This window comes from Micromys minutus, assembly GCF_963924665.1.
Source record: "Micromys minutus genome assembly, chromosome: 21".
NCBI classification, from domain to species: domain Eukaryota; kingdom Metazoa; phylum Chordata; class Mammalia; order Rodentia; family Muridae; genus Micromys; species Micromys minutus.
This window is the reverse complement of record NC_137956.1, coordinates 41,180,740-41,303,690: the sequence shown is the minus strand read 5'-3', so window position 1 is coordinate 41,303,690 and position 122,951 is coordinate 41,180,740. Positions and strand designations below refer to the sequence as shown.

At 44.5% G+C, this 122,951-nt stretch overlaps 1 protein-coding gene across 1 annotated transcript; it reads right to left on the bottom strand.

The window, feature by feature from the left end:
* Positions 1–39,480: 39,480 nt before the first annotated feature.
* TRANK1 (tetratricopeptide repeat and ankyrin repeat containing 1) lies at positions 39,481–115,108 on the bottom strand (the record flags this gene model as incomplete). Its single annotated transcript, XM_080934526.1, has 22 exons — positions 39,481–39,581; positions 39,983–40,081; positions 40,849–43,901; positions 44,688–44,833; positions 47,506–47,638; positions 47,737–47,840; positions 50,935–51,023; positions 54,545–54,701; positions 55,605–55,748; positions 59,930–60,067; positions 60,360–60,559; positions 64,544–67,420; positions 67,981–68,157; positions 69,581–69,835; positions 84,851–85,021; positions 87,588–87,719; positions 89,292–89,430; positions 89,642–89,725; positions 91,442–91,560; positions 93,676–93,826; positions 97,603–97,729; positions 114,696–115,108. The coding sequence occupies 22 exons, from the start codon at positions 115,106–115,108 to the stop codon at positions 39,481–39,483; spliced, it is 9,009 nt and encodes a 3,002-aa protein (XP_080790652.1).
* Positions 115,109–122,951: the final 7,843 nt, after the last annotated feature.

Below are 122,951 nucleotides of genomic sequence, written 5' to 3'. Positions count from 1 at the left end.
AAAGGTTTTGGCCAGTGAAGAATAACTGGGAAGCTTTGTGTGAAACTCTCAAAATGTGTCTGAGACTAATAGATGCTTTTCCATCGTCCCCTTCAACCTCCTGCCTCATCCTAGCATTCAGAAATGATGTCTCTAGCATGTTACATTACAGGAACAATTCCTTGTTCCATCTTTTAATAGAATTAGACAACCTACCTGTATTAGACAGTCTTCTGTTACTCTGACGGAACATCCAAGCTAACCAATCACCAGATTTTTAAATATTTATTTTTTATTATTTTAAGTTATGTGTACAAGTGTGTTGAGAGGTACACATTATTGTAGGTACCCAATATTATATATTATTATAAAGGTTTTGCAGAGGATGTCCAAACCCCTGGAACCTGAGTTACAAGCACTTGTGAACTATCTCATGTGGGGCTGGGAACCACATTCAAGTCCTCCACAACCCAAGGGAGCACTCTTAAGCACTAAGGCATCTCCTTAGCTTCATGAGCTCACTGCTTTAAATGAAGGAGTAGTTGTTTGGCTCACAGTTGCAGAGGTTTCCATTTATGCTTCCCTGGCCCTGGTAGTATATCATGACAAGAACACAAGGAGGAAGAGACTTACTTATATCTTGACAATCAGGAGGCAAAGGCATAAAGGTGCTGAGTCCCCAGTATTGCTTCAAGGATGTGATGCCAATGACCTAACTTCCTCCCACTAATTGGCATACCCAGATGGCCTGCCACCTCTTAATAGCATCACAGCCTAGGGAACAAGCCTTCAACATCTAGACTTCTGAGGAAGATCCCGGATCCAAATCACAGCAACACTCTTTGTTCCTTCAAACCACAGCACTTCTCTGCATCTTGTCTTTAATTGTGGCCATCTTACTTAATGTCCAGTGGGATGCTATTAGATGTGTACCCTCCTGGATTAACTCCCTAGGATCTGCTCCTGCCGATAGCTGAGCAGCGGCTGCCCGAGGAGAACATCGGGAAAACTGAATCAGCATCAGCCCACAGATAACATTTGAACTGATCCAGAGCTGCTCTGGAGGACTGTAGACCGGGAAGTGACAGAGATAAATGCCCATCATTACAAACAGTCCATTTCTGAGCTATGCTGTCCATCAAGATGATTGCAGCAAAAGCTAACCAATATGGTGGCCAACGATTACTGGAGCACCAGCTGCCTTCTTGGTTGCCACCAATGGTTGCCTTAAGGTTTTAAGATAAGTCCAAAAAAATTATAGACCGATAAAATAGAGATCAGGGTTCCATATGGCAGTGCAAGGCTATGCCAAAATTGCATTTCCCTTTTCAGAGAGAATGCGTCCTTGTATATTTGAGCCACTAGAGTCTTATTACCTGAGAAATGCTATATTTGTCAATCCTTCAAAATAAAATATTACACACACACACACACACACACACACACACACACACACATACACACACACACACACACACACACACACACACACACACAACAAGGGCAGTCATTTAAATGCAAAATAGAGGTCCAAGAAAGAACACCATGCTCACAGTGAGCCACTGGACTAGAAATAATTTGCCATAGCTCAAGAGAATGCAACAATAGTCAAGGAGCCTAGCCAAGGCCTAGGGCTACTTGGGTCTCAAGTAAGTAAAATTCACTCATGGAGCTCTTTTTAAATGGAAGAGTCAAAGGCATTTGAGGATGTCTAGGGAAATCTCTGGGCCAAGGGACAGGGCTTTGAAGGAGGCACCCAGTGGTTAAAGCACTTGCCATACGGGGCTGAGGGCTAGAGTTTCCATCTCCAGAACCTACTTCAGTCCCAGGTTGGAACCACAGCTCGCCTTCCCCGCTTCCGAGGCAGAGATGGGAGATCTTCAGGAAAAGCTAGGTAATATGAGAAGTCTGTTGCCCAGCTAAGGTCTGGGTTCATGAGACTCTTCCCCAATAAATAATATGAGAGGGTGATCAAAAGGATTCTCCATCCAACACTGGGCCTCTACGTGCAAGTCTTTCAAAAGCAGTAAGACCTTACCCAGAAATGCCCCTCACAATGGCATGTCTCAGGATCTGCCTCCCCTCACCCAGCTTGTTGATTCTAAGTAGCTTTGCTGAGGAAGAACTTGGAGATGTTTCCAGGAAGACTACCCTGACTGGGATGCCATGGAGTGTTTAAGGGTAACTTGGAAGAGAGATTTTGGAGGAGATCATGGGACCTCTAGGAGAAACCTCCCTGTTCCCAGAATTACTTGGAGGTGGGGAGGGCCTCCCAACGGAAGCTTCAGAGAGTGGAAAAATGTCTCCCATGACAGAGCTCACTAGGCTAATGAGCCTGTAATGAGTACTCAGCCTCCTCACCCTAGTGACAGAATATTCTTACATGTCTCCTTCCAACAACTACTACCACCAACCTCTCCTCCCCAAGTAAACTTGAAATCTGTCTCTGTCTCTCTGTCTGTCTCCCTCTCTTCCTCCCTCCCTCCCTCCCAGTACCTACATGATGACTCACAACTGTTCTTAACTCCAGTTTCAGGGGACCCAACACCGTATTTTGGCTCTTTGGGCACCAGGCACACACGTACATCATAGGCAAGACAGATGTCCATACACATAAAATAAAAGTAAAATAGGTCTTTTGAAGAACAAATAAATAAAAGAGCAAACATTTTCCTGTTCTCCGGAGCCCCTTAAATCTTACGATTACTCGGGGACTTCTTACTGTCCTCGGATGATCATGTCTAAGCCCTTGATTTTCCTTTCCATCTGCTCTTTCGTCCCTCCCGAGGTCCAACACAATTGCCTGTAATTGGGTGAACCCACAGTGACCTTCTACACTATATCCAGAAAGCTCTCCCCACCCCTGTCTGTCTTTCCTACAAGATCCTTGATGGTATTTAACTCATCTAGGCCATAAGCCTATGAATTAATGTCAAGTCCAGTCCCACTGCCAAGCATTCTGCTGTCCCATCTTCTGCCCCACTCACTCCATTGGCCTCGTTCAAGCTTTCTGAGGGTTCTCAGGCAGATCCTTGACATCCCTGCATCTCTCCACCTCATCCCTCACTCCCAGATCATTGGCTTTAGCAGAGCTAAGGAAATCTCCTTACTGACCTACAGTATTGCACAATGTCACTTAAGAGCCTCCGGTCACTCTCAGGGGTCCAAATTTAAAGCCCTTTAGGATGGCTTGCAAGGCTCTTTGACCTCTCATCTCTGGACTCTGACTGTGGGTCTTCAAGGCCCCAGCTAGAGCACATCCCCTGTTTCTGCTTGACTTCCATCTCTTTCCATATCCTGCCCACCTGTTTCTGAGCATCCTTTGATTAGGCATCACCTCTGCCGGGCCAGGGTTCAAGCTGGTGCCGTTGACCAGTAACTGTTCCACCCCCATCGCCAATAGAGGGATGTGAAAGAGAGCGGAAGTACAGTGACAGTATGAGGGCCAACTGGATCTGTCCCTGCTGACTGGGTCAGTGATGATCCAGCCAGCCATTTCTTCCTACCTATCTTGTAGTCAGCAAGGTGGTCTGTCTGGTTTGAAAACTCATCAACATGGACCATAGTCCACTGCACTGAAAGGTTTCAGAGACAAATCAACTGCTGCCCTACATGGAGAAAGCATGGAATTTGACTGAGTGCCTGTAATTTCTCTTCTCGGTTGGTATGTCAGCTGCATGTAATAGGAAAAAAATGGGCACATCTGAAATGTATTGTCACTTTTTCTAGATACAATTCCTGCCTTCAAATGGATCTGTTTGCCTTGCTTTTGTTTTTGAAATGAGTGTAATCTATGAGTGTGTAGTATATGAATGTGGGATGTGAGTGTGTATGTACATGTATATACATGTTCACGTGCATGTGAATGTGTGTGTATGCATGCAGTGGAGGTTAGAGGTTAATCAGTATCTACTTGGTTCACTGAAAGAAACCACGTGACTTACTGAGGCATGTTCACTAACTACATTGCATCCTGCCAATTCGTCTGGTCTAGCGAGCCAGCTTACCAAAAGAACCTCCTGCCTCTCCATCTCAAGCCGTCGGATTACAGTGTGACCTGAACTCCTGTCCTCACATTTGTATAGAAACCACTGAGCCATATCTCCAGGCCCTCAGTCTGAAAACTCAGACACACACACACACACACACACACACACACACACACATTCACACTCACTCACACACAGTCTTTATGTGTGTTCTCTCTGAGCGTGACATTGCCATGGGTGATGTGCCTCTTCTTTTCATGACTCTCTTCCTGGTCTCAGAAACGTTACCATTTCTGGAATGTGCCCGCAGCTTTGGGTATTTTTTTTCCCAGCCATTAATTATTAATTTGCCAAGTTTCCATTGGAACGTGTGGTTTATTCTGGGGCCCAATTCCTGGGGCTCTGTTGTCTCGTTTCACTTTCCTATGATGAAAAGAATATATCATTTCCTACCGTTTGGCCACAGGGTTTTAAGATAGAGTCAGGTCCAGTTAGTTGGCTGCTGCGCGCTGATGTTCCCAGAATAAAATCACACCCATGATGAAAACTTTACAAGCCGCCCCAACAACAGGGGAGAGCATCGTGGCTGTAGAGTTTTTAGGTTCAAGACTAGCACTGCAAGCCTCCAAAGCCACATGATGGGAGGAGAAGGTTGTCTGCTCTCTTTATACTGGAGTGCAGCACACATATTTGGGGTGAGCTTTCTATCTTTCTGAGATGAAACTGAGGAGTTTGTCAACAGATAACCGAACCGTGGGTAAACGTGTTAAGAGAGCTTAGATTTCTAGCATTTGCTGCTCAGTGTAGCTCATAGATAATGATAAATTAGATATAAGTATCTTGTACATGTGTTTGTGTGTGCATGGGTGTCTGACTTTGCACACTACATGCCTTATTGTGGGAAGTAGGACTGGTGTTCATTTGCATATAATCTCTTCACTTTTTTTTTTCTTTTTCTTTTTCTTTTTTTTTTTAGGTACAATGTTCCACTGTAGGTACTGCATTTGTTTTGAGACGTGAAGACTACATTGCAAAAGTAGGGCAGGAGCCTATGGTACCCAAACTTGCCATGAATCTATTTCTGATGATAGGGACTTGAGACTGTTTTACTTTCCTGTGGCCATTCATAGATCAATACTAAGTAGCGATTTTGAAAGCCATTTTTGAAGGTGTTGCTTATTTACCTAGATTTTTCCACCATCTAAAAGCATCTAGCCCGTGTTTGTATACTAAATAACAATATCAAATAAAACAACATAAAAATAATATAAAAGAAAGCCACTTGTGTTTCTATTGCTAAGACAAAAGTGGTGATCTGCACCCTGCATCCAGCAATGAGGCCATCTCTCCCCCTCCTCCTCTCTCTTTTTCTCTCATTCTCTCTCTACATATGTGTGTGTGTGTGTGTGTGTGTGTGTGTGTGTGTGTGTGTGTGTAATTGAAATTACTTGTACCAATATATGGACAAGATCCTGTAACGTATGACTCAGGTCTTGCCTAATGGAGCATGAATGAAGGAGCCACGCCTAAGTGACTGTCATACCCCAGGACATAAATGTCATGGGAAAGATGGGGAATGAACACTGGAGACAGAGCTGACAACACACCAGCCACAGCCCTGAACAAAGGAGAATGTCCTCGTCCTGTGAAGGGCCTTCTCCTATGATCCAATTCATATGGAGCCATGTTGGCAGACAAGTCAGAAGTCAGAATCAATGTGCCCTGTGGTCATTGTACCATACCTGAGGGACCCACGAAGGCCATAAAGTTGATCAAATTGTGTCTCCTTTCCCAGGGTGATACAAGGAGAAACGGGCAGTAAGAATAACTCTGCTTTCCCCACAGTCAGACACAGTCACTGTTGGAGTATTGAGAAGAAGATGCCTCCAGGGTCTGCATGTGGTTTAAACCAGTCACATGGGTACGCTCTTTTGTGTGCATCTCTAATAGCTAAAAGGTAATGATAAAAGGACATAATTCCAAGCAACGGTATCATTGGTAAGTGCCACCACCCATCTGGGCTCTGAGATCATGTGACCATGAGCACATTCTGTGTGGTCCTCTGAAAGAAGCGGTTCCATGTTTTCTATGAAGGAATATAGTGCCAGGGTCAAACCAAATAACTGATCTACCAATACCTGCTGGCATCCTGGAGGCCCAGAATTGAGGTTGCAATAAGCGGTAAAGTGAGTAGGAGGAAGCCTAAAGAAAAGCCAGGATCTGCCTCTCCCGCTCCACATCTGAAGCCGCTGTTGTTAATGTTTAAATTTTCTTTAGCATCCTACACTGTGATATTTAAATTTTGTGACTGATTTTTTTTTTAATGAAGGGTATAAATTTGATGGTTCAAAACTCCCGTGAGCGATCTATTTTTTTTTTTTAAATCAAATTGCTGAACAAGTGGGTTTTTAAAAAGAAATGACAACACATTGCAGTCTCCAAGGGCGGCAGTTAACCACGATGAGCATTTTGTGGCTTTTCTGAGTCCGTGTCTTTGTCCTGCATAGGAACTCCTGATTAGAAATTTCAAGAATTTTGCAACTATGGAGTGAGTGTTGAGAACATCCCACTTACACTAAGAATGTCAGACCCAGATAAACAAAAGAGCCTCCTCAGCGCCAGAGAACACAGCACAGACCATTTCCTTACAAGCGCTCCAGCTTTCTCTGTTTACCTATAATAATGATGTTTCTTACAGCATTTTAGCACCAGAAAAAATTATGCCAAGAAAGAAGAAAAATTCAAATTACCCTTAAGTCAGAGACAGTAGCAAATGTAGACTTTTTTTTTTAAGGACAAAGAAGAAAGAAAAACTATTTTGAGTAAAGCATTTAAAAAGTACAATTATCTAGCAAGCAAGACTGATAATTACATAATTCCTCAGCTTTTGGCAGCTTGACTTTTGCTTAGAGGAATGGGGTAGGAGTCATGTTGCAAAGTCATCTGGGCAAGGCTTGGTGCTCCAGAGATGAACACGTGAAGAACACGGGTATTGTCGGTCAAGTGTCCTGCAGGGACAGATGCTATTTATCTTAGTCTTTAAAAAAGAAAAAGATAACTTTTTTTAAAAGATGAAAATTGCCGGTAATGAAGTGGAGCTAATGGTTGAAAGAATGTTTTATCTTACAAAAGAGAATTCGTGACCTGCAGTCAGTGACAAGACTGGCTTCCAGAACAATGGCGCCTCCCACACCTTGAACTTTCAGACGGTGTCACCTTGGCTCGGAGACAGAGACTCAATTGTTGAGCATCTAAAATGGGTTAGGCCATGTTGCCAGCTGTATGGGAATTGTCTAGTGTGTGCTGGGCTATGTGTGGAAGTTGTTGTACCCACTAGAAAGATGAACTAGCTGAAGATCATATAAGTAATAAAGTTAGGAAATGAACCTAGGGGTTGATCTGTACTGTACTGGGTTGTCACACATTCTAGTCGGCCTTTTCTATGTAATAACCAACCCCTAATAGGTGTGGGGACCTGCTCTTCAAGTCTCAGCACAGGGCTGGGGAAAGGCTAAAGCTGGAAGATCAGAAATTTAAGAACAGCTACATTGTGAATTCAAGAGTAGCCTGTGTTACAGGAGACCCTGTCTCAAGAAATGAAATCAGTGTGTTGACTAGATGGCTCAGTGGTTAGAGCCCTGACTGGTCCGGCAGAGGACCCAGGTTCAGCTCCTAACACCCATAAAGCAGATAATAATCACCTGTAATTTTACCTGTAACTCCAGGTCCTGGCTGCCACACACACCTAAACATGTGGTACACAGATACACTTGCAGGCAAAATGTTCAGTGCGCAGAAAATAACCTTTATTTTTTAAATAAAGGTCTGGGGAGATGCTCATTGGGTAAAATTTTTGGTGCACAAACCTGAGGAGCAGGGTTTGGATCTCCAGAGCCCCTGTAAAAGCCTCGTAGTCATGGCAACCCACCTGCGATTCCAGTAGGAGAGGAGCAGAATCAGAGTCCCTGGAGCAAGCTGGCTAGCTAGATTAGCAGAAGAGATGGGTTCTGATACAAGTGACTTACACTGCTTCGATACATCAGATAGGGGTGACCAGAGAAGACACAGGGTACCAGCCTCGGGTCTTCACGTGCATGCACACTCATACACACATATGCTCACGCACAGGCAAACATACATGCATACGGGCATACATAACAAACATACACCATGAATAAAGCAACACCCACAAAACACTAACTCCAGAACCCAATGTCATAAAATCACAGCCTCCTTATTTAGCCTTCATGATGTGGTTATTGATGTGGGCTCAGGTGGGCTCCCTCGGTGTTCTTGCTGTTGGATGATAGGGTAGCTAGGCGGTGTCTGGTCCCGGAGGGTTCTGCCTGGCAGGCTTGTCTCTGCATCATGGAGTCTCTAATCCTTTGTGAGGTTTACTGAGGTTGGCACAGAGCGACTGGCAGTGTCCAGAGCGAACAGCTGGCAATGTGCACAGGATTTGGAAACACAGGCATTAAATTAACAAAACACCCTTCCCACCACAGTCTGTCATCTTAACAGCTCAAGGGAGGAGCTGTGAGCACACTGCAATACGGGGGTTGGGGGTGGGGGGGGTAAGTGCACAGGATCATACAAATATATACAGTTCTCAAGCATAACAAAAAAGAAACGTCGGCTGGCTGTGCCAGACCACACCTTGAATCCTAGAAAGCAGGCAGATCTCTAGGAGTTTGAGTCCAGCCCATTCTTACATAACAAGTTCCAGACCAGCCAAGGCCAAAACAAAGAATTATGAAAGCGACTAACATGGCAGATGGAGAAACAGTGACCTGCAGACACTACCAGAGCGATAAGAATGTAGGGAGAACAAACAGGAACAGAGATGAGGCCTCCTTGGCTCGTTTGCTCAGGGCTGGTGTGCACATGACAAGATGGACACACATGCCACTGCCTCACGGGGCCACCGTGCCTGAGAAGTACTTAGCTTTAAGCTTCTGTAAAACTAAGTATTCTTCCTTAATAATTACCTAAGAGACTCTGTCCTAGAAACATACTCTTAGATGCAGAACAATGAGGAAAGGGAAGCTTACTGAATTTCTGCTGCTAGACTGTATGCTGAGCACATTGACCTGGGAAAACTGGAAGTGAGAGAGATACAACTTTTTCCCACTTAGATATGAGATGCCTTGTCTAAATACTTAGCCAACACAATGCAGCCGAGCATTCGGGCTCAGCTTTATCTAATAATGAAGACCAGGCTCCCTGTGCTATGGCTCCTCATCTTTCCCTCCTCTTGCCTAGAGTCATGTATTAGCTGCTTTTCTGTTGCTGTGATAAAAGATTCTCGGGAAAAAAGGGTTTATTTGGGCTTACAGGTCCAGAGTGGTTCAGTCTGTTACGGTAGCAAAGGCAGAGCAACAGGAGCATGGGGCTCGCCCAGCAGTCAGGGAGCAGAACGATCACATTGAATCTGCACACAGAAAGCAGAGAGAGAGAGAGAGAGAGAGAGAGAGAGAGAGAGAGAGAGAGAGAGAGACAGAGACAGAGACAGAGACAGAGACAGAGACAGATAGACAGAGAGCAGGATGTGGCAGCAGGCCACAGAATCTCAAATGCTGCTTCTCAGTGTTACTTTTTCCATCAAGATTCAATAACAACAACAACAACAAGGAAAAGATTCAGTAACCTAGCCAGGCTATGGTGGTGCACGCCTTTAATCCCAGCAACTCTGGAGACAGAGCCAGATGGATCTCTGTGAGTTTGAAGCCAGCTTGGTGTTCAGAGTGAATTCCATGACAACCAGGACTACAAAGAGAAATCCTGTCTCAAAAAAAAAAAAAAAAAAAATCAATAACTTTTCTAAACCACCAGCCGAGGACCAAGTGTTCGCATGTATGAGCCAGTGGGGAGCATTTCTTGTTCAAACCCCAAGTCACCATGCTGTGATGGTTCGTCTTCGTTGTCAGCTTGACTGGAATCACCATGGAAACACACCTCCAGGGTGTCTGTAAAGGATTTTCTAGTGGGAAGATCCAACCTAAATATGAGCAGCACCATTTCATGGAATGGGCTCGAAACTTTGTCAAAAGAGGAAGGCTAACTGAATGACAGCATCCGTCTCTCTGCAGAGAGACGTGACACGAGCAGATGCCTCCCTTCCTGTTGCTACGTCTTCTCTGCCGTGAGGGACTATGTCCCCTCAGACCCCAAGCAAAAATAAACCTTTCCAGGCTTAGGTGGCTTCTGTCAAGTATTTGGTCCCAGCAATGAACAGAGTGACTAGTAAAGTGGCTACGTGTATTAAATGGGAAGTTGAGGCTTCAAAAGATGTCTCTTCAGCCCTGTGCTGAGGGATACAAGAGGATATGAGCTAGATTCCAAGCAATCAGCAGCAGATAAAAATCGGAGGTCAGATAGAAAATTCTGAGGGAAAACTAAGAGCAGAGTGAAAGAGCTCATGATACACTTCCCAGTTCACAGAGAACTGGTCCTCCATAGAAGGCATTTGAGACAGATGTCAGAGCATCAAGGGTATTGTCCACAGAAGAAAGGGGGAAGGGAGGGGGAGGGAGGGAGGGAGGAAGGGAAAGAGAGGGGGGGGGAATCAGCTCAGTGGAAAAACAATGTGCAATGTGTCTCGAGACATAAAGCTGATGTTAACAGACCCCCTGTGGGACGGAAGTCATGGGACATATGACTCAGTGACATTCCGAAGAATGGCTAATAAGACTCCCAACGGTGTTGCTTCCTGCTTACTTCCCCTGAGCCAAGGAAGTTCCGTGGGGATTAGGAGCTCTGTGTTGCCAGGGCAGTGCAGCAGCTAGGGACTCCCTCTAGGGAAAACACTCAAGAGCCTCTGGGTCAAGCGATAGTCTCCAGTCTGGCGTCGACTCTGAACAGGAGCGTATGAGTGAGAACCAGGGTATGACATGTCACTCTGGAAGGAGGTGGGAGGCCTCCATGGCCTCTGTATTGCACCTTCCCCAGGTGACAGACACAGCAGGTTTGTTGCCCTGGTGAAGAGCAGGCTTTTCCCTCGTAAGGAAAAGTTAGAGTTTATCTTAAAGACAAAACAACACAAACAAAAGTAATAACTACTAATATCCTAGCCCAGGAGCAGAGCTTTGCCAGGGGCCCGCTATTGTCCCTCTCTGCTTGGGTCATGACACAGGACCTGGGGACCTTGAGACCTTGGGCCTCTGTAGCACATTCAAAGGAAGAGGGCTAAGCCCTGAAGTGTGGGTAAGGTTGTGTGGGTGAGGATGGAGGCAAGGCCCTAGAAAGTTGGTTGTGTTCCCAAGGCTTTCATGCATCCATGGAGAAGATTTATTTTTTTAAAAAATGTCTGGGAACATCTTAAATATACAAAATAGAATAGAGAAATCGTGTAGAGCTGGGAACCCTCATACCTTGCTAGTGAGAAGGCAGCAATGCTATATCATCTCTTTCCAAAAGTGTATTTGTGTGTGTGTGTGTGTGTTTGTGTGTGTGTGTATTTGTGTGTATGTGTGTGTGTGTGTGTATGTGTATGTGTGTATATGTGTGTCTGTGTGTGTACATGCTCATGTATGTGCACTTGTATAGAGTATGTGGTGATTTGAACATGCTTGGCCCAGAGAGTGACACTTTTATGAGGTGTAGCCTTGTTGGGGTAGGTGTCACTGTAGGAATGGGCTTTGAGACCTCCCCTCCTAGCCATATGGAACCGAGTCTTCTCCTGTCTGCTTTTGGAACAAGATGTAGAACTCTCAGCTTCTTTTTCAGTATTATGCCTGCCTGGATGCTGCCATGCTTCTGCCTTGACGATAATGGACACAGCTCTGAACCTGTAAGGCAACCCCAATTGAATGTTGTCCTCTATAAAAGAGTTGCTTTGGTCATGGTGTCTCCTCACAGCAAAGGAAAACCTAACAAAGACAGGGTGGTACACATGTGCACATGCGGAAGCCAGAGATCACTGCTCAGTACCTTCTTCAATTGTTCTCCACCCTACTTTTTAAGACGGGGTCTCTCACTGAACATAGAGCTCACTGACTTGGATAAACTGGATGGCTAGCAAGCCCCAGGGACCCCACTGTCTCTACCTCCTCAGAGCTGGAATTCCAGGTGCAATGCCCCCCAAACCTGGCCTTTTGTATGGATGCTAGGAGTCTAAACTCAGTTCCCCATGATTGTACAGAAAAAAACTTAAAGAATCAAGCCATCGTCAGCGCCACAACATTTTATCTACTAAACCTGACTATTTAACAATCTTGTGATGCTGCAATTATATCGTCAAGATGTGTGGCCAAAAATAATGCACGCTTAGCTAGAAATGTTCACAATTGTTCAGAACAGAACAGTCTACAGTAGCCATGTTAGAATGGTTAAAACAACTGCATTCTTACCCAGTAAGGCTGAAGAATCGACAATCACCACCATTCTGATGCCTCTCACCAACACCAGCATGAAAGGATTCAGGTACCCTAGTGTACACCGCATGCCTGCATTTATATGAAGTACAAAGCAACCGAGCACATGTATGTTCTAGAAACCAGCATGGTGCCTATTCTCAGAGCAAGGGTGCGAGAGAGTCTTCCTTCTTCTGGCCACACTCCATTTTCACGTGAAGATGCTAGTTATTACAGAAATATGGGTTAGGAAAAAGTCAGCAAGCTGTGAAGCTATCTAAGGGACCTTTACTCTTTTTATGGTTAAATTTTACTGAGTATTGGAATTAGATCCCCCAGCACCTGTCCACGTCTTTACTGAAAGCCACAGTGGCCTGGAACCAACTTCTTGTCCAGCCCTCATGCACCCCTCCCCTGAGCACTCATGCCCTATCGGCCTACAAAATTTGATGGCTGAAAAAATATAACCCACAGACCAATCCTGTTTACTGCTTGTCTCTGTAAATAAAGTTTTATTGGTGTTCAGACTCTGCCTGGTCATTGAAGAACTGTCTGTGTCTGTTTTCATGCCCTAACAGCCGCAGAGAGCACACTGCCCACCAATCTCAATGTGTTTACTATGAGCCATTTGTAGGGAAACACTGGCAAGCCCCGGCCTACTGGCCCAAAGCAGTCAGATGCCCAGTCCAACCAGCTCATCTGTCTAACCTATTCTCTTTGCAGAATCCAGAGAAACACAAACAGCAAAACTTTTGTTTGTATCCTTTGTTTAAGAAAGCCTTGATTGGTACTCCTGAACCTTCCCTCCAGGACTGTCCTCTGCCCCCTTCCCCAAATGGCTTTCCCCGCTTCTAGGATGGTATGCAAGCTTTCTCGTGGCCCCTAGCCCTTACACAACTTGGTCTGTATCTTTCAGGTCTTTTCCTCGGCCCTTGGTCACTGGAATTTTCTCACTCTGGCCTCATTCCAAGGCTTAGCCCAGCTCCTCCATACCTCGGGACCTTTGTGCAGTCGATACTCTCTCCCTGGATGCTCTTTCCCATTGGTTCATCCCTCCACTGTGTGCTCCACAACTTAAACAGAAAAGAAGTCATTCTGCCAGTTGTTTTAACAGAGCCGCATCCTGGAGGTTCTGCCCCCAGCTCCGGGTGTGGACAGCTCAGACCTTCCAACTGGAGCCTTTACTCCACACAAACCATGCCCACCCTTTAGATTCCCCACACACTTTCCCTTCCCACAGGTTTCTCCCTCCCAAGCTCCATTAAGACTCTCGGTCCTCCCCCAGATGATGGCTTTACCAGAGACAGAGAGCTGCTACCACACCCCTCTGCCCACTGCTTAAAGCTTAGCACTACTCCTCACTATGGAGGGACAGACTTAAATCAGAAAGCCTCGAGTCCCCATGGTTCAAGCAGAAAGATCAACCACACAGACCCATGCCAAGGAAACTCCCCCACAAGTCTCCTCCAGGGCAACCTCAAGCTGCAGAGCCAAGGGAGGAGGATGTGAGAAGAGGATGTGGAGGCCTGGCATTCAGTGTGCCTCAGGCCAACTCCAGGTTGTTTCCCTCTGAACATCCTGCCTGGCCCACAGGACACCTGGACATCTCTCTTCTTTCCCCTTTTCCTTCAGTGGATTTTGATTCCTGCTGAACAGCTTGCTTGTTCCTCACGTTCTGCCTCAGCACCAGCTTCCAAGGAAACCCAGCTATAGTTCTTGCCCAAATGGCTTGAAGAGATGAACAGAGCTCTAGTCAGCCTTGGGCTAGCATTTCTTCCATTTACTCACTAACCAGAGGCCTGGAAGGTGTTTGATAGCTTCCCAGATTCTGTCTCCTCCAGTGGAGAAGGAAGGTTCTCACTACAAGGCTGATCTTAGGGTTCACTGAAGGAAAATTCTATGACAGGATATTTATGTGAGGTTGAGATTATATATATATATATATATATATATACAGTCTTTTCTACTCTAAAAGAATAGCAAAGACTTTCAGCAACTAAGCTATCCCTCTAGCATATATATACATACATATATATACACATATATGTGTGTGTGTTTGTGTGTGTATGTATGTACATGTGTGTGTGTTTGTGTGTATGTATGTATATGTGTGTGTACATATGTGTGTGAACCACATGACCTTGACTCCTTGCTCATGCTCATTCATAAACAGCTTTATTGAAGCACTTGTCTCAAAGGAGCATGGCCTTGACATTTTGACCTCACCTCCAGAGGTAGGGAGGCCTCAAGCCATTCAGCTGGCTTAAGGTAGGAGAGACTAGCTTCAGGAAACAGACAAACCACTGTATTTGTTATTTTCCTTGTCGCTGTGACCAAATGACTGACAGGAACAACTGAAAGGAGAAAGGATTTAGTTCAGACTTCAGGGAATCTTCAGTCTATGGGCTCGGGGTCTGTTGGTTCAGGCCTCTGGTGGAGGGGAAAGAACACCATGGTGGGAACATTTGGAGAAGGATAACTGCCCAGAGACAAAGGCAGCAGGGCTCAGATGAGCTCAGCATCCCTAAGAAGTCCCCAGGTGATGTAGACACGGAACTCTTCCCCACTTTATGGAAGTCCATCTCACAGTCTTACTATTCATCCATATCCATGCCCCAGAGACTTCGAGTGGGAGAGGATTTGATCTTACCAAAATCCTAACTTACTCGGGTGCCTGAGGGTAACTAGTTTTCCCATCAGTCCCTCGAGATAACTTGTCTACGCTATCCAAGGCCACCCTCTTAACTCAACTTTCTCCTCGGCCCTCAGGCTTGAAGCTCTGCTATTCTACTAACCTCACTCCACTGAAGGCTTCCAAGGACCCTCCGAATGCTGTGCACAGTGGGAATCATTGCCATCACTGGACTTCATATTTTACTGGGCACTTAGGTCCACACTTGCTGCCTCAGTTTCCCCATACTCCAAAACAGAATAACGGAATAGAAATCGGTAAAAAGAAAATGAACTTATTTCTAGTGTTCAAAGGACAGGAACTCTCTCACATGCATGTGGCAGCTGAAGTTTATAGAAAACCATAAGACATGGGCTAGAGAGATTGCTCAGTGGCTAAAGGCCTTTGCTGTTCTCACAAAGAACTCTAGTCTGGTTCAAAGCACACACACCAGGTGGCACATACTCACCTGTAAACTGAAGTTCCAGGAAATTCAACACCCTCTTCTGATCTCTTCATGCACCTTCATACACATGGTATATATTCACAGACACAAGACACAAACACACACACACACACACACACACACACACACACACAGTCAAAATACATTTCTAAAAAGAGAAGAAAACCATGAGACAAAGGTCAGATAGTGTAAAAATTCAGATATGAGGTAGTTTAATGGGTCTTTTTCTAAAGAATAAGGTCACTGGGCCTCAGGCTGTCTCTGTTGTCTTCATTCTCAGCATGGAAGGATACAAGGTACCTTCTTTAGAATCCGTCCTGTATCCTCATCAGGACCCCAGACCATTCTTTGTTAGCACTGGGGTGTGATCATAATGCTCTACTGTATAGACATTGGTCACTCTCCCACCGCCTGAACCCCTCCATACCTGTCAGCAGTGGTTTGGTTAGGACCATGAAGAAGGCGGTCTAACCTCAAACCATGACTAGCAACAGTGAGAGGGATTCTTACTGAGACAATTACCAATGCAAAGCCAGGATTCATGACTAGGGCAATGAAAGGAATTTCAGGGGCAGGAGAGAGGGCTCAGTAGTTAAGAGTGGCTGCCTGCTGTTCTTGCAGGGGACCCAGATCAGTTTCCAGCCCTGCCCAATAGGTTACAACCACATGTAACTTCAGTTTCAGGGGTTCCCACTCCCTCTTCGGGCCCCTTGAGGCACCTTCACACATACAACACACATGCAAACCCTGAAGCATAGATACCTACACATGCATTTTTGAAGTAAAGAATTTCAAGATGAGTCAATACAAAGAGTTGGAAGTTTTTAGAGTGCTGTGCTCTAGGAAGGAAGAAATCACACCTCAGAGCCTGAAGGTGGGTTCATCAGGGGCAAGTCACACTCAGCTGTCCTTACAGTCAGTGTCTTTTCTGTGAGGGAGAGAGACAGAGACAAACAGGTGTCTTTAAAATAGAGTGCTTGCCCTCTTGCTGTGTGTGTGTGTGTGTGTGTGTGTGTGTGTGTGTGTGTGTGAAGAAGAAAGAAATTAAATTCTGTGTCTTTCTAAAAGAACTGTCAAGAGAATGTAATTTACTACAGGCTTAAAGGCTAGAGAATTGTTCTCCAACAAGTTGTAGATATTTAGATTTAGGAACAATTACACATTATTGGGCTTTTAAAAGGCACTGTCTACTTACAGTCCTTGACACCCTTGGCTAAGGTATTCCTAGAAGTGTGTCACCCGGCCCCAAGGAGAATGTATTCATTGTCTTTGACAAAATGCCTTTTGTAAAATCCCTTTAGTTCCCCCAGGGATAACCTGGGCTTTATCAATGCAATCAGAAGTTCCCTGCTTTTCTAGGCAGAAAGGGCAGAGGTCCCTTCTCTTTCCACAACCCATCACTGCACCTTCCTGACTTTCTCCTGCCTCTTACCCTTGACATCTTTGGTATTCACCTTCCAGATTATTCTTCCCTACTTCCAAGAATTCGCCTTCTGTGCACCCTTCAAGTACCATTGCTCCAGGGGTTCTCCCTTTCGCTCACATTCTTCGGTTCTGGGCCTGTCCCTTCATGCCACCCCTTCCCCAGGTTGAATAACCACTGACCAACCTGCCGCCCATAGAACTCCCATCTTGACACCACAGAAGCATCCCAAATCTAACTTGCTCCTTCTTCAGTGTCCCCTGGCTCAGTAAATGATGTCACCACCAACTCAGAGTTTGGGAGGTGAAGTGACCCACCTTTATTTGCAGAGCCCATAGGGGCCTGCCTGTGTGCCTTTGTTTAGGTGGGCCTTATCAGGAATTCTGTTCCCCTACCACAACCTCCTCACATGTCTTGAAAGCCTCATTGGCAAGAATGTAGTTCAGCCTACACTGACCTGGAGTCACCAGTGAGCAAAATCGATGGAAAACTCTGGTCCTGTGCTCCTTGCATCTATAGCAACTGGAATTCCTAGAGCTTAACCCACCATGGAACCCTGGTTGAATAAACACTTCATTGATGCCTTCACCTCGTGAAAGAGATAATCCTAATTCTTTTCTAGAGTACAGTTACAGGAAGAGGAAGAGCAAACGGGGTGTGTGGAAGTGGGGGAGCCTTAGGGTACCACAGAGGGGAGAGGGTGCCTCCTGCATGGAATCACACAAGTTCCAAAATTAAAACTTGGTGTAAGAGTCCTTGCTGGGCTCTGGCTCTCCCCCAGGGGAAACTTCATACCGTGCCAAAGCCAGTCCCGTGTACTATGAATGGTTTTCCTGTGTGAACAGAAATGTGCGGTGCAGACCCTGAGAAGCCGAGGGATGGAACAGGTCTGCATGCTCAGGCCCAGCTTCAGAAAGCAAGATGTCAAATGGGGAGCTACAGTAATGGCATAGGCACCCACGAATGAGGAGAGTCGGGGTTCGGCTTTAGTGTTAAGGGATGAATTATTTCCCTGTGCAGGAAGCATCGGTTTGGAAAGATGGGATGCTACTGAGGCTGAGCAAACAGCAGTGATTTTTCCTGCTGTTTCTTCCCCCATATGGATTTCTCTTTCACTGCATTCAGTCTCATATGTCAACCCTGGCTGTATTGGCTTTCCTTGACTGCAGTGACCACTCCTGGCCTGGGGACCGCTCTTTCACTGCCGTCATACCTCTTGTCGAGAGGGGGACTAGAGGTTGAAAGACAGTATGATGGCATGACAGCCAGACTTGGCATTCCCAAAGGCGTGGTCTCAATGTCTTCTCTAATTGAACCATCAGGAGAGTCTTCTGGATCCTGGGATCCAGGATAAACCTGGAAGAAAGAAAAGAACAATGGAAATTTCCAGAACTTTCAATGTATTTAAAGCCCACGTTTCCATGCAGTAAACATCATAATACATTGGCAAAAAGAAGTCAGAACATTGAACCCCGGTGTCAATGGTGGAAACACAGTCTGCTCAGAGCAGCGACTAACGGCTGGTCACTCAATTTGCCACAGTGCCGCCCAGTTCTGATTTAGCACTTTCTTCTCTGCCTCAGTTCTTGGCCCCCCTTTCCCCCTCCCCCTCCTTGCCCCTTATTCCCCTTCCCCCTCCCTCCCCTGTATTTCCCCTCCCAATTCCTCCCCCTCTCTCCTCCTCCCCCTCCCCCCTCTCTTTCTCATGAGTGTGTGTGTGTGTGTGTGTGTGTGTGTGTGTGTGTGTGTTTCAGACTAGAAAGGAGAGAAAAGGTGACATAAATATCTGAAGTCCTTCCAGTTTGGGTACCTATTTTACAGTCCTATACCAACACTCGAATTCCCTCTTATCTGTCCCCTGGGATTCAGCGTCATGGTTTTTAATCTCTCTTGCATCCTATATCGGATAATGGATGGAAATCAACAGTTTTTATGTTTGTCCTCGTATCTAAGACTACTTCCGTATAGAACATTTCCAGTTTTACCCAGACAGGTCTTGGTTATTATATATGTGGGTGGATGCAGACATTCTCCCTGGTAAAATGGTCCTGCACCTAAAGATCGAGAAGTGCAAACAGCCAGTTCTTCTCCATCTCTTTCCTGGTAGCCAATGAGCACTCGTCTTGACCCCTCCCAGCTGTGGCTGTCCTGTGGTTGGGATCTTTTTCCGCTAAGCTGAGTGCTCCCAGAACCTTTTACTGTGGCCATATTGAATGTTGTTCACCTTGCCTTGCATCTGCCTTTCCAGTCCAACTCAGAACAGACACATATCATCAAACATCATGCATACTCACATATGTGCACACACACTCACACACTCACACACAAACATGTGCAAACACACTCAGATACACATACTCACACATACACATGTGCCTACATATTCACATATATACATGTGCACACACACATGTGCAAATACACACTGATACAAATTCCCACATATATACTCCATGCATGCACATGTACATACACACTCACACATACACACATGCAAACACACCCATACTTGCACTCAGACATACACACTCTCACACCCATTCACATACACAGGCACACACAAACTCACACACACACATGTGCACACACAAATACATGTGCACATGCACTCACACACACATGTGTACACGATCTCACACTTATACACACTCACACATGTACACTGTCACACACATTCACACTCACTCATATACACTCACACACATAGGAGGACTCGAAGAGATCGGTTTCTGTTGTAAACACTGGAAAAACACCAGACAACAGAAGCTGGAGGAAGAAACACAGACAGGCTCACCCAGCCAACATTTGGTCTTACCCCAGCAGTGTCCACTGAGGCGTTTCCTTCCTCCCTCACCTTTCCCATTTTTCCATATTTGCTATCTTACAGAAGTCTCTAATGCTGATGTCCCCAACTGCTGCCTCGAGCTGCCATATCCCCCTGTGGCAGGCTGTAGTAGAGGGAGGCTCTTGTCCTGGACCCCACAGGGGACCATCCTGAGCCATCAGCCTTTGGGGGCATCTCCACTGCACAGACTTCCCCGGACAGCTTACGCTTTACTGGCCCATTGACTGAGCAAGCCTGGCCATTCTCACTCAAAGCCATTAGGCATCTTTGGGGCTCTGGCGTTCCCCAGCAGGCCACTGAAGGTCTGTTCTGCTCTGCAGCTAAACTGCTCTTCTTTGGCCCACTTCTCTTCCTTCCTCTCCCTCCCATCAGTGTTGATCCCAGGGGTTCCATTTAACAAATATACTGCAGGCTAAGCTGCTTCTCAAAATGAGCTTCCCACGGAACCCAACCTACAACAGACGGTGACGCCAGAAAAACACTGATATGTCCCCAGGCGATTAATAAACACACAGGATACACATGCAATTAGTAATTCTTTATCTGACCTCCTCCTGCCATCCAAAACCATCCAAAGGTATGTTTTTATATTTAAAAAATAAGTTTATCAGCCTTATCACTGTTGGCATTTGGAGGTGGTTAACTTTTTTAAACATGGCTGCGAAGATTCGAGGACCAGCTTATGGAGGTGGGCTACCTTCCTCGACGATGTCCGTCCTTTCCTCGACGATGTCCGTCCTAGAGCACTCGGGTCATTAGCGAGTACCTTTCTGTGATGCTGAGCCATCCTGCTGGCCCCTCAAATAATCCCTACTGTGAAAGCACTTCTCTGTGTCCACTCAGCATCTCCCTTCTCCAAATAATCCTCATCTGTTGTAGATTGAATAAAAATGGCCCCATAGGCCCATAGGAGTGGCACCATTAGGAAGTGGGGTCTTGTTGGAGGAAGTGTGTCATGGGTGTGTGAGAGGGGCTTGAGGTTTCAGATGCTCAAGCCACTCCCAGTGTGACATTCCCTTCCTTCTACCTGGGGATCTAGCTGTAGACCTCTCAGCTACCTCTCTGTCACCATGTCTACATGCATGCCACCATGTTTCCCACCATGATGACAATGGACTTAAACCTCTGACACTGTGAGCCAGCCCCATTGAAATATTTCTCTTCCTAAGACTTGCCATGGCCGTGGTCTCTCTTCACAGCGATAGAAACCCGAAGACAGTGCGGCCTGGGCCGAGCTGTAGGTCCCGTGGTGTCCAGTACCGTTCCTTAAAGCTGCTGTGTAGCTGAAGCTGGCCTTAAGCTCCCCCAACTCGGCCACTGAGTTTGCAGGCACGTGTCTGCACGCCCAGCTACACCAACGCTGTGCGCAGAAGCTACACAGGTGAGCCACGGTCACGGTCATGCTGAGAATACAAACCAGACTGCACGCCGCCTCCAGCTGCCTCTCTTTGCTTCTGTGAGGGAAATGGCAGGCCTCCTGCCAAGAACCTGTCTGTGAATCTCAACCCTTCTAACTGACTGCCTGACTGCCCAGACTCCAGGCCTGGGCTAAGCCGTTCTCACCTCCCCAGTGAAGGTTTTAGACCTCAGGACACCAGAGGACTACAGGTGGTGGCACATCCGTTCATCTATATAATGGGTATGTGCCAAGTAGACTCCTCCTCAATTCCCCCACATCCTCAGAGTTACACATTTTAGATGGACCCCTCCCCTTTCCCTTTCTGTCTCCAGGGGATCAGAGATACCCTGACTTCCTGAAACCTCCTTTTCATCTGAGACCTACTGAGAATGGGCACCACTCCCACCCCCAGTACCCTGCATAGCGGCCCTGAACTCTCCAGAGAGCACCCCACCCCCACTCCCACCCCCGTGCTGCTGTTTCTCTGTATGTTCATGATGGTAACAATTCTTCTAAGAAATCTCTTACCCAGAAGGACAATCCACCTCTGTTCCCCCCTTGATTCGAAAACCCTTCCATCTCCGGTTAGGACCGTGCAAACCATGACCTGCTTCCGGAGCACAGACAAGTAAGTGCTCAGAGACAGAGGCCCATTGGATAAAGGGTGCTTTTCCCAAAGGAGGCAAGGTGCAAAAAGAAATCAAAGACTCAGAAAGGATGTGATATAAAATATTCATAACTGCAGTTTCTAACGTGTTCTGTGTGTATGACCTAAGAGACGGTTGATGCTAATGAAGTCTAATATATCCGCCTGGAATACCACTCCTTTTTGGCCACAGCGTGGATGCTTCCTTTAGAGAGCTCTCTCCAGGGGCTACAGACTGAATGTGCTCTCTCCATATTTATATATTGAAATGATTTCTGTTTGCCGTAAGCCATTCTGTATCCGCTGTGCTGTGATAGAGACCAGTAGGTATTGTTCAGTTCTCAATAAAGCAAACTCAGCGTCCCCTTCCCTTGCCCGTGGAGGGCATATAGGTGTTAGGCTAAGAATCCATCTTCCACAAAGCAGTGCCCTGGGGATTTATCTGTGCTGGTTCACAAACAGTTGCTATGGCAACAACAAAACACAGTCGTTACCAAATGTGCATGTCTCGGCAGGCTTTTCTAGACCCGCTTGGTCTACACACACTCCCCAAAATGCTGCAGGGACTGAGTGTGTGGGATGTAGAGGAAGGAAAAGGAGAGGAACTAGAGACTTTTGAGTAAGAAGTAAGCAATACAAAATGATGAGTTTTCACATGAAAGTAACAAGTTAGAGGGGATCCGCAGTTACAAAGTATCCTCTCTTGCAAAGGCTCTTAATTTAGTTTTCAGTGCTGAGTCAGACAGCTTACAACAGCCTGTAACTCCAGCTCTAATAGATCTTTTGTCTTCGTCTGCCCTCCATAGGCACCCAAACATCCATTACACGTGAGCAAGACACTGTGTGTGTGTCACACACGCTCGAATGTGCACTCGGCTTCTATGAGGGTGTTCACCCACCCACCCACCCCCTCCCACCTCTCTGCCCTAACATTCCCCTATACTGGGGCATCGAGCCTTAACAGGACCAAGGGCTTTTCCTCCCATTGATGTCCAACCAGGCTATCCTCTGCTACATGTGCAGTTGGAGCCATGGGTCCGTCCATGTGTACTCTGTGGATAGTGGTTTAATCCCTGGGAGCTCTGGTTGGTTGGTATTGTTGTTCTTATGGGGTTGCAAACCCCTTCAACTCCTTCAATTCTTTCTCTAACTCCTCCATTAAGGACCCCATTCTCAGTTCTATGGTTGGCTACGAGCATCCACCTCTGTATCTGTCATGTTCTGGCAGAGTCTCTCAGGAGACAGCTATATCGAGTTCCTGTCAGAATGCACTTCTTGGCATCGGCAATATTGTCTGGGTTTGGTGGCTGAATGTGGGCTGGATCCCCAGGTGGGGCAGTCTCTGGAGGACCTTTCCTTCAGTCTCTGCTCCAAACTTTGTCTCCATATTTCCTCCTGAGAATATTTTTGTTCCTCCTTCTGAGAAGGACTGAAGCATTCACACTAATAAGCAGAAGCAAAGGGGCCTAAAGCAGGACAGAGGTGCTAGGAAGAGTCCCTCTCCTGACTGGTCTCACAATAGTCACTCTCCGGGTGAAGGACAGAACTCCCTAGGAGAGACAAACAGATGTGGAACCTCTGTCCTGTCTTCAGACTATTGCTGACATCTCAACCAGGTTGCCAGGCAACACAGGCACACCTGATAGAGGGTTTCCAACCTAGGCGGGCAAAACCAGTTTTACAAAGTGGGAGAGCCTTCTCCCAGGGATGGTCTCATGTCTTAGGATCTGGAAGAAGAGAAAAGACAAGCACATGGTAACAGGCTGCTTCAGTGGTCCTCACGCCAGAACACAGCGGAAGCCAAGAATGAAACCTCACAATGTAGCCAAGGATGTGAAACCTCTCTGAATCTCAACCGTGTCAGGAGCAACAATGGGCAGCTCTGGCTGAGACCACTGCATCTCTCGAGTTCCTGCTCCTCTCTTGCTGGAGCTGGCTAACGAACCCTTGTCCTTCCATGTCTCCATGGATGGCCCAGTTCCGAACTCTGCCCATTCAGCTCTAGTGGTCCGAGGTGTCTCCCCTTGGCTTAGGTGGAGAACGATGCGTAAAGAGTTACTCGAAGAATCTGCTTCATGTCCTGAGCCCTTCACCATTCAGTGCAGGATGTATTTACTGTCTGCCTGGGTCAAGGTAACAATTCCTTCTCTTCTTTTCTGAGAATGCTAACGTTTTCTAGTATGTGTGGGGGGGAGGTGTGGTACATTTGTGCCATGTGTGCCAAGAAGCATCAGAGGACTTTGCTTGAGATATGGTCTCTTGTTCACCATTACTTATGCTAGGCTAGCTGGCCCTTGAACTTCTGGGAGTTTTCTGGTCTCTACCTTCTATCTTACCATAGGAAAGTGTCACCACAGACAGGCCCACAATCCAACACCCCTCTTTATATGGATTGTAAGGAATTGAACTCAAGCATGGTAGGCCGTTTGCCCACTAAGATGAAACGTCAGCTCCCAGGAATTTTAGGTCTCAAGTCATGTGACACCAGCCTTGGGTCTCTGTGTAGAGAAGCTAGTCTGGCTCTGCTGGCTGCTCACATAAACATGCAAGCACAGAAGAGAGCCTGTGTGTTGGAGGACATTTGGAAAGATCTTAGAGAAAACAGGGCAGCCAAGACCAGAGCAGTTTTTCTTCTATTAAGTCATTCTGGGGCCAAAAGTCTGCTAGAAATCTGACTTATGCCTCAGCCTTTTTGTGGGTCTACAAACACAGAGTGCAGAAACCAACAAGGGCTAGACCACTATCAAACTCTCATGTCTGTTATAGCTTACAAATCAGAAGTAAAGCAGTCCGTAAAGTCTTGTGAGTGGTCCAGGAAAATCTAGTCTTTGACAGTGCTGTGACAGATAGAAATGAGGTTCTTCAAAGAATTAAAACTCAAACTACTGTGTGATCTAACAACCCTGCCTCTGGATAGTCAAAGGAAATGACATCCATATGTCACGGGCATTGCACACTCATGTCTACTGCCACACTAGCCACAATCTCACATCACACACACACACACACACACACACACATACACACAGTGTAAAAAATATCTGTCTACCAGTTGATGACTATATAGGCAAATAGCGTGCATAATGGTATATTATGCAGCCCTAAAAGATGTCTTGTGATATTAATTCCCAGAAGCATTTACAGAAATGACAGCAGATCCTGAAAGGGACGTGATGTGCTTCTTGGTTTGAGCCTGACACAGCTTAGAGCCTCCCACACACAGCAGAGGACCTGAAGCCTGGATTTCCCAGGAAACCAGTTTGCTTGAGCTGCCTCTATTTGAAGCTCAGGTTGACACATAGCTGAAGATTTCCCAGGCTTGGGTGAAGAAGGACCTGGAACCCAGCTCTTTCCTCCCGATTGGCTGCTCCTTGTTATCTCAGTAAAAAACCTCCATATGCATCCCTCTCAGCCCTGCCCAGGGTGCCCTGGTCCCCCAGAGTCATGCTGTCTGGCTGGGCAGGGCAGGGGAACAGAGAGAACTAAGGAACAAGTAAGACATCAAACCTCAAACGTTATGACAATCTCCCATGTTCTCACTCAAGTGCACACTCTTGGCCCTGATCCCATGTGAAACTGTGAACAAAAATGTGTTTCATCTAGATGAGAATATGTGTCTCAAATAGTGACTGTTCAACCCCCAGCCCTCCATCAAACGTTCAGACACGATAAACATCAGATGCTCGGCTCCTGGCCCATCCCCCACTCCTCCCCAACTGTAACTTCGCTTTGGAAATCTCTGGAGCAGGTCCAAGGACCCTGAAACTTTTATTGCATAAATAGCCTCAGGATCTCTTACTCTTTCTGAAACTATACTTCAACAAGTACTCATTGTGAACCAGCTTTTAGCTTTACATAGGGTCAGACAGCAGGGAGCTGGCCACCGGGACTCCAGCAGTAAGGGGGCATATTCCCCATTTTGTACCTGCGTTGTCTGGCTTGTGACCACCAGACACATGTCTCCAGAGCACTTAATGCCCTGGTTAATGCAAAAGGGAAATGAAGTTGTCCAGTTGATTTAATTTTCGTTTATGTCGCTATACATTCAGGGCTACTGCTGTACTGGATAGTTCAGGGGCAGGAAGAAACAAGCCAGGCTCCAGTACCCTATCCTACCTTCTGCTCCAAAGTCCTGCAGCAGAGGCCTGGAAGTTGATGTGGCAAAGCATGACACCCTCCCCCAGGGCAGAAAGGGGTAAAATTGCACCTGGGGATTAGTTGAGTGCCTACTAGGAGAGAAGGGATTCTGTGGGTGGATGGAGATTTCAGCAGGGGCAGGGATGGGGACAGGGGGTGTGGGGTACAGACACTGCTTGGTAGCCACAGGAACCTTAGGAGTTTGCTTAACTCAGAACCTCAACTCAGGAAAAACTAGATCTTTGGCCATAGCACAGAGAAAGTATTTTAGGACAAGACCATCCAAAACAGGGTTGGAGTTTACTAAAAGTATAAAGACACTTTGGAATAAAATATTGCACACCTGAGTGTATGCGTGTACGTACTTATCAAAGAAGAACTGCATCTCAGCAACTTATGGTAAGCCATATGAGCCATCTTGGTGGCTCTTAAGTCACACCTGGGACTCTCACATAGTGTTAAGGATCCCATACATATACACATCTCTCTCATAAGGGATACTATCGACAAATCGTGGATGGCATTATAACCTGAGACAAAACTAACCTTGCACAAAGAAGTGAGGGTGTGTCTATTCAGTGCAGCATGAGGTGGAAACCCCAAGAAAAGCTTAAGTCTAGAGTTAGGGAAGAAGGAAGGGTTTCAGTGGGCATTGTTAAAGCTGTGTTGTGATTCTTTCTCTTTAAAACTGACATTTTTGTTTTTAAATATATTTATTTTGTTTGAAGGTTAGGGTCCTATGTACACGTGTGCACTGAACACAGAGGGCATAAGAGAACACCAGAACCTCTAGGCCTAAAATGGAGGGCTATGAGCCACAATGTGGGTGCTAGGAACTGAACCCCAGTCCTCCACAAGAACAAATGCTCTCAACCACTGAGACATCCAGCCTCTGGGTTGGAATTCTCGAGTCTTAATAGGTGGGGTGGTTTTAATGTGCCCACAGGGACTTTTTCTGTGTCTCACCCTCTGTTGACGTTCCACTTCCTGGACACACGGACACTCCTCCAAGACAGACTGCTGTAGCATCAGGCTGCTTGGTCAAAGCTGAGGGAAACTTAAGGACTGGATTGTCAGCATCAACAGCAGAAGAGCGTCGAGCTGAAACCCCTGGGAAAGTTGAGAGTTCTCTGCCTATTGTTTCCTTCATACACACACACACACACACACACACACACACACACACAAAACACAAGCCTAAGCACAGTACGAATAAGATTGTGCCTGGCTAGATATAATAATCCCTTGGCTTACAATATAAAATTCACGCTCAGATATGAAGTCAAGGTACATTGATGCTCAGCTATGAAGTAAAGGCCAATTAATGACGACACAGGAGTGGGGAAGAGGAAGAGAAACAAAATGGCTTTGTTAATGATTCTTGGGAAATGATTAAAGAGAACATACTCGAAACTTCCATGCTTGAATGCCTTTGGAACTTGTGTAAGTAACGACGGCTCAAGCTATTCAAGGCCGTTCATTAAAAAGACAACGGTGGTCAGATTCCTCAGTTTTCACCGATCCACACATCCCGCTGGAGCTGGACTCTGACACTGTGGGTGTGTCGCATAGACCGTGTTGTGTTATGGCCACTAAGGTGCAGAGTCGTCCGACCTCTGCATTTCAATTCAAACCAGAGTCACGTGCTGCTTGGAAGAGGGAGTCTCTCAAGACAAGGCACAGCGAGAAAGCAAAGTTTACACAATATGGGGTGGCTTAGGGCAGTCTGTAGCCGAGCAGCAACATGGGAGAAGTTGCTTTGCCCCAACAGTTGCTAAATGAGGCCCTGGTTGTTGGTACTAGGGCAGCAGTCAGAGCAGTAAGACCCTGTCTTTCTTCCCCTGATCCCAAGGACAGACCTCCCACCCAACCAAGAGCAGAATGTCCCTCTCCCTGCGTGACCCTCCCACACACACCCACTCCCGTCAGCACAAAGATGACAAACGGATTTTTAGGTCCCTTCTTGCCGCGTGCTCCCACTTCACTTTTTAAAATATCTCCAGTAGCGAGGGTAGACAGAACAGAGCCCGTCCCTTGGCCGAGGCTGCTGCTCAGAAACATTCCAGACTCTGGTTCGTTTGGGCGAATCTACAGTGGCTTTAGTTCCATCTGGACACCCTCAGGCAGCCTGAATATGTATCTTTTTTAAACTTTGAAAATAGTGCAAAAAAGGGAGCTGGGTGGGCAAGAAATTCACTTATATGCACCCCTCCTCCTGCATGCCCCAGTTCCCTCACATGCATGCACAGAAACAAAGATGGACCAACAGATGGACGGACAGACACGAGAGAATACAAGTAACGTGCCTACTCCACAGCTTTGCTCAGGAGCCACGTTCTGCCTCCTCGGGTGCACAAGTTCTGTCAGTTTAGAATTTTTAGGGTCTATTTATATTCTAAAAGAAGTGACTTTGCTTTAAAATGTGGACATGTTGGGTTGGGGGTGGCTGGAGAGAGGCCTCGGTGGTTTAAGACCACCGCCTGCTCTTCCAGAAGACATGAGTTCAGTTCCCAGATACCATCTGTAACACCAGTAACTCAAGAATCTGACACCTTCTTCCTGCCTCCGTAGACACCAGGGACACCTGGAGCACATGCATACACATGGGATGAGACATGCATACACACGAAACAAAAATAAGTGAACCCTTTTAAAAATGTCAACCGGGAAATATTTGTTTGGGGACAAAGTCTTAGTCAATGCGACCTCTAGGTCACTGTGTAACTGAAGATAGCCCGAACTTATCCCGCTGCCTCTACCTCCCAAGAGCTGCGGTTACAAGCATGCACCACCACGTCTGGTTTTAGGCAGCACTGGAGACCAAACCTAGGGCTTCATATGCGCTAGTCCAGCACTCTGTCAACTGAGCTACATTCTCGACTCCTCGGAAAGCTCCAGATAGAAGTAATACTAGAATTCCGGGACAGCATAACTGTTGCCACCGCGGGCCTCCCTGGGAGCACTGCTCGCCTGGGTCTTCAGAGCAGAGTGTTGATGAAGCCAGCACAGCAGATCAAGGGCATCACTTTGGGCTGACAAGGACCCTGATATTTGGTGTTAAGACCAAAATGTCTCGGAATGGCAGGCTGTGTCTTGACTTCTACACAGGCATCTCCTGACATCAGTCATATAGCCCCAGAAAGTCTTTTTTGCCAAGCTCTGACTAAATGGAAAAAGTCACTGCCTATGGTCTCATATAGCTCCATGACCCCTTGTAAAGTCACCTGATTTTACACGAGTGATGCTTTCTGTTCCTTGAAGGTGCTCAATCCTGTTACCCTGGGGTCCCTTTTCAGGACTGACAAGACGATATTAGATGACAGAATCCCATCACTGGGGTTACCTCAGAGCTCTTCTACAGAAAAATAAGGGGAGATTATATGATGGGCTCACCCTGCACCTGGGCAGGTAACCAGAGCTCCAGGGCGATGTCCATGAGAAAACAGGTCCTTCCACTCCCATTAGCACCTGTAAGGACAGTATAAAAAATTGCCAGGGGAGCCTGAGAAATGGCTCAGTGGTTAAGAGCATGGTACTTCCAGAACACTGATGTTTGGTTCCGAATTCCCACGTCAGGTGCCTCACAATTGCTCACAATCACTTGTAACTGTAGCTCCCAGGAATCCTACCTCCTATGCTTGCCTTATCTCATCAAACACCTGTAGGCATGTGTGCATACTAACACACACACACACACACACACACACACACACACACACACAACAGAGAGAGAGACTGAGAAAGGAAGACACTGGCATGGAAAATGGAGGAAAGGTGTGCTTAACCTCAAGGACATCTCCACCCTGCATCCACACTATCCAGAGTTACATGGAGTGTAGCGGGAAAGGAAATGCTGAGCATCTGGTTTGAAGGGTTCTCTGGGCCCAATCTCCACCTGTACAGTGGATGCAGCAGTAGCATCTCTCTTGGACTTGGGAAGAGACTGTGCAAGCCAGTAGGAAGGACTCCGCCCATAAGTGGCAATCATTGTTAATGGAGGAAACCTAAGAAAGGTATGAGGAGTTGTGAAACCCCAGGGTAGAAAGGGGAAAGCTAAGATTACCTGGATATAAGGGATCTGGGTGTGAACAGTGTTTGTACAAACAACCTTCTTATTCACCAGAGGCTGAAGATGCATGCCAATTGGGTCAGTGAGGTAAAAGACCAGTTCTATGTGGATCCCCAAGGGTGTCCCTAAGAATTGATCTTTCTTTTAGCTTGTCAACACCATGGAGCACATGACAATACCTCTTTCTGGGGCTTTGATAACACCCTAGTGCCTCTCAGTAAGCACCAGAGTAAACTATCTTTTGACCATCTCTTTAACAACAGACATCTACTTTCTTGGACCTCTCTCCAGTTTGACTTCCTGAAACATTTCCATTGTTTTGCACCGTCAAATATATGATCAAGCTATTTTATAAAAATTCACCTCTTATGGAATTCTCAAGGGTCAACACCAGTTTTACTTACTCTTGGAAAAAGTGGATCAAACTACTAAAGCCTCTCCTGCAGCTTACATTTCACTGATGACTCATCCTCACCAACACACCTGTAGCCTTATAAAAGATGATTCAAACTTTTGCATTCTCCGAGATGACCCTGTAGTAAACATCTATCCATCACTTGTAGAAATGTTTCTCTAATATAAAGCCCTGAAAATGAAGCTGATAGTTACTTACATGTCACAGAATAAAACCTGAAAGGGGAGGATATTCTGACACCTATTACAGTGTGTATAAGCCATGAAAATGTTAAACCAAGTGAAATAGGCACAACACAAAGAAATCAACTGTCATGGTGTCAAAAAACAAGAAGCTAACACTGAGATGTTACAAGGTAAAAAGTAAATTGTATTCCATGGTCAGGACAAACTTGCTGTCTCCTATACGTAGGAGAGAAAAGTACCCAAGACCAAAACCAAGGAAACCTTTTTATATAGCAAGTGAGCAGGTGATTACAAAAAGCAGAATTTTACAGTTATTTTTACGCTTGTGTTGTGAGTTTATATTCAGACAGTTCCCAGAATATACCATGGAGCAATGGAAAAATTTTATAGTTATACAAGGTTATGGAAAAGCAGGTTTAAAAAAAAAAAAGAGTTGAGCTTTGAGCTTTAGCTTGGGACATGATTAGAGAAAGACACCAATGGGAATAATATAGAAATAAAGCCAATTCTAATATATTTAGCTAGGAAAAGGAAGAAAAAATGGAGTCAGCTGGCCCTTAATATAAACAAATAGTTCCAGGCCCTACTTGTATGAAGTAGCCAGAGTCGGCTTCCAGGACCTGGGGAAATAGAAAAGGGGAGTTGGTGTCAATGGGCAATTCCACCTGTGGGTTTGTAAAAGTTCTGGAGGTGGGTCATATGACAATATGAACGTAGTCAGCATTACTGGACCATACACTTCAAAACATGATGGTAAATGCCAAGGTTATGTGAAATTTTCCACAGTCAAAGTTTTATTTGGAGCTGCAGAGATAATTCAGTGAGTAAAGTTTAGGTCTCAAAGTCAAAGTTTGATTCCTAGGACTTAAATGAAATTAAAGTTGGGAATGGCACACATGTGTAATCTCAGCAGCAAGGAGGCAGAGATGGGTGGGTTCCTGGAGCTCCACGACTGTCCAGCCTAGCTCAAGCAGGATGTCTGTGAGCTTCAGGTAGAAGTGAGAGACCCTGTCTCAAAAAGACCAGGTGAAGTGCTCCTGAGAAATGATAGCTGAGACTTCTGTGTGGCCTATGTGTACATTCACACACATACACAAATACACACATGTACATCTGTACAGATGAAACCACACACACATAGCTGTACACACATATACCTGTACACACACATACACAAATACATACACATGTACATCTGTGCAGATGAAACCACACACACATAGCTGTACACACTCATACCTGTACACATACATAGCTGTACACATACATACACAAATACACACATGTACATCTGTGCAGATGAAACCACACACACATAGCTGTACACACATATACCTGTACACACACATACACTAATACACACACAAGTACATCTGTGAAGATGAAATCACATACACATAGCTGCACACACACATACCTGTACACACACATACACACAAATGAACTTCTTGCAAGGAATAAAAGGAGTACTGGACCTGAAAGTAAACCCATGTTTATTTTAGTAGACATTATCAAAGTCTTCATTCTCATGCAGTGGGCAAAAGGACCCTTCCTCCAACAGGCTCCTGACTTGGACCTTCTCGGTCTTCTTCTCATCATGGCTTGATAAGGTCAAGGAGAACAGACTAGAAACCAGCATGCCCTACTTCTGTGTAACAAAGGCTATTCATCCTCCAGGCCCTATGCAGAGCCTCCAGAAGGTGCATCTGGGTGGTGGCTTTCTGCAGAGCGGGCAGAGATCTCCGTGGACGCCTCCAGAAACTCCAGAATTATTTGTGTTCTCTTCCCCCATCCCACTCCCAGACATAAAAATGATGACTCCCCAAAAATCACAGACTGACCTACATATTTTCCTGAAACAGCTGGCCCGTAGAATCTCTCAAACTTAAGTTAAAAATAGTCTCTGGCTCTAAAAGAAGGATGGGCCCTTGGTAACAAGGCCATCTTACAAATGTTCAGAGGGCACACAAAAGCTGACCCAGCTTTGTCCTGAAAGAGCTTCCTTACCCATGGTCAGCCCTCCCTGCTCTGGAGACAAATCCCTACCTGAAATCACTTCAGATCCTTACTTTATCTGTAGAGGGTGGGCAGAGAGAGAAAGGCATTTACAGCCAAGCCAGAAGCTGGGTCACTATTTCCATTTTACAAATTCCCATCTGGACTCAGAAAGTTGGAATGACTTGTCTGCCTTTTCACAGCCAATATAGGAAACCACATTTTAATCTTACGTGTCACTCCAGATACTGTGGTGGCTGCAACCTGCTCCTCCGTTGTAGCCAAAGTCCCAGCAGATGATTGGGCCATGAAGGTGTATCACCTAAGCAGAGAGCAGAACCCTGAACAGAGTTGGAATTTCTCCAGGACCCAGAGATGTGCTTCCAAACATCTCACCTGAGGAATGCCCAGTAGCGTTGGGGAGATGGCTGAGGGGGTAAAGTACATGCCTAGGACCTGTGTTCTGGTCTCTAAAACCCACAGAAAGTCTGGGAACAGTAGCACATATACTTGTAATCTTGGGGCTCCTCTGAGAAGTTAGGAGGCAAAGAAGGAGAAACCCTGGAAACTTGAGGGCTAGCTTGCCTGAAGTATGCAGCACACAAGAGTAATGCTGTTTCAAATGAGGTGGATAGTTGGTACAGACACCCAACATTGTGCACACGCAAGCACACACACACACACACACACACACACACACACACACACACACACACACACGATGTCTCGGGTGTCTTGCTAACTGGGGTCTTCTCCCTCCACCCGAGTAAGGAAGAACATATTCCCAGGGAAGATGAGCGAGTGGTCAGGAGTGAGGGTCCACTGTCTCATTGGCAAAGACCTGGTTTTTTCCCTGAAGTGTGGGGTCAAAGTTATCGACAAACTCTCAGTCTTTGTACTGATGGGAATGGGGTTTGGGGGCGAGAAGTGGCACCTGACACCACCCAGTTTTGCTCCAGAGCAGAATCTCTGAGGTAGATCCAGGCTAACACTAGTTTCAGTCAACTAGGCAAACAAACTAACAAGCACAGAAACAAAACCAGAGACAGGTACCTACTGCGTTGACTTGTCCACCCCCCAAATCCTGAACTCAGGGGTGACCCCAGGGACACAGAACTGTGATAATTATAGATGTGGATCCTGGAACATATTTAAGGCAGCCTAGGCCTAGATAAGCCCACTGGTAACTACTCTGAAAGAGGTATTTCATCTTGAGAGGCTGACAGGTTAGGGAGAAGAGGAGGGAACTGAGAAACGTTTGACAATTTCACGGGTGAAGAACCTGTGGATTCTGACTCCTGTGACACGTGGACCCTAAGGAGACGATGAGATTGGGGAAGAAATGACAGAGAAGAGACCATGCTGCCACCATACTGCTACTGTAAACTACGCCCAAAATCTGCAAAGAGGAACACACTCCCATTTTGCTGGCTAGTGTTGTTTTTGTTTTTAATTTATTTTTACATCCTGAAATTTAATTTATTTACATTCCCCCTCCCTCCTCTCCTTCTCACACCTACACACACACCTACACACACACACACACACACACACACACACACACACAACCAATCCACTCCTTCATTTCCCTTCAGAAAAGGGCAGGCCTCCCATGGAAATCAACCAGCCATGGCAGGTTGCAGGAGACACCTCCTCTAGTTTAATTTCTACTTGATACAGCAAGTCATTTTGGACGAAGGACTCTTAAGTAGAAAAAAGAAAATCCTTATAAAGAATGAATTATGGGCAAGCCTATAGTTCACCTTCTCGATTAATGATTGGTATGATGGGCTCACTGTGAATGGTGTCACCCTGGACAGGTGGTCCCGGATGGCATAAGAAGACAGCTTGGAGAAGCCACAGGGACGGAGCCAGTAACAGCACTCCACCGTAGCTTCTGCTTCAGCTTCCTGCCTCCAGGCCCCTGCCTTTATTTCTCTCCGTGATGGGGTGTGACCTGAGAGTTCTAAGATGAAACAAATACTTTCCTCCCCCAAGTTGCTTTTGGTCATGGCGTTTATTACAACATGAGAAACACTAAGACGCCAGGTACATTCTAGTATCTACATGCCCCTGCCTGCACAGCCTTGAGTCTCTTCCCCCACCCCCATGTCCTGGATTCCAGATGAGGAGAGTGTATACAGACAGCAAATGGATTTGGAGGCATGACTGCAGTGCCCATACACAAAAGGGAGCCTTCCGTAAATAGTGTGGAGTAGAACGGCGACAGGTTGTAGGTATAGGAAGCCTTATTTGTTTTTAAAGACTTGGGGGTCATGATCTATGTAATCCTGGCTGGACTGGGGCTTACTGTGTAGATCGGGCTGGCCTTGAACTTGTGGCCATTTCTCCTGCCTGTAGCTCCCATGAGCCAAGATGGCAGGCATGCATTACCATATCCAGCCTCCAACTAGCTGCACTATTACCTAAGCTTCCACAAATGTTAGCCTTAATCAGCTGTCGGTGGCCCTGAGGAACCACATGTCCAGCACGGAGTGGAAAGGCCAGTGACATTGGTCAGAGGGGGCATTTGAAGATGCCCTGCAACTGAGTCTCAGCTTGCCTAACCACCTAGTTGTCAATAGCCAAGATAATGAACGGTGAATGCTTGACTCCAGGGGAAGGTTTTGGGTACCCTCAGCCCTGGGACCTTGAGCACTAAGGTGTCCCTGTCCCCACCAGGCCAGGAAGGTGTAGGGGAAGCTTTTCACTTAACAGCAGGCTGAGTATCTAGGCTCCAGTTAGGAGCTCTGTTCTGCCAACCTCCTGCCTTGGCTTCTGGCACCCCTTACTTTACATGTAAAAAAGCAGGTGTCGCTCTGGATTTGAGTGACTCTAAGGTTGGGAGTTGAATGAATAACATTCCTCACACTATCTGACATACAACAGGCCTGCAGTTCAGTTCCCCATTTCTGTATAACAAACTGCCCTAAACTGGGTGATTTAAGCCAGGGTATGGACAACTCTATGATTTGGCCTTGGGGGTCAAGGGGCAAGTCTGAGCTGGTTCTTCTCTATCCAGATCAGCTGGAAGGCACTGACCCAGCCACTCAGTAAATACCAGACTGAGGCACAAAGAGAGCCTCACTTGGAAGAAGACATGTGGGACCCTGCTTGGCTTCTCCAAGGCTCTCTGCAAACTAGCCCGGGGCCATTACTGCACAATTCTCAAGAAACCGTGTCTTCCTGTGTTTGGTGGCTGAGTTACCCCAAAGCCATAAGACCTTTACAAGAAGCGAGAGTACTGTTGGCACGCTGTTACCACTGCTGTCCTGGCTAAAATTAAATCCTAGGTGAGGGGGGAAGAGACTCCATCTTTAGGTGAGCAACGTAGTTCACACATCCAGAGATGGAATGAGGGCGGAGAATGGCCCTCCTTGGAGGTCTATTTGACCCTCAGCTCTATTCATCTGTCGGTCTGTGCTTATTCTATTCCTCCTCCCCACCCCCAAGGAATAGCTATGACTTTAGTCGTCTGCTCAGGGGCAGAGCGTGCCAGGGTGTGTTGTGGCCAGTAGAGACCTGTGCTCATATTCACAGCAATGCCGTGGGTATGAAGAAACCTCAAGGGTGAGATCAGATGGTTCAGCCACAGAGACATGCCCCAGGGCTCCAGCCTCACATGTCCTCAGCTCCAAAAGAGGAGAGTCACCTATTGTCTCAGACTGTGCCACTCAGAGAGGCCATGTGTCAAGGACAGATATGACATGCTATCATATTGTATGTGACTGATGGGACATACTATGTCTCCCATATCACAGAAGCTCAAAATCCTTAGAGAGAGACTTTAAGTAAGCAGGGGCTTCTCAGTAATGACTCGGGTTGAATTTCCTCAAGGGGAACAGGGCACAGAATGGGATCTGAGTCAGATTAAGTACAAGAGACATTTCCTGCACAAGGAAGAAGAACTTGAGTACCCTATCATTAGCTAGATTAGGCCATTAAACTCCAGATTATAAAAGACTTAGTGCTATCAGCTGGAAACACAGGAAGCACACAGCCAAAGCCATTTTAAAAATAAAAATGGAATGCTTCATAGAAGAATCATGTAAAATACGGAAGTGGCTTTGTTAAGATTGTGCAAGTATGAAGCTAGGACCATTCCCCCAGCCATAGGAGTAACCTTGCCGTTTGGCCTGAAGGCCCTTCCTGGGTGAGGGAAGAGTGTAAATACATCTCCCTCCAGTCTTGTCCCTTTCACTGGCCTAGTCCGTGTGTCCACCCCAAAAGCAATGGCTACAGTGGCCCAGGCAAGCTCACTCTGCCACACTGGAGAAACTGATAGCTGATGCACTCTGGTCACCAGAGAGGGATCTGGTGCCAATCAGGACCTATGAAGGTGAATATTGTCTCTTTGTACACTACTGATAGCAAGTGTATCACATGCTGTTACGCAGTGAGCTTTGAGCTGGGCAATAACTGTAGACCAGGGTGCTAGCAAATCTGGGGCTCATTTGGAACTTGGGAAACTGGTGCCCAGTGGGTTGGAAAGGGCACTTTCCATCTTTGCTGAAGAGCTGGGTACACCCTGAGTGGCTTGCTCCTGGTAGCCCTAACTTTGCTCCACCTGCCTTTCCTGTTACAGGCCACGTTTGGGTTGCCTTTGCAAAGTAAATCATCATGAGGACTCCTGCTGCATGCTGAATCCTTGTGCCTCCACCTGGTTTCTTTGGACCCCACAATGGACTTGTGACCTTTATATACACCCACGTCCTGTTCTTCCAAGAAGGTCTGGAACAGCAAAGCTCTTGCCACAGGACTAGGCTCTTGAGCTCAGTTCACTGTTGGCTTTCCTGCCCCCAACCCCGCTGACTTCCACTCTCTTCTCAGGACTCCAACAGCTGTGGAGAAGTAGAGGCAGGGCTTCAATGCTTACTAGAAGCTGCAGGTAGAGGAAGCAGTGGATTATTTGTCCCAGAGCTGAAACCATAAATCCCAAAGCCCAGGATGGAATGTTCGGCATTCTCCAGCTCAGGTACCCTTCTGCCTCGTGTAGGTGAACATCGGCATCACAGCACCAAGACCTGAAGGTGTCCAAACCTCACTGCACACAGTGCCACTCCATCAAGTAGGGAGGGGTCTTTTGTCAATTTCTCAAAGAGGAAACTGAACCCTAAGTGTAGAGTGCAGATGCTGCTGCCACCCCTGTACGATGTCTCTCTATCATCGTTTTCTCAGGGCACTAGGCCTGTACCAGGTCATGAGGCTGAGGAAGGTGGAACACCGGAACAGTGTTGAGCAGATCTAACTTCCCTCAGATTGTGCTCACTGTGGGCAGGAAAGGACTCTAATTCCTGGCCTCCCAGCTCCTAGGGCCACGCTCATTGCTAGGGAGAAGCCTGGTACACAGCATTGACCAAGTCCATGCAGCCCAAACCTTTTGGCTAGAAGCAGCCAGACTGAAAAGGCTGGCCCTCAGCAACACTCCCAAGCATGAGTGCCTGCACTCAGCTGCGTTTCTCTCATCTTGAATTTCTTAATCTTAGCAGGCACGAGAAGACAGTATCAGCGGGCAGCCCAGAAAAAGCCAACACCACCATCACATACTTGCTCTCAGTGGAAATTTTAAACAAAAAGACAACAACAGGTAAGAGAGATGCTAAAACTTTATAAAAACAAGATAATACAGCAATATTTGATTACATTTTTTTCTGGCAAATTTATAAAAGAAAATCTGGAATAAAAATGAGAAACATAACTTAATAAAAATTACAAAACTTTTTGTGGAAATGCATCTTTAGAAAGACAATGGAGGGCAATGGTGAGCAGCAAAAGCAGCAGCAACAGGGGAGAAGCTGGTTCTGTGGTGAGACAACACCTCCAGAGATTGGCGTGAACCTGGGCTGAGTGGGGAAGGGGCAGGCAGTGACCATCAGAGTCAGGGAGGCTCCCCAAATGAGGCCAGGCTGACAGTGGCTGGCAGTGGGTGGAGGGGAATGCAGGCCTCATGCAGCCCCTCTGCAGGGCCTACAGGCCACATGGCAGTGATCCACAGAACTCTCATTAGACGTTCCTCTATCCACTCTTCCCCAACTGAAGAGCCCAGTGAGCAAAAATTCAAGCTGTCAACTGGAGCACAGGTGTGAAATATGCCGGGGGAAACCGAGGAACACAGATGTGCACGGCATATGCAAGGTGCTTCTCATAGCATATACACAATAGCAAGGCAAAGGCAAGATCACTGTGGAGTGGGCAGGAAATACCTTCAAATGTTCCTTGGATGGAAAGATGTCCAAAGGCTGCTGGGCAGATGCTTGACTACATTCTGAGGTAGTCTAAACCTGACTTGCACATGTAGCTGAGAATGATCACCAAAAGAAAAAAGAAAAAAAAAAAAAGAAAGAAAGAAAAGGGCATAAAAGTCACCAGAGACAAAAGGAAAATATACCACAGTAGCCAGCTGGACTCAGGGATCACTTATGGCAAGGCCCAAATGTACTCTAGGCATAGGTAGCCTTTGTTCTGCTTGCTGTTTTACAGAAGCATACCAAGAGATGTGGGATCCACAGAGGGCTTTCCTAGCCTGGAGCAGGGGCAGGAGCAAGGGCACTCCAAGATGTGGTGTATCACTGCTAAATGCCTACTCCTCCACCACAGTGGTGATGACCAGGGAGCCTGAGCGTGGGGCAGAGAAGGCCCTTCACTCCTTTCAGCTACCTCCCCATAACTGGACATGCGTGGTGTCTGGGGAAGCAGTGTTGCTGTTAGATCTCAACTTGGGAAACTAGAGGTCCCTGCACTCTAACCCTATGCCACCACTAATTGGGCAATAGCAACAATGGACAGCAACGGTGACTGTCCCTTTTTAACACTAGTGCATATGACATTTCTGTTCTGCCCAGCATTCAGAATGTTAAGACGGGATGGGATGAGCTGAAGGTGTAGGAGGCAGGAGATGTGTGAAAACACCTTAGTACTTTCTCTGTTTTCCACACTTCCGGGCACGCCTTCTGGGGCACAGCTCACCAAAGTCTTCCACTTCGTTTTCATACTCTTCGTCCTGAACAGTACCTAGTTAGGAAGCAAAACAGCAAAACTCAAGTGAAAATGGCATCTTCCTGTTCTACCAGAGTTTAACATCCTGCTAAACCTGATTGATCTAGAATCATTGTTTTAAGTTAAAGAAATGAAGCTTTCTGCCAGGGTGGTAGAGAATGGAACTTTCGGTCAAGTACTATCCTTGGGAGTTGCTGTGCTGAGTCTGCAAAATGACTGAACATCTATGATTCATAAGCAACTATGAAAGGTCCAGAATAATGCCCTTCATCTGACAGAATGAATGCCCTTCATCTAACAGTCTGGCAGGTACTCCTGCCATCACTGGCAAACCCACCTGACACTCACCTGGAAGCCAGTAGTACTAGGAGTCACAGGAGCCAAAGTATCCCCTGTCCTGGGAGATCAGGCCTTACCTTCATCTTTTAAGCGGAGCTCTGTCTTCTTCAGCCACTCTTGTGCGTTCTTGACTGACAGGGTCAGAATTTTCACCTGCCGAGTCATCACCTCCTCTGCTACAAAAACCAAACAACAAACCCTCTAAGCAAAGAGATGGCTTCAGGCATTAGAGCATCAAGCACTAGGTCAAGATCCCCACATCCCAAAGCTGCCTTCTGCCACCACAAGCACAGGGTACTTTAAATGATAGCCCAATGCACAGCTGTGAGTCTGCAACTGCCAAAAGCAAACCTTCCTGGGAAACTTGTATTCAAAAGATCATCAAGCCCAAACTTGAGCAAAGTATCTGAATTACAGAATTATTTTCAATGTAATTTTGTTAATTTAGTGCTTGGTTTACAATGCTAGTAAGAAACAGTCAATAAAGAAGCAAGGGGAAAACTTGGTTGTAAGAGCAGATGAGAACACTTACTATTAAAGGCTCACACTAAACATGAGCCAGGAGCCATCCTAAGAAGAGACCTATATACTCTCAGTTCCTCCCTAGGCTTCCTTGTCGGTGCTCAAGGAAATCACTGAATGAATAATAAAAAGGCACCTCAAAGAGTTTTCTCACAACTTTAAACATTCTGCCTGCATCTTCTTGATAGCATTAGCTAACAAACCAGTTTCTCATCTGTAGCACCCAGAGAGACCATCGTCACTTACAATAACCAATATTTAACTGGCGACAGTCTCAACATTGAGATTTTGCTGGAATCTGAAAACAGCCTTTTCTTGTCTTTCTGCTAATACTGGCATCCCACCTTCCCTAAGTCAGCTACAACTGAGCATCTTAGGTGCAGGCTTACCAGTGCCTGGACCAGTCCCCTCTGGCTCTCACCTTCAGCCCAGGCCTTCCGCCTGTAGAGCTCCTCCACCAGATCTGAAGCCTTCCTGATGTGCTCCTGCACCTTCCTCTGCAGCATGTGGCTCTGCTCCTTAGAGCCCAGGTGACTACGGATCCAGACACTCTGCTCAATGTGCTGCACCACCACTTTGCCTTCCTCGATGGCTGGGTCTACCTTTTCATGAAAAAAATCCAGGTATTTCTGGTAGGCTGCTTGCTGCCTTCGGTGGCCTTCCAGGCGAATGTGCTGCTCATAAGACTCGCTGATTCTCTCTCGGCATTCCCTTCCTTCCAGTTCAGCCCTGGAAATGATCACAGCCTCTGTGGCTGCTCCTTCAAATGCTTTGCCAGGACTAAAATAGCCTTCGGGGCTGCGGGTAAACTTCACTCCACACAGGTCGCACTGGGTCCTGTCGACATCGGCCCTTTTGAAGTTCCCAGGCCTGAGCTCCCTGTCCTCCTCCCTGCTGTGCTCTGTCTGGATCCACTTCCTCCAGCTGATGCACAGAGACACCACTAGGCAGGCTCTGCGAAGCTTGCGCTGGATCAAGGCCTTTCGCTGCTTCTGGGAAAGGATGGCAGCCAGAAAATTATCTCGGCCTTCCAGGGCCAACTCATCTAATTCTTGAGTCTCATCTTCATCAAAATCCCAGTCTGAGTCAGCAAACTGGTCCATGGGGCCTGTATAGAGCAGGCGGTTCAGCTTGACTTCCTCGTGACAGAGGCCACGGACCATAGTGCCTTTGGTATGCACACTGTCCCACCGCCAGTGGCAATCCACCAGGTACTCTTCATCCCGCTCAAAGAGCAGGTCCTGCAGCGCCTCCGCCACAGACTTCACGCTGGATGCAGTCAGCACCCGCTGCACCACTTTCAGCAGCCTCTTGGGTACTTGGTCTGGCCAGTCCCTGCTCATCAGATGCAGCCTTGCCTGGATCTCCCGGAAGTGGCGGAAGAGAAGTACCTTGCAGAAGGGCTGCAGGACTTCCTCAGCATTCACCAGCATCACCAAACATAATACCAGTGTGCGCTCTGCCTCCCCTGATATCACATAGTCTATCTCACTGAAGGAGTCAAGCAGGACATTGAAATTCATATTCTCATAGCCACACAGCACCTTGACGAGGTAGGACAGGTGGAACCGGAAGTCCCGGATGGCTCTGGTCACATCCTTTGGTTTGTACTCTTGAATGATGGAGAACACGTCCCCAGATTCCCTGTCCTTCTTGCTGAACAGAAACTCCCAGAAATGCAAGAGTGCAATGTAGCTCTTGGGGAGGCACAGGACAGCATTCTTCCAGAGGCGGGCCAGTACCACCCCACAGTGGACAAACTGTAGCTCCAGCAGCACCACTGTATTGATAATGCTGGGGACCAGTGGCGCTTTGCACCTCCTGATGAGGACATTCATGAAGCGGAAGAAGAGCCTCTTGTAATCTTCAGGGTTCCTGTGCACATAGAGCTGGTCCATGGAACTCTCCAGCAGCCGGAAGAAGCACAGGTAGGACTTCTCCATGTTCTCATCTTCCCTGTTGGGCACCAACATACCAAACTTCCCTTCTATGCCCTTCATTCTGCTGCCTCTACCCCTGCCTCTGTCCTCTCTGTCCGACTCGAGCACTTTCAGCTCCCGGTTGTAACTGTCCTCCTCCTGGTGAAGCAGCTTCTCAAACTCCTCTGGGTAGCTGGAGGACAGAAGGAAAGCCTGCATGGCGCTCAGCCACAGGTCCGTGGACTCCCTGCGGCTGTGTGCACTTTCTTTGTGAAACAGGTCATGGATGTACTCTTTCAAGGCAAACCGGAAGGAGCGAAAGAACTTGTAATTTGGCTTGAGGATTTCTTTACAGGCCATGGGGTTTTCTGACAGCACTCTCTGGTGGAAATGCCTAGGGAAGAGGAGGTTTAGGAAGGATTTGCAAAGGCCATATGTATCTGGAGACAAAATATAATCTATTTCTTCAAGTTCTTCAGCTAAGACATTAGGGAACACTTTCTTGGCTTCCAGAAGTAACCCGTTGATTGCAACCAGGTGCATTTTTGACTGAACCATGCACTTGGCTTCACAGCGCCTAAGGGGCCTATGGAAATCTTCACACTGCTCATCCTCACATTTTAAACCCACAGTAAATCTCACGCAGATTCCTGGGTAGGTCTTCCCGAGCAGGATCTGTGTAATCTGACATAGTCTGCCCAAAAGGTGCTTGTTCAGGGCTAATTTCACTTGGTCAGTTACTATTAAGAAATGATCCTTGATTTTCTTCTCACTCAAGGTCAAATCCATGTCTAAAATTATTCTTAATATGGGCCCAGGGTCATTCTGAACTATCTGGCAATACTTGGCATCCACCTGAAAAATTCCAAAAAACTCAAAGCATGATTTGACCATTTCCTTCTCAGCATTGTTGGTCACATTTTTAAGGGCCCTGACCAGATTGAGTAGGACTTCCAAGCCCCCTGGAGCCAGGGCCAGAACCTTCTGATGCTCGGATTCACACTGGCTGGCTGCTTCATAGAGAGCTTCTACCATTCCAGCTGAGTGGTTGAGCACGTCAAACTTGATGAAGGCATCTCGAAGTTTCTGAAAGTCTCTCAGGATAATCCCTTGCAGGAACTGGGCCTCTGCGATGCCAGCCAGGTGGCCGGTTTGATAGCAGAGATCAAGTGCTTCTCTCAGGATAGCCTTTGTGTGTTCTATGTCAGAATCTCTGGCCACATTGAGGCGGGCAACCCCCAGCAGGCATGAGGCCTGGAAGTCCTTGTCAGCAGTGAGCCTGGCGGCCTCCAGGAGGCAGCCATGCTGCTTCATCAGGAGTGCGGCCTCTTCCCTCCGGCCCTCCTTGTTCAGCAGGTCTGCCGCTTCTGCCAGGCATTTCCGAGACTTGAGGAACACCAGCTGGTCTTCTACATCAAGCTTGGAAAGCACGGCCATCATTTCCTTGCTCTTATTTGCACTTAGGTACTTGGCAGCAGCTTCCAGGTAAAACTGACTGGCAGAGTAGGACAGCTTGGGGATGGGAAAGGTCTTGTTCTTCAGCATTTCTTCGTACCTGTGGACAGAGGGCACACATGTTGATTTGTCACAAAAGTAGAAATGTCCCCCAGAATCAATACAAAGCACTTTAAATTAGGCAGATACTGGAGAAAAGACCTCAACCTGTCCGCCACTCAAACATTTCTGGAAATGCTTCATTGTCCAGGCAAAATTTATGCATACTGCAAAACCAGTTATGGGCTGGAGAGATAGCCCAGCGGTTAAGAGCACTGACTGCACTTCCAGAGGTCCTGAGTTTAGTTCCCAGCAACCACACGGTGGCTCACAACCATCTGTAATGAGATCTGATGCCCTCTTCTGGTGTGCCTGAAGAGAGCAGCAACAAAATAAACAAATCTTTAAAAAAAATAACAGTTATTTTAGGTATTCAGCTTTGGTAAGCATGAAAAGGACATAATGGTGGCTGCGGCAGTCCTGTTTTTAATCTAGCTTGCAATTCTCCTCTTTTGCTGGGTGTGCATGTGATTGGAATCATGTTACATGGATAAAGCTCTCAGGGCCCTTGCACTCCAATGACTAGAGTCAGTGTATTCTCTGATAAACACACTGAGACACAAGGTAGTCTTCATCTACCGCCATCTTTGTGATGAGGGGTCAGAGCTTAACAAGAGGCTGAGTCCACTCTCAAGGAGCTCTGAGACTGCACTGAAGCATCCTCTCAGCTGAGGGAGAATGACATGGTCAGGCCACTTCAGAATCAGCAGAGTAACTACCAAGGCAGGCTGTCCCCTGAGAGGAGGGAGAAGAAGGCAGACAGATGCAAAAGAATAAAACCACCTACTTTTCCACTGCAATAGCAGCTTCCTCAAAAAGCTCCTCTTGGCAGTACATTCTGAGTGCGAGATCAAATTCCTGAATCTGCTCAAAGCATCGGAAGGCATCTTTGAAGCACTGGCTTCGCTTATAGAAATAGGCAGCATCTCTTATCTAGAACAGCAAAATGTTACTTTTATTTAAAGCATTCTAATCTTTAAATCTTAAAAATGGTAATACATAAATAATAAACGTGATTATATGTCTATTTCTTAGAATCTAGTTAAAGCCGCTCTGGAGTATAGATAATATAAAAACAAATTCCTTTTCAGACAAATGGAGCAGGCTAAGCCCTAATGTTATGGCTTGTACAAAGATGAAGTGAGGTGGACTGCTGAGGTGACACGGGGCTAGAGCGATGGCTCAGCAGCCAGCAGCCCTTCTTGTCCTGCAAGCTCAGTTCCCAGCACCTGCATGGCAGCTCACAACCGTCTTTACCTCCAGTCCCAAGGAATCCAACATCCTCTTCTAGCCTTCTCAAGCAATGCACACATGCAGCAAACACACACACGTGCAGGCAGAATACCCAGAGCATAAAAAACATAAATGAAAAAGTTTCAAGGTTTAGATATGAAAACCATTGAAGAAAAATGTATGGGAGTATCTGTGTTAAGTAGGAATGTTTCCAACAAAACCTAAAGATACAAATATTAGGGGGGAAGCTAATGAGTTTTGTGACTTTAAAGCTGTTCATCAAAGGTCTCATGAAAAAAAAAAAAAACTAAGAAAAAAAAGCAATTTTAAGGGCTTAGAACATGGCTCAGTGATAGAGAACTTGCTCAAGATTCATGCAGTGCCCTGGGTTCGATTCCCAGCATTAGAAATGGAGAAAAAGAGGGAGGAGGGTGAAGAGGCAAAGGAGACAGCTCTCTATGAGAGCAGACGTGTCTCACCATTGTGGGATCTGATCTGCTGGCCACTAGCTAGATCTGAATAGGAACCTCCATGTATGTGGGTACTGTAGCCTAAAAACTGAATTTTAAATTTTACTTAACTTTAACTAACCTTAAGTAGGCACATCTGACTAGAAGCTACCATATAAAAATTGCAAGTCTAGAACATAAAAAGAATTCCTGTACTACAAAGTAAAAACTTTTTTAAAATTCATAATTTTTAAAAATGCAGGCTCTAACTGCCATTTACGGTAGGAGAAAGTGAACAGCTGACAACTCAACTCAGGTGCATGTAATCCGAGGAATACAAACTAAATCCCCAGTGTGTTACATCTGTGAGCTTACAAAAGTTGGAACACAGAATCTTTGCACGAAAAGTGGCAAACCTGGACAGCGAGGTGGCCATACCGGGTAAAACGAGGCAATCGTATCTGAAGAACCCGGGTGGCAGGTTACTCACACCACTACATCACAAGTGGTTCCAGCAAGACAGAGTCGACACCACTGTTACACGTGGCAACTGGAGAGCTGGGGTAGTGATACAGAGAGTGCTCGCTCTGAAATGTTACTGTGGTGGACACAGCCAGAGCTTAACACAGGGAGATGGTGGGAGAGCAAAGGCCCAGAACAGGGTGGCACTTAGACAAACTTAGGACACATGTGTACAAAGGACACCACTGTCTAATCTTTAGGAGGGTGAGAATGTGAGACTGAAGCAGGGTTAAGACTGGGACTGGGAAGCAAAAGGGAGAAGCAACAGGCAAAACCTGTATCATGTAGTCTCTTACTAGGGTTCAAGATGGTAGCACCAAAGATGGCAGGGCAGACTCTAAAGAAATTGGAAAGCCTGGAAACTATCTCAACTCCTAGAATGTAGGGTGTCTATTCCCAATAAATGCCTATTCTATCCCAATTCTACCCCCATCTCCCAAGCAATCCCATAACAAACATGGAGCCAGGTCTGCAGCATTGGAATGGCCCAATCCCCTTCTCAGACACTGACCTGGGGCCACACCTCCACCTTCTCAGTGGGTCTCATTCCCCATCCCCTACTCTAACTTCAGTACTCAGGGTATACTAGAGATCCTAGACACCCAGACACAAAAACCTGCGTTCCAAATGGAGAGTAGGAAATCAGTAGATGGCATAACAGCTCACAGCCCCATGCTTTCTACCACAGTTTTTCCAGTTCCCAGACTGTTTTGAATCCTTACTCTACCACAAGTGATATAGTGACAAGAAATCGCTGGGCTAGGGAGGTGGTCCAATAGTTAAAGTACTTATACAAGCCAAGGACCAGACCTCTGATCTCCAGAACCCAATTAAATGTCTGGTGAGAGGAGAGGCTTGAAAGTAAAGACAAGGAATCTCTCAAAGCAAGCTAGTTGGCAAGACTGGCCATATCAATGAGCTCTGGGTTTGATTCACTGACCTGACCTCAATGAGTAAAGGTGAAAGAGGTATGGGATGGCAGATGATTCCCAACATCAACTTTGGGCACACAGACAGACAGACACACATACACACAACACAGATACACAGACACACACACACTCCATGTAAACACCAGGCTACTTACTCAAGCTGACTCCAGACTATGAACATATGGAAAGAGAAAGCAAAAATATTCTAACGTCCATCTGGTATGGGTTTACAACTCAGCCTCCCTGTGGCTGACTTCAGGCCTTGAATAGTAACACAGATGTGGATGAACACAGACACACACTCTCTCTCATGAGCAAGTGGAAAAAGAACAACCACGGATCACAGGGCCAGTCTCTCCTTCCTTCAAGAATTAGAGTCACTTCCTGCCACAAGCAGAGGCTGATCACCACCCCCATGTACCCAGCTGAAGCCCCATTCTTCAAGCAGAGCCCTGGGGTAGAGCCATACCTTTCCCAGCCTCTCACACAACTGGGCAGAGAGCTGGAACTCCTTAGCATAGCTCAAACACTTCAGAGATAGCTTTGGCTCATTGCACTCCAAGTACGTCTTAGCCAGTTCCAAATACTGTAGCTCCTTCTCCCTGGGGAAAAAGAAACCAGCATTGTCATGAAATGTGGCCGGTATATTCAACCTGCTGCTCTCATTAGAGAATATCTGAACTGATTCTGAGACACTTACTTGGGGCTGAATTTCTTGGATTTTATATTCAGGGCAGTGTAGTGGGCCAGGGCCAGCTTCTCCTTCTCAAATGCATCTCCTTTCTGGTAACACTTAGCTGCGACCTAGAATAGGTCAAAGGTTTGATTCCCAGCAAGGTAACAGAGTTAATATAACAAGAATTAACGCATGCATTGTGCTCCTATGGACAGAGCTCTGTGTCTGACCCAGCCCAGTCTGACAGGGAAGAGCAGGAAGGTGTAGGTAATTTTAAGAGAAGCATCTCCAAAGACAGAGTCCAGCTGTGGGGCCAGCTAACTCAACCCAAAGGTTTCATTATGAAATAGCCAGTAGCCAAGAAAAGGTGAATACAACATATATCTATAGGCCACCAGGACACCAACTTTGTTTAATTTTCCAATGGCCAGACGCAGGGCCATACCCTCCTCATTCTATGTACTAGCAACCTTAGTCAGAGCCACAGAGAAATGAGTCCAAGTCTCCCAGTGGCCTTTCTAGGCTTTGACTTAGCTGCTAACTCCAGTGGCACCTGTGTACTAGTAGACAGTAGTGTAGACATGGTGTTGCAGAAATACAATGGAGATGGTATCAACATATCCAGATCTTTGGAGCATGCAGATCTGTGTTTACAAACCTCTGGCTATGAGATGTGCCAAAGGGTCTCCAAGCACAGTTCAAATCCTGGCCAGCAGAAAGCGGCTCTTCTGAAACAAGAGCGCCTGCACTGTCTCAAAGCGTGAGCTGGAGAAGCAGTAGGCTCACACGGCTCCTGGCATTAGCAGGAGGCACTGTGGCACTTTCTGGTGACTCCGACAGAATGACCTCTCCCACTCATGTGCTTTCCTCCTGTCATTCCAGGCCGGTGGGTCTGAGACCTATACCACCCTCCCTCCCAGCTAGGGCCTTTGCATGCACTGTTCTAGCTGAAATGCTCCCACTTCCTTTCTCTGCCTAGTTCACTTCATTTATTCTACAAGTCTCATGACCCCTTTCTCAAAGAGGGCTTCCCTGACCTCCTGTGTCCAGAACAGGTGGCTCTGGGGATAGCTGGCTGTCCTCTGACACCCGCAACACTGAACTGTGCACTGCTGCCCTCCATTGTACTCTTAGGATCTAAATAGAATGTCTGGCCCGTAGCTCAACAAGTATTTGCTGGATGAATGATCTCGCATGGTGGTTCTGACACATTCATTGACATGCAGCCAAAAACTCAATAAGCCACCTGAGTCCTGAAGTCCTTTAGCGGGGTCAAAATAAAGTCAGGCGAGGAGAAGGTTTTTTATAACATTCTCATCTGTGCCGGCTCCCCTAAAAAAATTTTAGATTCAAACATTCAAAAGGTACTTTTAAAGGGATAAATAATTGGAATCCCATGGACAACACATATGGGTAACATCGATGATGTTCTGAAAGGAATGGAAGGTGAGACTTCATATTCTAGCTCGTGCCCACAGCTGCTGCTGCCCATCTGCCTTGCTGTTCCCTCCCTGCTGCCTCCCTCCACCCTGAACCCCCCAAAATGTTTTTACAGCAGCCAAATGTTCAGTACTTCTATCCGTTTCTAAGGCTTAATATTACATATTTGAAAATGACTTTCCATCATACCAAATCTGTACCAGCATGGCTGCTTCTTCACCTCGTGCCACAGCACCCGCACAAGTCTGACTCGGCCACACTCCTTTGACTAGATCTCTGCTGCCTTTATTGCTGCAGTCATGAGTCTGCCTGTCTCCTTGTCCTTCAGTGTAGGCTGTGACTTATCAGTTTATTGTGTCCAGTGAGAATTCAGCAGAAGGGGTACAGGGCTAATCCTAAGACCAGGCCTCCAGGGACTGACATACTTCTTTGAACCCTGATAACTGATTTATGAACTAGTCCAAACTGTTCATAATCAGAGACAAGTTTTCCAAAACTCCAGTGACACTCTCCACCTCCATTATCAGAGCCAAGAACCAGCCAATAACCAGAAACAGAACAACACAACTGAGTAGAAGCTAAGTGTAGACATGGATTCTCCAGGTCAGCCCAGAAGCTATTCAGCTGATTCAAACTGCCAGCCCTCAGAAGTGGGAGCAGCACAAATTACTTGTGATAAGCCACAGTTCAGGTAGGAGGTCATTGTTATTCAGTAACAGGTGGCTGACAAACAAAGATTGTGTTCTTTTCTGTGCATGTAAACCCTTTCCCCTGTCATCACCAAAGACAAAGCTCTTCTAGGAATCGAGGCTGAGGGGACTTGAAGAGCTCTGTATGTGAGACTGCAGACACCTCATGGCATGGCTTTAATCAGTTCTGAACTGCAGTTCCAGGGTCTTCACCACTGCCTAGTTCCTTCACTCAGGCCTAACTTTATAAAAACCCAATAATGAGGGTTGCTAGGGCAACAGAATGAGCCCCACAGAGAAACCACTGTCTCACAGTGTCTATGAGTCATAGGAGCAAAACCGTGGGCATTTTTCTGTGACACCTGAGAAGCTGAACACCACCATAGGGTGCAGCAGTCAAGAAAGCCATCTGTCAAACCCTGCACAGCTGCTTTCAGCTGCAGACCTGAGTACCCAGTCACCCAGGTGCCCAGGCAGTCAGATCCAGAAGCTGGGATCTCTTAGGGCTGTTTATGGTGGTGTTGCTACCCACAGAATCCTCCTTCCTTTCTTGCAAGATGGAAAAATCTACATTACATAAAAGGCTGTGAAGCTGTCAGGCAGGATTGTACTCCCCGATGACTTTGCAGAGATGGGGGCATGTGGCCTAGTACTGACCAGGAGAAACATGAGCAAACGCATAAGGGCTTTGGATCTAAAGAGAGATCCCGAAGAGCAAGTGCCTGCCTTCAATCCTGTGTGGGATGCTGGCTGAAGCAGCCACTTGCATCACAAAGGAGATGCAAACACTACCAAGCTGCACAAAGGGAAGAAATAAAATAAGACTGGGCCTGTGATGGTTTTGTTGAGCTGCAAAAATCAATCAAGGAAATTTTTAAAAGGAGGGATCTTTGGCAGAGGACAGGCCATGACCCTCTACCTACCTATCAATATGTGCCAGCAATTGGCCAACATGCAGAGAACTGCCAGGACAAACTCAGAAGTGACAGAATGACTGCCATCTTCCCTGTGTCCTAGTCACCAGTGTGACAGTGGAAAACCGGCCAGCAGTCACAGAAGTCCCTCACCCTTGGTGTCTGGCCCAGCTCCTTACCTTCCAGCACTGGTGCTTGGCATAATAGTCTCCTTGTATGATCCACTCATCAGGAGTTGAGGTCTTAACAAACATGCTATCATCGAAGTCTGCAATGAAAGTGAAAGGCCAGTTTGTTTCTCCAGGCAGCAGCCATTGACTTTACCTGTTGGACCTACACTGTCTCCTCCCATATTCATATGTTGAACTTTTTATCTCTACTGCTTCAAAACAGCGCTTCATTTGGAGACGAGGGTCGTGAAATGTAACTTTTCCAATTATCCTTAATCCAATCTCACTGGTATCCTTGGAAAAAATAAGGATACATAACACACACAAACACACACACACATACACACACACATACACACACACACACACACACACACACACACACACAAAAGTGCACCACGTAGAGCAAAGACCATGTGAGGACACAGTGAGAAGGTGTTGCTCATCTGGAAACCCAAGAGCAGCCTCAGAAGAAACTAGCCCAGTCCAGACCTTGACCATGCCTTGTGTCAAGCAGAGGTGAGAGTAACCGGCAGTGCTCAGGCTGACCGTCTAGACTTCAGCAACATGGATTCTAGCACCGAGGTGTAGGTTTCAGAAGGAGGATGTGGAAGTAAGAAAAAGACATAATTTGCTTTTTAAATTCTGGTCTACTTTCCTTGTCTGTAGCTCTGAGGTAGAAGACAACACAGGGATTATTAATTCCTCCTTGAAAGTCCAAAGCCAACTAGCTCCCAGATTCAAGGAAACAGAATCTTACAATACATATGCTACTTGGAGTTTGTTGGCATTACATCTCAATAAACCCTATAGTAAGTTGGAAATATTGTAAACTTAATAGTGCTTGGCTTAGCACACTAGCACACTATGGAGTTCGGGGCATTCCCTGTTGTGTAGCTCACTGTCACTGACCGGCCTTGTTAGAAAATAGTGTACTCACTTATCGCTAGCTGAAGAAAAGGCAAAAGTCCAAACTATAGTTTCCACTGAATGCACCAGCCGTGTATGCCAGTGTGAAGCTAACACATCCCAAGCTGAACAAAACCCATTTTTGTGCTTTTGCTGCCAATATTGTCCTCATAGTGGTAGGCAACCCAACACATTCCTGTTGGTGGGCACACACTGCTGTACCCGTCTACTGTCTGTCCTTTCTGTCCCATGCAAATCTTCCTGTAACTGCACCAGCTCTCTCCAGCCCTGACCCTCAGAATGTCTCCACCAATGAGCAGCAATGCACAGCTCATCAAGTCCCAAAGATTCAGTGAATGCCAAGACGGTGACAGCAAACCAGACTGAAGGTCAAGGACAGAGATGCCTAGACTAAAAGGTACCCACTAGGGAAGCCAGGCAACCGTGTTCAGAGGGCAAACCCAGGCAGAGCTACACAGCCTGCTCCGTCCTTGCTTCCCCCTGCTAGTCCTCTGGAACATAATACAGCAAGGACTTTGCAACCACAAATGTTGACTCTGTTCTGGGCGGGAGTTTATTCCCACAGCAAAACTCCATACCACATCTGAAGATGTACCGTCACCACACTCAGCTCTCACGCTGCTGTACTGGAGAGAGACTCTCTGGAAGAGTTTACTGTGTCCAACCATAACTTGTGATTAAGACTAACCCTGCCCTTGTGCTCCCACTGCTGCTACACAAAAGAAACAGTCATTGTTGAATATTTTAACTTTGTAAACCACCTATCTTAATCATCTCTTCCAGTGGCACCGGGCCATATCTGAGGATTAAAAGGAGTGTGAATTACAGGATAAACTGGAAAATATACACCATGCCAACCTGATCCTTTTCCTTTACTGAGCAGGGGAAGCCCATGGAGAGGAAGTGGGGCCTGAACAAGACCATGTTCACATGGCAGGGTTCTTGAAAAGATGAAAAGGTTCTTTTACATTTAAACCTGCAACTTTTCTCACCTTTTTTTAAACAACAGTTGGGTTCTAGAAAAAGAATGTTGGATCCCAGTCCCCAGTTGAGCTATCAGCAATTACCAGAAATAGACAGGCATTCAGCAGACCTTTCTACAGTAGATAAGACCTGCTTCTTTCTCATTCCTTAGAGAAATAAACCATAGTCTAGAGGAACCAACTCATTAACTAGTTCTCGAGAAAGACAAATTTCTTCGCCATAGAGGGAAGATTTTTTTTCCCTTCAAGTTTGTCTTACTCAGAGAATTTCATTGTTTTATTAGCTAACCTTTGTAAATTATGATAATGATGATATATGATAATTTTGTAAACCCCTCTAATGCAGCAGAGAATCTAGAAGAGAAAGAAATAATGTCCATGTCTACTCAAAAAAATTCACATTCACAAGGCCTATACAAAAGTAAGCAATGCAAAGTCAGCATCAGAGTAGCAGCCGCGCAAATGTGTCTTTATGCATTTTCTTTCTCCAGACCTTCACTCCATGGGGCTCTCTGTTACTCATAACCAGGAGTTGAATAGATACAAATAACTCCCTTGCTATCTGAATTGTTGGCCCCTGTGCTCTGATATTCAGGAACCTAACAATGGATTGTCTGAACTCTCACTGTGGTGTTTTAATGAGAATGGCCCTTAATGGCTCATATGCTTAAATGCTTGATCCCCAGTTAGTGGAAGTGTTTGCACGGGATTAAGTGTGACCGTTTTGGAAGAGGTATGGGAATGGGCTTTGAGGTTTTCAAAAGCCCGTGCTAGGCCCAGTATCCCTGTCTGCCTGGTGCCTTCTCCTTGTGGAACAGAATGTAAAACTCTCAGTTACTACACTACCCCATGCCTGTCGGCTTCCCCCCATGATGATCACTGACTGATCCTTTAAAACTGTAAGCAAGCCCCCAATTAAATGCTTTCTTTTACAGGAGTTCCCTTGGTCAAAGGGTCTGTCCATAGGACAGTAACTAAGATACTCACAAACCTAATTCTTAATGTATTAGTGTGGGACATGAATTTGGTTTAACGGTTATAGATACTGAAACAGATTACATATGCATACACACATACAAATATACATGCAAATGTTCTATTCTGCTATATGCTGATAGACATACATAATTTTTATATTTGTGTTAATATAAAGTTCTTTAAAATTAGACTCTTCTATATTAGAAATCTATCATGGTCTTTTTAAAGATTACATGGTATTTTGGCCTTTCCCATACTGGATACTTAGGTTACTTTCATTTTCTTGTCATTACAATTAGAGCTATGATCTCCATTTTTATAGGCAATCTTAATCAAGCTATCCAGAAGCTTATAGTAATTTATATTATATTACTATAGCCTAGTTCCTGCAACCCATATCCAAACATTCACTTCTAAAGGATTTTCCCTAAAGTAGCAAACTCTCCCAAATGCATCACAAACACTCACTCCTAGATGCCTTTACATAAGTAAGTTAAAATGTTTTTTTTTCCTGAGAAAATCATGGAGAGAATACCATTAAACAAAGTGAAACTCTACAACCCAGGCTGGAAGCACAGGTCAGTGGTAGAGCACTTGCATAGGGCCCAGGTTCAATCTTCAGCACTATAAAACACAAAACATCAAAAACTGTGCACTTTCTACATGACCATCAAACAGTAGAGATGCATCTTTCCTCGGACAGCAACAATATTTTAATGAGATCTTACCTTTATTTTCATCTGTCTTTACAACTTGAACAAAATCTCTCCTAATGAAATATTTGAAAGCAGGAGCCCGTTTCTCTAGGTTTTCGTCAAAGATCCAGAGGTTGACCCGAGCCCGTGTGATGGCAGTATATAGTTGCTTCAGCTCTCCATTAAGGAGCTAACAAGAAGGTTGAGGACAGAGATGATGAGCCTTGTGCCCAACTGACAGTATAAATATGCTTTAAGGAGTTTACTCTGCTTAGGAAAAACACAAAACCTAAGCTAATTTTTAACTTAATTTATTATTTGTATGTGTATTGTATGTACATGTGTACACCCATGCACAGGTCCCATACAGCGTTGTTGAGTAAGTACTCTCCTTCTCCTTGAATTCTCCTGGAACTGAACTCAGGTAGCCAGGTTTGCCTGGCAAATAATTTTGCCCACTGAGTCATCTCACTGGCCCACAAAAGGAAATTAAGTTTTAGAGGCTGGAGAATTGATTCTGCAGTTAAGAGCACTAGTTGTTCTTGTAGAAGACTGAATTCCATTTTCAGTCATTGAGTCCCAGCCAGTAGCTCATGGATGACTATAACTCCAACTCCAGCAGATCTAACATCCTCTTCTAGCCTCCAAAGGAACCCAAACACACATAAACAAATCAAAAAATAAACACCTTTTATAGAATTGTTTTAAAGAATTACTGTAAACCTTTGAGCAGGACACCAGGACCTCACGATTGCTGTGACTTGCTTTTTAAGAATTAAGATAATCACTCCTTGTATAGCAACTGTCATAACTACTAAACTAGCTCAGCCACATTCTGTGATTTCATCAAATTTCCTAAATAAGGTTTAGTTCCAGAGGAACTACATGACGGGAAGGCACTTCTACTGGCATAGTCCAGTGTTCTGAGAAGGGGAGGAGGCAGTCAACACCACCTTTCCTCCCCACTCCCACTGCTGATGGAACGGAAGGACAGCCAGCAGCAAGGAAAGTTTCACTCCTCATCTCATCTTCTCTCCACGCTGATTTGCTCTTCCATGCTAAGTCACTGTGTGGACAAATTGCACATATTCACCTTGTACATTTCTGGGTTCACCATATGGGACCGAGCCTGAGAGGAACTTGATTTCTCCAAGGGAACGTCAACCAATGGGCAGTTTTCCTCTCTGGAGTCAGATGATGGTGTGAATGAGGAAATGATCTTCCATTCCTTGTAAGCCTGAACAACAACAACAAGTTGAAGAACAACAGAATTTGCTCTGAAGTGCCTCCCAAGCTTTCTGGAGAACTGAGCCCCAGAGGTGTGGAGCCTTCAACACAAGCCGTATAGAGGGACACAGCCCATGTCCTCAGATTAGGTGGGAGGAGACAAGGTTGCATAGGCTCGGGTCAAAGAAGCTTCCATGAAAATACACCAACACTTAGATAAGATGGTTTAGAAGCCAGACATAGGTACCCAATACGGGCAAAATTGCTAAGGGCCCCAGGGTGTTATGGTAATTCACAGAATGTCAACAACAAACAGAATGACAGAGGGAGCCATACTCCTTTTCATAGTGTAGTTACAAAATGCCACATAGGGACACCATTTAAGATACAGGGAGCAGAATTTAGTCAACTAAGAATGAAGAAAAGAAATGAGATGTTGTATGCTAACATGATATAAGGTAAACAAGACATATTAATAACTAAATTTTCTGTTCACTATCTGAACTTGAACTCAGTGTTCTTAATAGTGGATAATAAAACAACTCAAATTTGCTGGTAAAGAAAAGGAGATAATTAATGTTGACGGTATAGTACTTCCTTCTTTCCTTTACCCAAACCCCCAAAGCTAAGATGGTCATATGACTAGGGGATGGCAATTTTTCCTCTGAGCTGTGGCTCTCAAACTGTGAGTCACAACCTTTGGTCAGGGGTACCTAAAACCATCAAAAACATAGATACTTATATTAATATTCACAACAGTAGCAAAAATACAGTTATGAAGTAACAATAAAAATAATTTATGGTTAGGGGTCACCACAACATGAAGAACTGTGTTAAAGGGTCGCGGCATTAGGAAGGTTGAGAACCACTGCAAAGGGTCAGATAAGCATGTTACATGGTCTCTCACTGGTCAGTCTGCTATATTACAAAAGCAACCACAGACAACAGGTCAATGAATGAATATGCTATATTCCAGTAATTGGTCAAAACTAAATTGAGATTCATATACTTTCCATGTGCCAAGAGATAATCTTCTTTGAGTTTTTTTCTAACTATTCAAAAATGTAAAATCCATTATTAATACCAAGATATAGAAAACAGCCAGTGGGCTGGAATTGATCAGCAGGCTTCAGAATTGAATTCTGATCCTAGCAAGGCTGAAGTGCCCAGATTACACATGGTACTTAAAATGTGTGACTCCCAGGAGTCTCAGACCTGCACATCACTGTATCTTCTAAGTGCAGCCACTTCATTCTCTAGCATTTCCTTTTTGTGGGGTGATGTAATTGACATCTGCAGAGTGCTCAAGGATGCCCAAACCATGAAGTGGTTAGTGTTGATAGACGTTTGCCTTCAATCATTCTAACTACATGACTAAACAAAGTGAAATGGCTAGAGCACTGTCTACTAAATATGGCTGGTTGTGTTACTATAAACATCAGTTGTGGGGTTCATTATCATACTCTAAAAAATGATGCCAACCATAGGTAAAATTATTTAAATAATTGAAAGGTTTAGAAAAACTTTTTAGGACATATTTATAACATGCTCTTTGCAAAGCTATTTAAGGAAAGCAGGTAAAAATGCTGACATTCAAGAAGACCCTCCTGGCAGGCAAAGGGCAAAAATTGAGGGGCTGACAAAAGGGCCAAAGAAGCTAGATGCATTTTAAAACTGCCGGGAGAGAAGCAAACCTGCTCAGATGACGGTGGCTACCTATCTCCAGGAAGTAAACGTTATTAATATTATTATTATTATTTCAAGATGAACACAAGAAGAGGCTGTGTGTTTGCAGCACTTGGGACTATGAAAGGAGCTGCTTCTTCCAAGTAAAAGGCTAGATTCCACAGCAAGTCTCCTAAAAGTCTGTGGGTTTCAAGGTTCCCCCCCCCCCCCCACCCTCTCCTCTATGAGTGTGAAAGAAAGAATGCCCTCAGGACAGGGTTGTAAATAGAAATCACCCTTCTAAATTCTCAAGGATAGTTTAGGGGTGTCTGAGAGAGTAACTTCTCCACTAAGATGAAGAGACATCCTCTAAGGGTATGATATGGCCACTCCTTGGTTGGCCTCCCAACTCTGACAACAACCTGGTAATTATGTGAGTCAACAAGCAAAATAACTCTGGAGAAGAACATGAACAGTGTCCACCCATGCCCATGCACACCCAGGTCCAAATGCCCACCCAAGCCCAAATGCCAGATGTTCCAAAGCAGTGCTGCCTGGGACAGTAAGAGGAACAAAGACAGACAATCTCCACCATCCCTCATGTCAAACATCAATCACCCTTCAGAAACTTTCATCCAGCCACCTCCAAAGAGACTCTAAATTCCAGACCACAGAGGGTGGGGAAGTTTGATCTGCCTTCCCTCTCTTTTTTTCCCCCTAATGCATTTCCTTTCCTTTTCTTGTAGCATATTTTTTCCTGGTCTGGAGATTGTAAAGGATGAATTGGGGGCATACTTTGCACCAGGGAACACACAATTGCATTATACCAGGAAACACCATATAAAAAATATTTATTAGAGGTCTCCTTATGTACACAGAATAAAGCAAATACTATCAAAAGATTCTGTTTAGGTGTTTGTTGCTTTTGTGTATTTCTGAATTTCACACAGTCTGAGTCATCAATGGGAGGACAGGAAGGAGCCTGTGCCATTCCCAGGATTAGGTGAAAAGAGTAATTGATTTTTCTTTCAAAAGCAAAGCTCCCCCACATAGATCCTTAAATCTTTGACCTTTGACTTTATCACTGGCATGTGCATACAAATGGCACTTAATAAAGGACAGGAACAACAAAGTCTTACCCCTTTCTCTTTCAGGAGAGCCTCAGTCCAACCATGACCAGTGGATGTTATTAGGAAAAAAAAGTTAGACCTCAGAGATGAAAATGGTAGCAGGGTTAATGAGCATGCATCTGCTTTTATTAACAAACCTACCAGGAAGGGGCTGTACACAAGAAATGGCAATGATATATTTATTTATTGTGGAAGGTTCTGGAAGCCAATTCACAGAGGACAGAGGAAAAATACTTAGGCCCAAAGCATTTCTTCAGATTCTGCTATGAATATTTTAACTGTGGACAACTTACTTAACCCAGTAACCTCTGGCTTTATCTACAGAACAAAGGTAATAAAATTCCTTAGGACCTCAGAGCACTGGTGGGATGAGACACTGTATTCAAAAAGTCCCTTATAAAATGGCAAGGCAGCCTTTGCAGTACCAAACATAAATACTATTAAGTCAAATATGACATTTAAGCATGATTTTTAAAACATAAGGAAGGATTCTATTTCAGAGTCATATCAGGAGTAAATTTTAAGGTATCAAAGCTAAAAGGTGCTCCAATTTAGGTATAAAACAGCCTCTCCAAGCTTGTATCAGAAAATCTGCAACAGGGACCAAAAGACAGCAAGCTGTAGCACAAAGAAGACCCATAGCAGTCAGCCTGAGTCCCCACCAAAGACAATGTTAGCGAAAGGAAACCAGGGGCTAGGAGCCACAGCAATGGTCTTGATTTGGCGAGTCACCCACCCAACAGTAATTTGGAAATTAAAAAATAAAAAGAAGAAGAAAAAAAAACATGGCAAGGACTCAGGAACCACACACTAAGGCAATAGCTGGCACAGAAGTCACTGGGGATGAATCCAGGGACTCTGGCTACTGTGTCTACATGTGTGAAGCTGTGGTAGTGAAGCATGCCAAAGGGAGCTGGGGACAGGGTGACTGTTCTTGTCAACCACATTACCTGATCCAGCAGGCCGGAACAAGCCTCACTGTCTTCCTGGAGTTGTCTTTCACCTGACTTTGCCCAGTTCCACCCTTATAGGGTGGACATTGCTAACCTGGCCCTTGTATATGGCTCTCCTTAGAATTTGTTCCAACTTAGACACCCCTGGGAGCCAAGTATAACAACAACTAGTAAAAACTGGCCTTGAGTAATGCTCATCCAGAAAACATGAACATAAAAGAGCCAGGGATTACACATGGAAAAGTAGCCCATAACCACTCAGAGCTATTCTCAATACCCGTCCCCATTGACTCCTAAACCCCACCCTAAATGCAAGATGCTCTACAACAGACACAGGCACCTGCACCAAACTGTTAACCTCAGCTCCAAACTGTCTTCTGCAGAGCAGAAGTCCCACTTGGGCACAGACCTGAACTGTGTGAAAAGAATCCAGTGTGACATACCTCAGAATCAGTGAAAAAGTTGTAAAGGAGGACATCATCAAACTCCAATCCTTTGGCCTCATAAACAGTTAGCACAAGAGCTAACCCCAGCTCTTCTGGAATTTTTTCCTTAGCCATTTCATTGGCAACAAGAATCACCTAAAATAGAATAAACCTGAATAATAACAGATTCTACAAAGACAAATAAAGGGAAGTTTTGTGTTTCCCTGGAAACTAAGTAATGGCTTTAAAGAGAAATGGCCAAGGTTGACTTGGTCATCTAGGACTGGCAAGATAGTTAATGGCCTCTCTCAAGCAAATACCCATTCTGTACTAAGAGCACAGTAACTCAGTTGTTGCTGCTGCCGCCGCCTCCTCTTCTTCCTCCTCCTCCTCATGATTGTTACTCCAAATTGACTTATTTCAGAACAGACAATCCCAAGAAGCTTACCTGGTGGGCACCAAATTCAATGGGCTGAGTTTTTCTTTTGTTCCCTCGCAGCAAAATTGCCAAGTCGCTTACACTACAAGAATCCAAGAGAGTTGGCTTGGGACCATCAAAAAGTCCAGAATCTCTGGGAAGGCGATCAAAGGATTCTGGGAAATAGAACTGAAGTAAGTCCACCACTCCAGATGCAAGATTGAGGATCCCTGGATGAAACAGAAAGCACCTGTCAGATACTACACAGCATGGCTGAGGCTTTGGTTATTTGGTTTTCTTTTTCACAGGGGAGCCAGTATATACCACTGACCTAGATGGTATACTTTATTTGAAGCTTATATCTAGTTCCCACTTGGTTAGCAATGTTCACATTATCAGTCTGGGTGTGCAGAAATGTGTTGCTGTACCGGGAGGGTTTATGGGCTCTCAACTGCAAGTTCTGATGATAACAGAAAGATCACTGCCTAAAGAACTCAAGGCTGACATGTCTCTACAACTACAGTACTGGAATGCCCAGATCAATATGATAAGAATATGGTGAGAAATCAAGAATCACTGTTTCCTGTCACTGGTCCCCACAGCACTAGAAGCAACATTACCAAGATAAGAGCATGAGGAATTGTTAATTGGAGACAACCAAGGCCTCTATCATCCTTTTCCTTCAGGTTTACTCAGCTGAAATAAGACTGTACAAAGGAAAACAGTCAGAGCCAGAGAACAGACTTTGCAGAAATCTTTTTTCCACCAGGTCTCATTTCTTATCTGTGCTCTAAAGCAATGCTATGAAAGTCTGAGATACAACAGTCACCCTCATAAAATCACTCCATGAAATCCTTACAAGGACCCAATAAGCTAGATAAAACAATGGAGATGTTACTAAAGAACTCTGCCACCTGAGGAGTAACTAACCTCCTCTAGGTGATGGGATCTCAAGTTCGACTGAATATCTTCCTGGGTCTCTCTAGTTCCCTTAGAATCTGTCATTGCCTAACACTGGGTAGATTAAGGCAGAGCACCGAAAAACTGCATGTGTTATCCCAACTCTTATCAGATAGTAAAGAGAAAATGTATTATCTAATTCTTTAATTATTACAAGTTTCCAATATACAGAATAATAAACATAATTGGCAACTGCTGTTCCAAAGAAAATCTGTTGCCACTGTAGTTTCGTGTTAGTTAAGAACTATCGATGGCCAAAAGTTTACACTAATGGGGGATCCCAGAAAGGGGCATAAAGGTACTGTGCTGAACAACTGAAATTCACTTACATATCATCCAGGAAATTTGGTAATTTTTGCTATCACCATTATAAGGAATAAGACAGGCCAGTCATGAAAAGGAAACACACACACTATATTTGGATAGATCTTTGATAAATCTTAAAGATTAGTAAAATAAACCACACGAAAATAAGTAAAATAAACACATGTTGTATCTCTACTCACATGAGACGTCCACAACAGGCAACACCGTAGAAAAAAAAGGATAAAGTGACAGGAAGAAAACAATGAGGGATGGCTGCCTCAATGAAGAAGTTGGAGAAGGATCAACGGAGACTCCCAACTTCAGTTTTGGTCTTCAACACACAAACACACATGCATGTACACCTATCTACACACCCATACATGTGTACCAACACACATATACAACATGTGAAAAATGCAAAAGTAAGAAAGTGTTCAAGTGTATATTATCTCCCAATTGGTTTCTTTGAGAGAGAAGCTGTTTTAAGGACTGATGAATTATTAACCAAACATCACTCACTTTAAGATGATAAAGTAGACTCATCTTTTCCTGGTGGCACTGGGCAAGTGTTAAGCATTGTTCAAATGCTGTTCTAGTCATTAGTAGAGTTAATTGTAAGGGGTTTTATTTGCTTCTCTTGTTGAGACAGGATCGAACCAAGTAGCTCTGGCTAACCTGGAACTCGTTAAGTAAATCAGGCTGGCCTTGGAGATCTGCCTGCCTCTGGCTAAAGAATGCTGGAATTAAAAGTGTGGACCACCACAACCAGCAGTAATTAATTCTTTAATGTCTTCTAAATAAGCAAAGAAGTTGGGAGGTGAGGGAGGCACTTGGATTCCCTAATTAGCAGCTGTTGGCCTCTCCCTTGCTGCTCTGGCCACCTTGAGCAAAAGGACTGTCAGTCAAACAGCCAGCAGAATTACCAGCACCAGCCATTTTGAATTCCATGAATGCCTTAAGAAACCTATACAGTGATGGCAGCCAACTGCCCCAGCACTTGGAGGCACAACTTCAGTTAGGACTCTTTCAGTTTCTAGGAAACTTTGCTATCAATAAACTCTACATGTCCCTGCAACCAACCCACCTACTCCAGAGGAAGAGTGACTCCCCTAGTGACTTAGCAGAAGGGCTGCTGGGACTGGCACTAAAGAGACAACCTTCGTTTGCATTCAAAGTGTGCTGTGATTGGTAGAAGCTTCTCTGGCTGTATAAACAGACTGTTTGGCTCAAGTAGTTGAGAGACATCCTCCTGAGAAGCTTCCCTTCCTTAGTGTCACAATATTAGGCTCAATAAAAGACAGAAGTGAGCAGTCTTTTCTCTTTGCTTGCATCAGACTGGACTAGTAGCATGAGGAAAGAAGCAGTCAGTCAGTTAGGGCAGCAGAGTGAGGCCATGACAGTAGAGAGGCAGCTGAGCAGATGACAAACAGCTGACCAATGGAAAGGAGGCCCTGAGTTCAGCAGAGCAGCCAGAACAGGAGCAAGTGGGATGGAGTAATCAGGACAGAAGGGAACTGAGGTTGCAGAAGGAGAAAAACCATTAAAGAGCCAGGGACACTGCAGGCCAAGGTGGCTTAAGACTCCAAAGATCTGGGATATCCTCCCCTAATCAAATGTAAACAGTATAATTCAAACAGAGGGAGCTTAGAGAGTGTTGACAGACTCAAGAGTGTTGACAAACTCCGACTGGCCAAGAGAATTGGTAATAGATCCAAGGCCTCTTTTTAGAATATGCTTAGGGCTTTCTACAAGTTAAAGATAGGCCCTCACACAGAGTTTTGCTCCTGGAGGACTAGAACTTAGTGAATAAGACAGACTGACTAAATAATTTTTCCTACTTAGTAGCATAGATGATGAAAAGATATAAGTAAAGGGAGTTAGGTGTTAGTGTTTGCTATTCATAAAAAGACCAAATATTTTCTATTTGTCTGGAACACTTTAAAACTGCAAATGACTACCAGCCTAAAAGCAGACTGTCATATAATAAATATGTTTGCTTTGGTCATAAACCCAGACATGTAATGAAAAATCAAGCACATGTCCAGAGACAAGGTGCTATAATCTGTATTATTTGAAGAATCGTGTCTCTGTTCTGAAAAGTCTCCATAAATAAGGAAGTGACCTGATAGCCTGTCAGTCAGAGCTGCAAGATTCCCTGACCACCACACCTGACTCACTCCTTCCTCACCAGACTCCTTAGCTCCTCTCAGGAACCTGTCAACTGCTGGGGCTAGCCCCTGACAAACTCTAAACAGATTGAGCAGTGTGTGTGTGTGTGTGTGTGTGTGTGTGTGTGTGTGTGTGTGTGTGTGTGTGTGTGTAAAACAACATGAATTTGAGAGTGAGAAGGGACAGACAGAGACTTGGGGAGTATAATTAGGGCAAAGTGATATACTGATATTTTTAATTTACTTAAATTTCAAATTAAAAAAGAAAGAATGTTTGACTTTCCAGGCCTACACTAGAGCTGCAACATTTGTAGTCACAGGTCCTACTACTTAATGCCTGCAGGACTTCTGTGCAAGTCCACAGTGCCACCTGCTGTAGTTCCCGCCTGCCTGCTGTCACTTCCTACTGCTGTAAACATGCTGAAAGGTACAAAAGCACGTGAAGAGCTTCTTGTCATCAATAATTTCTATCACAGTGATCTCTGGCCAGATGACTGGTGCTACTACAAAGGAGTGTTAGTTAGCAAAGGTTTGCAAAGCACTTTAACTGCTCCCCTGAAGTGTCTCCATGAACACACGGTCACTTAAGATTCATTACTACCAAACTACATCTTCAGTGGTCTATTTACAGATGAGTGCTGGCAAAAATCATAAGTTCTCTTACTTGTAAGCATATTAACTAGCAAATTTCAAACCATTAGCTCTTTCTTCTGCTACAGACTCGGCCCAAGGCCAGTGCTCCAGCCCCTCCCCAGATGGTGAACCTAAGGCCTGGGGTACCTGAGTGAGATCTGTAATTCTGGTACAGCTGGTAGATCCTCTTGGGCTTTCGAACAGCACATTGCTTGTCTACTGTGTTTCTGCTGGCATAGTGGAACAGAGAGAGCAGGTCACTGAAACGGAAGGCCACACCCTTCATGATGCTCTGGGCAGTATCTCCAGTAAGGAACATGGCATTGGGGTCATTGATGCATTTCATCAGCAATGCCAACTCTGCTTGGGTGAAGTCCTGAATCTCATCACCATAAAGCTCATGGATAGACCACGGGAGCACCCTGAGCTTCGACAGCCTCCAGGACAGGTTGTACAGGACATCTTCTTCATCAAAATACCCCTTCTGGGACCTGATCTGTTGATATAGGCAGAAGAGGCTATAAATCTCACTCCGATCTTCCTTAAAATTGGGGGACCGTTTCCTCCCTAATTTCTTATAGGCTTCTTCAGTCAGTCTCCCATGGGGACAGCTAAGAGCCTCAAAAGAACCTTTCAGGAACGATTTTATTTCTTTCCAAATTAGTGCTGGGTTGTAGGAACTTCTCCCTTTGATCATTTTGGGCCATATCTCATTGGTAAACACCTCAAATGTCACATATACCCGGGGATCACTGTCTCGTGTTTGTGTTTCTGTAGCTTTCTCTTCCTCACTGTAGTTCCCATCAGCCTCAACCTCGTCATCATCCTCTTCCCAGGTGGGGATGCTAAATTCTTCCTGTGTGGACCATCCTACAATGGTTCTTTTTAAGCTTCCATCTTCATTTCTCATAAAAAATGGTTTTGGCAGAGAGGCATCGAGCAGGAGGAGAAGCTGTTTGGATGTCACAAACAGAGGGAAGTTTTCATCCTTCAGGTCCTGGAGTTTGTGGACATTGGGACCCAATGGTTTATAGTGACTGGTGGCCTTGGTGGACTTGGAGAGCTCAATAAAATTCCTTTGCACCTCCTGGCACAGGACATGGTTCTTCGTCACAAAGATCTGATGTAGATGCTCCAGCTGGTGTGGGTGGTCTGGCACACATTCTTCTGCTCCTTGGCTGTCCCCTGCTGGCTCTACTGTGGCTCCTCCTGCACAGGCCTCACTCTCTTGCTCCTCATCTATATTATCTACTGTTTCCAATTTGATGGAACCCTCCTCTTCCTCACTTTCTTCTTCCTCCCGACCTGGACCCTCTTTTCCTAGTTCTACTTCCAACCTTCTCTTTGGCAAGATCTGTTTGGACAGCAATGGGCTTCCTGCCTGCTCAGCTTTCTCCCAGTAAACATGGAATTTCTTCCAAAGCCTATACAAGCAACAGGTTGTTTTCCCAGTGCCGCTCCGTCCAATGAGGATGATGGGCTCTAGGGGCTTAGGGTTGAGGTCGATCACGGCGTACTCAAGCTCACCCACTCTGAATGGATACTCCACCGTTGCTGTCATATCATTGAGAATGTTTAAGGCCATGTTGGTACTGAAGCTGTGGAACTTCATGATGTTGTACTCTGTCTCCACAGCACTGGCTGGAGGAAAGTACTCTGGATCTACCTGATCTATGCTCTTCTCGGTCTCTGTGTCTTCCACATAGCAGCGGGGTATCCGCTTTTGGATTTTCATGTTAGCTGATACCTGTCCTTTGTTGATACCCTTCAGCTTCTTTCGAAGGACACAGGACAAGCCCCGGGTGTAGGCACTGCAGATGGCCATAATGGAATCTGAAAGCTTGCAGTGATCTAAGACAATGTCCCAGATGCGGATGATTTCTGTATAGACCCGCCCTGACTTTTCCATGGAGTAGGTATTCCGCTCCATTCCCATCATTTTCTCAGAGTTCTCACTGCACCGAGCAGAGAAGTCAATGGCAAGCTCCCACAGCATCCTGGCACCTTTGTCGAGCTTTGCTTCAAAGAGCTGGATGTTTCCTTTTGAGTGCTTCAGCCGCTTCTGGAGGCCCTGGGTCCACTCACCATTTCCCAACTGCTGGATGGCAAGGATTATTTTCTTCTTTATAACTTTGGTCATAACCTTACTGGACAGTTTCTTCAGCATTTCTGAAGTACACTCAATCTCCCAGGTCATGTTATCAAAGTCTTGCAGACAGGCTTGAATCTCCTGCATGGTCCAGTTCTCCTGATTATCACTGGCTACTCCCAATCTGTTACCAACTGGAACAAGCTGTGAAGCCCCTGGGCCTGCCTGAGCGTGCCCATCCCCAGCTTCAGAGGCAATGGGGTTGTTTCTACTACAGTCAGAGCTCCCCATACTCTGAGTTCTCAGGAGTTTGTCTTTCTTTCCTTCTGTGCCAGCTGCTATCTTGGGAGAGCCTCTCTGAGGACATTCCTCTGGGAGAGACATATCCATTTCAACCTGCTGGATCAGAACTGTGATGTCCTGTATAAGGCGGTCTCTCAAAGAACGTTTTCTGGTGGCTTCAGGCTCCTGCCTGGTCACTTGAACATCAGGGAGAATCTCTGTGACTCCCTTAGAAAGGGTTTTGTCAGCAGTATCACATGGCAAAGACTTGAAGGAAGTCTGGGACTTGAGCTGAGATGTATGACCCGGGGCAGAAGACCTGGAGAGCCTCCCCAGGTGGGCAGTAGGGTCTTGCCGGTTCTTCCGCCTGCTCTCTGTCAGCGCTTTGTTCCAAGCCAATAGCAGAGCATCGTTCTTCTTAATGCGGTGCCTAACACCTTTGCCTGCTTTGTTCTTCAGGTTGAAGTTGATATCAAACTTCACCAGCAGATCTATCAGCTTCTTCGTGCGTTTCAGCATGCCTTTCTGGAAGAGGAGATGCATCAATGTGTTCCCATTGCTGTCTTGAACATTAGGATTAAGGTAGTAAAATTTGGTCGGATTGGACAAAAATAAGTCCAACAGGTGGCTGAGGAAGTTAAAGCCAATGTCAGCTGAAAGACAGAAACAGAATCTTGTGAATACAAAGACATTCCTCTCAGGGGATAGCAGACTCTGGCCAGTTTGAGGAATCCTACAACACTGACCTTTTCCACAGATGTGATACTTATTAAATGACAATGTTATCAACCAAGGTAATTTGCCCCATGGGAAATCTGGCAATGTGGAGGCAGTTTAGTTGTGACAATCAAGAGGGTGTATTGGCAATCAGAGGCCATGCACAAGATATAGCCCTGTCAATAAATCATTGCTAGCCCAGCAATCAATGGAACCTCCTAAAATTACCTGATGATATTATAGCAAGATCCTCTAAGTCAGGATTCTTGAGAACTGATAAAAATACATGAAAAGTATTTGTGAGCTACTTACAGCCAACTTTAGAACTTAACACCCCCTCACTATAATCTAATCATTCACCATGATATACAATGTCATTAGATCTCATCAGGAAACGGGTCTTTTGCAGATTTTCCCCCCAGATCAGAGAGCAAAGAATCAGTTCTGATATCCAGCTTCCTCCTCCAGAAACAGACTCTGTAAGAAAGAGGCTTACCGTTGATGTCCAGAAAGATGTGGAGCGCTGCATGCAAAGGAGTGTCACCTTCCATGAGAGAAACACTACGAGGGTCTGCGCCCTTAGTCAAGAGAAGAAAAGCCAAGTCAAAGTCCTCATGTCTCAGGCACATGAGAAGCGGGCTGTCCTGGCTGTCTTGGAGACCCTCAGGCAATGCTGGACGGGGAGTAGAATGGAGAAAGAGGCAGAAAAAAGAACATCAGGACCCTGGAAGGAGGCAGACTGTCTATCGATGAAAAGGGCAAGATGTCGATCTGACTGACTTCCAAGATGTTCCCCCACACACACCTTTCTGAGCAGTAAGGTTCCCCAGGCCCTCAGGGAAACCCTGCTCCTCTAGGATGATGTTCTCTGTCATGCTCCTCCCACTGGTCCTGTCCTTCCTCTAGTCCTACCACAGGTCCACACTTCCTACCGTGGAATGAGGACAGGGAACAACAGTGAGATCGTAATGCTCCTAACACCATGTGCCTGGCATAGTCAGGAGTCAGGACCTCAGTCTACTTCCAAATCTTTGCTTCTCCCTCCCTGACACACCTCCGCTCCACTCACCATCTCACCTTCTTTTGAGCTCAGTCCATACACCCTTTGCACTGCAGCCTCCAAAGCCTCCACCCGGAGGCAGCCCATCCCTGTAACTCTGCAGCCCTGCTGCACTAGCACCTGATGCAGGAGATGATCTGTGAGTGTTGGCTGAATCAAAGAATAAAACAGGAATTCCGTCACAGCAGTCATTTCTGAGAGCAGCACACACAAGGAAGAGGCTTGAAGAAATAACTTGTAAAAGGCACTCCAGCTCCCTGTGAGTGGAGCCAATCCCTAGAGGCTTTGTGCTGAGTGCAGCAGTGGGAAAGCCAAGGGCCGGTACGTTACTACTCTCTATGAAGGATGACAAACAAAGGAGAAAACCACACAGCTGAGGGACTCTTCCAAAGCCTACACATACAAACCCATTCAGTGTGGAAAGAACCTCTTAGAAATATAGACTGTTGTTAGTCCCATGTTATAAATGGGTAAGGGTATGACAGCCTGCTCAAGGCCACACACCTAGTAGGACAAGAGTGATCATGTGGGGAATACGGGTAGGAAGAGGCTGATATTTCTTTTTTTTTTTTTTAACTAAATCCAATCTATCACATTCCAGACATGCAGCTAACCAATGCTCTTACTAGACCATCTAACGTTTCTACTCATGAACTACTTGGTTATTTCTCTATAAACAAACATCATAAAACCCCAGTCTACTGATTAGGAAGAAGGCTGCAAGAGTGGACAAAGGTCCACATGATGTATCCAGGGCAGAAAAAAGGATCAGCCAAAAGCCAAGTGGAATTGACCATTGGGATGGAGCAAAGGCCAGAGACCCTCCACATACATGGTGTGTCCCACATACGGGGAAATGGGAACGGACTAGCTGGGATTCACAAGAACGTGGCACTCCTCAAGCCAACCCACTCTGACCCTCACTTTTTCACACCAAGGAGGCACTGGGAGAAAGAGATGGAAACGTGCTGGTTTCTTTAGAGGGACGGCTGCTCTAGAGTTGAGACAGTCCAGACAAGTCACAGAACACACTCACCGCCTCTGTCGATCAGGCGGCTCAGAAGCTGCGTCTTCCTCTGGTCCCAGGAACTGAGATGGGGAATAACAGTACAGATGTCCAGATCTGAGAGGTCACCATCTTTGATGAGGCCATTTCTGAGCTGAGGCTGCCCGCTGACTCTGCGGGTGAGCAGCAGAAGCGCTTCAGGCCACTTCTGTCTTTCCAGTAAGAATTTGATGAAGGTGGTGACACAGTCTCGGTTTGCATCACAAACCGGGCCAGCAGGAATTTCTTTCAAAAATAAGAAATGCTTCTTATGACTTCTCTTTCTCACCCAATCCTATATATACACATAATTAAAGTAGTCTATAAATCAAAACTTTTTAAGCATGTGGAAGTTGTATAAAGGAATTTACTTTGGACAAATTACTAAACGATGACGGAACATCGAAACAGGCATTGATTCAGGAGCTCCAGGATCAAGACTAAAAAAATGCCCAGTGAAGAACAGTGAAGGAGTCCAGAATTAAGATGTTTTTGAAGACAGAATGCTTGGTTCAGGGCAAATACTTGAGTCAGGAAAAGGCCTGCCTTAAATTTTTCATAACACTGATAGTATACTCTATTCATAAACACCTAATTACAGGGAAATATGACTGAAGAGCTGAAAACCCAAGAGCTGCTAGAGATGAGACAGAAGTGCCTCAGTCTTCAGTCCTTAACTGTGTCATGGGACATAAGTATTTCCTTTGGATCCCTGAGGTGTAGACGTAAGCTGATGACTATCCCCTGTCATGATACTGGTGAGTCTTAAGTTAGGAAGACATTTAAATATGCTTCCTCACTAGGAAGGCTGCCAACTTTCCTATATAAATTTACTATATAGATGGAACTGACAAGATGGCTCAGTGAGGAAAGGCACTTGCCACCAAACCTATGATTTGAGTTTAATCTCCAGGACCTACTTAGTAGAAGAAATGTCTCCCACAAGTTGTCCTGTGACCTTGGCATGCAAACTGATACATATGTCCTCTAACCAATAAAGAACTGTAATTTTAAAATTGCAAAAAATAAAGAATAAAAATAAAGTTTATTTTAGTTTATTCCCTTTTTTTCTTTTCTTTCCCTGTACCCCTCCTCAATCACTCTCCTCTTTTGTGGTGCTAGAGATAGAACAAAGGGTACATACAGGTACATACAGGTACATACAGGTAGGTACTACCAAGGAGCTATCTCCTGACCATTGTTTGTGTTTTTAAGATTTTTTTTTAACTTTTTACTGGGTGTGTGTGTGTGTGTGTGTGTGTGTGTGTGTGTGTGTGTGCGAACTCTACATCATGCACCTCAATCTCACTCATCTCCTCATGATCTTGGGACCAGCTCACCTGCACCCCTCACACCCAGGTGCTGTGCTGCCCAGGCACGGAGCAAAACCTGCAGAAGGGTGGGGGCAGGGCTCGCTCTCTTGCTTTCATGACCCCATGGCAAGGAGTGAGGATGGAAACTGGCCCTTTTATTTTAAAAACATATTTTGAGTTGAATAGGCTGAGTTTGAATGCACTATGCAGTCCAGACAGGGCTCCTCCTGCCTCAGACCCTTAAGCAGCTGGTATTGATTACAGGTGTGTGCCACTGCTTTTTGGTTAAATTCAAATTTCAAATGAACAAACAACTTTTTAGGAGAGCTCATATAATACTGGGGATACATTTACACTGAGAAGTGTGTTTATCTGAAATTCTAATATACTGGGCATTCTGTACTTGAACTGACAATTATATCACTGAAAAAGCTGGATAAAAATAAACCCCTCCAAAAAAGGTTCCTATGATTTCTCTTCTCCCAGCTAGAGCAGATGGGAGAACTGAAGATTGCCCAAATAAACTAAACTTGATTTGCACTTGCTGGCTTTTGCTTCCCATCTTTTTCTAAATCTTTGAAATAAATATTCATTTAATACAAAAGAAATTAAATATGTTAGTCTGTCATCTTTCTTTAACAAGGATCAGAACAAAGTATAAAGGCAAACTTCTAAATAGATCTCTGCAGTTCTGACCTGCAGAATCTGCTCATGTTTCTGGCAGCAGCATGCTCCCTGCTGAGGGTGAAGGAGTTAGGGCTGAGTCAGTCTAGACTGTCATCCTTATCAGAGTGACTGGTTCAGCTGTAAGATCAAAAATAAAGTCGAGGCAGGGGGCAGGATGTTCAAATGGTTTCAAGAAAGATGCGGGTACACAGATCCACATATGCTGGTGAGTCAGCAGTTAGAGACCTGGGTCTGGCTCCACCAAGTCTAAGATGAAAGCTGGCCAGAGGACAGACTGGTTGGAGAAGGAAGGCCCAGGTGATGGTGAAGCCCATTATGACGTTTCTAGCATTTAAGCCAAAAGATATTTTTAAAAGCAGTTTAAGCCAATTTGAGTTGGGGGAGGGGGCAGAGCTAGCCAGAGGGAGCACAGCAGCACACAGAGTCCTCAGAAGTCAGGAGGCCTGGGGCCACAGATGCTGAAATGCGAAGGGCTTTCAGGAAGTAGCATCCCCTCCTTGTAGCCTTTGGAAGGATTTTGCCAGACTCTGATAATTTAAGTTTTACTTTTACAACTTTGAGTAAGTGTAGTGACATTTTTGAGAATTCTAGAATTTTTGTTTCTTTTTAAAAACACAGAAATATTATAAGAAAGTGTTTTTGTTTTAATCCCAGGTGTGGGGATTTGGGGCTATTCTGAACTAGCTGAAGCAGCCATGGTTTGTCTCGTGCTTCAGCAGAGGCATAGTTTTTCCGGCTACAGATAGTTTTAGTGATTGTGTGACATGTGGGATTGTGGAAACTTTTCAGAGGGAATATAAATGCTAGAGCAGCGATAGGCAGGGTTGGTGGTTGTTTAGGGTGGGAATTGGCTGTGGTTTGTTAGTAGTTATGCTCAGAGAAGAGACAAAGGGAAAGAAATTAGATTCATAGACCTCTGTCTCTCTTTCCCCTCTATCCTTCTTTCTCTCCTATCTAGTGATAGGAGTGAAATCAGAATAAAGGATGAGAAAAAGAAGAACCCACAAAGTAGCAAAGACCAGCTACAAGTTTACAAGAAGACAGATCAGTTCATGCTTAGACCCAAAGACTCCCTCAATGTGATTTGCCCAAAATCTAAAAGATTTCAAGGAATGAAGTTCCATGCTAGAGTTTGAAATGTGCCATTTATCCTTGATCCATTAATATATAAAACTTGGTTGACCTTATATATAATCCAACTTTTCTAACCTCACCCTAACAGCTACTGGGCATGAACATTTTAGTGTAGGAAGATGGCTATTTTCTTATGCAGTTGGCTCCTAGCTGATGCAAGGAGGCAGGGGATGTGACAGTACCAGAAATAACCGATTAGTCCAAGGTCACACATCTGGCTAATGGTGGAGCCAGGTCCAGTACAAAGCTTCAACTATAACCATTGTGATATGCAACGTACCCTGAAAAGCATTTGGGATTTTTCCAGCCATTCTTTCTTGAACTCTCAATAAAATTTACACATCTTGCCCTTAGGGAGCTGATGGGAAGCTGATTCAGGGATTGAACTCGAGGCCTTACATCATGTATTGGATAAGCATTCTACAACTGAGCTACATCTTTAGTCCCTTTTTTTGGAGACAAGCTCTCATTGTGTCTTCCTGGCTAGACTGTAACTTACTATATAGACAAGGCTGGTGTCAAACTCACAAAAATCTGCCTGTCTCTGCCTCCTGAATGCTGATGTCAAAGGCATATGCCACCCCCAGACCCCAATTTTTTAAATGCTAAACTTTAACTATTTAGAATTTAAAACCTTCCATAATTATCTAAGGTTTATCATTTAAGTTCTTTTAAGATAGTTTTCTGGGCCTCAAGGAACAGCGGAGATCCAGGGACACAAGCCTGGTGAGACTGCGCTGAAAGTAGCCGGAGCGCAGAGAGGTCTGGGTCAAGCACCTGGAAAGCGCCCTGCCCCCATTGGTTCAAGGGAACAGGAACTCTGCCATAGGGATTTAGTTTCCAACCGGAGGGCCCGTGCATGCAAAACAGGCACTCAGGCCATCTGCCACCAGGAACAGCAGAGATCCAGGGACACAGACCAGGTACACGGGAGAGACGGGAACCAATCACTGACAAGACCACATATAATCATAGACTACAAGATGGCAAAAGGAAAGCGAAAGAACTTACTCCAGGGAAACCAAGACAACCTGGCAACACCAGAACCCAGCTCTCCCATCACAGCAAACAGCAGAATGCCAAACACTCCAGAAAAAGAAGACTCAGACCTGAAATCACACCTCAAGATGATGATAGAGATCCTTAAACAAGAATGGGAGGAAAAGCATAAAGAAATATAAGCTTTTAAAGAGGAAATAAGAAAAACACTCAAAGAAATCAAAGAACTAGAGGAAAACAGAACCAAAGAGATGAAGGAATGGAAGAAGGAATTTAAAATGGAAATGGAAACAATAAAGAAAACACTAAAGAGACAACCCTGGAGGTAGAAAACCTAAAAAAGAAATCAGGAGTCACAGATGCAAGCATCTCCATCAGACTACAAGAGATGAAAGAGAGAATCTCGGGGGCCGAAGACAACATTGAAAATATAGACAAAACAGTCAGAGAAGATGCAAAAGCCAAAAAGCTCCTAACCCAAAATGTCCAGGACATCCAGGACACAATGAGAAGACCAAACCTAAGGATAATAGAAATAGAAGAGGGCAAAGAATATCAACTAAGAGGCACAGTAAATATCTTCAACAAAATCATAGAAGAAAACTTCCCTGTGCTTAAGAATGAGATGACCATGAGCATAAAAGAAGCCTAAAGAACTCCAAATAGAGTGGACCAGAAAAGAAATTCCTCCCGACACATAATAGTCAAAACACCAAGTGCCCAAAGCAAAGAAAGAATAGTAACAGCAGTAAGGGAAAAAAGTCAGGTAACATATAAAGGCAGACCAATCAGAATCACACCCGATTTCTCAACAGAGACTATGAAAGCTAGAAGATCCTGGACAGACATCATACAGACCCTAAGAGAACATAAGTGTCAGCCCAAGGTGCTATACCCAGCAAAACTCTCAATCTCCATAGATGGAGAGACCATGATATTCAAAGACAAAACTAAATTTACACAATATCTGACGACAAACAAAGCACTACAACGAGTTATAGATGGAAAACCCAATACAAGGAGGGAAACTACATCCTAGTAAAAACAAGAAAATACCTAAGCAAGAAAACCAAAAGAAGAAAGACACACAGGCACAATTCTACCTCCAAAAGCAAAAATAGCAGGAAACAGCAACCACTATTCCTTAATATCTGTTAACATAAATGGACTCAATTCCCCAATAAAAAGATATAGGCTATCAGACTGGATACATAAACAGAATCCAGCATTTTGCTGCATACAGGAAACTCATCTCAGAGACAAAGACAGACACTATCTCAGAGTATAAGGTTGGGAAAAAACCTTCCAAGCAAATGGCCCCAAGAAGCAAGCTGGAGTGGCCATTCTAATATTGAATAAAGTAGATTTTCAACCAAAAGTTATCAAAAAAGATAAGGAAGAACACTTTTTACTCATTACAGGGAAAATTTGTCAGGAGGAACTCTCAATCCTTAACATATATGCTCCAAATACAAGAGCACCCATTTTCATAAAAGAAACCCTACTAAAGCTCAAAAAATACATTGCACCCCACATAATAATAGTGGGAAACCTCAACACCCCACTCTCATCAATGGACAGATCATGGAAACAGAAACTGAACAAGGACACAGTGAAACTAGCAGAGGTTATGAACCAAATGGAATTAATAGACATCTACAGAACATATCATCCTAAAACAAAAGAATACACCTTCTTCTCAGCACCTCACGACACCTTCTCCAAAATTGGCCATATAATGGGTCACAAAACAAGCCTCAATAGATATAAGAAGATTGAAATACTCCCATGCATCCTATCAGATCACCATGGTCTAAGGCTGGTCTTTAATAACAACAAAGACAACAAAAAACCCATATACACATGGAAACTGAACAATGCTCTATTAAATGATAGCATGGTCAAAGAAGAAATAAAGAAAGAAATTAAGGATTTTCTAGAATTTAATGAAAACGAAAACACAACATACCCAAACCTATGGGATGCAATGAAAGCAGTACTGAGAGGAAAACTCATAGCTCTGAGTGCTTCCAAAAAGAAACTGGAGAGAGCATATACTAGCAACTTGACAGCACAGTTGAAAGCTCTAGAACAAAAGGAAGCAGATACACCCAAGATGAGTAGACTACAAGAAATAATCAAACTCAGAGCAGAAATTGTCCAAATAGAAACAAAAAGAACCATTAAAAGAATCAACAAAACCAAGAGCTGGTTCTTTGAGAAAATTAACAAGATTGATAAACCCTTAGCCAGACTAACTAGAGGGCAAAGAGAGAGTATCCAAATTAACAAAATCAGAAAGGAAAGTGGAGACATAACAACTGAAACTGAGGAAATTCAAGAAATCATCAGATTCTACTACAAAAGCCTATAATCAACAAAACTGGAAAATCTGGAGGAAATGGATGAATTCCTAGACAGATACCAGATACTAAAGTTAAACCAGGACCAGGTAAACCATCTAAATAATCCCATAATACCTAAAGAAATAGAAGTATTCATCAAAAGCCTCCCAACCAAAAAAAGCCCAGGCCCAGATGGGTTCAGTGCAGAATTCTATCAGACATTTATTGATGACCTAATACCACTACTCTCCGAACTATTCCACAAAATAGAGTCAGATGGAACACTACCTAACTCATTTTTTGAGGCCACAATAACCCTCATTCCTAAACCACACAAAGACCCTACAAGGAAAGAGAACTTCAGACCAATCTCACTTATAAACATTGATGCAAAAATACTCAACAAAATCCTTGCAAACCGAATCCAAGAACATATCAAAACAATCATTCTCCATGATCAAGTAGGCTTCATATCTGGGATGCAGGGATGGTTTAATATATGGAAATCCAAAAACGTCATCCACCATATAAACAAACTCAAAGAAAAAAAATCACATAGTCATCTCACTAGATGCTGAGAAAGCATTTGACAAAATTCAACACCCCTTCATGTTAAAAGTCTTAGAAAAAACAGGAATCCAAGGCCCATACCTAAACATAATAAAAGCAATATACAGCAAACCAATAGCCAACATCAAACTTAACAGTGGGAAACTTAAAGCAATCCCACTAAAATCAGGCACTAGCCAAGGCTGCCCACTCTCCCCCTACCTATTCAACATAGTACTGGAAGTTCTGGCCGGAGTAATTAGACAGCAAAAGGAAATCAAAGGGATACAAATTGGAAAGAAAGAAGTAAAAACATCACTGTTTGCAGATGACATGATAGTGTACTTAAGTGACCCCATAAATTCCACCAGAAAACTCCTACAGCTGATAAACAAGTTCAGCAAAGTGGCTGGATATAAAATTAACTCAAACAAATCAGTAGCCTTCTTCTACTCAAAGGACAAATATTCAGAGAAGGAAATTGGGGGAAAGATACCCTTCACGATAGTCACAAACAATATGAAATATCTTGGTGTAACTCTAACTAAGCAATTGAAGGACCTGTATCATAAGAACTTCAAATCTCTAAAGAAGGAAATCGAGGAAAATCTAAGAAAATGTAAAGATCTCCCATGCTCATGGATAGGAAGGATCAACATTGTAAAAATGGCCATCTTACCAAAAGCAATCTACAGATTCAATGTAATCCCCATCAAAATTCCAACCCAATTCTCTATAGAGTTGGAAAGAGCAATGTGCAATTTCATCTGGAATAACAAAAGACCTAGAATAGTGAAATCCATCTACAACAAGAAAACATCTGCGGGAATAACTATCCCCTGACCTCAAGCTATATTACAAGGCAATTGTGCTAAAAACTGCATGGTACTGGTACAGAGATAGGCTCATGGATCAATGGAATAAAATAGAAGACCCAGAAATGAGCCCTCACATATATGGTTACTTGATTTTTGACAAAGGAGCTGTAAACATTCAATGGAAAAAGGACAGCCTCTTCAACAAATGGTGTTGGTCCAACTGGCACTCAGCATGCAGAAAAATGAAAATAGACTCTTTCTTATCTCCTTGTACAAAGCTCAAGTGCAAGTGGATCAAAGATCTCCACATTAAACCATGTACACTGAAATTATTAGAAGAGAAAGTAGGGAAAACCTTAGAACACATAGGCACAGGAGAAAATTTCCTGAATAGAACACCAATGGCTCGTGCTCTAAGGTCAAAGATTGACAAATGGGACTTAATGAGATTACAAAGTTTCTATAAAGCTAAGGACACTGTCAAGAAAACAAAAGGGCAGCCAACAGATTGGGAAAAGATCTTTACCAACACCACATCTGATAGAGGCCTAATATCCAAGGTATACAAAGAACTCAAGAAGTTAGACACCAGAGAATCAAACAACCCTATTTAAAAAATGGGGTACAGAGCTAAACAAAAAGTTCTCAATTGAGGAATATCGAATGGCTGAGAAGCATTTAAGGAAGTGCTCGAAATCATTAGCCATCAGGGAAATGCAAATCAATACAACCCTGAGATTCCACCTCACACCAACCAGAATGGCTAAGATCAAAAATTCAGAAAACAGCAGATGCTGGAGAGGATGCGGAGAAAGAGGAACACTTCTCCACTGTTGGTGGGGTTGTAAACTGATACAACCACTCTGGAAATCAGTCTGGCGATTCCTCAGAAAATTGGACATAGTACTACCTGAAGACCCAGTTATTCCACTTCTGGGCATATACCCCAGAGAAACTCCAACATACAACAAAGACACATGCACCACAATGTTCATAGCAGCTCTATTTATAATAGCCTGAAGCTGGAAAGAACCCATATGTTCTTCAGAAGATGAATTGATACAAAAATTGTGGTATATTTACACAATGGAGTACTACTCAGCTAGCAGAAACAATGACTTTATGAAATTCATAAGAAAATTGATGCATCTGGAGAATATCATCCTGAGTGAGGTAACCTAGTCACAAAAGAACAGACATAATATTCAGTCACTGATAATTGGATACTAACCCCAGAAAGCTCTGAACACCCCAGAAACAACTCACAGACTATATGAAGTTCAAGAAAAAAATAAAGGCCAAAAAAAAAAAAAAAAAAAAAAAAGGAAAAGAAAAGAAAAAAAAAGAAAAACCATTATGCTTAATCTTTATACACCACGAAAACTTTTACTATTTACAGGTTGCATCCTGTTTTACATGTACTTTATGCTCATTGTAACTAATAAGATTTTAATGCATACTATCAAACCATTAAAAAAAATCAAGTACTGACAAAAATGTATTCCTATACTTTTATGCAAAAATGCTTAAAATCTGTACATTTATCTTTGTTTTTAAAAATAAAGTTGTTCAATTTAAAAAAAAAAAGATAGTTTTCTCAGAATGAAAAAAAGAAGCATTCAATTTTACAATAGCCTAAACAACCTTAGCCAATATCTACAGAAGAGATAAATGACTATGGCATATAAACATTATCACAGCACACCAGATTTTATTGCCAGCACTACCAAAGCTTTAAGTAACAAGAGCAAAACAGCTTTCATGAGCCCAAAGTCAACATGGAGGACTTCAACGTCAGGGGCACACAGAATGGTTAAGAGAACAGAGGAAGTCAGGCAGAGTTACATTATCTGCTATGCCTTCTCCACACACCTGATCCCATTTCACAAATAAAGTCAAAACACCAAAAACATGGATATGCCACCTTCTGTGGTAAATACCCATGGACTTCTCATCAAAGAGCCTCAGGTATGAGCCACCATATCACATACTACACGGCAACTGTTTGTCAAAGGCCCCACACTACCTGCCTTGAAGCCCATGCTAAGACCGAAATGTGTGTGGTGTTATGAAGACTGGCTAGCATTCCCGGGTTTGCCTCTTAACTGCATGCTGTAAGCCTACACTGAAAACCAACAGCACATGAAGGAAAGAACAGGGCCCTCTGTAGAAGAAGCACTTGCTCGCCTACCAGGCTGATGGCGTCCGCCACTTCTCCCTGCACAGCGCCTTTAAAAACCTTTCAGAAAGATCGTTCTTCCCATGGAAAATTAGTTTAGCATAAAAGTCACATGAAAATAAACATGACTGCAGGACACAGACTAGGTAAGAAGGCAGCTGCAGACTGGGAAACCTTCAGCTTGTGAAGTGGGGCCATCCTACACATGACAAATGGTGTCCTGAGTGAAGGCTGCCAGTGACTTTATCATCTAAGTTTTCTATTCCTTTATTTTGTTTTCAAAATTTCCACAAGCTTAATATGAAACAAAAGAAACATCAGAAAACAAAATTGCTTGTATCTGTAATCTAAGTTTTTTAAAGATGACTATTAACTGAAACATAAGCAAGCAAGGTGGAACGAAAATAACCAAAGAATAATAATTAACAACAGACTGGTGTTGCTACACAAAACTCCATTTTTACAAATTTTCTACAGTGATCATATTTAGTAAATAAAAATAATTTGAAATTAAAATTAAAGGGAACTTCTGAGGTTGCAACAGAGCTCAGAATTTGTCAAAACTAGACATAAATCATTTCAAAAAGAGACTTCAGTTTTACCCAAAGTCTGTCACTCAAGATATGAAAGACAAAACTAGTAAATCTTATTACACACAGTTCACTCAAGCTAACATACCAGTCCCAATTTATAAAAGAAAAAGAAAAACAAATTAACTACACTTAGAATAAAAGACTAAATGATCAGTTCACAAATACATTAAGTTTTCCTGGTAGGCAAATCTGTGGAAAATTAGGATTTCCTTTACTGCATTTCATACATTTTCTTTAAAATGCTGGTTTACAAAGAGAGGAGAATATAGCTGACATCCTAGATCCGCAGCCTGTGGCTGTGCTCACTGACAAGGAGCCCTCCTAGCAGAAAGCAGCCAACACCACTTCAGAGCTGGACCCAAGCTCATTAGGCAAGCCTCAGAGGTGGGGAGGAGGCCACAGGCAGCAGCAGATAAAGGCTCCATTTTGTTCCTGCTCCGAAGACCTAGAAGCAGCACCCAGAGCACATGGACACAACGCCATCTGGTGGTTGCCACCAAGAGCTGTCAGAGACAATTTTACAACCTTGCTGACCAAAATTAAAGCTTTATTGCTCAAAATGGCATTCCTTCAATAACTGGTGAGAAATGCAGAATCAGGTGTCCTTCTAACTTCCCATGTCAGAATCTGCATGCACATATGTGCATATAAACATTGAGAGATCTCTGGTCTTGAGAACAGTAGAATTATTTAACAAAATCATTTGTTTCTCACTTGATGCCAAAGCTACTCTAGCCAAAGAGATCAGTTCCGCCAGCAGTAAATGGGTCCACAGCGTCCAGACGCAGTCAATGGAGAAAGCACTGTCAGTCCTGTTCTGTGAGTTGATTCGTTCTCCAGGTACAAAACAACAACAGAGCCCATCCTTACAGGGCCGAGCTCAGGCCCATGTGCATAAAAACCACATGTGTAAAAACTCATCAGATCACACATCACTGATCAAGATGAATTCATGAGCAACCACAGGGAGGATCCTCCACAATCTAGTACTTTTACTTGTTCTCGAAAATTATGGGAATGAGGGCCCACACAAGTAAAGTTAGATTCATCTTCACGATGGTACCCCAACACCCTTTTCCTTGGGTTCTTCATCTATCCAACTCCTGCTTGGATAGAAAGGCTTCTTGGAGGGCTAAAATTTAAAAGTAGTCAGATACAGTAATCATTAGCTTACTTATATAAAGGCTAACTAAATAAAGGTAAATTTTCAGTTCTCCAGATACCTAAGCCATATGCGTTTAATAGCTATGTGTGACGAATGGTTATCATGAAAGACTAGAGAGATGCAGGACACGCCCATCTCCTCTGACATTATGTTACATGGAGCTGATCTAAAAAAAATCCATTCTCATAATCTTTAAAATTCTACAACAGGAAAAAAACTTAAAAAATAAATACATAAATAAACATATGCAAGTCCATGCAGCTACATACCTTCAAAGGGACCGTATAGTACATCATCCTACTCAGAATTACATTCAAGGAGAGACTTCTATGAGGGCTCTGCCGAGGACACTGGCAAATTTACAATCCCTTCCTGCCACTAACTTCCTTTTCTTGCTTGATTGGATCCTTTTATATTTTCACTTTTAACTCCGTTTCTCTATTGTCTTTCCCCATTTCTTCATCATGGCAAGAAATACCTACATGCTCAGTGTTCTAAAACACCTCTGCATAATCAACTGAGAATTGGGTCTGGTGAGGAATGGAGCCAAGGGGGGCTGGGGCTTTGCACTGGGCTGCAAGCACTGTCGGCCAGACTGACTGCCTGGGGAAACAACAGCAATCCTGGAGTACCATACATTCCTCTTCTGCGTGCTTTTCTGCCAGATGATGAGCAGATGAGCACAATGAAGACCAGCATACATTCCTCTTGGTTCCAAAACCAGCTACTTAATTAATGTCAGAGAAGAGCGGGGGGGGGGGGGGGGGCTGGCTCAGAGTTAGGGTGTGGCTCAGAGTCAGAGCACTGCTTACACTGCTTAGCAAGGACAAGGCTCTGAGTTCCAACCCCAGCATCACAAAAAATAAGTAAAATAAAGCCTGACTCAAATAAGATGCTGAGAGAGTTAGATGATATTAAAAGGCTCCATTAAAAAACATATTTGAGCTATTCTAAGAATTAAGACAAAAATTAGTAATAATTTTGTAAACATGTTAGCCACTTCATACCTATTAATGGTCCTTTTTTTGTTATCTTAGAACTTCAAAATTCATAGGCAAAGTAGCTTCTTTCATTACTTTGGATTTCTAAAATTGTGATGGCCATTCTGACTATATAAACAAGCTATCAGAAAGCATGTCACAATTATTGGTTAATTACACTGCTCTACAGGGGATAAAAATCTCAATTTCTTTAAACATGAATACATTTAAAAACAAAACCTAGTATGTCATAGTCCGAAGTATGAACACTATGGGGTAGGAGGAAAGGTTGAGATTCCACAAATATTTCCCTCTTATTATCGTGGCTTCAAGAAAAAAAAAAAAAAAAAAAAAACAGAAGAGACTTTAAATTAGTAAATAAAAGTTAAAAACATCTCCCCAACAAAAATGTTTGCCTTATGGAAGTTGAAGAGCTGACCCAAGAGTTAAAATACTTATTGCTCTTCAAGAACATATTGGCTCACAGTCACTGTAACTCCAGTTCAAGGGGGTCTGACTCTTGGGGTACTTCATATACATGGCGCACTTATACCCCTATAGGCAAAATGCACCCATAAAACAAAAATAACAAATAAATCTTTCAAAACATTCTTGTCAAACTCTGCTAATTCCAACAATCCCGAGATGGCATCAGACTGTCTCCTGAGGTAGCCTTCATTTACCCATTTAAGGTCCTGGATCTTTCTGAGGAATTTAAATATCTCCAGGAAAAAACAGTAACCATTTCATCTAGTCTTTCATTCACAAATGTGAGTGACGGAAACAAAGCCTCAAACATAACATAAATAATCCCAGGGGTGGGGAGACATACTTAAATTAAATCCAAAAAGATGAGGCAGACAAAAAACATCCAACTACTACAGTAAGAAACATACTGGGAAGAAGGCTCAGCCACTGAAAGCACTGGCTGCTCTGCTGGAGAACCTGGATTCAATCCCCAGCACCCACATGGCAGCTCACAACCATCTGGAACGATCTTCTGGCCTCTGAGAGCAGCAGGCACACGCGGTGGTGCGATGATACGCTTGCATGCAAAACAGCAGTCTACGTAAAATAAAATAATCAAACCAGAAGGAGTTCTTAAAAATTAAAATTTGGTTTTCCAAACCTTAAGTTGTGGCAGTAAACAATAGAAATTATAAAAGGAGCCGGTGAAGTCCAAACTAAAAGCAAATGAAGTATATGTATGTGCGGGGAAAGTAGAGTAACATTCAAACTCAGCAAATTTAGCCAACCACTTAGTAGTAGATAAAGGTTGGAGGGGAATAAAATGATAGAAGATATTTTCCCTGAGCTAAGAAAGACAGATTCGATTAAAAGTAACTAGCAAGTGCCACGAAGAAGTAAAGACCTCCATCCTGATATAGTCCAAGGAAATTTCAGAACTCAAGGCCACAGAATACACTAGAAAAAGAAACAAAATTACTAACATCAGACTTCTGACCAGGAGCAAGGGAAGCTAGAAGGAAATTAAATAATTGTTTCAAAGTTGTCCCACAAGTATAAAGACTATTGTATAAATCTAAAGTTGATGGATTCACAAACATACCAGAAAAGGCTGCCACTAAATGATGGCAGGCTACCGGTGCCTAATTACAGAGGTGTCACCAAACGGAGTAGGGCAAGGACAAGTTGCTGTCAATAAAATGGGATGACTATATCAAATTAGTAACCAATGTGAGGATAAAGACATTTCAAACACTCCGTAACTTTACCATCCAGGCCTCCTCCCTGAAAAACTCAGCTCCAGTAGGTGTTCTTGCAAATCAAGAAAGAAATCTACAGGTAACAGGAAGTACAGAGGCCATGCATGAGCACAGGAGCTACAAGGAGCACAGCCCATCGACATTATTAAACTGCACTGCTTACACAGGGTCACAAGACAGCTGGTGACTCATTTCTATGGGCCCAGCCAGGGAGCTTATGGTAGGAAGAGTAATATTTAAAACAATCACAATATCATGAAAGTGCCACCCACTGGTTTCTGATTTCAGAGCCAACCCATAAGTAAAGCAGGAACCATTTACAGAATTGAGGGCAGACGACATCCCATGGCAATGGCATTGCCACACAAGCCCATAGCACTGCTACAGCCGTCCACTCCACCTTACACAGCAGTCTCCCCAAACTGACAGCCAAGAAATGGAGGTGTAAGTACACTTTGAATTGTCAGCAGGGACTGTTCCTGAGAAGAAGGCTTCATTTTGGTTGCCTCCTATTCTATATGGTTTTCCCATGTGCATGCATGGTGGAGGCGGGGGTTACCCACACTGTTCAAATGTACAAATGTTCCAAGAACATCATTGTTGCTCTCTATAAGAGTCATCTCATTCTGTCTTTACAAAAACACAAACACATATTCTGAAAAGTTTCACTTCCACCTATACATCCAAACACAAGGTAAACCAATTTACATATAATATCACAGAACCAGTTTCCCAATACCTCCCCACAAAAGTCAGTTCATTGGAGCTGTACCTGACAGGCGCTCAGAACTCGAAGCTAGCTTTTCCAGGTGACTGTTGATTTTGTCAATAGCTCTGAAGTTCTTGTTCCTCTTCAGGACATCCACAACAGTCCGAGCATGTCCATCTATCAGAGTAGGGTCTGCTCCAAAGCTCAGGAGCATCTGCACATCTTCAGTTTGTCCTAGGGCAGACCAAATTGAGAAACAGGGATGTTCATGTCTCCTTCCATAAGGAGATGTCCCCATGAGTGCTCAAGGGACTGGGGTCCCTCTTATTTAAGCAGCCTAAGCTGAAAGCCTTGGACAGTCCACCTAACTCCCAAAAAGCAAGAAATCCTGGTGTGGAGTGGGAAGGACAATAGCTTTTAAGAGGTTCAGAAGTGCGCTCCTTTCTACCTTTCTCCCCTCTCCTTGGCAACAAGCAAAGAGAGGGGGAATCTGGTTACTAGGCAACAGTTACAGCTGTAAGGATAAGAGCAAGCTGTGATTTCAGATTTCTTTATCCCCTGGAGAGGAAGCAGAATATTGTTCCAGAAAAAAAGCATATATTTATGAAACATAAAAATAAATATGAACATACATACATACATGTACCACACACACACACACACACACACACACACACGCATGCACGCACTCGCACACGCACATGCACACATCTAGTGACAGAATGAAAAGGGAGCAATTGCTTTAGCATTAGGGTTTTATTGTCATTGTTACACTGCCTGGCCCCAACCTTCTGGCTGTCAGCCCCATTTGTGCTCAGATGTACATATCTGACAAGCATCAACATGTCTCAGTGACCAAAGATCTGACTATTTTCAGAATGAACAGGTATGTCCGTGGGGTGCACAGGACTTCCACAGGTACAAAGAATTAAATCAATGCTAACCTTCAACTGCCCTGTGTAACACTTGCCAGCACTTACCGTCTGACAAGGCGACTGTGTGCCAACTATCAGGCTGCGCACTGTGCTGTCCTCCACTATCTCTGTACTCACAGCTGCCTCTCTCACTATACAAAGGATAATTAAAAACAAATACTTCCTATTCACAGAGGTCTTCCTGTGGTAGGCACAATACTAAGCCCTAGGATCCCTGACCTTGGCTGTATACTCCATCCTATATTAATCGACGTGCTACTGCAATGAGACTTTGCAAGTCCCCAGTCAGCTAACCCTAAGATAGATTGTCCAGTTTGGACCGGCCTAGTTATATGAGTGTCAAATGCCAAGGTTCTGGAGATCAGAGAGGAAAACCAATCATCAAAGAAACAAAGATGAGAGGGACAGGAAGTTTTTCTCTGCTGGTTTTAAAGGTACCAGATTCTACAGAGTGATTACATGTGGCCTGTAGATGCTCAGAGCAACTTCTGGTGGGAATTCAGAAGGAAATTTAAGCCTTAGCCTAGTACCTTAGATTTTGCCCCACCAAATGCACCTGAAAGCAGACATAGAATTGCAGACACAGCCAAAGCCAACACTGAATTCAGCCTTTCCAAAAACCCAGCAGAAGACCCAGTTACATCATGACAAACTACTGACCTACAGAACTGTGAACTTAAAAATGAGCGTCACAGAGAGTGTCACCGGAAGCCACATCGCTGGTACTTCATTACACAGCACAGGAAACATACACAACTATTATAGCACAAAAAAAGGAGGTAAAAACCTCCCATCTCTAGGATATCAAATGGACCATGAAAACTAGGTGATGCTTGTTTTCAAAAGCACTGCTGTGAGCTGGCAAGATGACTCAGCAGGTAAAGGCACTTGCCACTAAGGCTGACAACCTTAGCTCAACCCCAAATCCATACGCTGGAAGAAATAGAATCAACTCCCAAAAGTTGTCTTCTATTTACATACAACACACACACAAATAATTTAAAATGCATGTTTTGTTTTGTTTAAGAAATTAAAAAGGTCCCTATTCCCAGTGCTGTCAGAAGATCCTGAACCAGCCTGGACCACGAGTCTGCTCAGGTGGTGACCTCACCAGACATGAGAGCCACCACTCCTGTTGCCTCCACCCCTGACTGAGGCTTCACTGCCACTGGAACTGTGGGGGAAATGCCTTGCATTTGTTTGAGACAGGGTCTCACTGTAGAGCAGACTGGCCTCAAATTCAAAGAGATCCGCCTGCCTCTGTCTCCCCAGTGCTAGGATTAAATGTATGTGCCAACACACATGCGATACGGAAAAAAAAAAGTTCTTATATAAGCAACAGAAAGCAAATACTGATGGGTCTGATTGAGTTTGGGGAAAGTGAGTGTCATCACAAAGCTCTGCGGGAGTGACCAGTTGTCCATGTCACTAAGGCCAGCTTCTCTTCAGCTATGCCATCTCTCTTGTATGTGACCATGAGTATGACAGAATGAATCCCACGTTAGGTTCTAAGGACCATGAAGAGCATGTCAGTTCACAGGTTATCTCAGGTAACACACACCAATTTGGCAAAAAATAAAGGCATTTTGTAACATATGGTAAAGGTGAGTATGGGGCAGGGAGGGATGTAGCCAAAAGCCTATGTTCTTGAATCATTAAACCCCAGAGAAACCACTTCAAGTCAACAGCACAGGAGCCAGTGGTTCTCCCCTCCCCCACCTCCACCTCCTTTCTGCTTACAGCCTGTTCCCCCAAACAAATTTAATTCAAAGAGACGGTTTTCCTCTGAGCCTGCCATGTGTGGGTTTTCTGCTGTCTGCAGTCACTGGCCCACAACACACTTGCATCCTAGTGTCCCTACTCACGCTTGATGGTGTATCCTGGGAAGTGGGCAGCAGCAACGTGCAAGACAGTGCAGCCACTGTCATCTCTGCGGTTGATGTGCTCTTTCCACTCAGGCTTGTGTTCCATTACCCACCGGAAAAGCTGACTTTCCCCTGGGCAGAAATAAGTTGCAAGTATTATTTTCTACGTAAAATCAGCAAAGCAAATAACTGTATGCCACCTAAGGGATCAAAATGCTACAGCACACATTTCTACTCTCCACCAAAAGAGGAGAGGCGGGCATCTCATGGTAATCTTAGGTCAGAACCCCTAGAAGCTTGACAGGAATTCTTGCTGTGTGATTTACTGAGTGAGAGGAACTCAGAAGAAAGGGTTGAACAAACAGCAGGCAGGCAGGGGAAGGAGTTAAGACTGAGCTGAATCTGCCTCCAGCTATGGTAAAGAGGACACAGGACAGGGTCTTGACCTTCAGTACACAGGAAAGTTTCGAATCTTCATTTGAAAATGGAGTCCAGGATTATACTGCTTTTAGTCAGGATTGACTTTTAAATGTTTACCTTCCAATCTCTGCATAAGAGGAAGAACAGTGTTGTGTACAAATCCCGGATGTATAGAATGGATAATGGTGGAGCAGAAACAAAAGATGGAAAAATTAAGCCCTAGGCCCTGGCCACCCCAATTCCCTCTGGGAAGATAACACAACCTAGAAGAGCTAAACAGCTCTCCTGGCTCCTTCCGGTCCAGGCAGATGTCAAATTTAACACCTGACAAGGAAACCCAAGTTTCTACCTGGCATGGTATAAGTGTATGTGTGTTAATGATAGACTTGGATATTTAACTTCTAAAACCAAATGATAAAACCTTAAAGAGGCTATCTTATGACAGTGACAGCCCTGTGAGGTCCAGGGGCTCATGCCTATAGCTCTGGTGCTCTGAAGGCCAACGCAAGAGAACACAAATCCAAGGCCTGTTTGAGTCACAATGTGAATTCAAAGCCAGACAGAGGAACTAGCACAACAGTACTGAGCTGGAGAGGTGGCTCAGTGGTTAAGAGCACTGACTGCTCTTCCAGAGGTCCTGAGTTCAATTCCTAGCAACCACATGGTATCTCACAACCATCTGTAATAGATGTGATGCCTTCTTCTGGTGTGTCTGAAGACAGCTACAGTGTACTCACATACATAAAAATAAATTTTTAAAAACACACAGTCTCAAAATTAGAACTGGGTGTGAGGGTGAGAGTAGCTCATTGGCAGACAGCTTGCCTAGCATGTGTAACTCCTTCTTTCTATCCCAAAGGAGAAAGAGGGAGGGAGGAAGAATGACAGAAAGAGGAATTATGCAGTCCTTGACAATATAACCCATTGTATTAGCCCATGTTCTTCTCAAGGATCCCCCAGCACAGTCCCAAAACACAGGTGTAGTCCCTCTAGGCCAGGGAGAAAAACATCTTGAGGAAAAGAAACATGCAAGTTGTCTCTGTCTCAACAATTACTCTGTCCCAATCCCTATCTGGGACAGGGATCCTTACCCTTCTGTCTAGACTCTAAAAACACAAAATCTTTGCAAGCTGAATCTTTGGAAACTACTAGTTGTCAGGAGAAATAAGAATGTCATGTATCTGCTGAAACCCTGAACGGCTTGGATAGTCTGCCTTCAAGTAGCTCATCTTTGGCTCTGAGCAGTCAAAGGGCAAGGTGGGTGTGTGAGGGGAGAGCACTCACTCGCTTGGATGCAGAGCCGCATGAGGACATGGAGAGGGTTGGGTCCTATGGTCTCAATGTTTGCTCCGATGGAGATGAGCCACTGAACCAACCTGGGTACTTGTTCCATTTTCTCATAGAGCCCAATGAAGACATACTTCTGGGGAAAGAAAACCAATATATACTAGCAGAGTCATGGAAATTACTACATCACTACTAAACTTGAGCTCCATCATCCACAAATTTTTGAACTAATAAGACATGAATGAGTTATGCTCTGCCCAAGAATAGCATGAATAGCACATCTACACTGAAGCAGCTGCTGGGACGTCCTAACCACAAGTGACTCATTCCTGGAATCACCCCCTTACCTCAAAAAGAGTTTGCAGTGATAACTCGGAGACATGGATGTTGCTTGGCAATCTGTCTTTCTTTGACGACAACAGTAGAAATGACTGTTTATAAGAAAGAACAGAAAAGATTGGCATAGTAATATTACCCACATGCATTATTAGAACAGAAAGGCTACTGTATGAGCTAACAACAATCAAAGCACAAACTGCATCTACTTTTTAAGCTACTACAAAGTTTGTTAGCCTGAGGCATGATAATCAGTCTCTCTGTCTAGCCATTTTCCTGGCTGCTTGTGAGCAAAGTTCTTTCTGCATTCCTTGCCAAACTGCTAGTGACAATATTCTCTATTATCAAGCAGCATGAGAGGGGATGAAGGCAGTTTGGTGTCACACAGACCTATAATTTCAGGCCCTATGTGACCATACTTAGAGATAAAATTCTAGCCTCCTTCTCTCCCTCATACATGTCCCCACCAATAGACTAGGAACCCAGGAACTGAGACTAAGTCCAAAGTTTGCTAATAGGTCTTTTCAGTTAGATCCACGGTTAATGCCCCCCTTCCACAGGCCCACTGTGTGTGCTTAGCCCTAGATAACGCATCCAGGACTGTGACAGTCCTGACTGCTGGCCTGTCTTTTACAAGATGCCTCAGTCCCCAATATTTTAAAACTACCTACACATAACTGCATTGGACCTGTCCCCTTGGACTGGATTCCTGGGCCTTCTCTTGATTGTGTGGGGTAATGATGTTAGACTATTATAAAACTTCTTTACTCAGCAGCTGAAGAGATGGCTCAATAGTTAAGAGCACCGGTTGCTCTTCTAGAGTACCTGGGTTCAATTCCTAGCACCCACATGGCAGCTTACAACCATTTGTAACTCCAGTCCCAAGGATCTGACAATCTGACATGCTCTACTAACCCCTGGGTACCAGACAAGCATGTAGTGTCCTGACATGTATGTGAGCAAACACCATACACATTTAAAAAAGAAAAAAGAAAACTGGCTCACCTTGTAAAACTCCAGAAATACTACAATTATCACTAGGTATCTAACCATTAGATCTAACCCTTAACCATTCTTTTTAAATTTTCAGCAAAATCCTTAGAAAGTAACTCTGTGTGCTGCAACTTACAAATGAAAATCTGAGGCTCAAAGGAGAAATCAGTAAATGGTGGTTAAGTAGTAAATGGAGGGTTAAGCCTCAAGGACACCTCTGTTGTCATTTAGCTGTTAGCAATCCCTTAAAACTACACAGAAACCCTTAATGTGCAGATGGCTCCCTTGGTAAAGTGCATGTCTGTCAAGTATCAAGGTCTGAGTTCAGATCCCCAGCATCCACATAAAAATGCAGGCACAGAAACAGACATCTATAACTCCAGCCGAGGCAAGAGAAGACACGTCACTCCCTGCAGCTCACTGGCCTATCTGAATGATGAGCTCCAGGTTCAGTGACAGGTCCTGTTCAACAGAACAAGATGGAGCGTGATCGGGGAAGACACTTAGTGTCAACCTCAGGCCTGTACACATAAGTATACACATGTGCACATGCATCTGCATGCACATATGCACACACAAAGAAGTAGACATTGCATACACTGTATAAAACACATACATATACACATAAAAGCATACATGTCTGAAGTATGCATGTGTACATCCCACACACACAAAGAATAAATAAATAAGTGTTTTTAAGAAGTTAGTCTGGCATGAAGGTATCATAACACATAATACATTACATTCCCTTGGTGTCAAAAAGGAAATAATTTAGTACAGTGTGTGTTTTCCTAGTAAGAGTCACTTCCTGTACTCACATGCCATAATCCTCTCTTCGCCAACTTCTCTATTACAGATTGCCACACTTCTGTTGAAAATCCAGTACTGAAAATATGATCAAAGCAGGGCAAGAAACTCTGCAAAACAATGGAGTCACCTGAAAGAAAATTCCATAGCTTAGAAACTTTCAAGTAAGGAAAGTCTAGAGCCTTAAAGAGCGGTTCCCCAGCAAAGACCACATAGAGTTAAATGAGAAGTTAAAGATCTCAGGGGGAAAGCTCCCTTCAAAGTAGAAACGCGTTATCTTAAAGTTATCCATACAGTCAGCCCAGAGAGCCAGACGCCATGATGTAAGCTAACCATCACTTGGCTGTCCTATCCGCAGAGCCAGTGAGAGAAGCTTCCATTTATTCTCTCCAGTATCCCACCAAAGCGATGACATTTAAGCAGAAGCCCAAATGGATTACAAAGCTCACTCTGGTGACAAATGCTAGTGTTTACTCAACAGGTAGAAATGATGATAAACAGAAGCATGATCCTGGAATGGCAAGCAGATGATCCCCTTCTAACACAGGGCCCATGAACTACTGCAGCTCCTTGTCCTCCAAACCACATCTCTCAGACACACAAATGTCTAAGTAGCAAAACCACACAGCACCTCGTCCATGTTCAGAAATTCCAAAACCTAAGTAGTAAGTAAAAAATTTAAATTAGATAGATAGATAGATAGATAGACAGACAGACAGAGTGACTGACAGATATAGATATAGTACAAAAGAATATAAAACTCCATAAATTTGCTTTTAAATTTTTAGGAACTATGCTATAGGCCTATTTCACTCTCCAAAAAGAATGGAGTACTTCAGGAGAAAATCATGAAATGCGGTGCCCTAAAAGAGTTTTGTTACAGTCTGTAGAGACAGCACAGGGGTTAAGAGCACAGCTGAGTCTTCCAGAGGAGCTGGATTATGTTCTCAGCACCCACATGCCCACATACAACGGCTCACAACCACCTATAACTCCGGCTCTTGGGGATCCAATACCCTCTTCTGTCCACTAAAGGCACCTGCACACATGGTATACATTTCTAGTTCAGTGAAAGGCTCAGTGGACAGCAGATGAGAAAGATAACTCATCAACTTGTGGCCCTAAAATGTGCACACATACACACACATGCACTCACACGGATGCAGAAAGACTCCGAGGAAGCTCTGAAAACTGGGCAAGCCATTACCTTAGGAGGAACATAGACCATCTTTGCACATTGGGAACAACTCTCAGAAAAAAAAAAAAAAAAAAAAAAAAAAACTATAACCTACCCAGAGACTTTCTGTTTCTCTGTCTGGATGACGAAGCTGTGTCTACCTCTAACCTGTTCCCATTCCTCCTAAATACTAACCCTTCTGTGTCCCAAACATGCCATAGTCTGTAAGGCTCCACCACAGACCACAAAAGTTGTGTGAACATGGTGGCAACTGGAACAGCAAAGTGAAGAGTAGCTCATTCACCACAACAGAGGTTTCCGTGCTTTTGAAAGCCAAGATTTTTCCCAGTGATTCTAAAGCGTCTGTCGCTTTTTATATTCTGAGAGCTCTGAAACAGGAGTATGCCTTAAAGTCGATGCTGTCAGCCCTGGAACAGCATACACGAGTGGCACATGTTAAGTCAGTACAATTTAAGTCTGACAAACTCACTATCTGAAGGCAAGGTCACCACCAGCAGACTGCACCATTTCTGGCAAGGAGATAAGATACAAGGCCTCCTCTGAGCCCTCATAGAATAAGCACGGAAGGCCTTTGATCCCTGGGCAAGGAGTTTTGCAGCTAAATGCCAAACATCCATTGTCAGCTGTCACCAGACCCTCCATCAGCCCTCTAGGTTATTTCCATAGCAAGCAAGGGTCAATAAAATGGCACAGCCCATAAAGGCTTGCTAAACAATCTGAAAACATACACACACTAAGAATAATAATTTGAGGAAAAAAAATGACTTTTAGCAGATTGGAGAAAAATACTTGAAAGAACAAAATTATCCAGGATAAGTAGCATAAGAAGGAAATCTCTGAGTAGTCATAAGGGAAGCTTACAGGTTAAACCATGACTGCAGAAGCTTTCAGGCACAACCCATTGAAGCTTCCAAAATGCTTTCTGTAAGAACAGTTTCATACCAACTGAATACATTAGCCCCAAAAGAACACTCTGGAATCATTTTCCTGTGAAGCATTTGGGGTAAATAACAAGGATTTAAAATATTTTTCTCCAGTTTGACTTACTGCTCATCGTTGTGAAGATCCCAACAAGAAAAGCTGGAACCAGCATTTGGTCTGGGCTTCTCTGCAAAAGTCGTAGACCCTCAAAAAACATGCGAGCGGCTTCATAAGGCTGGAGCAAGCGTAGCAAGGAGTAACCAGCTCGGTAGTATCCCTGGAAGAGGACCAAGTGACGCTGTGAGTTTCCCATCACCTCTGCCCTGCTGCTAAAAGAAAAGCAAACTGCAATCCAACTCCACAAGTCTCACTGTGTGCAAAGAAACTCACTGCCCTGTGTGTGTGTGTGTGTGTGTGTGTGTGTGTGTGTGTGTGTGTGTGTGTGTGTGATGCATGTGCATGTATGTATATGTGTGTGATGTGTATGCATGTATGTGTAATGTGTGTGCATGTGTGTGTGCATGTGTGTTTGTGTGGAAGCTAGAAGTCAACGTCAGGGGTATTTATAGATTGCTCTCCACCTTGCTTTTTTTTAACAAGATCTCTCACTGAGCCATTTCAGTGAGACTGAGCAGCTAGCCAGTCAGCCCCCAGAATCCACCTAGCTCTATGTCCAACTAGTGCTGGGGTTACAAGCATGTGGGTACTAAGAATTCCAAACTGAGGCCTTCATGCTGGCTTAGCAAGCACTTTGCCCACTGAGTCATCCCCCAGTCCCAAGAAGCACTTCTAACAAGCATTAGGCACAGGCTTCCCACATTATACTGTGTGCCTTGTTTTCCGGATCCATATTACCTGTTAAGGAAGTATGTAATCATGTCTGACTCTAACCCCCTGTAATACCTAATGTGACAAAGAGGGAAGGGAGCAGGCTGCTTGTTTTTCATGGCGTTAATACAGTCTGGACAGAACAGAATGAGGTGTCCTATTACTGTCATTCAGAAAAACACAGAAGTTGTTCCTTTTACTCAAAGTAAACACAATGTTGGCTGATATGTAAGAAAAATCTGCAATGACAAACATGGAGTGTTACTGAGCTCTATATTATAAGCTGTAGGAACAAGAGGCAGAAACCGTGTTTGTTTAAGAGGGAGATGAACCAACAAGTCAGCTCAGTGAGTAAGGCACTTACCGCCAAGCCTGATGGCCTTGGTCGGGGCCAAGACCCACATAGAGAAGGAGAGAATGAACTCCCACAAGTTAGGGCACAATCATGGCTCCAACAAACACACACACACACACACACACACACACACACACACACACACGTACATGCACATACACAAATAAATAAATATAGAATATTTAAGAGGGAGAATGATCTGATTTTACATATATATTTATGCAGGACTCCACATAAGAGTAAAAGGACACTACCTTCCCTAGTTTAGTCACCTGCTGTGGCAGAGACGTACCAAGGTTGTTGAGATTCTGTAAACCCCACCCCTCAGTTACCTGGCAATAGCCAGGTTTGCTCCATCCCAGTGACCTGACACTATAAAAGGGGCTGCTTGCCCCCTCCTCTCTCTCTTACTCTCCCGCCCTTACACCTCCTCTTCCCCATTCCCTTCTCCCCTCTCTCCATGTACTCATGGCCTGCCTCTACTCCTCTACTTCTCTATTCCTCTCTCTCTCTCTCTCTCTCTCTCTCTCTCTCTCTCTCTCTCTCTCCCTCCCTCCCTCCCTCCCTCCCTCCCTCCCTCCCTCCCTCGCTCTCTCTCTCTCTCTCTCTCTCTCTCTCTCTCTCTCTCTAACTATTCTGTACTATACAGACATGTGGCTGGTCCCTCAGCGGACCAACATGGGCTCCCCTTGCCCCGAGGCCTTGCTGCACCTACATTGGCCATATTCTCCCCACTGTCTTCACCCTTTTCCTAACAAAGGTTGCTGTCAGAGTTAAGGAAAGTATTAACAATCTGGGTTCAAGCAAAATCCATCATTTAGAAATCCAACTCAACCTTGGATCTCTCGGTAAGAACTCGGGTAACAACTTGAAAAACAGAGGGAAAACTACATTTGACCCATGTTGGAGTGGTTTGTTTGTTTAAGCATGTAAGCTGGCACAGAGATTTCCATTGATTTGTTTCCTCAGGTCTAAAATCCTGTCTTTTATTCTGCAGGGAGAAGGGTAGGGGAATATGCTATCCCCCAAGCATGCTGCCCTGGCATAAAGATTACTTTAAGAGGAAGGCATTTGTGAATCAAAGGAGGCAGAGAAAAGCCTTCCTTCTCTAACTACTGCAGGCAGGATCTCCGGGAGGACAATTACCACAAATCCCCTCACTTGAAGGAGCTTTTGGAGCACTTGGACCATCAGCACTGAGGTGAGCACACATAATCCTTCCTGAAACAGCCCTTTCTGTTTGTTTCCTCATACAAGTTGCAGCCCCTACAACTTAAGGTCCCTTCCCTTGTACTTCACTCTCTTTAGAAAATGTCATAAACTATACTGGGCGGTGGGAATGCATGCCTTTATTCCCAGCAGAGGCAGAAGCAGGCAGATCTGTGTGTGTTCCAGGACAGCCTGGACTACAAAGTGAGCTCCAGAGCAGCCAAGGCTTGAAAAGCAAAGCAAAACAAAACAAAACAAAAAGAACGAAGAAAAGGCATAAACTTCCAGGCTTGTCCTCTTCATTAGAATCTTACAGAAAATCCTCATTTTAAAAAGAAATGTCAACAAATGTATGCGTGTTTCCTCAGTTTAATTCACTGGGACTCCAGCCACTGAACCAAAAAGGACTAACATTTTCCTCTACTACAGAGGACAGTGAAGGTGGGAAGAGAAAAGAGACACCTAGGATCTCCAAGTAAAACTGGAGGAGTGGCTGTGGTTGCTGTACAGTCAGGAGCTGGGGGTATAAGTACATAGGGAAACTGGGAGCATCATTTCAGAACGTTTTCCTCGGGTCACAGCCAAAACAGTGGGAATGCATGCAGGGCCCAACTACTCCTCACTCTAGCGTGCCCTTGAGAATTTCAGAAATGTCCTTCCAATCTTCAAGCTCAGTAACTTCTACAGTGTCCACCTTCTAAGGAATGTAGCTCAGTAGAGTGCATCCCTGGCATGTATAAGGGTCAATGCCTACTTCTAATTCGAAATATTCAAGCCTCTCTCCCAGTATTTGAGTCATTGGTAGCTCCAGCCTCCCCACCTCTTCTCCTTGTGTTCTGCTGTCAACAGTCTGGTTCAGTGGCTCCTTGGTTCGTGCAGCCCTAGGTAGCTGCTCATTTTATGGTTGAGGACCATGAGCTGAGAGCTAGAATCTCTGGTGCACATCAGAGCATGTGACAGAAAAGCTAATGTTCAGCTTTCTTTCCTACTTTAAGGTGGAGTCTTTCTCCATTACCCAGATCACCAATTTAACACTGCATAGTCTACTGCCTCGGTACTCCATGTTATTCTTCTCTTCGTTTGAGTATGAATCACTCAAGGTCTGAAATGATATCTCTCACTCCTTTGTGTGTTCTGAAACAGTGCTTCACTTACAGAGTGGGCACTCGGGGTGTTTCAGTTGAAAAAGCATCAGTGCTTGCCTGACCAGGCATAGTGGGGGTACATAATCCCAGCACCCAGGAGGCAGAGACAGGCAGATCTCTTTAAGTTCAAGGCTAAGCCAAACTCCCCTACTCCCCTGAAAGAGTTTGATTTCTACTGAACTGGCACCTGAGGTAAAGCTTTGCTAAAATGAAGCTGATCGCAAAGACCACCTGCAGAGCAAGCATCCTTGTCTAACTATCTCAGGTCTAAATGAGCTCCTCCAGCCTCTCACTGAACTCCAGCTAGCAGACGGTCAGGCTCCACCTCCCCAGCAGCAGCTTTCAACACTCAGCATCCCTGTACCTAAGTCCTCTAAAGGGAAGACTCCCCCAGCCCATGGACCTCTGCCTGAAGAGTAAGTGCACTCAAGGAGAGGTATTTCTAGAATATCCACCTTGACAAGAAGGGAAAAAAATGGAAGTAAGAGGAGGAGGGAAGCAGCTACCCTCACATACCTTCACATAGGTGGGGTCCCATTGGAGACATTCCTTGGCAGCAAGAAAAGCCTCATTCCATTTCCCAAGGCTGTAAAATGCATTGGATTTGTTACACAGCAGCACAGCCAGTTCCCGAGGAGGAGTCCTGTGGGCAGGAACAAACCAGCAGTCAATAAAGCCATCATCGGCAAAGGTGTAGTCCTCACCTGACTGCTGTCACCAGACAGAGGGTTTTAGCAGGAAAATTTTGTTATGCATATAAAAATCTGTATTTTTAACCACCTCAGAAGACTGGAGCATTTACAATGTATAAACCTATGTTTCTTACTCCCAAATATTCTGCTCACACTTTTTAAGTGACAAATGGCTTCAACATCTTAATTCCATCCCCTATACTAATCAATACAAATATTTTTTACAATTTTAGAGAGAAAATGTAAAATTACATTGGAGAAAATGTAAAACTGATAATGCCATGAAGATGGGGTAGTCTGGCATTCCTACCAAGACTAAAAGATGCAGATGTGACATGACCCACTCCACATACACATACAGGATTACACCGTCTCCTGGAAGCAGGCTGTAGAAGCGGGCTCTGCAGGCTTGAGGCGGGCTCTACGGGCAGGGGATTCCAAGGTACTTGTATCCATTGTGTGGATCAAAGGGACGACAAAGACTCTGGGTGAACAAGGCACCGGCTTCTAACTCCTGCTTGTAAGAAGGGACATAGCTGGAAGATGGCCAAGGAGGGCCCCTCTGAGGAATGGTGTGGCAAGGGCCACTCATGCCTTCACCCAAAACACACATGGCAGCAAGGGAAATGCTAAGAGCAGGCTGAAAGAAGAAGGTTCCAAACGCACCACACTATCAGGGCAAGTTCAAGTACCACTGGGATGTTAGACACAGAGAAGGAGAAAACAAGACTTGGGACTTCCTTTTCACTTTAAAAGTGTGAAAACAAATCACTAGGCATATATATCCGTATCTTGTAAATAAAAACGAAAAACTGCAATAACCATCTCTGTTACTTTCTCCATTGTCAACCTGTATGTCTACCTTCATTAACTGCACAAGTATATTCCCAAGTGAAAGGATACAGCCCAGAAACACACGGGAGGCACTGGGTGGTCAGCAGCAGTAGCAAAGAGAAAAGGGAATAAAAGCCAAACATAGGATATCACTCACAAAATAGAAAAGGCTTTGGAAGAGGGAGACCCCCACTACAGTGACTCCTACCTGTAGGAGAAATGCATTGTTTCCTCTCAGGGCTCTCCCATCCTCCTCCACCCAGAAAAGCAGCAGCCCTACTAGCCCCAGACTTCTGGGCTCCAGAACCATAAGAGAATAATTCTGTAGTCTTAAGTCACTAAGTGTGTAGTAATTTGTCACAGGAAATCACTATAGCAATTATGCTGGGCACCATGTGCTTTTTCATGCATACAGACTTTCCAGAAATAGCATCATAAACAAGATACAAAGCAAGCAAGATTTGCAAAAGCAATTTCTTGTGTGATTGTTTACTTTGATAAATAGTTACTTTTCGTTCCTTCATCTATTATTGCTATTTTAATGTTTATTCCTATGAGACAAGAACTTTTGCAATGAGTATTTTAGATGATCTTATCAAGCTACGGATTTCACATACTATTTATGTATATGTCACTCCCCACTGTCCTCCCCATGCCCCCTCTTACCCTCTTATTCTGCCTGGTTCTCTTCCTTCCCCTAGTTGCCTCCCCAATATTTTAATACATTCAGAATTATTTTTCTCAGTTTCGAGTGATAATTAAGACTATATTGATAGTTATAACCTACAGAAATAAGGGTTGGCATTCCCAATAACCTCTAAACCTGTCATGTAATACTATGCTTGAAAACACGTCTTTCTAAACTGAAGAGCTGAGGAAGGTCCAGTGAGCCATAGAGAGCCGGTGGTATGCCTGTGCAAGGGGTGAAGGGCAGAACAATCAACAAGACAACAACAATGACAACGAGGAGGTTTCATGTCCAGCCACTCGAGGAGGTTTGAGGGACCAGTCTCCCCAGGAACTCAGATCCCTTAACCAGATTGTTGGGGGGTAAGTTCTGTTGGGTTTCATTTTCCAGTTCCCTGTTCCAATCACATTACTGTACTAATGGGTACCCATGGCTCCAGCTAGACATGTAGCAGAGGATGGCCTTATCTGACATCGCTGGGAGGGGAGCCCCTTGGTCCTATGGAGGCTTGATGACCCAGGATAGGGGAACACTAGGCCACTGAGGCAGGAGTGGGTGAGCAGGTGAGGGAGCACCCTCATAGAGGCAAAGGGAGGTGGGGATGGGGAGAGGAGGGGAAACTTGGAAGGGGAATAACATTGAAATGTAAACAAATAAAATAACCAATAAAAAATAAAGTTTATAACTGACCCAACCATTGGTCTATGTTGTGTTGTGTTGTTGCTATTGCTCCTGCTGTTGGATTTTTAAATAAAAACATGCCTTTGTTTGGGTTGTTTTTAATAAGCAATTGCTAAGTAACAGTACATCTGCCCTGTGTTAGTTCATTTTGTCAGCAAACAGTATCACAACTAAACAGAGTAAAGAGTGTGGTCTGGACAAGCGCCTATACCTGTCATTCACACAGGCCATTTACAGCTCAGAAAATAAATTTTCTGAAGACACTCATTTCTAGTAAATGCCTTGGGAGATCTCATTATATTCTACTTTATTAGATAACATGGTGCCAGTGTATGATTTTGTAATTAAAACCTAAAATTAGATTAAACTTTTATGGAATGTGAAATGTGAATGCTCATTTAACAGTGTTTGGGACTTAGGAAGCTGAGACTGTCCACTTGGCTGAAATGAGCCATTTGTGTGCTCTTTAAAGTAGCTGTTTCTGCTTTGCAGAGCCCAGTTTTGCTTCTGCTATCTACTTCCATTGCCAAGTCCCTCTGCAGTAAGTGAAGCTGGCTCCACTCTAGTTACCAAGAGTCTGATGAGTACTTTTTATCTCCCTGCCAGAGACTGGTTCAGTACTGAGTATAGAGCCCTGACACCTAAAAAGAAAGATGTTTTGAAGGACTCTGAGACAATGGGGATTCGTGGGGAAGAGAGAAAATGTGTACACATGTTCATGTGCACAAACACGGGTGTCTATGCATGTATGCATCAGAGACAATCTTGGGTGTTGTTCCTCAGATTCTGTCCAGTTTGTTTATTTTGTTTTATTGAAACATGATCTCTTATTGGCCTGGGTCTTATAAATTAGCTAGACTGTCTGGCCAGCAAGTTCCATGGATCCATCAATCTCTGCCTCCTTGCTGTTAGGATTACAAACACCAGCACTGGGGCTGGATTTTTTGAATAGGTTCCAGGGTGTGTCCGATGCTTGCACTTCAAGCACTGCACCTACTAAGGCATCTCCCCAGCCCTGAAGCAGGATCTTTTGTAAAATGACGTTTTTAAGTTTCCAAAGAGGAGTTGGCTGCTATTTCAGATAATGTGGAAGTAAGGCTATGGGCCTAAATACCGAGTTAAAGTGATGCATGGCCCCAAATGTCCTTCTGTGCTAAACCAAAATGTAAACCTCAAAGGAAGAGGACAGAGGACAGGGAACGACAGGACTGTTGGTAGGAGACATGGATCAGAGGAACGTAGACGTTCTGGACTTATATTTATGCATTGCAGCAGTTAGGATGCATCTGGCCCCCAAAATATATGGCAGTGTTTGAACCAGGAGTAATTTTCTCACATAGTCAGAAGCATGCCAGGAAGAGCACACCATCTTATCTTTCTATGCCACCATCCTAAACACTGGCTTTGTTATGCTTCATGCATGAAGACGGTCGCTGAAACTCCGGGCATTTTCCTAAAGGCAGGACATTGGGATGAGAAGAGCTACCTGGTTCTTTGTCACCAGTCAACATTTATAAATAAGTAAAAGTCTCCCGAAGTCCCCTTGCCTATGTCACACTGGTGAGAAATAGGAATGGGGTGGGGAGAGTCCCTGTCATTTGGTATCTGGATGGTAGCTATTCAAAGAGAAGCTTGATGGGAGCTGTAGGGTTTCCAACAGCAAAGTGTCTCCAAATAAGCCATGACCTTATGACCTAGCTATTTCTCACAGTGCACAATGCCTTTGCTCTGACTACTGCCATTCTATGTAACTACTACTTACTAAGTTGTTCTAAGAACGGCTTGTACAATAGGGCACCACTAGCCAGATATACTGACAATATAATTCAAATTGGATAAAGTGCAATCAAAACACCCATTCTTTTTTTAAGATGTATTTTTTTTTATAAAAGTGTTTGCCAGCTTTGTGTATGTGCCTAGTGCCCAAGATCAGAAGAGGGTATTGGATTCCCTGGGACTAGAATTACAGATGTGAGCTGCCATGTGGGTGCTGGGAATCCAACCCAGGTCCTCGGCCAGAGCAGCAAGCGCTCTTAATGTCTGGGCCATCTCTCCAGCACAAAGCTCTCATTCTACAGTCACTCTAACCACAGCTCAGATGGCTCAAGGCTACATGGCTAATGGCTACTGCTGTCTTAAAAGAATGTTCTAACTTATGTGCATCATAGCAGAAAGTCCTACTGGGGAGTGCAGCTCTGGATAGAACTACCAGCAGGTGTAACATCGAAATACTGTTTACTTGGTGGGAAATCTAGTCTCTAGACCCATGTACCACCAATGTATGAAACCACACAGGGCCGGATATGTCTGTGCTCTCTGAACTGTCATACTACCACCTTGAGCATCATGCTTCTTTCTCTTCCAACTGTCCCTTAATGTGGATCAAGTAATAACCGTGAAACTACCAAGTTTCTTTCTACCTAATTCCCTTTAAAAGATGAGCAACAACTGGCAAAAAATAAAATACAATTCAATAAAACCACTGCTGACACTGCAAAGCAAACATGAAAATGTTCTCACATGATTTCATGAGCCAGTGTGAGTGTATGCATGGGTGCATGCGTGCATGCTTGCTTGCTTGTTTGCTTGCTTGCTTGCTTACTTGCTCACTTGCTTGCTTGCTTAAGAGAGGGCTGGGATAGGCCTAACATTGCACCGATTTGTTCCAGACTTGATTTGTTGCTGTGCAGAATTTTCAATGCAGTCAGTTTTTAGCTGGTAATTTCCCCTGATGCTCAGATTGGGACATGACTCAACACAGCCTGACTCACTCTTGTCCCTTGACTAAACAGTACTTCAAATTACATTTTTTATTAAATTTCAGATAACAGCTCACTGTGTGAGAAAGGCAGAAGCAGGACTCTGAATGAGGTTAATTAACTTGACACCGCTATATGACTTGGTGTTTACAAGCTGAAATTAACACAGGACTAAAATAACTTGTATCTGTCCAACCCAAGGAAACAGATTTTGAAAGTAAGAAAAACTAGAATAACAAAATACTGAATTTAGTAAAGATACATATGTAATTCCTATAGGAGCTTTTAAAGAGAATGTTTATGAAATATCTAGGAACACCTGAGTTTGCAAGACTAACTTACAGGAAAAATAAAGTAAGCTTTACTCACCTATCAATCTTGGCTTTATAAATACCCTTCATTTTGGTCTGGGGAAATTCATGATTGTAGAATATCAGATTTTCCTTTATTTGATTAAAATTGTAATCACATCTATTTATCTATGGTAGGGGCAGGGAGACTGTGCTTCAGCATACGCAGGGAGGTTAGAGGACAGCTTGCAAGAGCAAGATTTGCCTCGCTCCTTCATTATATACTTCGAGGGATCAAACTCAGGTCATCAAGCTTGACACTTCCGTTACCTGCTGAGTCAGCTTGTCAGCCCAAAGTCTGATTTTTTTTTAAACTTTTGCAAGGCAAGATGTATAAATAAAGTAATTAAATATCTCTCAATAAACAAGTCAAAGTAGTCAAGATATTTTTAATAGAAGAAACTTTAAGGTGAAATATTATTTAGCATTATAAAATGTATTTATAGAAACTTAGCTACATTTTTTTTTGGAGTGGTCCTAACATGTAAAAGAGTAAGCATGTGAATGGAACAGCACAGAATATCTAGAAATAAATATATGACATCAAATAACTCCCTATGGATAAAGGTAGCTTTTAAATAAGCTGAAAAGAAATGAATCATGACTTGGTAGAACCTGGGAAAGAAATTTTCTCTTCACACTCTGTGGTTAGGTAAATAATGGATGTTCCAAAAATATCCACACCCTAATCGCACAGCCAAAGAAACTCTATAGATTTGTTTTTGTAAACCTTAAGAAAGGAACATTACGGTGTAGATGTGGATGAGCCTTCTCTAGCCACAAGATGTGTTAGAGCACATCTCTATAGCTACAGGAGGAGAGGTACCACAGGGCAGGAAAGAGACTGCAGGAAACTTCACCCCTGAAAAGTCTGGCACTGCTCTGACAGGCCTTGAAGGTGGAGAATCATGGGAAATAGGTTCCCAGGGGCAGGGGAGATGGTTCAGTGGCTAAGAGCACTGTCTGCTCTTGCAGAGAACCCAGATTCAGTCCCCAGAACCCACATGGAACCTCACAGCTATCTATAACCCCAGATCCCAGGGAAACCTGATGCCTGTGGCCCTGGACACAGTCATGCATATTATAGACCAGAAGTCATGCACATACAGTTTTTTAAACTTTTCAAATAGAGTAAAGAAATCAGCCTCCAGATGAAAGAACACAAAAACTTAGGTCTATAGCCACAAGGGACAAATAGAACCTGCCAACAGAGTTTAGGAAAAGCTGAGTAAGCTTTCTAGAGGAAGAGTCGTTAGTCACATGGGTACATCATTGCTGAAGTTCATTCAGTCCGTGCACTTCAGTTAGTACCTTTTACTACAGCACTTGTCCCTCTTTATGGAACCATTGAGACGATGTAAATACACATTTGAGCTGTCGTCACTGCTCTAGGGAGAAATGTGTTGTCACCTAAGTGATGCATATATACAGCTTTAATCTGGGACTTACGTCAATGGCCAACAAGGACCTTAATGAAAAACAAAGAGCAGTGCGAACAAAAGCCACTTGCAGGAGAAAGGTTTTTTTTTTAGCTCACAGCTCATAGTACACAGTCTATCGTGGCAGCAGGAACTGCTGGTCACACTGGTCACATTGGTCATGTGGCACCACAATAAGGAGACAGAGGAGATAACTGCATGCTTTCCCTTTCTCCATTAACACAGGCCAGCTCTCATCCAGGGGAATGGTGCCACCCACAATGAACAAGTCTTTCAGGCTCAATTAAAGCAACAAAATAATCCCCCACACGCACACCCAGAAGCCCATCTCCCATCTCTTGAATTCTGTCAAGCTGACAATTAACATTAGCCATCACATCCCCTTCACAGCAACATACTATGCAATAATTTTACAAAAATGCTTTAGATGATGTCCATGTGTTCATATAGGATTGTGTTCAAAGTACGTTTGGAGAAAGCTGGTGCAGAATACTGTGTGCAGTATGTTCCCTTTACTGATGAAGTAAATACCATATAAATAGGTAGACAAATGCCGAATAAGAATATGTGTGCATTTGTTTATACGTACATAAATTCTGGCTCAGTCATTAGAGCCGACACAGGCATGACAAATTCAGTTCCTATTCCAGACACCTCCATAAAAGAGTGGGGCACAGCAGCACAGTCTGTGTAACCCTGGCACTGGGCAGACCCTTGGCACTCACTGGCTCGGAAATCCACTGAAGAGTGAGTAGCAGGTTCAGTGAGGCAGTGATTAGAGAAGACGCCACTGTCAACCCTGGCCTCCATACACATGCACATGTGTGCACACACATACACATGCACAAAGTTAACTAATTAAAATGTTTTTCACATCTAGAAGGACCCATCAGAAGTAAAATTACTTAGCCTTCCTGGAGAAAGGAGGAGAGTAGAGGAAGATTTAACTTCACAACCTGTTTATAGCTTACGAATCAGAATTCAAAAAAGATTTAATGTATCTAAAAAAAATTTTTTTGAGAAAGGGACTCTAATGGCACTAAAAGCAAAAACCATAAGAATTGTGACAGATATAAGTCCACGGAAAGCCCAGCTCCTGTCCATCAAGGGGCAACGGAGCACCTGACAGCACGAAGGTCAGCAAGAGCGTGGCCATCACTCTCACCTGGTGTCCAGACAAAACATATGTCACAAACATTGTGTTCAGTCTTGGAACGCAGCTTCCAGCTGTTGGGAAATTGTTCTCCAAATATGATTTGTTCAGTGTATGATACTCTGTAAAAGCCATTCAAATGCAAAAGTTCTACAGAGAAACTTATGTAAAGTGTGGTACGTCTTAGAGCAGAACAATGCTGATCTTTAAAACTAAGAGATGCATCTGTATAAAGTGTAAAAGCTGTCAAAATATGCCAGGAAAGTGAATAAGGCAAACTGGAAGGCAATTTGTAGGGCAACTTAGAGAACAAGTAAGAGAGCTTAGGAAGGTGTATGGTGTGTGTGTGTGTGTGTGTGTGTGTGTGTGTGCCCATAAGGATATTTAAGAAATAATAAAAATGGAGCTGCAGAGACCGAGCCATAGTTAAAAGTTCATACTGTTCTTTCAGAGGACCCGAGTTCATTTCTGAGTGCATACATTGGGATGCTCACAACTGCCTGTAACTCCAGCTCCAGGGGATCTGACACCCTCTCCTGACTTACACAGGCACTGCACTAATGTGCACATAGCCACGTGGAGACGTACACATATATACACAGTTTAAAGTAAAATAAAGAAAATAGCCAAAGTAGTGGTCTTCATGAAGGAGGCCTAGCGATGGGAGCATGTTCTAAAGTGTGAGAGACTCAGCCCCTCAGTTTGTGGGAACTCATGATTGCTGCGTTAGGAATCAGTGCACCACCTTGCTGTATATATCCACTGAATCACAGTAAAGGCTTAATACATGGTGGCTGGACTCCAATTTCTGCAGCCCACAAAGCCTCTGAGTGCACCCCAGACTGGCATTTGTTCTGCTCCCTTCTTTTATGAGAGTTCAGCTCCATGACACCGGAAGTGTGCTGCATGTTTCTTACCTGACAGCCCCGTGCTAAACCCTTGTCAGCCATTTCCAGGGGAATATGACTGAAAAAAAATCAATAAAGAAGACATACAGTTATTCCAGATTGAGAGATCAGGAACAGGCTTACACAGGAAGAAATCCTCCTTGAAAGGCACAAGCCCAAATCTAAAGCCAAAATCTGTGCTCACGATCCCTTGGTATGCATAGTATACAAAGGGTGACAGTGACAAGAAAAACAAAATGAACTTCAAAGTTAAATGCAAATCCTCAAAAAAACAACCCAATAAAACACAAAAGTATGCATCCATCCCTATTTCAAGACACACTCAGCCAGGCTACAAGGTGTGTTCATCCACACACCCAGAGACACATTGCTGATTTCCAGAGCCCACAATTTACACTCAGTCTGGCCTATGATAAACTATTATTGTTGATGTTCTAGTGTAAACTCTTACACTGACCAATACTCTTACTAAACATCTGGTCTTTTGGTCTAGAATCTTCCTTCCTGATGTCTCTCATCCTACCTGCTTGAATTTCTCTTCCTCTATCCAGATACACATCAAAGCTGACTTCCCGTTTTCTTCCTAGGGGGACTGAAGAGCTATCATTTGACCGCTTGCTCACATCTCCACCCATTTTTCTTCACAGGTGTGCCCAGTGGGAAGTATCTTCTATCATCATGAGCAAAGTTTATCGATGTATACCCTTATCAGCCCGAACCAGAGCCATCGGGACCAGAACTGGACATAAACAAAAAAGGCAAGCTTAAGTTTAAAACAAGTAAAAGCAGATATATTGGAGAGAAAGTCCAGGAGCCACAGTTAGTACCTGGTCAGTGTGCTTAGGTTTAACCGGGCTCTGGAAATTAGCAATGTGTGTGTCCTTCCCCTCTGTCGGGGTTGGTACTGATGGACAGAGGAGCTGGTCCAAGGTTGACCAAGTGGCAGGCTCACTTTCCAGTCTATAATTCTATGTTTGCACTATATTCTATGGGAAAGAATCCATTTGTAATCAACATACACACACTGCTAATGGTTTGTTCTGAAATAACTTTCAACCTAGATGCCATCCACGCAAATCCTCCCCCTGCTACACAGAGAGGATAATGTGGAAACACATATTCTCAGAACATGGTAAGACTAACTCTGGAATGGTTGGAAGCCTTTGTTTCCTTTCTCTCAATAACCTGCTGGCTAACGATGAGAGGGAGACAAACCTTTGGGCTGGTGATCCACTGACTTCTCAGGCTTTTTTAAGTCTACAATCACTTCCCGGAGTCAATGAGACGGCTCGGTGGGTAAAGACACTTGCCACAAAGCCTGACACCTGAATTTGATCCCCAAGACCCACCCACATGGAGAGAACCAACTCTAGCAGGTTGTCCTCTGCCCTTGGCACATGTATGCCATTGTTTTTGCTTATGTGATGCACAGGCCACTTACACAGGAGAGGGCCCTGGAAGCACCTTTGCACATGAAGGAGGAGCTCAACCCTGATTAGATACAAGCTGCTGAACATTCTTATCACAATGAATCAAGATGGCCAGGTAACGTTCCTTGTTTGCTGTACTGTGGGTGCTTCCTTGGCCTTGTTTCTTCCCAACTATCCTCCTTGTTTCTCAGACTGGAAATCCTGTCCACTTTCTGCCCTCAAGGCCAGGAAGACCCAGTGCCGAGCTATTTACAATCTTCATAAATGGTACTTGACTTTCAAAAGCGGATACTGCTAAACTCGGATTTGCCTTGAGCACAAAAGATACACAGCTCCATCACGGGTGCATGGAGTTTAGTTAAGTAGGAAAGGATGGAGCTAATTCCACCAAACTGAGCCCAGAGTATCAAAGGTAAAGGTCATTTACTCTTCCAGATTTTTTTAAGGAAAAAAGGAAACAAGTTCATGTTCATGTTACATGCTTCGAAATCAAGGAAAATGTCTAGTCAAGAGAAATGGTCAGTGCCGTTACCAGCAAAAGAACGCCATTCTTGGTTTCAGTGTAACAGAAGTGCTGGTTTCTCTGGTTCAGTTCCTTTTTATTCAGCACTTTTCCCAGCTTTGCCTCCATTGGTGTTCTCTGGTTATAACTTAAGTATTCTCTCTGGAGAGGGAAGGGGAGATCACCATTCTTGCATGTTATGCTTTCTTATAGCATTCTGCACTCTTAAAGAAACCTGTTGGAAAAGCAGCCATTCTGAGGCTAAGTCACTGATTTTCCACTCCACTTCCCCATCTGGAAAAGCAAAGGGGATCTTGTTCCTCATTGTTATTAAAAATAATGGCCAGTAAAAAATTTTTCTTAATTTAAATATATATAGTATAAAAGTACATATAGACACATAAAAATAATTGTATATATAATATAGCCCATTATACATAGTTCAGCAATGTATTAGAAAATTATATTCATATATACATGCTTCAAAATTATTGAATAAATTTTGAGAAAAGAGGAAAAAATATTAAGAGTCAACCTTTAATCTCCACTGGGGCTCTTAAGTGTTCTCAGAATCTCTCTGCTGCCCTCAAAGAGAACACCTGCAGGCTCTATTTTCACAGCTAAGAATTTCATCCCAACAAGCAAAGATAAAATTTAAAAAAGGGCACAGAAATGGGTCTTTGATAGCAACCACAGGAAAGAGAACCAACCAGCAAAGAGAACTTAAGAATTCCACAGCGGCAAGGCCTGTTTGTTGTAGGTCAGGAAATTAAGAGAAGAGGTGTGTAATCGCAGATGCACCCGTATCTATGTGGTGATGCTTGCCTCATGAAATGACTGTGGTCCTGACAGTGAGTGTGACCAGCTTTTTAAAATGCGATGTAAGCATCATTGTAAAAAAAATTACTATACTGGAGCTCTTGACTACATACACATAGCTTGGTGAATGTGGCGCTGTGCGGTAGGCCTTTTTACTGTTTTTGTTTTGTTTTTTTTTTAAATGAAGACTTGGAATCCCATGGGCCTGTGGCAGTGAAATCCAGTCCTGAGTAGGCATGTCACATACACTCAACCCATCTTCCAGAGGATTTAAAGACCTACAAAAACCCAACCTGGATATCTGAGGATAAGAATTGTCATACTCCAGGGACAGAGTAGAAAAGCATGAGAAATCACAGGGGCACAGACACATCTGAGAAGGTGGACACGCTGGGGGGCAGCACAGCAGAAAGGGACGGGCCTCACAGGCTCCAGCAGCATGGCACCCTGCAGAAAACAGATAGCAAAGAGTTTCTCTGAAACGTGAGCCAGGAGATGTTGATACCACCACAGGCCCAGTGCATATGTGACAAAATCAGTAAAATGGAAGAGAAAACAGCAAGCATGGGAAACCAGTAATGAAACTAGAAAACAGAAATGTCAAAAATGTGGGGCTGGAGATTGATCAGTGGTTAAGAGCTTCTTGTTGAGGACCCAGGTTCTATTCCCAGCATCTACACTGTGGCTCACAGCTAACTGTAACTCCAGTTCAAGGAGATCAGAAAGAGTCATTAGGAGACTAAAATAAGCAGACAGAAGAATATCAGGAATTGAAGACAAGGTCTAGATAATGCAGTGTTCAGACAGTAGGATAAAAAATATGTAACCACGACCACAATGTCTAAGGCCTCACAGCACATTCAGTGTACTAAGTAAATAGAGGCCATAAACAAGCTAGTGTGAGTATTCTGACATTAAATAAAGTAGACTGCAAGCCAAAAACTCAGTCTAAGAGATAAAGGCCATAGCATAAAGAGGAGACAATCCATCAACATGACAGAACACTTGCAAATATAAATAAGCCCCAAATATTGGGGCTTCCAATTCATAAGACAAACACTAACAGACATAAAAGAGGTTAAGATCTCAAATTAATAAAGTTAGAGCCAGAAGGGGATATATTATAGTAGATACCAATGAAACCCAGAGGATTGTTAGGGAATGCTTTAACATTTTCAGCTCCAAAAAAAAAAAAAATTTGAAAATCTAGACAAATTGGATAAATTTCTGGGACAGACGGATGATCTACCATGACAAAATAAAGGAGCTATTAGCAATTGTAAAAGATCTATAGTGTTCATCGAGATTCAAACTGTGATAAAGAGTCTGTCAGCAAAGGAAAATCCAAGACTGGGCATATTTACTACTAAATTTTCCCAAACTTTTAAAGGGCTAATATACCACCTGGGCAGTGGTTGCTCACAACTTTGATCTCATCACTTCAAAGGCAGAGGCAGGTGGATCACTGTGAGTTTGAGGCCAACCTGGTCTACAGAGGACAGCCAGGACTACACAGAGAAACCATGTCCCAAAATAAAAGGGGGGGTGGAGCTAACACACCTATGCTTCATAAAAAGGAGAGGGGAGCAACATTCCCAAATTCATTTCATGGGCCACTCTGATTCCAAAAGCAGATAATGACTCAAAGAAAACTATGCACCAATTTCCCTGACAAACACAGGTGTGTACTTTCTCAGTAAAACATTTGCAAATTGAACTAGTACATTAAGAATATAACCAAGTTAGTTTCGTCCCAGAGATGCAAGGACGGTTGAACATGTACAAACAGTAAGTGTAATGCCGCACACAGACTTAACGCTGGGGCCCTCAGACTGCCTCAACCAGTGCAGAAGGCACTTTAGATGAAGTTCAGTGTGCGTTTATGATTGTTCTAAAAAGGCCTAAAGAGTAAGAATGGACACTGCATATAATAAAAGCTATTCTAACATTATACTAAGTGAGGGGAAACTGAGACTAATTTCTCTAAAATCTGGAATGAGAAAAGGTCGTCCATTCTCTCTGCTCACATTCAACATACTGTTCAAAGCCTTTACTAGAGTGGTAAGAAGAAAGAAGGAGAAAGAAAAGCTGCAAATGGGAAAGGAAGAATCATAGTATTCCTGTTTGTAAGCAACATCACCTTATACTTGAAAACTCATACCTGATCAATATTCTCAGCAACATAGGATACAAAACCAACATACAGATTCAGTAGCTGTTCTACATGGCAATCGTAAACTTGCTAAGAAAGAGACCAGGTTGGGGGATGGAGTTAAATCCATTCACAATGCTTCAAAACTATATAATAAAATGCTTGAGAACAAACTTAACCAAGGAGGTGAAAGACCTTTATAACGAAAACTTCAAGACACTGAAGAAAATACTAAAAGGTGGAAAGACCTCCCACAATCACAGTGACAGAACAGTGAATACCGCTGCAGTACTGAAAACAATTTATAGATTCAATGCAGTCCTAATCAAAGTCCCAACATACTTAACAGAAAAAAAAAACCCAAAGGTTTATACGGAAGCACAAAAGACCCTGAATATCCAAAGCAGTTATTAGCAGAATGAACAACGGCATAAGTATCTTCACAATATCTGGGCCTAAATTATATTACAGAGGCATTGTAACAAAAACAGTATGGTACTGGCCCAGAAACAGACACACAGACCAACTGATTAATAAATCAGCATACACAGTTGTAGTCACCTAATTCCTGGCAAACATGTCAAAATGTGCATCTGAAACAAAGGTTCCACAAATGGTGCTGGGGAAACTGTATAGTCACATGCAGACCCATGAAACTACAGCTCCTTCTCTCAGTCTGAAAAGAAGAAAAAAGCAATTCAAAACAGATCGCTAACAGGTTAATATAAGCCCTGGCACTCTGAAAGGCAAGGGCTCTCTGAAAAGGGCTCCAGTAGACAACTAGGATTGCATAAAATTGAAATGCATCTGCATAGCAAAAGGAACAATCAGCAGAGTGAAAAGACAACCTACAGAATGGGAGGCAATATGCATAAACTATACAAATATGAGAAATTAATACCTAGAAATCAGTAAAGAACTCCAATTTTTAAAATTCAGTCCTTTTTATTTTATGTGTATCAGTGTTTTGTGTGTGTGTGTATGTGTGTGTGTGTGTGTGTGTGTGTGTGTGTGTGTATAAAGAATTGTATTGCATTGTCATCAGTGCCCAAGAAGACCAGAAGAGGGCGCCAGAGGCCCGGAAAGTGGAATTACAAACATTGAGCCGCCAGGTGAGTCAGGGAACCCACACCAGGTCCTCCGCTAGAACCACTAAGTCCTCTCTCTAGCTCCCAAAACTTTAAAAACTACACACACGCACGTACACACACACACACACACACACACACACACACAAATCAGGCAATCAAGAAATGGGCAAATGAAGAAATACAAATGGCCAATAAATGTGTTGAAGGCATTCAACATTCTTAGACATCAGGAAAATGCAAATTAACCTACATTGATATTCCATTTCACTCCGGTCAGAATGAGTGGAGCTAGAAGAACCCTCAGCGTGCTAGCAGCAGTGTCCCTGTAAACGTGTGGCAATCAGTGTAGCCTGGTCTCGAGACTAAAGGGATAACTACCATATGGTCCAGATACTTGATGGCATCTACCTGAAGGAGTCAGAAAGCCACAGAGACACTTACACATTCTTATTTATTGCTGCAGTATTCCCAAGGTTCGAGATATAGAATCAGCCTCACCAAGAGATGAGGAGAAAGAAAACGCAGTCCCTATACACAACTGACTTTACCCATGCATAACGAATCAAACTACATCACTTGCATGAAAACGAATGAAACTCGGGATCGAGTAAAACAAAATTAGTCAGACTCAGAAAGGCAAATCCTGTTTCCTCTCACAAGTACAATCTAAAATTCACACACACACACACACACACACACACACACACACATACAGAGGGGGGGTGACATGAAAGCAAAAGGGAAGCATTTTAGTGAGTGGGTGGTGACAGGGGGGGGAGGTGAATATAAGCAAAACACAATGACGTATTTATATGAAAAACTCAAACCCATCGTGCACACTAAAAAAATTTCATAAAATACTGAACTATTTTCTCATATATAGAATCTAGATTTGTGTGTGTGTGTGTGTGTGTGTGTGTGTGTGTGTGAATGACGTGAAACATGGGGGACAGTTTGAATGGAGCAGAGACAACCAAGAGGGAGGCAGGTATGTGCAAAGTACAGTAATATTCATGTCATTGTGAAACCCATTATTTTGTACAGATTTTCTTAAACAAATGTTTTTTAAGTTACAAAAAAAAAAAAAAAAAAAAAAAAAAAAGGAATTCGCCCTGCAATCCTACAAAACAGCCCTGGGAGAAAAACAGGTAAAAATTCCTGATCTCTCTACAAGAAGACCGGATATCGCTTTCTGGAAAGCACCAGAGATTGTCAGTGCCAATGCCAACAGGGTCATATCATAGCCTTTCCTCAAAATCAAAAAGATGCCTGGCACGGGAAAGCTGAACACTAAGTAGCTGGAGATAAGTCCGGGTTCAAGGGACCGCAGGGCCTCTGGGTTTCAGCTCACTCATCCTCTCTAGCTAAAGAAGCCGTGAATAGGACAGTGTGGCGCTGAAGCTGGTCCCCAGGCTGCAGAGCTCACAGCTCCTTCTTCCTTCTTTCTAAAAATTTTCCTTTTTCTTTTTCTTTTAAGTTGCACACCTCCCTAAGAAGTGTCCCTAGACATGCTCTCCCTTGCCTGCCTCTGAGAAGCGCCCCCCAGCAGGGAGCAGAGCGCCCCCCCTCCGTCCCCCAAGCGGGCCAAGAGTCCACCGCAGCGGGTTACAAGTGCGCAGAGCCCGCGAGGGAAACCGTGCGGGTCTGGAGGAACCCGGCTGAGCGGGATCGAGCAGCAGGCTGAGCCCGCGCTCCTGAGCAAACCCGCCCCGCGACTCGGGTCGGCCGCGGAGGGTGGGCCGCGGAGGGTGGGCCGCGGAGGCCGCAGGGATGGAGGACCGAGGCCTCCCCCTCCAGGGGGCAGCCCGCGTCCCGCGCTCCCGGCTGATCCCGCGCCGCCAGCCCCGCGTGGCTCCGCACACCTCGAGCCAGGCTGTGCGGCGAGGCTCGTCCGCCGCGGTGTGGCCGGGAGGCCCCCTCCGGGGAGTATGGGGGGGGGGTCCCCGCATAGAAAGCTCCGCTGGGCCCCGCCGCCCCGGCCATGTCGCCGTGCGCGCCTTCCCGCGCCAGGCCGCGGTCGGGGGGAGGGGGAGGGCGGGCGACCCCGCGGGGCCTCAGGGACTCGCGGCCCGCAAAGCCCCAGGCGTCCCCCACCCCCACCAGCTACGCACCTTGCCGCGCGCGGGTCCCACACGGCCGGGACCCGCCGCCGCCGCCTCGGGATGCGCGCAGGTGACACGGAGGCCCTGCGTTCCGAGCCCGGGACCGGGCGGAAGGCTGCTTCCCGCGGCTCGTGCGGGACGGGCTGCGGGAGCGCAGCGCAGGCCGAGTCCGTGGTCCCACGCGGCTGCGGGGGCCCGAGGGCCGTCACGTATCGCCTCGCGGCGGGAGAGGAAGGTGTTGTCGCCTTTGCTCCGAGGAGAGGGTCGCGTCCCGCACCGCCGCGCGGGAGAGGCCCGCGGCGTGGCGGCCCGGCCTCCGGGGCCGAAAGCTTCGCGCCGGGCACGCGGGACCGCGGCGTGGGGCCCCGTCTTGAGCTGCGTCTCCTCGGAGGCCAACGGCGGCCCGCGGTCGTGGAAGCCATCGCTCGGCAAGCTCGCGGCCGGCGGCGCGCTCCCCTCGGGCGCCCGCGTCGTCCCCTCAGACGCCGACGTCGCACTCACCGCGCGCCCGACGCGCAGTCCCCGGAGGTCGGGAGCGGACGGGGCAGCGAAGCTCCGAGCCGTGCGACGCTCGTCGCCTCCGTCATGCCCAGTTCCTGTCACGCGGGCGGGAACCGTCCAGGCGCCTGGCAGAAGGGCCGCGAAGTCGTGAGGGTGCGGCGAAGTCGCTCCGAGGCTCTCGGGAACAGGGACGCGCGCTCGCCCCCCGCTGGGTGGTCCTCGCGACTGAAGGGACAGGAGTCACGTTCCCACCCTCCAGGGGCCCCCGACCCAATCAGAGGGCGCGGCCGCTGGCACGCTGCCTCCTAGTGGCTCATGGGCCTCCTGAGCCAGCGCCCAGGGCGCGTAGAGGAGCGGAAGACAGGAGCTGGGGGAGGCGGAGGGGCCGAGGGACACCCTGGTCCTGCCCAGCTTGTCCAGGGGACTCAGAACCTGTCAGCCCTGACCAGCAGCCTCCTTCTGGCCTTTTCCCATTTCAACCCTCTTCCCCAAACGTGAGACGCCATTCCCCCCTCAGAGTCCTTCGTGGCACCCCATTGCCTATGGCTGATTGATCCCTTAGACTCCTCAGTGTTAGCCTAGGGTCCCTGGGCACATTCCTCACTCAAATGCCGAACTCCAGTAATACCCCATCCAGGTGGTATTTTTCAAAACGCTGGTGCCTGCCTTTTCTTCTGATCTGTTAAGGGGGTGTATCTCGAGAGTGCAATTTTTAAAGCCCCCCCAAGAGGTTATATCATGAGGTAAAATTTGAGAAGCTTGCTGTCCCCAGATATTGCTTAGACCTTTCATTTTAAATAGACTTTATAAATCCTTCCCAGCTCTAGCGTGTTTGGTCCACCACCACCATCACCCCATATTCAACCTCATCATTTCCACTTCCAAAAGGCCTAGTGGGTTTCCTACGTCAGATAAGGCAAGAGGTTGTGGAGGCAGTACAAGAATAAAATATGCCATCTGTATTTTTCGGTCCATTTCATAGCATTCCCCTTTAATATATGTTATACTCTTCAAAATCGTCACAGATGTGGATCTTGCTTTTCAAAATTACTTTAACTTTTATCAAAGTGGGGTGTTGATACTGTTAAAAAAAACAAAAACTGCCATCCCCTTCTGCCCTCCTATCTAACACCCCTGAAGCAACCACCTTTGTGTCTTTGGTGCTTAATTGCTGTGTGCGTGTCTGTAAATGTGTTTGGTGGCTACTTGGGATTTTTCTTCCCGGTTTTATACACTATCCCTATCTGGTAATTAGTTTGAGACTGCTTACCCAAAGAACCTTTATGTTTGGTATTCTAGTTTAACTGGGTATAAAATTCAGGATAAGAAATCCAGTGAGTTCTAGCTTCAAAAATTATTAAAGCTGCTAAAAAAAAACATTCTGTTACCGACCTATCTTATTGTCTTTAACCTGGAAACCTAAAGAAATTTCTTTTTCTCTTCCATGTTTTGAAGTTATACAATGCTTGGCAGAGATGTGGGCCCAACTGTCCATTCCACTAGCTACTGGGTATATTATTTAATTCTTAGCAGCCAAGTTCCCCAATTAACTTGTTGCTTATTTCTTCTCCGTTTTCAGTGTTTTCTCTTCTTGGATAGCCCTATCATTCAGATATCGGATTTCCAGGATAGTCCTCTGACACAGTTCCTTGGTTTCCAAGTCACCATTGTCCTGGTTGACATTTTTGCTTTTTCTGCTCTTATCTATCTGTCTGTCTGTGCAAGACAGGGTCTCACTATGTAGCCTAGGCTAGCATGCACAAACATATACACATACATAATACCAGGCTGGCCTTGAAATCACATATCTGCCTGTCTCTAGTTTATAAACAGTGCCCTCAACTTTATCTTCCAATTTGTCTTATGTCAGACTTTTACTTTTCCAAGAACTCTTCACACACTGAGCAATACTGTACCGGCGTTCCATTTTCTTCTCATGGTTGCATAGCTTTCCTTACCTCCATCTAGAAACTGATGGGCAGTTTCGGCATACTCTGTTCTCTCGGGACCTTCTTTATATGTTTGTGCTTTGTTTCATTCTGCTTCCTGTGGCCTCTCTACCCACGTCTGCTACCCATGAGGATGGCTAGGGAACAGATGTCCCTCAATAGAGAACACAATGGATGAACTACGATGCGTTTGTACTTTGAGGAGTTATGAAGCTATACTCAGGAGTGAAGGACATCTCTGTGTAACCCTGTAGGCTGAGAGCCAGGAAATATTAAGTAGCAAAACATCTGGGGGCGGGGGGTGGAGTGTATAGTATGCCACTTTTGAACGGTATCACTTGTTAATGTGTCTTTTAATAGCAGGTAGGTATGTGCACTTGAGTGTAGATACGCACAGAAGCCAGGAGAGAGGAACATCAGAACCCTGGAGCTGAAGTTACAGCCAGGTGGGTTGTAAGCCAACCAACCAGGGTGTAACAGGGTTCAATCCCTGGTAAACACACAATGGAAGGAGAGAACTGTAGGATGATATCATTATGCAGCAAGGTGAGTCCAGCCTCTCCTGCCCCTCTCATGACATTTTAAAATTTTCTGTCATAAATATGCCTTTCTCTTTAAAAGCAATGAAACGGTAGTTACATCGTGTCAAATGTTTTATTAAAATATACTTGAGAGGGCCTTCGAGGTGGCTCTTGCAAGTGAGGCAGCTGCCGACAAGCCAGACAACACAAATCCTGTCCTTATCCCACGTGCTGGAAAGAGAGAACCAACTGGCAAGTTGTCCTCTGACCCCCACATGTGTTCCCTGATGAACAAACATTGAAAATTACAAGACTGAGTCAGAATCGTTGAAACAATGTCAGCTGATGAGGGAAAGGGTCGGAACTGAGTAACAATGGCGCCCTGGGTATCATTGGCTAGTAGGCGCCTTCTCTTTAGCCACTGTTTGGCCTGCCACTGATTCAGTCACCCATGACCAACCATAATAATGTTAAGTGGGAAATTCCAGAGATAAACTTTGTAAGTTTTAAACTGGGCACCGTTCAGCATGATAAAATCTTGGACCATCCTGTTCCATCCACCCCGAGCATGGATCGTCTTGTTATCCACGCTGTACTCACTACCCGTCCTTCCTGGTTATCAGACCGACTCTCAAGGCCCTCGGAGTCTGTGCTCAAGTAGCCCTCATTAGCCGTAATCATAGCCCAAAGCACAAGTGGAGGGCTGTCAAAGCAAAGTCATAGAATGTTCCCTTTAAACAAGAAGCTAAATAATCTTTCACCTAAGACAAGAGAGAGAGAGAGAGAAATGTCAGAGTTGTTAGAATTGACAGGACAATTTTCTGTGGCTGCAGTTGTGAAGAAGGAAAAGGAAATTCACGCTACTGCTGTAGTCACATCTCAAACCAGTAGTGTCACAGCCACTGTGGGTGACAGGCAAGAACAGGAGTTAAGATGGAAAACCCATTAAGTCTGTGCGTCGGTGGTTTTCAGAAGGCCCACTGTTTCAGGCATCTGCGGGGGGTCAGCAAACATCACTTTTCACTTCCGGTTACTTTTCTCAATTTTTCCACAGTGAAAATATTTTGTGCCTGCAGAAACCATTCTGTCTCATACGGTCTGGGTTCAGCTCCCAGACCCCGTGTTTTCAAAGCCCAGCGTGGGGGTGTACACAGATAATCCCAGTGCTGGTGACAGGGACAGACAGACGCCTGAGGCTCACCGACCTGCTGTAAGCTGCCAGTGAGAGACCTCGATGCTAAAGGGTGGTGGTGAAACCTGAAGAACATCACCCAACACCCGAGACTGACCTCTGCCCTCCACATGCGTGCTCAGCACACACGTGTGTACACACAAACAAGAGAGGTTTTGTCGGTTTTGTTATTGTTGTTTTAAGAATGATGGATCTAAAGATAATCGGCAATCAGAAATATCCGGTGCCTGTGGTATGATTCCGTTGTGTAAAGTGAGCTGGTTCTAGCCCCCAAACCTCCCCGCTGTCTGCTTGCCGACTGACTCTTTTCCTGTGACAGCTTTCTAAGACACAGACCATCTTAGTCTCCCTCTCTGGGATGTCCTGAGGAATAATCCCTTTACTGAAAGAAATAGGAGCGGGCAGGGAGGTCAAACACTCACTGTGCAAGGGTGAGCTAGAGAAGCTCCAGATTCAATGAGAGATTGCCTCAATATACAAGGTGCAGAGCAGTTGAGGAGACACCATATTACCTCATCCTTCACTGCTCTCTACATATACTTGCACACATATGTATACACACACTCATGGGCATGCACACACATAACACATACATGCATAACCCACGCACATGAAAAAAAATTCTAACTAGGAGTGGTGGTGTCTACCTACTATCCCAGCACTTAGGAGGCAGGGGCAGGAAGCTAAGGAGTTTAAGTGAGTTTTAAGATCAGCCTGGCTCTCTGAGAACCTGTCTCAAAAGGGGAGAGGAATAGAGGAACTAGGAAGATATCTCAGTTGATAAAATGCTATGCCTGAGGACCTCAACTCAAGCCCCAACACCCACATAAAAAGCCCAGCATGATGATATACATTTATAATTCCAGACAGGTGGACTCCTAGGGCTCACTGACTACCCAGGCTATCATCATCATGAGGCCCAAGGTCCCTGTAAGAATCTATGATACGTAAAACAATACAAGAGGCTCTTGAGGAAGCCATACCCAAGACCTCCACACGCATAGGCACACACATGCTTCTGCACCCACACTCACATGAAAATGCATGTGCGCAAACGCATACTCACACACTGCACATAAACGCACATACATGTAAATATACAATAAAAATGCCTTTATATAGTTCTAATGGGGCACGAGGAGGGGGAAAATGAACAATATCTGTGTTCATTCCATTTCATTATTGTGCCCCGTCTCTTTTTCAGATTGGAAAGATCTGTCTTTGCTGCAGTGTGCTCTGTTACGTCACTCCTGCCCACCACACACACCTACGCCTGAGCCTAGCTAAGCTTCTGCACTGTGACATCAAACATCTCTCTTTGGGACTTAGATTACAGAGACAAGAAGCAAGGGTTGACTCATCGGAGCAGCTGCCCATGTTACTCACACGGCTGAGAAGCCTGAAATGCTATTGGAAAGTTGTCAGGGGGATGAAGGCTAGAAGGCCGTAGCTATCAAACCGCAAGAGCTGTGTGGAAGACCAGAGACAGTGTTTGGGAGGACAGACACAGAACCCTGAGGGACAGATTCTCTAACCACAGATGGATGACTGTCCCCTTCTGCTCAGAGCAGAGGGTTCTGTTGGGTAGAGGGCTCTGCTCACACTGTGCAGAGGCAGGGGGAGCATCTGAATCCTGTCACAGGAAACCCCTCTAGACCACAGAAGAGACATGGAAAGTCCAGAGCTCTACCCCTCTGACTGCTCCGTGTTGCCCTCACCGTCCACAGCAGAGAGATTGAACAGGTTGAAAGACCATACATTTGGGGGTCTTGGAGATGGCTCCGTCGGTAAGGTACTGGCCATGCAAGCATGATGCCTTGAGTTTAATTATCCTGTTGGGTATGGCAAGGCACACTTACGAATCCCAGTGCCAAGGAGGCAGAGACAGCTAAGGCCCTGGAACTCGCTGGCCACACAGCCTACCCAAATTGGCGAGCTCCAAGTCCAGTAAGAAACCTGACTCAAACAATATGGTTGGAGGGCTGGAGAGATGGCTCAGCGGTTAAGAGCACTGTCTGCTCTTCCAGAGGTCCTGAGTTCAATTCCCAGAAACCACATAGTGGCTCACAACCATCTGTAATGGTGTCTGGTGTGTCTGAAAACAGCTACAGTGTGCTCATATACATAAAATAAATAAATAAATTTTAAAAATAAGGTGGCAAGGAAGATGCCCAGTATCAACCTCTGGTCTCCACATGCATGCACTCCTTCGAACACACAAACACATACATACACACATGTAATTCACATCCATGTACCTCCACTCAGAAACATTCAAAAAAAAAAAAACATGAATTTGAAAATGCAGGAAAATTATTCAGCTGGGACTACAGGCCTCCATCCTGAGCCTGGGGCTCACCTCTTACTACATGAAGTCTTGTGACCACATCTTGCCCACACATCCTTCTGGTTTTCACGTATGAGTGACTAGAGAACAGAAAGCCCCTCTCACTTAAAAGTATTCAATGACTTATTTAATAACCCTGGCAGACGGGAGATAGGCAGACAACCTTAGGATTGTATGCAAGTCAAAAAGCTTGTCGGAAACAACCAAAACCAACAATAACTGAGCTCCACCACAAAGGCCACTACACCAAGCGAAGATGGCAGACCCAAGCCCACAAGCCCAGATGCTCACCACAACAAAAAGAAAAAAAAGACACTTAAGCACATGACTGGGATTGTAGAGCAGTCTTGTCAGATACCAGGTAACGGTGTATATATATAAAACTTTACATATATATTACATATACTTAAAACCTTATGTACATTATATATGGCTTTATATATATTATATAACATTTTATATGTTTATACATGATGCTTAACAAATGTTATTGGAATGTGCTATATTTACATATTTTATCATATTTTAGGGCATACTCCTTTCTCCAAAAACAAAGAGGTTTACTGTTGAAGAGCATGCTGGACAGTAGCGGCAGACCTCAGACATCTCATGATAAGCACATTTTATAATTATGTCAAGAGACCACGGGAAGCAACTGACCTACGCCACCTAGGTCGGTAGCCGTCCATTCTGTGATATTAGCACAATGACAAAATTGCCTAAGAATGTATGTCTTAGAACACGCTCTGTCATGCATGACGGTACACACATAAAATCGGCTAGGTGCATTTTAAGGGAAGAGCCTGCCTGATGCCGTGCAGTGGTTGAATTTGTGTTCAGCCCTACTCTAATCTTTATGATACTTTAAATGCCTATGATGATCCAAGTTGTTTTCAAAACCACCCTCAACCCAGGCTATAAATTAGCCTCACTTTATAGGAAAGAAGCACAGAGAAACGGAAGGCTCACTGTGCGCCAACGGTCAGAGAGCCGAGCTCAGGAAAGGGAAGCACATTCAGAACAGGCTTGGCTGTGTTTCTTGCACTCAATCTGTCCTGGATTCTCAGACTGAAGAACAATTTCACAGGATTCCATTGTGGGCATTGTATGTTTCATATGATTAGAGATGGGCAGGTCTGTACGACAGGGAATATAAATTCTCCAATAATATGAATTCTGGTTTTCACACAAATGTTAGCTGCTGACCTGAGCACTAAATCTTGTCGTCCATTCAGCAAAGCCTGTCCTCTTATCGTGTGCCAACACTCTGACAATGCCAACTATGCCCAAGCTGGCTCTCCTCTATACTGATGGCACCGGAGGAAAAAGGGGGACCACTTATTTCAACCCTAAGGCACGTAGCTATATGTGCCTTCACACATACTGTAGGAATCCAGCTTAACATGACTATGGCCATCTTGCCTTCCAGGTGTCCCGTAACACATCCCAAACTCCATAAGGCATCCTTTACGATAACCAGCCAAGCATGTGGTGCTACACTGATGCTCAGACCTTCCTTATCTAGTGTTTGACCTGTAAATATTGCTGTTTTTTTTTTAATAGCTTTCTCTCTTTTTTTTTTTTTTTTTTTTTTTTTCTTTTCTTTTTTAAAGACTTATTGCTGGGCAGTTGTGGCTCACTCCTTTAGTCCCAGCATGCCAAAGCAGAGGCAGGCAGATCTCTTAGTTCCAAGCCAGCCTGGTCCACATAGTGAGTTCCAGAGTACTCAGGACCACATGGAAAAACCTTGTCTCA